The 130,449-nt window shown below is 58.3% G+C and overlaps 14 protein-coding genes and 1 long non-coding RNA gene across 29 annotated transcripts in view; 10 read left to right on the top strand and 5 right to left on the bottom strand.

The window, feature by feature from the left end:
• LOC125089211 (uncharacterized) overlaps positions 1-8,819 on the bottom strand; it is a 10,479-nt gene extending 1,660 nt beyond the window's left edge. The window contains exons 1-2 of the long non-coding RNA XR_007123879.1: positions 8,716-8,819; positions 1,219-1,355 (exon numbers count right to left, since the gene is read on the bottom strand). This is a non-coding gene — a long non-coding RNA (uncharacterized LOC125089211). The remainder of the gene's footprint in view (positions 1-1,218; positions 1,356-8,715) is intronic.
• On the top strand, positions 2,589-7,825 carry C17H19orf85 (chromosome 17 C19orf85 homolog). Its single transcript, XM_047711251.1, has 2 exons — positions 2,589-2,761; positions 7,157-7,825. The coding sequence occupies exons 1-2, from the start codon at positions 2,589-2,591 to the stop codon at positions 7,611-7,613; spliced, it is 630 nt and encodes a 209-aa protein (XP_047567207.1). The 3' UTR covers positions 7,614-7,825.
• Positions 8,820-8,966: 147 nt separating the features above from the next.
• ISOC2 (isochorismatase domain containing 2) lies at positions 8,967-15,577 on the top strand. The gene is made up of 6 exons (XM_047711373.1): positions 8,967-9,077; positions 12,620-12,757; positions 13,030-13,239; positions 13,417-13,487; positions 13,628-13,745; positions 15,174-15,577. Exons 2-6 carry the CDS (start codon positions 12,623-12,625, stop codon positions 15,252-15,254), a joined length of 615 nt encoding a protein of 204 aa, XP_047567329.1. The 5' UTR covers positions 8,967-9,077; positions 12,620-12,622; the 3' UTR covers positions 15,255-15,577.
• Positions 15,578-15,817: 240 nt separating this feature from the next.
• Positions 15,818-30,035, top strand: SHISA7 (shisa family member 7). Of its 2 annotated transcripts, XM_047711371.1 has the most exons (6): positions 15,818-15,921; positions 22,879-23,570; positions 25,033-25,187; positions 26,838-26,903; positions 27,366-27,515; positions 29,366-30,035. In XM_047711371.1, the coding sequence occupies exons 2-6, from the start codon at positions 22,891-22,893 to the stop codon at positions 30,007-30,009; spliced, it is 1,695 nt and encodes a 564-aa protein (XP_047567327.1). In that variant the 5' UTR covers positions 15,818-15,921; positions 22,879-22,890; the 3' UTR covers positions 30,010-30,035. The 2 variants fall into 2 exon arrangements, with proteins under 2 accessions (XP_047567327.1, XP_047567328.1); XM_047711372.1 differs by lacking the exon at positions 26,838-26,903.
• An 11,381-nt stretch (positions 30,036-41,416) lies between these two features.
• On the top strand, positions 41,417-45,752 carry UBE2S (ubiquitin conjugating enzyme E2 S). Its single transcript, XM_047711374.1, has 4 exons — positions 41,417-41,639; positions 42,253-42,400; positions 43,677-43,867; positions 45,281-45,752. The coding sequence occupies exons 1-4, from the start codon at positions 41,637-41,639 to the stop codon at positions 45,608-45,610; spliced, it is 672 nt and encodes a 223-aa protein (XP_047567330.1). The 5' UTR covers positions 41,417-41,636; the 3' UTR covers positions 45,611-45,752.
• A 9,256-nt stretch (positions 45,753-55,008) lies between these two features.
• RPL28 (ribosomal protein L28) lies at positions 55,009-57,108 on the bottom strand. The gene is made up of 5 exons (XM_047711040.1): positions 57,061-57,108; positions 56,717-56,811; positions 56,506-56,629; positions 55,244-55,362; positions 55,009-55,141 (listed from the first exon to the last, which is right to left on the bottom strand). The coding sequence occupies exons 2-5, from the start codon at positions 56,795-56,797 to the stop codon at positions 55,052-55,054; spliced, it is 414 nt and encodes a 137-aa protein (XP_047566996.1). The 5' UTR covers positions 56,798-56,811; positions 57,061-57,108; the 3' UTR covers positions 55,009-55,051.
• A 49-nt stretch (positions 57,109-57,157) lies between these two features.
• TMEM238 (transmembrane protein 238) lies at positions 57,158-62,188 on the top strand. 2 transcript variants are annotated; one of them, XR_007123866.1, is made up of 3 exons: positions 57,158-59,370; positions 61,842-61,922; positions 62,064-62,188. XR_007123866.1 is itself a non-coding variant. In XM_047711039.1 (2 exons), the coding sequence occupies exon 1, from the start codon at positions 58,830-58,832 to the stop codon at positions 59,361-59,363; it is 534 nt and encodes a 177-aa protein (XP_047566995.1). In that variant the 5' UTR covers positions 57,160-58,829; the 3' UTR covers positions 59,364-59,370; positions 62,064-62,188. The 2 variants fall into 2 exon arrangements, 1 of the variants encoding a protein (XP_047566995.1); XM_047711039.1 differs by lacking the exon at positions 61,842-61,922 and having other exon boundaries at positions 57,160-59,370.
• A 405-nt stretch (positions 62,189-62,593) lies between these two features.
• TMEM190 (transmembrane protein 190) lies at positions 62,594-64,300 on the bottom strand. The gene is made up of 5 exons (XM_047711037.1): positions 64,210-64,300; positions 64,082-64,117; positions 63,622-63,747; positions 63,466-63,550; positions 62,594-63,377 (listed from the first exon to the last, which is right to left on the bottom strand). The coding sequence occupies exons 1-5, from the start codon at positions 64,262-64,264 to the stop codon at positions 63,137-63,139; spliced, it is 543 nt and encodes a 180-aa protein (XP_047566993.1). The 5' UTR covers positions 64,265-64,300; the 3' UTR covers positions 62,594-63,136.
• A 4,278-nt stretch (positions 64,301-68,578) lies between these two features.
• Positions 68,579-72,578, top strand: IL11 (interleukin 11). The gene is made up of 5 exons (XM_047711036.1): positions 68,579-68,715; positions 69,895-70,067; positions 70,264-70,350; positions 70,478-70,639; positions 71,375-72,578. Exons 1-5 carry the CDS (start codon positions 68,709-68,711, stop codon positions 71,543-71,545), a joined length of 600 nt encoding a protein of 199 aa, XP_047566992.1. The 5' UTR covers positions 68,579-68,708; the 3' UTR covers positions 71,546-72,578.
• Positions 72,579-73,801: 1,223 nt separating this feature from the next.
• On the top strand, positions 73,802-81,427 carry GARIN5B (golgi associated RAB2 interactor family member 5B). Its single transcript, XM_047711032.1, has 11 exons — positions 73,802-74,162; positions 74,356-74,510; positions 74,703-74,961; positions 75,326-75,350; positions 75,511-75,575; positions 75,665-75,765; positions 75,855-75,907; positions 75,989-76,065; positions 76,339-78,929; positions 80,961-81,048; positions 81,138-81,427. Exons 1-10 carry the CDS (start codon positions 74,013-74,015, stop codon positions 80,986-80,988), a joined length of 3,504 nt encoding a protein of 1,167 aa, XP_047566988.1. The 5' UTR covers positions 73,802-74,012; the 3' UTR covers positions 80,989-81,048; positions 81,138-81,427.
• Positions 81,428-81,516: 89 nt separating this feature from the next.
• Positions 81,517-82,946, top strand: LOC125089137 (cytochrome c oxidase subunit 6B2). 2 transcript variants are annotated; one of them, XM_047711044.1, is made up of 4 exons: positions 81,517-81,613; positions 81,727-81,856; positions 82,557-82,657; positions 82,767-82,946. In XM_047711044.1, the coding sequence occupies exons 2-4, from the start codon at positions 81,745-81,747 to the stop codon at positions 82,818-82,820; spliced, it is 267 nt and encodes an 88-aa protein (XP_047567000.1). In that variant the 5' UTR covers positions 81,517-81,613; positions 81,727-81,744; the 3' UTR covers positions 82,821-82,946. The 2 variants fall into 2 exon arrangements, with proteins under 2 accessions (XP_047567000.1, XP_047566999.1); XM_047711043.1 differs by having other exon boundaries at positions 81,566-81,856.
• A 4,509-nt stretch (positions 82,947-87,455) lies between these two features.
• On the bottom strand, positions 87,456-94,411 carry KMT5C (lysine methyltransferase 5C). Of its 3 annotated transcripts, none has more exons than XM_047711035.1 (9): positions 94,291-94,411; positions 92,467-92,704; positions 92,144-92,309; positions 91,635-91,744; positions 90,682-90,845; positions 90,539-90,558; positions 89,121-89,257; positions 88,846-89,024; positions 87,456-88,624 (listed from the first exon to the last, which is right to left on the bottom strand). In XM_047711035.1, exons 2-9 carry the CDS (start codon positions 92,574-92,576, stop codon positions 88,134-88,136), a joined length of 1,377 nt encoding a protein of 458 aa, XP_047566991.1. In that variant the 5' UTR covers positions 92,577-92,704; positions 94,291-94,411; the 3' UTR covers positions 87,456-88,133. The 3 variants fall into 3 exon arrangements, with proteins under 3 accessions (XP_047566991.1, XP_047566989.1, XP_047566990.1); XM_047711033.1 differs by having other exon boundaries at positions 87,456-88,627; positions 94,291-94,409; XM_047711034.1 differs by lacking the exon at positions 94,291-94,411 and adding an exon at positions 93,435-93,567 and having other exon boundaries at positions 87,456-88,627.
• LOC125089136 (formin-like protein 14) lies at positions 93,540-96,265 on the top strand. 2 transcript variants are annotated; one of them, XM_047711041.1, is made up of 2 exons: positions 93,540-93,652; positions 94,323-96,265. In XM_047711041.1, exons 1-2 carry the CDS (start codon positions 93,647-93,649, stop codon positions 94,698-94,700), a joined length of 384 nt encoding a protein of 127 aa, XP_047566997.1. In that variant the 5' UTR covers positions 93,540-93,646; the 3' UTR covers positions 94,701-96,265. The 2 variants fall into 2 exon arrangements, with proteins under 2 accessions (XP_047566997.1, XP_047566998.1); XM_047711042.1 differs by having other exon boundaries at positions 93,567-93,648; positions 94,323-94,597.
• A 10,766-nt stretch (positions 96,266-107,031) lies between these two features.
• On the top strand, positions 107,032-113,908 carry TMEM150B (transmembrane protein 150B). Of its 8 annotated transcripts, none has more exons than XM_047711596.1 (8): positions 107,032-107,131; positions 107,522-107,564; positions 107,818-107,956; positions 108,196-108,255; positions 108,346-108,413; positions 108,627-108,796; positions 110,165-110,348; positions 111,823-112,433. In XM_047711596.1, the coding sequence occupies exons 3-8, from the start codon at positions 107,889-107,891 to the stop codon at positions 112,014-112,016; spliced, it is 744 nt and encodes a 247-aa protein (XP_047567552.1). In that variant the 5' UTR covers positions 107,032-107,131; positions 107,522-107,564; positions 107,818-107,888; the 3' UTR covers positions 112,017-112,433. The 8 variants fall into 8 exon arrangements, 5 of the variants coding, with proteins under 5 accessions (XP_047567552.1, XP_047567551.1, XP_047567548.1 ...); XM_047711595.1 differs by having other exon boundaries at positions 107,035-107,131; positions 107,881-107,956; XR_007123941.1 differs by lacking the exons at positions 107,032-107,131; positions 107,522-107,564 and adding an exon at positions 113,520-113,908 and having other exon boundaries at positions 107,655-107,956; positions 111,823-112,264.
• On the bottom strand, positions 112,572-130,151 carry BRSK1 (BR serine/threonine kinase 1). Of its 2 annotated transcripts, XM_047711590.1 has the most exons (19): positions 129,601-130,151; positions 127,951-128,045; positions 127,763-127,848; positions 125,821-125,961; positions 122,605-122,721; positions 122,491-122,524; positions 122,339-122,407; positions 119,544-119,690; positions 119,128-119,159; positions 118,805-118,975; positions 118,193-118,290; positions 117,592-117,751; positions 117,318-117,378; positions 116,550-116,919; positions 116,096-116,144; positions 115,876-115,999; positions 115,036-115,234; positions 113,557-113,646; positions 112,572-112,813 (listed from the first exon to the last, which is right to left on the bottom strand). In XM_047711590.1, the coding sequence occupies exons 1-19, from the start codon at positions 129,734-129,736 to the stop codon at positions 112,656-112,658; spliced, it is 2,337 nt and encodes a 778-aa protein (XP_047567546.1). In that variant the 5' UTR covers positions 129,737-130,151; the 3' UTR covers positions 112,572-112,655. The 2 variants fall into 2 exon arrangements, with proteins under 2 accessions (XP_047567546.1, XP_047567547.1); XM_047711591.1 differs by lacking the exons at positions 127,951-128,045; positions 129,601-130,151 and having other exon boundaries at positions 127,759-127,848.
• Positions 130,152-130,449: the final 298 nt, after the last annotated feature.

Genomic DNA, 130,449 nt, shown 5'->3' with positions numbered 1-130,449 from the left:
GGGGGATTCGGGAGTGGGGTCTCTGCATTCCAGGTGCAGCGAGGCCGGGAAAGGAGGTTTGGGGCAGGGCCCTGAGGTCTAGGCAGAACGTCAGCTTCAAACCCTGCGTAGCTCCTCCTCATTCTTGCCTTCATAAGCCAACTCCTACCTGGCCTACAGAACCCTGGGGCTTCTGTCCACTTCTCTGATTTCACCTCTTCCTCTTGCTCCCTTTGCCTGCGAAGCTCCTGGCTGCCCTCTCTTCCACTCAGGCTGCAGGACAGTTGTCACCTTCTCAGACCTTCTCCCTCCCTCCCTCCCTCCCTCTCCACCCCTTCCCCATCCAAGCTCCATCACCCCAGACTGGTCTTTTCTTGTTCGTCGTGTGGTGTCTCCCTCCCAGGCTCCTCCGGGGACAGACTGTGCTTGTCCTGCTCACTGCAGGTTTTCAATCCATGTTAATTAAACAACTAAACGACCCCCTCCCCGGCTTACCCAGGACAAGGCAGGAGGAGAGGGGCCCGAAGGTGGGGGTGCGGCCGCTCCCGCCCGGCCTCGCAGCACTGCCCTGGGTGTGGGCGCCCCCTGGTGGAGCATCCCTGGGCCACAGCCGGAAGGGCGGGCGGCCCTAGCTGCGGTCCGACTCCACCTGCAGAGGGACAGAGCCGGCTAGCAGATGCTGTCCTTGGGTCCTGGTGGCGTGAGCCAGGCCAGGAAAGGTCACGCCCCAGCCATGCAGCGGCTGTCCTTGAACCTGACCCCGGACCTCCAGAGGGTCTCCTACCCCGTGGCCCCTTAGCCAAGGGACACTGTGCGGTCCCCTCTGGGCCTGAAAGTCACAGGACAGGAAAACTTCCAGGCTGTCCCACAACATCACATGCACGCCCAGGATGCGCACACACACGTGAACACACACACGCGCGCGCGGCTTGCCCAGGCCAAGGGACGGGGCCACAGACTGAGAGACCATGTAGAGACAGAGACGGTCAGAGAAGCTGAGAAGCACAGCCAAGCTGGGCGCTGCGGTCAGAGACAGTGAGGAGGAGAGGACAGGAGACACCCAAGGAGGGGGCTGGAGACCCTCAGAGGCACCCAAGGCAGACGCTCGGTGCCTGCTGCTGTCCCAGCCCCAGCCGGGACCGGCCTCTGTTACCGTCGCCCCCCAACTGACCCTGCCCACAAGGGTGTCCTGTCAGGGCCTCTGCTGCCTCAAGTTCAAATCCCAGCTTGGCCACTTACTTGCAGCGTGAGCTTGGAGACATCCGGGCGGCTCTGGAGCGGGAAAAGGTGCGGGGGACGGCTTCTGGCCTGGGGCCTCCAGAAGGAACGCAGCACTTCAGCTCAGAAGACCCATCTTGGACCTGTGACCCCCAGAACTGCAGAAGAATAAATGTAGGCGGTTTTAAGGCACCAGGTTTGTGGTAAATCGTACCCCGAGGACACTCCCACCCACTTCCCCCAGCGCAAACCTGCAACAACCCCCCAGAGCAAACACGGAGACACTGCTCTCCTGCCGCAGCCCAGACCAGGTACCCCACTCTGGCCAACGCCCTCCCAGAAACAAGAGGACCCCACTCCCGACGCCCCAGGAGCCAGCCTTTCCGCCCGCCATGTCCCAGCCTATTCTCTGCTTCCCCCAAATACCAAGGGCCCCCTAGTCCCTCAGTAAAATGCCTTCAGGGAAACCACACCCGTGTTTTCTCTTCCCCTCCCATGGCAGCAGCCAGGCTGTGCCAGGAACAATCCCTCCTGTCACCCACCTAAGCAACCAGGTCAGCCAGCATGTGTGCCCTGCCCCCTCCCTTGCTCACTCCTGCTCCAGCCAAAATGCAGGGTTTGGGGCTCAACCCCCACACAGAAGCCAACCCTTCCTGCTGGCTGGAGGCCTGGGGCACAGGCGAGCCCCCTCTCAGAGCCAGTTTCTCCAGGATGCCTGGCCAGAGCCCAGGAAGGCACGGGGTGGGGGTGTGGGGTTCTACAGCTGCAGGTGGGGGGGCAGATGTCCGTGGTCTGGTGCAGCTGGAGGCTCCCAACACCCTCCCAGGGAGCTGTGCCCCCTCCCTCCCAGCCTGCACCCAAGCCTCCTGCCGCCCCCTCCCCTCAATTCCCATTAAGGGTCCTCAACGCTAATCGATGTGGTTGACTCAGCCCCTGGCCTCGTCTCCTAATGAGGCCTTTGTGCCTGTAACTGGCTATCTCCAGGCGCTTTTCTCTGCCCCCCACCATGCTGCCCTGTCCCATATCCCAGGTCCAACTATGTGCTAATTGGGTCTCTGGGGAGGGACGCGCATAAAGCCCCCCCCTTTCTTTCCCGTATCAGCCCCCACCCACGAGTTCCTCGAAGCTCAGCATCCAAGCCTCCAGGAGGTAGGGATGGGGCTTAGGAAGGAGGACGGGTCCTAATTCCGGGGCGTGCCTCCTCCAACCAGAGCCCTGCCTCCCCTCCAGAGTTGGCCTGCCCCTCCCAAAGGCCCCCTCTCCTCCCGTGTGCTGTCTGCCTCCCTCCCCAGCCCTGCACTCCCAGCCCTGGCTGCTCCTCTCTCCTCTGAGTTGGGAGCTGCTTTCTGAGCAGCAGGAATATTGTGGAGAAGCGACTCTGTCCCCCAGCCATGCACCCCGGGGTGCCTGCAGCCCCTGCAGTCTCTGAGCCCAGCCCCCGGGAACTGTGTGCCTTCGTGAGTGGGGCCACTACCCACATGCTGCGCACTCTGCACCCCCGGCGGACCCGGCCCCCCAAAAGGAGGCCCAACCACAGGAGGTTTCTTCACAACCAGATCTGCAGGTGAGGAGGGCTGGAAGAGGGGGAGGTGGGCAGAGGGGGGTGGGGAGGGGCCAGACCACTCAGAGTGGGGGAGATGGGGCCCATATAGAACAGAGAGAAGGGGACCCTGGGAGGCAATCAACACTCAAGATGCATTTATTGAGCACTAACTGTGTCCCGGGCCCGTGAGATCCATCGTGCAAGGCAGACAGAAGCCCCTGCCTTCACAGAGCTTGGGCTCCACCAGGAAGGCGGCTGGTCAGGGACGGTGGATAAAGTGAGAGATACATGGATGGACCTCGAGAACATGATGCTGAGTGAAAGAAGCCCGACACGGAAGGCCACGTATCACCTGATGCCATTCATGTGAAACGTCCATAACAGGCAGGGCCAGAAAGCCCTGGAGTGGTGCTGGGGGAGGGGCTCAGGGCTGCTTTCTAGGGTGACAAAAAGTTCTGGAACAAATTAGAGGTGGTAGTCGCACATTGTGAAGGTACGAAATGCCACTGAATTGCACACTTTAAAGTGGCCCGTTTTAAGTTCTGTGAATTTTACCTCCATTTTTAAAAATTATATGGCATGCTATGAAGTGGCAAAGGCTATGGATGGCATGCTGGGGGAGGACTGGCCTTTTAGGTAAAGTGGGTAAGGCTCTATGAAGAAGGTGGCAACTGAGCCAAGACCTGAGTGAAGCCAGGGAATAAGACTGTGGATGCCTGAGGGAAGCGCATTCCAGGCAAGAGACAGCCCTGTGTAAAGGCCCTGAGGCAGGAACACCGCTAGAATGTCTGAGAACAAGTATGGCTGGAGCAGAGTGCAAGGGGGAGGGAAACAGAAAGAAGGAGATCCCCATTTAGGATTATACCATTCAGCCTCTGGGCCTTTGCACATCTGTACCCTTTGTGAAGCAATGTCCTTCCCTGTCTCTGGGAATGTAGAAGGGGACCTGAACTCCTTCAGGTCTGTGCTCACGCTTGTCCCTCTCACACTCCACCCAGCCCCATCCCACCTTGCCCTGTGCTCTCCCCTCCTGCTGTAACAGTAACCTGCTTAAGAGCACCTGCTGTGGGCCCAGTCTATGACACTAAGGGTTTGACATACAATATGTCACTTAACACTCCTAGTAAATCTGCTCAGTAGGTTGACTTTGTCCCTACATTACAAACAGGAGGCTCAGAGAGATTCGACAACTTATCCAAACTACATAGTTGAAGAATGGATTCAACCCGGGCTCTATACCACTTTGCTGTCCTGCCTGGATCCAGCCTCTCTGGAACTTGGGATGATGATGATGATGATCACATGACAATGACGATCATCACATGACAATGACAATGATGTGATGATGGTGGTGATTACGATGATGGTGGTGGTGATGGTGATGGTGATGATGGCGATGATGACGGTGGTGGTGATGGTGGTAGTGATGGTGATAATGGTGATGGTGATGATGGTGATGATGGTGATAATGATGACGGTGATGACGATGGTGAAGGTGGTGATGATGGTGGTGGTAATGGTGATGGTGGTGATGGTGATGGTGTGATGATGGTGATAATGATGGTGATGATGCTGGTGATGATGGTGAAGGTGGTGACGATGGTGGTGGTAATGGTGATGGTGGTGGTGATGGTGATGACGGCGGTGATGATGGTGGTGGTGATGGTGGTGATGGTGACGGTGATGATGGTGACGGTGGTGATGGTGATGGTGATGATGGTGATGATGGTGGTGTTTGTTCTAAGCACTTTAGTATAAACTTACCACACTCACTCACAATGAACATTAATCCCCCATAATAACCCTAGGAGGTAGATGCTATTATAATCCTCATTTTTCAGATGAGGAAACTGAGGCACAGAGAGGTAAAGTGACTTGCCCAAGGACCTGCTTTTCTCAAAGCAGGTTTTTCTCCCCACCAGCCTAGAACGTTGCTCGGAGAGGTATTGGAATCCAGTCTGAGTAAATAGGAGCCTGGTCCCACCTAACTCCTGCCTCCGCACTACAAGCGCCTTTCTCCAGGATGCCCAGTCCTGGCCACGCCCAGAATGGTCCCGGCCACCACCCTACACACCCATTATTGAAGGGGAAAACACGCATCTCTTCAAAGAGGGTCCAGCGCTACTTCCTAGAGCCTTCTCACTGCTCTTCAGCCCCTCATCAACCACTCCAGGACCCTCCCCATCTCCAACCCCATCTGGGTTCCCTGCCCACCTCCAGTCCGGACCTTGGGCTGATGCCAGCCTCTCACCTCCCAGGCTCCCCATCTACTCTTCCCCATCAGCCTCCCTGCTCCCCCAGGACCAACTTCTCCCCTGTAGCATCCCAGACATGCCCAGCCCCATGCATGGCTCTGCCACACGCTCCCTGGAGACCCAGGCCACCCACGAGTTGCCTCATGGGCAGCCCGGGGAAGCTCTGCAGCATATCCCCCTGAGCACCCAGCCTCGACCTGAGAAAATCCAGGTCAGAGGCAAACTATCCTCTGCACCTTCCCACCCACGTCCTCCTCCTCCCTCCAGATCCCCTCAGGCCCTGCTCCCTCAAGGGCCCCCTCTCACCCGTGCATGTGGATTTTTGACTTTTTATTGTGAAGAACTTCCAACCTACAGAAAAGTCAAGACAGCGGTCTGACACAACAGTTCTCAAAAAGTGGTCCCCAGACCCGCAGCATCAGCCCCTCAGCACGGCGTGGGCGTGTGCCAGAGACACAGATCCGTGGACACCACCCCAGGACTGCAGAACCCAAACCTCGGGGGCCCAAGGGCCTGTGTTGCCAAAGCCCTCCAGATGTTCCGTTGTGCACTCAAGTTTGAGAACCGCTGGTCTAAAGATCACTCACGTACCATCAATCAGACTTCACTGCCCATAACATCTTAGCCTATTCCCTTCCTCTATCTTCTTAAAATAGCTCAAGCGAATCACAAATGTCATGACTCTTCAGCCCTAAATGTCATTTATACTGAGTCTGTTCAAGTCAACTCCTCCTCTCTCTCTTCCCACCCCCATCCTGTGCCATTTAACCTGACCTCCCATTTCTGAACATTTTCCCTGGGGACTCAGAGCAAAGCTATTCTCCCTGGCATCAAAGAGAGTTCTGGAGTGGCAGCTCACACTAATTTATTTATGAGCCTTTTTTCTTGGGGTAAAATAGACGTACAGTTCATTGAGTACATAGAGTTCATAGAGTGTACAGTTCATTGGTGTTTTGTATATTCATAATGTTTTGCAAGCAATTACCTCTATTGGGTTCCAGAACATTTTCATCCCCCTCAAGGAGATCTCATACCCATTGCTAGTCGTTCCCATGCCCCCTCCCCCAGCACCGACAGCCACCAGTCCACTTCCTGTCTCCAGGGACTGGTCTATTCTGGACATTTCACGTCAACAGAAGCATACAATGTCAGCTACCCGTTTAAGCAAAACCTCTGCTGGAAGTTTAGCAACTACAAGAAATGCACACAGTACCAGCGTAGAGCTTGACGAATTTCCCCAAAGGGAACCCACTAGTGTAAACAACATTCAGATCCAGGAACAGGGCCCTTCTTGCTGCCAGAGGTGCTCATGGGGTCTCCTTCCCGTAAGCTGCCCTCCTGATTTCGCATGTTCTAAGGCACTGAGGGTTCAACCTCCAGCCTATGAATTTCAGGGAGACGTAACTGAGCCCATCACCGTTTGTGAGATCTGTCCACACAGTTCTTGAGGGGTAGGAACGCTAAGGGGAGACCAGTGCAGTGGCTATTGTGGTCATCCAGATGGGAAATGATGGAGACTTCACCAAGGATTGGTAGAGATGTGGAGGTGGGCAGATTCAAGAGCTCTGTACGGAGCGGAATCCACAGGGCGTCACTGTTACACATGCCACCCAGCCCACGGCATGCCTTGTGTGGAAGACACTTTTTTTTTTTTTTAAAAGATTTTATTTATCCATTTGACAGAGAGAAATCACAAGTAGGCAGAGAGGCAGGCAGAGAGAGAGGAGGAAGCAGGCTCCCTGCCGAGCAGAAAGCCCGATGCGGGGCTTGAACCCAGGACCTGGGATCATGACCTGAGCCGAAAGCAGTGGCTTAACCCACTGAGCCACCCAGGCGCCCCTGGAAGACACTTTTTAAGGCACCCTTTCCTTCAGATGTTTTTTACTTTTATATGTTGGGATGTGGCCATAATAAGTCTAAATGTCAAAAATGTGCATTGTCCTGAACCAGAGGTGCCGCCTTGTGCAGTACACAACCCCCACAGCTGTTCAGAGCTCCCCTGTGAACGGGGTTAGAAAAACTGATTCGTCAGACTCAAGAAAGTGAAACCAGGTAGCTCAGAGTAGAAAAATGGAGAGGAGGAGAAGGGAAAAACTGGTCCTGGGATGGCAGACGGGGGCGGGGGGATGCTTCATGGCTAGTAATGCTTGTCTCCCTGCAGGCAGTTTGCCAAGATTGAAGCTGCCACCCAGGAGCTGGCCCTGTCTATCCTGTCCCAGGAGGCACCTCCACAGAGACCTCCGCCCCGAAGACCACCCCCGCCGCCTCCGTCCCCCTTCCTGGGGGTGGCCTGTGCTGTGGCTCCCACCGAGGCACCCTATGCCAGCCCCAGCCTGAGCCTCGCGGCCCTGGACGCCTCCACCCTAGACCTCTTTGATGATATTGCACTCACCTCAGAGTGTCCCTCAGGGCCATCTGAGTTGTCCTGCTGCACTTGGGGCCAGCCAGACCTGAGGCAGGCTTCACATTTCTATAATCCCCCACCCCCTCCCTCAAATGCCCTGGAGGGTGTGGACGGGCCCTGGGCTTCTGAGGTGGATTGGGTGGGCAGGTGGGAGGTGCCCTGTGCCTGCCATTCTCAGGGAATCCCTGAGGGCTGGGGGACCTGCTCCCCATAATGTTCAACCACGACCCAACCCAGGCCCACCGCCCCCAGACAAATCAGAGGCCACCCTTACGATAGCTCAACAGCTGCCCCCAGGAGCCCCCTGCCCTGTCCACTCCCCTCCCGGCAACTCCTGGGAGCATGAGCCACCCCCGGACTCCTCCCACCTCAGACCACATCTTCTGCTCACCCAGGTCCCCCAAATCTGCCTCTGCCAAGGTGTCCCCTTACACTCTCCCTCCCCCACCTTCTCCCTTCTTTCTTCCCAGCCCCATCTCTGCAGTGTCTGCTGCTCCAGCCTCCTCACCTTGGCTCATTTCTGCCTAATGTCTGGTCTTGTCTCATTTATTCCCAAATATGTACCGAGCACCCACCATGTGTCAGGCCCCATCTAGGTGCCGAGGATTCAGCAGTGAGTAAACAGACAAGATGTCAGCATCTAAGGGGGTGGGGCACGGGTACGGGTAGGGGGGAACTGACAATGAGGACATTTGTACATTTTTTTAACGCAAGATAAATTTCCGATTTCAGATTGGAATTAGTGCTGTGAAGAAAATAAAAGAGAAACTTGACTGAGTGGCTGTTTGACATCAGGTGGTCAAGGAAAGCCTTGAATGACAAGGAGGGGTTTAAGCAAAGTTCTGGGGCTCCAGGAAACAGCATGTGCAAAGGCCCTGAGGTGGGCTGGAGCAGTGTGAGCAGGGCAAGTGGTAAGAGATGTGGTCAGAGAGGTTCACAAAGGCAAACAAGAAATGGGAATAGTTTGGATTTTATTCCAAGGCTGATGGGGGAATTCTCTCCCCAACTCTTCCTCAGCCCCATTTCCAAGTACAGAGTCTAAATATTACAGACACCACGCAAAACAAACAAACTGCCAAACACCACCCTAGGAGGCAGGTACCGTAGGGAAGGAGAAACTGAGGCTGAGCAGGGTAGGGAGGGCTTAAGTCACTTTCCTGGAAAGTGGTCGGGTCTCTTGATAAGTTCCTGTCTCTAGCCACCCACAAGCGCCAGCGTTCGAACCCCAGGCCTGCCTCTGCCCTGGGTACGCTCCTCCCTCCCTGTTCCTGGGCCTCCCAGGACTTGTATGGACAATGGGGGTGGCCGCTTCCCACCTGTCCAGCTGGAGTTCGCTCTAGGAACCCAATGGCGCTGTTCCGCCCCGGGCCCGCCACTCACGGCCTTTGCGGCTCCCCATTGGTGGAGGCGCTGCCTTCCCGCCCCCTCCCGCAGGCGGGCCAGTCACGCTCTCAACGTTGCCAGCGTGCCCGGCACCGCCCCTCCACGGAGAGCGAAACAGCCTCGCCCGTGGATTGGCCGGCCGCAGGGGCGGGACCGAGCTTGGCGAGCGCCGATTGGGCGGTTCGGCCTGGAAGGGCGGGCGCGGGGGCGGGCCACGTGTGGCGACCTAAGAAACGGTAACCCAGCCTTGGAACTGGTCGAGAGGGCTGAGCGGCGTTAGTCCGGGCTCGGAGAGGTGAGTGTCCCCCGGGCCTCTCCAGCGGAAGACTGGGCCACCCTGGGGCCCGGCATCTTCCGGGTAAGGCCTCTGGCCCCGAGCGGTGCAGGGGGACCGATCTTCCCGCCTTGCAGGTGGGGAAACTGAGGCTTTACCAGGCCAGTCCTCCCCAAGGGGAGGACGCCTGCCCAGGCCCTGCAGAACTGGCTGGTCAGGGACTCGAGCCCTCCACGGGTCGTGCCCGCCCTGTCTGCATCCCTGGCCGAGGTTTGCATCATCGCCGTGGGGTGGGTGGCTTTGACCCCTGTTTGCAGGCTTAGACAGAGTGTGAAACTTGCGAAGGGTCACACAGCCAGAAGTCCCTACTGCAGGGCTGCCCACCCCCCAGGCCACGTGGGGATCTAAGCGGCACCCCTCCCCTGCTGCTGCCCCTCCTCCTCCAGCCTTGGACTCCCTCCACCCAGAGCTCAGTTCTGTACCTTCTCACCACCCCCCCTGGGCACCCCCAGATCCGTCTCCAGCCCAGACCTCCCCATATGCCCACGCACACACATAAATTCCCCGCTCTCAATTTTCCATCTTCTTCCCCAAACCAGTTCCCCTCTCCAGGTCCCCAGTTAGTCCCTGGGACCTGCCACCCATGAACCAGAAACCCGAAGATCTTCCTCCTTCCCCCTTACCCCACAGCCATTTGCACCTAACCCTGAATCCCTCTGTTCTCTCCTTGACCTAGAGCCCAGGCCTCACCCTTGCCCACCTGGACTGCAGCCCTGGTTTTTCCTTCCTGGCCTCTCGCTCCGGTCCAGCCCCACAGAGGACAGTGAGGCCTCCCCCGTTTTATCTGATATTTTGAAAACTTTTTACGGAGGTATACTGCATATGCAGGAAAACCACACAAATGACAAATACACAGCAAACACTCTGGTGTAAACAGCACTTGAACCCAGCCAGAAGTAGAACATCCCCCACATCCCAGAAGCCCCCCCCCCCCCGAACTCTCTTCTTCACTGCCACCCAAGGACAACCATTCATTCATAATTTTACCACCACAGACTGGTTTTGCTGGGTTCTCACCTTACGTGAAGATTATATTGTATTTTAGTTGTTACAGACCAGACAACCAATCATTGTCCAAAATCCAAAAGGAACAGAACGGTGCAAATAAAATCTTCACACCTGGTGGACACCTGCTCCCCGGCCTGAAGTACGTGGTCGGTGTAGAGAGGAGGGCTCCACTGGCTTTTCTCCCCGGATTGGGGCACAGATGTCCCGTGCTGCTTCATTGCACTGCTAACCTCTCTTGGACACTTTCCCACACTGTTACTTAAAGAGCTTCCTTGGCGCCCTTCCTGGCTGCGGAGGATTCTGTAGTGTCTACCGGCCGTGACTTAGGCGGGCAGGACCTCAGCCGCAGATGTTCACATTGATTTCTCTTCCTTCGCTCCGGGGAAGAGTCCCATCATTTGTAACCTAGGTCTGGTGGTGAATAACCTGGTGTCATCTCCCATGTGTGTCTGCGAGGCCAACACTCAGGAGCAAGTTTTCTGGGTCGCAGGGTTCATATAACTCCGGTTTTGAGAAATGTGGCCCCACGTGCTTCCCTCAGGGTTGTCGCAATCTAAACCCCTCCCAGCGTGCTGGGGAAATCCTTCTTGCTCCAGAGAACCCTGATCTGACCTTGACCCTCCTGCCTCCTGAAGACTCAAGGGAGTGGAAGTGAGACTAAGCACCGCAGTGGGAGGGAACCACGGGGAAAAGTCCTGGCGGGGCAACACGACCTGGCCGAGGCTGGAGGGGTTCTCAGTGCCTTGCGGGAGCGGAGTCACCTTTTTTAGTCCTGAGGACAGAAGCAGCCACGCGGGAGGGTGCGGGCTGAGACAGGGGAGCGGCAGAATGCACTTTGTGTTTTCCGACTGTTTTCTCTCCCTCTCTCTGGCCGCTTCCTTGGTGAGAATTCTGCACTCCGCCAAGATAGATCAGGTTCCCTAGAAATCCCAGCACTGATCACGGTTGTAATTAGGTGATTAGCTCATTCAGTGTGATACTGTTTTTGTGGGAGACGCCGTGCCGTTTTGTTCTTAGAGAAAATTCACATAGCATAAAACTCCCTGTTGTAAGCATCCATGGGTTTTTACGTTTTAGATAGTTGCCCATAGAAAACATTCTTCTGCGGTAGATGTGTTTGAGAGAACCCCCTACACGCCTGTGTGTGCTCACCACCCCGCCTTCACACCTCCCCTATGTTAACCCTTTGTCCTTCCACTGGGCCAGCAGGGTCTCCTGTGTCCCAGATAAATTAAGGAGAGCAAACGAGTGAGAACGCAGAGGGGATGAGAGCTGTGCGTGGAAGCCTGGCCAGAGCCCTCTAGTTGTGCAGCAACTTGGGAACCCAAGAACTCAAGCTCTCAAGACCCAGGGACTCCTGGGGACATGGCTGGGACATGCTGAGAGTTGGGGAGGCAGGGCCTCAGGTGCTAGAGAGAAGCCACTCTGACTGGGAGACTTGCTGTCCTCTAGTCCTGCAGGACCTCAGGCAAATTGGGGACCCCTCTGGGTCTCTGTGGACCACCCCCCCAAGAAGGGCTGCTGGGCAGATGGCTCCACCAGCCCCGCCCCTTCCTTCTCTCTCCCCTCTAAAGTTCATGTAATGAAATTTACCATTTCCGCCATTTTTAAGCGCAGCATGAAGTGGCCATTACAAACTCTGATTACATTGCATAACTGGCCAGCACCTAGTTCCAGAATGTGTTCATCACCCCAGATGGAAACTGAACGCCTCAGGGGGTCAGTCCTGGTCACTCCCGCCCCCAGCAGCCACCAGTCTGCTTCCTGCCTCGGGCTTGATGCCTGCGGACAGTTCATATACACGAGGCTCGCACAGTGTGGGGCCTTCAGCGACTGGCCCCTCTCCCAGAGCGCAGCGATTCCGAGGTTCATGCGTGATGTCCCACAGAGCAGCACTCCGTTCCTTTCTATGGGGGGATAACATTCCTCTGTGAGGGACCCCAGCCTTCCTGTCTAGGACCTGTAGGGGTTGTGCAGCCTGGGCATTGCACATAGGGGTAAACTGAGTTTCAGAGGCCGAGTGGGAGGAGTCCAACCTGAAGGAACTCGGCACCAGGCTCTTTTGTCCTCAGGAATCAAATCAGCTCGCTGTTAGCTGCTGGGGGCCCTTGGATGGGTCCCTTCAGGCCTCAGTTTCTCCCCCGAGTGCTGGGCGAGGATCGCAGTTGCAGCCTGCAATGTGACAGGAGAGAGGGTGACCTTGAGGAAGGAGAAGGCTTCCCAGGGCCCTGGGACAATGAGGCTGGGAGCACCGGGACGATCAAGGTCAGAGAAGGTTTTTTGGAATGTGATCTCACGGCTGAGTAGGACACACTAAGAAAGAAACGGATTCCAGGGACCGGGAACTGCAGATACAGTGGCCTGCAGGTGGGAGGACGATGGTTTCCAAAGCCCCGTGTGGGACCCTCAAGGGTCTATGTACATGGATGCTGGGTGTGCAGAGAAGCCCCTGGCCCATCTGACCCTGCCCCCTCAGCACCTCTGCCCATCCCCAGGACATGGCGGCTGTGGGGCCCAACCTGGGCCGAGTCCTCCCCGGATCATCCATCCTATTCCTGTGTGACATGCAGGAGAAGTTCCGCCATATTGCATACTTCCCCCAGATTGTCTCTGTGGCTGCCCGCATGCTCAAGGTACAGCCCCTCCTCCCTCAGACCAGGAGTCCAGGCCCCCAGGGCCTCCTCCCTCAGGCTAGGACTCCGGGCCCCCTGCCTCTCCTCCTTCAGATCGAGGAGTCCAGGCCCCCAGCCCCTCCTTCCTCAGACCCAAGAGTCCAGGCCCACAGCCTCCTCCTCCCTTAGACCCAGGAGTCCAGACCCCCAACCCCCTCCTCCCTCAGACCCCAGAGTCTGACCCCACAGACCCCTCCCTCGGGCTCAGTACTTTGTCTCTTTTTCTGGCACAGGTGGCCAGGCTCCTGGAGGTGCCTGCTGTACTGACAGAGCAGTATCCAGTAGGCCTGGGCCCCACGGTGCCTGAGCTGGGGGCTGGAGGCCTGCGGCCAGTGGCCAAAACTTGCTTCAGCATGGTCCCTGCAGTGCAGCAGGAGCTGGACACCCGGCCCCAGCTGCGTTCTGTGCTCCTCTGTGGCATTGAGACACACGCCTGCATCCTGGTGAGACCCCTCCTCCCACTAACTGCATCTTCCCTGCCCAGAACCCTCCGTCCTGGCAGGACCCCATCCCTGCAGGACCTGGGACCTTCATCCTTACTCAGGACCCCTGTCTGCCTGCTGCTCCCATCCTGCCCTGACCCGACCCTCCCTCATCCCTGTTCTTGCCTGTGCCCCCAGAACACAGCCTTGGACCTCCTGGATCGCGGGCTGCAGGTCCACGTGGTGGTGGACGCCTGCTCCTCTCGCAAGTGAGCGGATCCTGCTGGGGGGGCGCACATGGGGTACAGATGGGGTGCCCAGGAAGAACCGGGGAGTGGGGTCCCTCCTTAGCGTGCCAGGGATCCGGGTGGCCCAGCCGAGGCACCAACAGCCCTCCTGCCTCTCCCAGCCAGGTGGACAGGCTGGTGGCACTGGCCCGGATGCGGCAGAGTGGGGCCTTCCTCTCCACCAGTGAAGGGCTGATTCTGCAGCTCGTGGGAGACGCTGCCCACCCCCGGTTTAAGGAGGTACTGGCCCCGCACCCCGACCTCCCTCGCCTCCCTTTCCAGCACCCACCACCTATCAGTTGATAGAATACATCTGGGAACACAGCAGGCGGCCGCCTCCAGGCGAGCAAAGTTCTACATTCCTTGAGGGAAGCTGTTCGGGGGGCCAGAAGGACAGGAGAGCAAGAAAGCAAGCGAGATGACTGGGAGGGCTAGGGTGCAAAAGAGGGGGGCTGTACGGGGTGGAGTGGGAGGCCTCCCGGGAAGGGGGAGCAGACAGGCACGAAGAGTCTGGCAGAGGCGCCGCCGTTGGGAGCCCTGCGACCCTCTTCTCCGTCCATTCCTCCAGTCCCCGCAGCCACCACCGCTAGCCCTGAGGGTGGCAGGAGGCGCCTACCCCCCAAGATCTGCCCTTTCCCTCCTCCTAGTTCAGTTCTATTGAGCATTTGTCAAGCACCTACTATGGGCCGGCCTCTGTGGCAGGTCCTGGGGTGACAGCCAAAGCCCGTCTGTCATCAGTTACACATTGTGGCCAGAAGCTAGAAGGGCATGTTCAGATTGTGTGAGGAATAAAATGGGTGCTGGCCGCAGGGAGGTCCTTCCCTGTGGTGGCCTTGAAGCAGAGACCTGAAGTCAGAGGAGCAGGCAGTCATCCAAAGTATGTTCCTGGCAGAAGGAACAGCTAGGGCAGAGGCCTGGAGGTGCGGCTGAACTTGGCCTTATTCAGAGAACCGAGCAGGACATGGTGAGCATGGGAGGAGGGGAGGCAGAGAAGAGCCGGAGCCCCCTCTTCTCACAGATTTGAGGGTTTTGCCCAAGGGAGCCGGCCATGGTCAGATCTGCAGTTTGGTTCTGGGTGGCCCATGGATGTTGGGGGGTGGCAGGAAGGAGGGAGACCAAAGTGGGGGCAGTGGGGGTCCATTTGGGCTGATTTTTCTGGAGGCAAGCACCGTGGGGCCTGCTGGTGGGTGCGGTGTGGGGCTTTGGGGGAAGGCAGCCCTAGAAAGGGGGCTGAGTGTCTGTGCCCCTGTGGTCAACAGATTGGGGGAAGACCATTGTCAGTTTGAGAGGTCAGGTGGGAACCCAGGTCTAAGAGGCAGTTGGATCAATGAGTTCGGAGTTGAGGGGCAAGGCATGGGCTGGATTTGGAGGTTGAGAGGGATGGGAGAGGTGAGATTACTTAAGCAGGAGCTGGTATAGACAGGAAGCTCCAGGACAGGGCCTTGGTGCAATCCCGCAAAGCAGACCAAGATGGCGGGTGATCAGGCGCTCACCCAGGCAGCCATGGTGGAGGGGCGCCCAAGGAGAAGTTTCGAGAAGAGGGAGTGGTTGGCTTGGCCAGTTGCTGCCAAGGGGGGCAAGGCATATGAAATGGAGATGTGCCGCTCCACATCGGTCACAGAGATGGGAACTCTTGACGCCTCCTGAACCCTCCTCTTCCCCCTACAGATCCAGAAGATCATCAAGGAGCCTCCCCAGGACAGCGGGCTGCTGGGCGTCTTCCAAGGCCCCAACCCCCTCTTCCGCTGAACTCCTCACCCCAAGACCACCCCCCTGTCAACGGGACCTCAGTGGAATCGCTTCGCCCCCATCCTTGGCTCCCAAGAGTGGTGCAGTCCACCGGGAGTACCACCTCCTCTGGAGGGGAGGTGGAGCGCTACCTTGCCATTGGACCAAAGCGCCCGGAAATGCAAATAAGACTCCTGGAAGCTGGGTGGCGGTTGGCTGAGCTGAGCTGGGGGTGGGGCTAGACCCCGGGCCACTTCACGGGGTGGGGAGGGGCAGGGGAGGGAGTGTCACAGGCTGTGGAGCCCGGACTTGCAGAATAAACACTGATGTGGCTGTGGACCGAACCATTCGTGGACTTGGGGGGTGTCCCGGGGGCGAGTGGGGGCCGCGGGTGGGGGGAAGAGGGGTCCCAGCAGGTGGGGAGGGGGAGGTGCCTCTTCGCTCCCAGCCGGCGCCAGGCGAAGGCAGGCTGGCCGCGGCCGCGTCTGCACGGGAGCCAGCGCGCATCTGCACCGACGGGAGCCGCCGGCCGGGTCGCACGCCCCACACGCCGCCGGCCGCCCCCCACCCGCGCGCGCACACGCCCAGCTGCTTGGCTCGCAGACACGCGCTCGCTCTGCCTCCCCGGCCGGCCCCCCACGCCGTCGCCACCCCCGACGCCCCAAGGGTCCCGAATCCGGAAAGTGAGGTGAGCGCGACCGCACCCCGGTGCGGAGGGGGAAACTGAGGCACTGGGGACAAGGGGACGGGAGGAAGAAGAGACCGGCATGCGGATGGATGGATAGATGGATGGATGGATGGCGGGGAAGGACAGACGGCTTCACCTGAGTGCTTCCTGCTCCCCTAAGACGCAGAAGCCTGGGATCCACATGGGGGCTCTCAGAATTCTGCAGCCCGCACGGAGACCTGGGGGCCCGGGCTCTACGGAGCCCCCAGGCAAGGCCCCCCAGGCAAGGCCCCTCAGCCCCTTGAGGTTTGCAGTCCTTGCTCCCCGCCCCCCCAACCTTGGAGACCTGAGAAGGCAACCTCTGAATCCCCCATAGACCCAGGCGTCAGAGCTCCCAACTAGCCCGCCCCCCACTGGGGAATCTGAGTCCCCCCACCCACCCCCGCCAATCCTGGGATCCCAGACCCCTCCCAGAAGTCCAGGTCCCCGGAACCCGGCGTCAGAGCGCCCAGCACCCCCTCTCCCCAGGAACCTAGGAGTCCCATCCTCCCCCCTCCTCCAGGAGCCCCCGGGACAAGCATCGGCGCCCCCGGCCCCCGCCTTCCGGATCCAGGTGTCCCCCCTCCTCACCCCCCAGCCTGATGCTTCGCGTCTCGGAGGCCGCGCTCGCGTCACCATGGCAACGGGAGTCTATTTTGCGCTGGGAACACACAGCTCCCGCTGCAGCGCCCCCCCACCCCGCCCCTCCAACCCCGGCCTGAGTGAGAGTAGGGGGACCAGGGAGGAAGACTGGGGTCCGGGGTGGGGGGGCACAGAGATACTCAGAGGGGCAGAGATCTGTAGATAGCAAACCTGGGAAAGAGACATACAGAGACAGAGACAGAGAGGCAAAGAGATAGGGCTGTGGGGGTTGGGCGTGGGGGGAGACACAGAGACAGGATGTAGAGAGACAGAGACAGACGGGGCAAAGGGAAGAAGGGACACAGAAAACTGAGACTCAGAGAACAGGACAGCACATGGGGGGTGGGGAGGTGGACAGAGACTCAGGGACGCAGAGAAGCGATGAGATATGTAGAGACACAGGCTCGGAAGACCGTGACCCAGGGCAGATCCCGTCAGAGATGCGAGGGGCCTGCGGGCGGGTGGGAGGCAGGGGGTCCGGGAGGAGGGGTGGGCAGGGAGATGCAGAGACACCCCGAGTCAGAGAGGCACAGAACACAGGAAGACCTGGGGATGGAGCGGGGGCACAGGGACCAAGGCTGGGCAGGCCGCTGGATGCACCTGGTGGAGGGTCCTCATCCCTGAGTCCCTGCTGCTGGGTGCCCAGTACTGGGATCCCTGCTGCCCATCTGGACCCCTCCCCTTCTCCCTCTGTTCTGCTGCAGTGGCCGGTGAACCCACATCCTCTCCTCCTCTTGCCTGCTTTCCACATCCCTACCTCAAACCGTCCCCTCAACCCCAGATATGCCTCAGATCTCCTCCCTTTTGCACGCCACCCAGACCCTGCATGTGTCCAGACCCTCTCTATGTGTCAATGCCCACCACGTACCCTCAGCCCCCCTCTGCTGCCACCTGTAAACCCCTCCAGCCCCCGGTTTCCCAAAGCCAGGTCTTCTCTTTCTGGGTCTTACTCTTCTGTGGGTTTCTGTCCTCCCCCATTCTCTCTCTCCACTCTCTTTCTTGTTCTCTCTTGGCTTCTCAATCTCTGTATCCCACTTCCCAAGTGTCTTTGCCCCTCCTGTGAGTGTCCTGTGAGTGTGTCTGTGCCCCTCTTATGAGTATCTGTCTCCCCCCCCTGCCTGCTTGCCCTCTGGGTCTCTGTCCCCATCTCTGTCCCCCTCTCCCTGGGTCTCTCTCCTCCTTTCTCTGCCTCTCCCCCCACCAACCTCCCGAGACTCTCTCCCTGTCCCTGTCCCTCCCCCCGATCCTCTCCATCTCTCATTCTCTGCAGCCACACATTTCAGGAAGGAGGCTACTCACCTGGCCCCACCCAGCCCCGGCCCCCATCCCCAGCTGGCGGGATGTGGAGTGTGGGGCACAGGACTATGCAGGCACTGTGAGGTCTCCAGGAGCCCAGGAACCGAGCAGGGCCTGCTCTGGAAATCCTTCTCGAGTCCGCTTCCCTGACCTCTGTCCACCTCTCAGGTCCTAGGCTAGTGCTGGGGTCCATAGCCCTGGCCCTTGGCTGCTGGGGATGCCCGCTGCAGGAAGGAAGGACATGGGGGTGAAGGGCCCCCTTCCTCTCCAGCTGTGGGGGAGGAGAGTGCCTGTGGGGGGTGCGGGAAGGCTGTGTCTGTGTGTGGGGGGTGTCACATGCATGCTTCCGGACCCCACCGCTGGGTGAGGGTGTGCTGGCCCCTGTGTGCACCCACAAGGCTGCCTGACCGTGGGCTGGCATGTGTCTGGTTGTGTGTCCGCATAGAGGTGACTTGGGCAGGTCCCTCGTTGTATTCCAGAATTGTGTGTGGTCCCCATGTGTCGCAGTGTCTGAGATTGTCTGGGTCTTGTGTACTGTGAGTGGAAATGCCCAGAAGTGCACAGCCACGTGTGTCCATGTGGAGCTGTGTGCATGTGTTGGGAGGAGGCTACAGGTGCGCCCACCAGGATGACATTGGGTGTCCTTGTGTGTTGTGTCTGCACACCATGCGGGTGTCCTCTGTTATTGTGTGTATACAATGCTGTGTGTGTCTATGTGTTGTTTTGTGTGAGGCAAGGTAAGAATGGGTCCCCCTGTATCCTTGTGTCCAGACAGGTCACTGTGTCCCCGGGTGTGTGTCCTCCTCCGTCCAGGAGGTGTAAGGCAGGGACAGGAGGCCCCGACTCCCCCCACTGTAGATGTGCTGTGTGTACTGTGTCTGGGTGCATCACTGGGTCTGAGGGGATGGATGCCACGGCCCCCACTCCCCAGAGTTGTCAGTGGTATGGAGTTGTGTCTTCCTGGGCATGTGCGTGCACGTGCAGTTGGAGGGGACAATGGGACTCTGTTAGCAGGGGGAAGAACTATGTCCATGGAGCTCAGCTGGAGGCTTGGCACAGAATGGGGACTGAGTGGGCAAACTGCTAGCCCATACAGCGCCTTTATGCCAATGACACAAAGGTACCCCCTGGCCCAACGTAGCTCCCCTGCGTCTGTGGTTTGGCAGGCAGATGGCAACCTTGTGTGAGTTCTAAAGGGTGCCCCTTCCCCCAGATGGATGCAGTCCCACCAGTACGCCTTAAGGAGGAGAGCCTGGCTGGATTCCAGCCTCTCAACCAGATCTTGCGCAGTGCCCAACCTGCCCAACCGTATGTGTGGCAGCCCTCAGTGAATGAAGAAACCCACATCACTGCATGCATGTGGATTCACTGATGAAAGGTGTGTGTCTGTATGCATGTCAACCCACGTTTCTCTGCATGGGATAAAGGTTCTACAGATGGCAGTGCCCTGAGACCTGAGTTTAGAGCCCAGCCCCAATGCTTGGGTGCTGTAGGCCTTGGGCAAATGATGGGACCTCTTGGAACCTCAGTGTTTTCATCTGAAGTGTGTGTGTATGAGAGAGAGAGAGAAGTACAAAGAGGGAGAGAGAGCAGTCCCACCTCTCACACTTCCTTTCAACATTCAGCCGTGCGGTAAATGTTTACCGAACACCTCCTGGGTCCGGCACCAGTGCTGGGTGCTGTGGGCACTACGGGGAACCAGCAGACAAAACAGTCCACCGTTGCGGGGCTGATGATCTAGTGGGAGAGACAGACAATAAGTCCCGACACATATAACGTGGGAAGTAGAGATGCGAGCTATGACAAGACAGAAAGCAGGCATGGGGACCAGAGTGGCTGGAAGTCCTGCTTTATTTATTTTTTTAATTTTCAGCTTGCATTTCTTTTTTTTTTTTTTTTAAGATTTTATTTATTTATTTATTTGATAGAGACACAGCGAGAGAGGGAACACAAGCGGGGGGAGTGGGAGAGGGAGAAGCAGGCTTCCCACTGAGTGGAGAGCACAATGCGGGGCTCGATGCGGGGCTCGATGCGGGGCTCGATGCGGGGCTCGATGCGGGGCTCGATCCCAGGACCCTGGGATCACGACCTGAGCCGAAGGCAGACGCTTAACGACTGAGCCACCCAGGCGCCCCTGCTTTAGAGAGGACAGGGAAGGCTCAGTGAGATGACCTGTGAGGGACACCTGAAGGAAGGAGGGGGCATAGAATGGTATGTGCAGCAAAGGGAGGGCCCAGGCGAAAGGAGCCGCAGGTGCAGTCAGGAAGAAGGGACTCCCTTGGGCTTGGGAAAGGCATGAAGGGACAGGAAAGGAAGAAGGCTTCCCATGTTACCGCAGGCGTGGCGGGAAGGCAGTGGGCGGTTTCAGCAGAGGAGGGCTTGATGTCATCTGACCTATGTTGGTGTTTTTTTGTTTGTTTCCTAAAATTGTGGTAAAATACACCTAACTTAAAATGTACCATTTCAGCTATTTTTAAACTGTTTTAAGGGTTCAGTTCAATGATACCTAGGACATTCATCACCACTATCTCATGTAGAATATCTTCATCCCCCCAAAGCAGTCCCTCCCCACTCTTCCCGACCCCCAGCCCCAGGCAGCCACTAATCCGCTGTCTGGCTTTATGGCTTTTCCTACTGTGGACATTGAGATACATGGGATCACACCTTATGTGACCTCTTGCGTCCGGCTTCCTTCCCCTGATGTTTAGAGGCTCACCCACGAGGCAGCGTACCAGGGCTCCTTTAAGGCTGAGTAACGTCTCCTTCTCTGGACAGACCACATTGGCTTATCTGTTCCTCCGTTGAAGGCCATCTGGGTGGCCTTTGGGGATATTACGAACCGTGTTGCTATGAACGTTCGTGTGGAAGTTTTTGTGTGAATGCACGTTTCCAGTTCTTAGGAGTGGAATTGCCGGGTCATGTGATAACTGTTTGACTTTTGAGGAACCACCAGACGGCTGTCCGCAGTGTGGGCTAAGCCGCTTCTAAGATGCCTATGAAACACCTGGAGTGACGGGTTCTATTTTTTTTTTTTTAAGATTTTAATTATTTGACAGGGAGAGATCACAAGTAGGCAGAGAGGCAGGCAGAGAGAGGGGGGGATGCAGGCTCTCCACTGAGCAGGGAGCCCCATGTGGGGCTCGATCCCAGGACCCTGGGATCATGACCTGAGCGGAAGGCAGAGGCTTAACCCACTGAGCCACCCAGGCGCCCCAGGAGTGACGGGTTCTAGCCCAGAGTGCAGGGGAGGGGCCGAGCCCGAGCTAAAGGGAGAGTTGAGGCCCCAGGCGCGTGGGGAGCCTCAGCTCCCAGGACCCTCTCTCCACTCCAGCCCCTGCGACTTGTGGGGGTAATGGTGTGGTCCCCAGACACAGAGGCACTCAATGGAAAGGAGCACATGGCAGTACTACCCTGTGACGCTTACTGGATTAGTCCTACCCACCCTCCCATCCCCTTGCGCCGCTTTCCTTTAGCCGTGACTTCTTCAGGATTTCTTAATATACTTCACGGCAGTGTCCCCCGCGCCTCACACGGGCTTCTGTCTGCGCACTGGTCCTCTCCCGCCGCTGGACCCTGAGCCCCGTGGAGGCGGGGACCCCGTGGGTCAGCCACCGCGGTCTCCTCGGGGCTCAGTCCCCTGGAGGCTCAGTCCGCGCGGCGGGCGGCCTCTGTGCTTGGGCTGGTGGGGGCAGACCCGCCCCCTCTGCCCCGCCCCCTCTGCCCCGCCCCCCGCCCCCCCGCCATCCGCGGCGGCAAACACCGGTGCGCCCGCGTGCACAGTCCGCCTCCTGGCGACAGGCCCGGCTGCTCCGGACTCCTTCCACAGGCTAACCCTGCTCATCCTCGTAACCGCCCTCTGAGAACCATCCTTACCCCCATTTTACACATGGGGAAACTGAGGCACGGGAATTTTAGGTAAGAGCCTTGCAGTGTCAGGCAGCTGGCGCACGGTGGCGTTCTGCCACCCTGCCTCTCCCGCTGTGGCCGAGACGCTTCGGGCCTGCAACTGGGAGAACGTCTCTGTGTGCCTGTGTCTCTGCGTGAGCCTCTGTGTGCGTGTCTCTGTGTGAGAGAGACACAGAGACAGGGCAAATGAGGGAGGAAGGAAGAGGCAGAGAGACAGACGCTTGAGACCCCTGGATTACCCGACCTAAATGGAAGAGAAATCAGCCTTTGGGGCCGCTGAGGACCGCCCGGGTCTAAGCCAGCCACTCTCAGTCGGGCTCAGTTATGGCCCCAGGGAGACATTTGGCAATGCCCAGAGGCATCTTACGCTGTCCGCATGTGGAGAATGCGAATTCTCCTGGCACCTAGTGGCCGCACCACCTGGGTCCACGGGCCTGGTCTATAAACTCAGATTCTCAACTCCGATCTCTCTCTTTCTCTCCCCTCACCCACCCCTCCCTCTCTCCTCCCCATCTCCCCTGCTCCTCCCATCTGGTCCACCGCACTTCTGTCTGCAATTCCCTCCCCCACCCGCACCGACCCACCCCACCGCCCTCACCGCTCCTCCTCCCCCAATCTCCCACGGCCGCCCCCTCCGCTCCCTCCGCCCCCTCCGCCCTTGCCCTCCCTCCTTCACTCCCCTGCATGCTTGCTTCTCCCCTCATCACACCTTGCTTCTGGTGTCCGTCCGTCTTTATTTCCGCTCACCCCTCTGCTATCTCCGACGACCTCCCCAATCTCTGCTCCTGCCCTCATGGCTCACTGTGATCCTTTCCCCGTCTGCGCGTTACCATTTCCGTCCTTCCCGGCCGCGTCTGGGCATATCTCCGTCCCCACCACGGATGCCCTCCACCGCCCTGTGGGGCTGCTCACCATGGGCTCATGCATCGCCCGCTCCGTCCATCCATCCTCTCGCTCTCCTAATGCTTGTCTTCCTCCATCCTTCCACCTCCCCTCGGCCCGCCTGCCTCACTCTGTCCGGCCACCCATTCCCCACATCTTGCACTTCCGGCCGTCTCTCTCGCGCCCCCGCTCCCGCCTTGCTTCTCCCCCTAGCCTGGCGGCCCCATGCCGTCCCTCCTGCTCCTCGGGACCCTCCTGCTCCTGGCCTCGACCGCCCGCGAGGCCGGGGCGCGCCCGTCCAACGCCACAAGCGCCGAGCCGCCGGGCCCACTGCCCGCCCTGCTGGCGCACCTGCGGCGCCTGACCGGGGCGCTGACCGGCGGCGGGGGCACTGCGGGCCCGGGCGCCAACGGCACCAGGACCAGCCCCGCGAGCGGGACAGGCGCGGCGGCGCGGGCGCCCCCTCCCGCCGAGCTCTGCCATGGATATTACGACGTCATGGGCCAGTACGACGCCACTTTCAACTGCAGCACGGGCTCCTACCGCTTCTGCTGCGGCACCTGCCACTACCGCTTCTGCTGCGAGCACCGCCACATGCGCCTGGCGCAGGCCTCCTGCTCCAACTACGACACGCCGCGCTGGGCCACCACGCCGCCGCCGCTGGCCGGGGGCGTCGGGGGTGCTGGGGGTGCGGGAGGGGGGCCCGGTCCCGGCCAGGCCGGGTGGCTGGAAGGGGGCCGGGCGGGGGGCGCAGCGGGGCGCGGGGGCGAGGGCCCCGGGGGCAGCACGGCCTACGTGGTGTGCGGGGTTATCAGCTTCGCCCTGGCGGTGGGCGTCGGCGCCAAAGTGGCCTTCAGCAAGGCGTCCCGTGCTCCCAGGGCGCATCGGGAGATCAACGTGCCCAGGTATGTGAGCGCTGAGGCCCTAGCCTCATGGGGTCTGGGGGCGGGGCCTGGGCGGTGAGAGGTGGAGCCACCTGGAGAGGGCGTGGCTACAGGGGTGCAGGCCTGTTCAGAGACCAAGGAGGCCACCGGGAGCCTGGGGGTCGCCACCGAAGCCTTGGGAGATGGGCGGGCACTAAGAATAGATGCGACAGAACGCGCCTGGCTGCGGAGTGACAGGTGAGGCTCAGGCCTTCATTCATCCAACAGATTATTTTTTGAGGACTTTCTGTGGGTCAGGAGCTGGGGATACCGCAGTGATCAAGACAAGGTCCCCAAGACAAGGTCTGCTGGGTGAACCGGACTTCCAACCCCGGGTCTGCTGCCTGCGAGCTGCGCGACCCTGGGCCTGTCCCTCCGTTTGCTTGTACAATGGGCCTAAGAACTGTTCCCCATCCATTCAGACTGTAGCGAGGATTAACTGAATTGATTCATGTCGAGTCCTGGCACATGGCGAGCCCTCAGTAACTGCTGGCTGCCATTATCATTAAACGTTAGTGGCGGACATATGCAATATAATTTTAGGTGTTGATAACCGTTGTGAAGAAAAGAAAGCAGCATAACAGGTAGAGAGTGGGCCCGAGGGTGTTGCTTTATGCGAAGTGGTCAGCAGAGGCGTGAAGGGAAGGAGCAACTCCTCCAGGGATCTGTGGGAAGGGCACTCCTGGCGGACAGAACAGCGCGTGCCAGGGCCCTGGTGGGAGTACTTGCAGGACAGGGAAGGGGCCCATGAAGCCACAGAGCAGAGGGCACGGAGCAGGTTTATTCTGAGAGTGATGGGGGAGCTTCTCGGGGGCCCTGAGTTCCGCGGTGTGAAACCGTCTGGTCATTGCAAGAGTCCCCGGGCTGCGTGTGTGCGGCCGGACTGCAGGGGACAAGGGTGGGCGCGGGAGACCGGTCAGGACATTAGCAATGAGCCGGGTGAGAGCAGGTACCGGGAGCAGCACCGGCGGTGAGAAGTGGTCCGCTGGGGATTTATTGTAGAGGTCGAATCTGCAGGATTGCTGCGGGGCATGAAAGAAAGAACACAGGAGTCCGGAATGATTGTAATGTTTTCGGTCGTATAACTGGACGACTGGGGCGTACTTTACCGCCATGGGACGACTGTAAAGGAACAGGAGTGAGGTCCCAGGCTCAGGGGAGCAGGCGGCCGGGGGGGGGGGGCACGGTGTGGGAAGCACCACAGAGGGGTTGGGTCCAAATGAATTGAGGCAGGGCTGCTTCAAGCAAGAAACGCGGTCGGACGAGCATTTGGGGCGGGCGGCGCTCAGACTGACATTAGCGATGCGTGCGGCTACCGGCGAGGAGCCGGGCCGGACTGACTCCCGCAGAGGGCAGAGCGGGGAGAGATGGGAAGCCTGCGCGCTCCTCTGCCTGCCCCACCCCCGTCCCCAGGCCGCTGCTAACCGTCGCTCTGCCCCTCTAGGGCTCTGGTGGACATTTTGAGGCATCAGGCGGGGCCCGGAACCCGCCCGGACCGGGCACGAAGCAGCTCCTTGACCCCAGGGGTCGGAGGCCCCGACGGCATTCCCCCAAGGACGCCCAAGAACCTCTACAACACCGTAAAGCCCTCCAATCTCGGTGAGTGGAACCTGGGAGTCGGGGCTGCCGCAGCTGCCTCTGGCCGCGCCCACCAGTCCGGTAGCCCCGCCCTCCACGGCACCTCCCGCGGCCCAGGCCCCGCCTCCAGCACTGTAGCCCCACCCTCCCCGATAGCCCCGCCTCCCGCGCCCCAGGCCCGCCCCCAGTCCCATCCATCTCAGAACCGTCATGGGTGGGTGTCATGGACGCCGCAGAGATTTAAATTTCGACATTCGCAGCCCCTGCACTTGAGAAAGTCCGTGTCTGAGCTCCCAACAGCCAAAGTCACAAAGTTCCTAACAATTGAATTAGAATGTGTCCCGAACCAGACAGCCTGGGTTTGAATCCTAACTCTGCCACTGCTGACCTGGGGCAAACCATTTCACCTGTCTGGGCCTCAGTGTCCTCACCCATAAAACCAGGAGCGCGACAGCACTCACCTCACAGGGTTATTGTGAAGGTCAAAGGAACTAATGACCGAAGGCTGAGAGCAATGCCTCCCACAGAAAAAGTGCCATATAGATATGAGCAGTTGTTAGTGTTACTCTTATATTTTATGATGAGCTCATCAGTGGAGAAGTCCAGGGAGCTGTAGTGGGTTAGAGGAGGAGGAAGACTTCCCACAGGCAATGCTGTTTGAGTAGTGGCCTGGAGGGTGAGGGGATTACTTGGGTCAACGGAGCTCTGGGCCGCTGCAGCAGTTTGCTGGGTCAGGGAGAGGGTGTCGGGAAGGACCTGAGCGCCAGACTGGGCTGAAGAGCTCTGCCTTTGTCCTGATGGCAGTGGGAAGCCACCGTGGAGCTTAGAGCAGTGAGTGGGAGAATGATTTTTCTGGAATCCATGTGAAAGGGAAGAGATGAGAGGAAGAGGCTGGATGGTACTCCAGGCTGTACAGGACAAGGCCTGAACTGGGGTCAGAAATGGAGGGGAAGAGGTGGGTTTGAATAGTAGTAAAAAGGAGAAGACATTTGAGGTGGATCTTGAGGTATGAGTAGGAGTTCTTCAGGCAAAGAAGGAGAGGAAGGAATTCAAGGCAGAGAAAATATCATAACAGCATGTGCAAAGGCCCAGTAACAGGACTGAGCTAGGCTCTTTCAGGCAAGGCATCAGCTGAGGCCAATCTAAGCCAAGTAATTCCTGGCTTCAATTTTTTTTTTTAAAGATTTTATTTATTTATTTCACAGAGAGAGAGAGATCACAAGCAGGGGGAGAGGCAGAGGAGGAGGGAGAAGCAGGCTCTTGCAGAGCAGGGAAAGCCTGATATGGGACTCGATCCCAGGACTCTGGAATCATGACCTGAGCTGAAGGCAGCGGCTTAACCCACTGAGCCACCCAGGTGCCCCTCCTGGCTTCAGTTTTGTCCTGTGGGTGAGAGACAGACATGGAAAGAGTTTGCAACAGCAGATGTGGGTGTTGGGAGTACAACCCTGGGGGGCTGATCTTGAAGATGGCGTTGGCTAGATGGCCAGAAGGCTGATTTAATGATACAGGAGGGAAAGGCAGGTCAGAGCAGAGATTCAGGACGTGGGAGGGAATCAGAGCCAGGGACCGAGTGGACATGAGTGGAAATCCTTCCACAAGACCAGGACAGCAGTGCCAGTGGGGGGCAGGTGACAGCAGTGACACCACTTCCCTTCTTGGTCCCCACAGATAATCTGCACCACAATTACCTGCACCTCAACGTCAACAGCCCCAAGCACCATGCTGCCACGATGGGTACGGACAGGGGCTGGGCTGTGGGGAGGACAAGGCTCCTTTCCTCTCCTGCCTTAAATTGAGCCTGAGCTGGGGGCCCACAGCAGAGCAGGTGTGAGACCCTGTGAGCCTTGACCTCCCAGTCTAGCCAGGTAACCAAGCTAGCCTTGGTTTCCCAGTTGGGACACCAGAAGTGGTCATGTCTCTCCCACCTGGGTTGGTGGGATGATGCACGGAGTGGACTGCCCCTCCCGCCTGGGGCCAGGCCCATAGCACGTGCTGAGCAGGTGCTGGTTGCCTCTCTTCCTGTGCCCTGACCTGCTTCCCCAGCTATGAGCCTGTCTCCTGCGGGGGAGAATGAGTACAGGGCTGGACTGCTGGGGCTCTGAGCGGCTGGAATCCCCTAAGGGGCTGGGGGCTGGAACTGCGGGGGTCTGAGGGAGGAGGGGCTGGACTGACCCTGGCCACGCCCCTCTGCCCCAGACTGGCGCGCCGCTCCACCACCCAGCCCCTCCTTGCACTACTCCACACTCTCCTGCTCACGGTCCTTCCACAACCTCTCGCATCTGCCCCCGTCCTACGAGGCCGCTGTGAAATCCGAACTCAACCGCTACTCCTCCCTCAAGAGACTGGGTGAGTGCCAGGAAGGGGAAGGGCACAGGCAATGGGGCAGGGTGAAGAGCCAGGACCTGGGTTCAGAGCGGCCCAACTGACGCTGAAGGTGTTTTTTAAAAATGCAGATTCATGCCCTCCTAAGAGCTACTGTATTCATCAGGACCTGTACTTACAATTAACAGAAACACAACTTAAGCCAAAAAAAAAAATAATAATAAGGATGACTACATTAGCTGGATAATGGAAAGTCTCTATGAGATTCAGGTATGGCTAGATCCAGGAATTCAAAAGCTGTCTCCAGGATTCTATTTCTCTCAGCTATACTAAATGATGGGCTGGCTTCATTTTCAGACAGATTCTTCCTTAGCGGTGGCAAAGACTGACGTGAGGAATTTCAGGGTGCCATTCTGCCAGCAGAAAAGCATTCTTCCCAATGATTCCAGCAAAAATCCCAGGTCTGGAGTGTACTGGCCCAACCTGGGTCACATGCTTGTGACTCCGGATATTTTTGTTCAGTGGGAGTAGCCTTCAAACATTTTAAACTGAGAGCCCCGTTAAGAAATACTTTTTATGCTATGACCCACAAGACACATATATCTATGCATATTTTTTAGTTACAGGAAAAATTTGAAATTTGTTATTATGAACATTTTCAAACATACCCAGCATTAGAGGAAATTGTAAAATGAATCCCCATGTTCCCATCACTCAGCTTAAAATGAGCAACATTTTGTTAATCTATACTCCCTTTACCCCAGTTTTTCGTGGATTATTTCATTTTTTTTTACTTTTTTTTTTAAAGATTTGTTTATTTAGAGAGAAAGAGAAAGAAAGAGAGGGAGAGTGGAGAGGAGCAGAGGGAGAGGGAGAGAGAATCTTAAGCTGAATCCAAGCTCAGCGTGGAGTCCACACGGGCAGGGGTCAGTCCCACAGCCCTAGATCAGGATCTGAGTGGAAACCAACAGTTGGACGCTCAACCCGCTGTGCCACTCTGGCACCCCTTTGCTGGAATATTTTAAAACAAACCGTAGGTACCGTCACTGCATCCATTAATATGTCAGTAACACAAATATACCTGAAATAAAAAATTTATGAACGGGTACTCACCCTTTTCCCCCTATTATGTAGATGCTTTTTTTTTTTTTTTTTTTAAGATTTTATCTATTTCTTTGACAGAGAGAGTGAGTGAGATCACAAGCAGAGGGAGCAGCAGAGGGAGAGGGAGAACAGGGAGTCCCATGCAGGGCTCGATCCCAGGACGCTGGGATCATGACCTGAGCCGAAGGCAGACGCTTAACCGAATGAGCCCCCCAGACGCCCCTGGATACCTTCTTTTTTATATAATTTTTAAAAATATTTTTCCCCACCACTCTCCTTAATTTTTTAATTGATTTTTTTTTAAGTGATATCTGTGCCCCATATAGGGCTCAAACTCAGGACCAGGAGATGAAGACTGGGAGGCTTTACCAACCGAGCCAGCCAGGCTCCCCTGTGTGGATGCATTCTGATAATTTTTAAATTCTATTTCATTTTCAAAATACCAGTCACCATCCACAAAACTGACTTCATAACCCACGAAGAGGTGACATCTCCAAGTTTTGTGCGGGGTGAGAAACGAAGTCCCTCCATCTACCGGCCCACCATCCTGTGCAGGGCCTAGGAATCTGCATTCTGGTCACACAGGCAGCCTGATTGTTCTGACTGATTACAATGTGGGACTCACCCACCTGTGCCCAGGCTAATAATGACCAGGGCGCTCCGGTGATGCCCAGGGCCCTCGTGGGGGTGGGACATACCAAAGCCAGGGGACGGGGGAGCTTCTGGGCTGGCTGAAGACTCACCCCTCTGGCTTCTCCCCCCTCCCCCAGCTGAGAAGGATCTGGACGAGGCCTACCTGAAGCGCCGGCCCCTGACAGAGATGCCCCGGGGGACGCTGCCCCTGCACGCGCTGCGGCGGCCCGGCACGGGGGGCGGCTACCGCATGGACGCCTGGGGCGGCCCGGAGGAGCTGGGCCTGGCGCCCGCGCCCAACCCGCGCCGGGTCATGTCCCAGGAGCACCTGCTGGGCGACGGAGGCCGCTCGCGCTACGAATTCACCCTGCCGCGCGCGCGCCTGGTGTCGCAGGAGCACCTGCTCCTGTCGTCGCCCGAGGCCCTGCGCCAGAGCCGGGAGCACCTGCTGTCGCCGCCGCGAAGCCCCGCGCTGCCCCCGGAGCCCGGCGCCCGCGCGGGCCTGGCCGCGTCCCACTCCAACCTGCTACTGGGTCCCGGGGGGCCGCCCACGCCGCTGCACGGGCTGCCCCCGCCGCCCGGCCTGCACGCACACCACCACCACGGCCTGCACGGCTCCCCGCAGCCCGCCTGGATGTCGGACGCCGGCGGGGGAGGGGGCACGCTGGCGCGCAGGCCGCCCTTCCAGCGCCAGGGCACGCTGGAGCAGCTGCAGTTCATCCCGGGCCACCACCTGCCGCAGCACCTGCGCACCGCCAGCAAGAACGAGGTGACGGTCTGAGGCCAGGCCCGGGGGCTGGCGGGCTGCGGCCTCGCAGGTCCCCACCCCAGCCGGGATCCCCCAACACACTCGAGGGGCCTGGGACCCGGGAGCAGCCTGTGCGCGGGACGGGGTGGGGGTGGGGGGCTGCTTCCGAGGACGCTGCTTTGGATGAACTCGTCACTGGAGATGAAACCTCCTTCTGGGATGTCATGGTAGATCCCTCCTCCTATGTCACTGTTTGAGGCAAGGCCTCTTTCCCATGACGTTATCACAGAGGAAGAGCCCTGCCGGTGAAGTCATCACTAGTGAAAATGTCTGTGTTCTGTGATGTCATCACAGGGACAACACCTTCTTCCCATGAATCCATCACAGAGGAACAGGCCCACCCCTGAGGTCATCGCTAGAGGCCATGTCTCTGTTCCATGAAGTCATCACAGACTTTCTCCCTGTGATGTCACAGCAGAGACAATGCCTTGTCCTATGACATCATCCCTAGAAACAAAGATTCCTTCCTGTGAATGTCACTGCAGAGACACATCTCACCCTGATGATGTCATCTCTGGCACCGAAAGGCCTCTTTTGACATCATCAACACCAGAAAAATATTTCCTTTCAGAGAAGATGTCTCTGTCTATGATGTTGTCACTACAGACAAAGCCATCTTCCTAGGACACATCACAGGGGAGAGGCCTTGCCAACTGTGTCCTCCCTACAAGTAAGACCTTTCCAGGACACTGTCACAGGGACTCTGCCTCCTTCCTGTGACACCATCTTCAGAGAAGGTGCCTTGCCCTATGACATGATCAGAAGGACTGTGCCTCTTCCTGTAATGTCATCACCGGGGAGGACAGCCCGCTTTTGGGACACCTCCAGGATGAGGGCCCTTCTGCGATCTCACCTCTGGACTCTGCCTGTTCTGGGGTCATGCTCTAAGATGCCTCCATGCCAGGTCATGAGAAGGCAGGGCAGGCCCTGGATCCATGGCAACCCTGGGGTCACCCAAGAAGGTGCCCTGACCTGAGGAGTTGTCTAAGGGATTGTCTCACTGGGGAGGCAACCCCAACTGCAGAAGTCTCCACCGAGATGATGATCTGACTGTAGGTTGTTGGCAGCCGGCCCCCACTGAGGCTCCGTCCCAACGCTGTGATGTCATCACCAGAGACACTGCCTGCTCTGGAGGGCCGTCACTTGTGATAGTGTTACCAGAGTTTCTGCCTTGTCCTGCCATGACTTAACGTGGTCACTCCTTTCCCTGACACCAGGGACACCCCCTGCAGGGTCTCCAGCAGACCCTCCCTCTAAAGGGTGGTTGGGCCTCAGAACCCACCCTGCTCAATGATGGCTCCTCCCGTGTGACTCCTGGAGAACAGGACTCCCAGACTGGCTTCTGCTCCCAAGGAGGCCACTCTAGCCTACCAGTGTCCCAGAGTCCTGGGACACATAGTGGCCCAAAGGCTGGTGTCACTTCTTTCTGCCATGACTAGAGATATCATTGCGTCTGTCAACAAACTCCTGGCTTCCTGTTGGGGGTGAGGTGGGATGGGGTTGGTTGGGGTGTACCCACTCTTATTTTGCTGATGATATCAGTACCATAAGACTTCCACCACTCATGATGGCATTGTACCTGGGGTCAAATGCTAACCATGCCTGATGATGACATCACTTCCCAGGATTCCCTATGACCTATGGTGTCTTCATCTCCCAGGATCTACAACCATTGTACCATCATCTCCTAAGATCTACCATGACATATTAGGTCATTACCTTCCAGAATCCTCTATGGCTGATGGTAACATCCTCTACCAGAATCCACGAGTACTGATGATGCCACCATTTCCCACAGTCCCCCATAATTGTGGTGTCATCATCTCCCAGGATCCACTTCAACCATGATGTCATCACCTCCCAGAATCAAGTGGATCCTGGGATCCACCTCCCAGGATCCACCTCAACAATGGTGTCATCACCTCCCAGGATCCACTTCAACCATGATGTCATCACCTCCCAGAATCAAGTGGATCCTGGGATCCACCTCCCAGGATCCACCTCAACCATGGTGTCATCACCTCCCAGGATCCACCTCAACCATGGTGTCATCACCTCCCAGGATCCACTTCGCCCATGATGTCATCACCTCCCAGAATCCACTTCAACCATGATGCCATCATTTCCCAGGATCCACTTCAACCATGGTGTCATCACCTGCCAGGATCCACTTCGTCCATGATGTCATTACCTCCCAGGAACCATGAGAACCAATGGGGTCATCCATCTCCCAGGATCCACTTCAACCATGGTGTCATCATCTACCAGGATCCACCATAACCATAGCATCATCATCTCCTAGGATCCATGACATCAAAATATGTCATTTAGTGGGATCCACTTCAACCATGCATCACCATCTTCCAGGATCCATCATTTTGAGGGTCAAGTACTAAAATGGCTGTATTTCAATTGTTTTCTGGGGTCCCATAGCACATATAACTGTTCCTTTAAGGGGAACTAGCACAATACACACCATTTTTCCATTCCTTCAAAAATGGAATGGGTGGGGTCCCCTCTGATGACATCAGCCTTAGCCAGCCCCTTCCTAATGATGTCACTGCCTCCCTCCTGACTTGAGCTGATGCCTGCATCAACCCCACCACAGACCTGGTCTTAGGCAGACCCCATCACCCCCTGGTGAGGGCATCCAGGCCCCTCTTGATAACTCACCGCCCTTCACCCAACCATCTGATCGGTGACAGGGTCAACACAGAAAACTTGTCATCACGGGGGGAGTGGGGGATGGGCCTCATAGTCCTCAGGTGACATCCCTGCCCCTGTTACCTGGACCCCCACACAAAACAGCACTCCACTGGCGTGGGCCAAACTCTCCTCAGAGACCCCATGGGCTGGGTGGACAGCTGCTGACCTCCCTGGGGCCTTCACTCATGTCTTCTGCTGGCCTGGTCTTGGAGCAGGCACATCTGGAGGGCCATGGCCACTGCCAAGGCCATGGGGTGGGGAGGTGCTCTGCATCATCTCAAGATGGTGGGGAAGCAGCATTCTCTCCTTAATTCCCCCTCACACACCAGGGAGCCTCCAGGGGTTTTGGGGATTCCTCAACACCCAATGCACAATTTGCCCCAATTCTTTGTATATAGCCATGTTGCGGGGGGCGGCCATTCCCCCACTCTTAAAGGGCTACATACCCCCTCCCCAGCCCCCAAGGCAAGGTGAGGGGGCTTCTTCTCCCTCCTCTGGGCCGTCCCCCTCCCTTTTCTGTCTCCCCCCCAAATATTGGCACCTCAGCTCGTTCCTTCTCATCAGAAACCTGGGGCAGATAACTGGCCCTCAGCTCTCAGCACCCAAGGGAACTGGGGAGCAACCCCAAATCTACCTGGGCCCCTGTGTCCATGCTTCTAGCTGCTCCTGTGGGTTCCCTCAGTCCCATCCAGGGCTTCCCTGTGCCCAACGCCCCTCAGGCAGACTGTGACATCCCCCAGAAAGGAGCCAGCTTGAGCGCGTGTCCCCTTTCACACCCCCAGCCCTCTGCTCCCCACCCCCACTGAGCACTCAGCTTCCCCCCCCCCCGCTGCCCCCGGAATATAGGGGCTTGGGGTCTTTCAGCTTTTGTACACCGTCCCCCCCGCCAGACTTGCTGTCTCCTGGCCTGGAGTCCAGGCATCTTGTTCCCTTCCCTCCACTCACTGCCACAGGCTGCCTGACCTTGGGGTCTTGACCTCTGATCTCAAATAAGCCATAGTGGGGAGAGGTCTCCAGCAGGTGAGGAAGCGGGCTTGTCCTACCTGATCCCCCTCCATGCCTCCAGCGCTGGGACCATGCCAGCTGTGTCTTCCGGCCCCAGACAAGCGTGGATGAGCACACTCACACACACACACCCTTTCTGGGGAGGGGCAGGGAAGGGGTGCCAAGAGAAGATAAGCAGTTCTGGACCAGAAGACTCTCCACAGCTTCCTTATCCCTCCCTCTCTCTGCTCAACAACAGAATCTTCCCCGGAGTCCCTTGGTGAGGACAGCGGGCCGAGTGGCAACTTGGTATTTTTTTGGAATAAACAGATGTTTCCTGAGCCAGGGTCTCCAGGTTTACTGTGGGGAAGAGATGGGTCTCCACCTCCGCGTTTGTCACTGGGGAGTCCCCTGTGTGGCCAAGGAGGGGGCAGACATCTAGGATGTGGTCAGGGCTGCCCCAGAGTCTGCCTCCAAGCCCGGAGTCAGGGATGGAGCACAGTGCCTTTATGCCCTGGGCACCTTCCTAACAAAGCCTTTTCCCTCGGGGCATTCCAGCACTGGTTTGTGCCTCCTTCTGGGTGAGTTCCCTGGCCGAGGCTCACTGACGTGGGACGCTCTGGTCATTTGCTGGGGTTTCTGTAACAAGCGACGGCAACGGGCCACCTGCTGGTTCCCTGAGAGGTTGGCGGGAGGGCTGGTACCGGGGCTTGCCCCCAGCTTCTGGGGCTCGGTTGGCACTGGCTGGGACCCCTCCACATGCACAGCACCTTCCCTCTGTGTACAAATTCTCCATTTGGTGAGGACACTAGTCCACACCCTCAGTGACTTCTACACTCAATCATCTGCAAAGACCCTATTCCCAAGTAAGGTCACGTTCACAGGTCCCGGAGGCAAGCATTTCCACAGCTCTTTGAGGGGACATGATTCAAACCAGAAAATGGGTGTAGCATGGCACCGTTCATTCAAACACCAGCTCTTATGAGAACCAGGGAGCATTTTCCCCAGTGCACTAAGATATTAACATAGTGATGATAAGAGCTGCCCGCCCCAATCTTAGTGTCTTGACTGTGAACCACAGTGAGGAGAAGAGGTGCCTCCAAGGCTTGGCTGTATGAACTTTAGGACACCCCTCCCCTGGGGGCATCCAAGTGTTCGCTGAAAATTGTAGGCTCTGTTGCATAGAAGGCCTCATTTTCACATCCCTCTGGGCATGGGTTGTGGGCTGTAAATTTCAGTATTGACTTTATCACTAAGAAAACCCCTTCCTGGGATGCTTGGCTGGCTCTTTCGGTGGAGAATGTGATTCCTAATTTCACGGTTGTGAGTTCAAGTCCCACACTGGGTGTAGAGATTACTTAAAAATAAACTCTTTAAAAGAAAATAAAGGAAACCTCTTCCTCTCTGGTGCATTTAAGTGTTTTCCCAAATTTTAGATTTTACTCTATCAATCAGTGTTCTCCAGAAAAACAGAACCAATAGGATGTGTGTGTGGGTAGATTCATTTTAAAGAACATCTCGTGATTGTGGGAGGGCTGGCAAATCCAAAGTCTGTAAGGCAGGTTGAGAGGCTGAAAATTCAGGCAGGCTTTCTCTGTTACAGCCTTGAGACAAAATTCCTTCTTTTCTGAGCTACATCAGGTTTTAGTCTTAAGGCCTTCAACTGATTGGATGAGGCCCACCCATCTGATCTAGAATAATCTACCTTACCTGAAGTCAATGGATAAAAATAATCACATCTGCAAGGGGCTCCTGGGTAGATCAGTCAGTTAAGCATCAGCCTCTTAAAAGAAAAAAAAAGATTTTATTTATTTGAGAGAGCACAAGCAGGGGGAAGGAGCAAAGGGAGAGGGAAAAGCAGACTTCCCACTGAGCAGGGAGCCCGACACAGGGCTCTGTCCCAGGATCCCGGGATCAAGACCTGAGCAGAAGGCAGATGCTTAACCAACTGAGCCACCCAGGCGACCCAAACATCAGACTCTTGATTTCAGCTCAAGTCATGGTGTCATGGGTCTTGAGATCAGGACCAGCATCAGGCTCTGTACTCAGTAGGGAGTCGGCTTGAGATTCTCTGCCCCTGTCCCCAACTCTCTCTTGCTCGCTTGCTCTCTCAGATCTTCTGAAAAAAACAAACAAACAAACAAACAAACAAACAAAAAAAAACCACACCTATGAAATACCTCCTGGCAAGATCTGGACTGGTGTTCACATGAAATCTAACCACCACCACACCCCCACGTGTGGAGGTGTTTGCTTGCAGGAGGAAGAAGGGGGATCTGTGTCTGAGAAAGCCTCATCCTAAGTGCTAAGCATTTGGCACTGGCCAGATTTCCCCCACTCAGGCGCACCTGCCTGGCTACAGGGAGCGGGGTGGGGGGGCTGCGAACATCACTGTTGTGCTCACTTGGAAAGCGCCCCCCCCCCCCCTCGTGGGGAATTCAGGCAACACTGGCATGGTCTCAGCAATCACCTCTCCCACCGGTGTCTTCATCGGGGCAGATGGGGCTGGGCAGGGAGGACGGGCAACTGTGCCGTGCATCTGACCAGCGGTTTGCTGAGCACTCAGAAACTCTCCTCCTAGGGACACAGGAGGGCCATACGGCCCTGCGCCTCAAGATCAGATGATCCCTTGTGATTCGCGAGACATGGGAGCAGAAGTACCTTCCCAGGGAGAAGCTTGAGAGCCAGCAGCAGACGGATGCCTGTGTCCTTCCGTTTCCCTCACCACGGGCCCAGGCGAGGCTTGGGGCGGACGCGGGCATCTCGGCCTTTATGGCCTGACACGTGCTCCGTCTTTGGCAGCACAGCCTCGGTCAGCACGGCCCCACGAGGCTCCTCGACCTGACCGGCCAGGTTTGCAGCGTCTCAGTTCCACACCAGACGTGATGTGTGTGTGGATCACCCCCCCCCCCCCACTTCTTTTACCTTCGTGTTTCAAAATAATTTCAAACTTGCAGAACGGAGACAAGAATACATCCACGAGGGCGCCTGGGTGGCTCAGTGGGTTGAGCCTCTGCCTTTGGCTCAGGTCATGATCTCAGGGTCCTGATATCGAGGCCCGCATCGGGCTCTCTGCTCAGCGGGGAGCCTGCTTTCTCCTCTCTCTCTCTATGCCTGCCTCTCTGCATACTTGTGATCTCTCTCTGTTTCAAATAAATAAATAAAATCTTTAAAAAAAAAAAAAAGAATACATCCACGAACCCCATATATCCTTCGCCCGTTCACCAATGGTTAACTTTACCACACACCACTTCAGGATTTTCTTTCCCTACAAATACACCCTCCCCCCTTCTTCCCCCTCTGGAGGTATCTGGGAGTAAGCAAGCTGCCTACGTCCTACCGCTTCACCCCAAAAAGGACGTTTCTGAAGAATAAGAACATTCTCTCACGCATCCACGGGATGATTAAAACCAAGCACTTCATGCTGATAAAGACCACATTCAAGTTTCACCGACGGTCCCCATATTTTCCTTTGGATCTGGTTCTTTTCAGTCCCTGTTATGTGGGGATGCAGCACTGCACCTGCTTACGTCTCCTGAACAGTCCCTCTGTCTTTTTCATGACAGTGACGCTAGCCGAACACCATGGTAAACAGAAGTACCCCGGCCGAGGGTCCGGTGACACCGTGGGGCCTTGCACTCCACTTGGTGCCTCCACAGCGCCTGTCCTGCCCAGATCAGGTCCTGCTGTGCTGTTCGTCAACGGATAATGTTCGACTCTGACGGTTCCTCTGGCATTTGCTGGCATTTGCGTGTGACTCCCCCCGGGAAAGAGGATGCAGTCCCTTCATCAGACTGTGAGGCACACCAGGGATTCCAACAGCAAATTCACCAGCATTTCCAACTGTGGCAGAGTTTTCCACATCCTAGGGACATGTGGACGTGGCTACAGGACAGACATACGGCAGTCCCTGCTCACACACGCTCGGGCTTTTCCCATTTTTCTCTGCTATAAACAACACCCTGAAGGTCGTCTATCACACACCACTTGGTGCATTCACGTCTTTCTCCCTGTGGTGTGTTCCCAGGAGATGAATGGCGGAGTTGGAAGGTTTCAAAGATCTGTGGCTTGGGGCTGCCTGGGTGGCTCAGTCACGGAAGCGCCCACACTTGGCTGCAGCTCAGATCATGGTCTCAGGGTCTGGAGATCAAGCCCCACGTCGGGCGCCACGCTCAGCAGGGATCTGCTTGGGATTCTCTTCCCCTCTCCTTCTGCCCCTACCTGCTCTCAAACGAAGTAAATAAATGAAACCTGAACAATGAACTAAATGAAGATTTGCTACTTCAGTGCCAGGCCCCGTCCTGGAACACCTGTCTGCTCCCACCGATCTGCTGAACCTGGGAGGGCGTCAGAGGGATTGATTTTCCAAGCATCAGAGGAAGCCCCTAGCGCCCGAAAGCATGTTTGTTCCAGGGTGAAGTCGGCCCTGCTGTCTAGGGGTCTGTGGAGTGGGCCCAGAGCCCACAGTGTGTCCTGGCCAGTGTGCCCATCACTGGGGGTACTGGTCCCTCGCAGGGCGTGTTCACCTGTGCAGGACAGCCACCCCCACCCAGGTGAGCGCCGCCTTCTGCTCCTGGAACACAAAGGAACTGGGTTCTCCTTCATCAGCCACCGTAGGCCTGTGGACACCGAGCTGAGACCGCAAGGCCACCAAGGGCAGAGGCCAAACAGCCTCAGACAGGGAGATGGAGGCGCCTACAAACGAAAACGGGGGCAGAGATGAAGCTGGGCAGTGAGGGCATGGACCGTGAAGCCTACTGACACCCAGGCTCATGCCTGCATCGGGACTTTGTGCCCCTGCCTGGAATGGTTTCCTCCAGATTCCCACAAAACGTGCTCCCTTGCTTCCTTTTGATCTTTGCTCAAATGCCTTCTTCTCCGTGGAGGTCCCCCCTGCCCAGCCTACCTAAAATTCCCTCCCCCGGCGTTCCGGACACTCCTTGCCCTGCTCTAACTTGTCCGGTGATGAGTATCACTGCATCCTCCCAAGTTGTCTTACAAACGAGGCTCCCATCTCGGCGCTGAATCAAGTCTGCATGCATCTGGGGCAAATCGGGACAGCTGACCACGCGGCTCTTGTACTTGTGGCTTCGCTCTCTCTGCCCTGCTGGAGTGAGCGCCCCAGGAAGGCACCGCTTGGTCTCCTGTCTTGGTCACTGCTCCATCCCAAGACCCTGAAACAGCACCAGGCAGAGGTGCTGGCTTCCAGAGTTCAGCCCACATCGTCCAGTGCCCCGAGCCCTGCCTGTTCCACTTCTTCCACAGCTCTTGCTCCCTTCCATGCACCCCAAGTCTTACTTATCTGTGGACTGTTTTATGTCTGCCTGTCCCCGCTGCAGGACAAAGAGTTACCCTAAGCAGCCAGGATGGTGCACTGCACACAGCAGGCACCCCGTAAATACCTACTGAACAAATGAACACCTCTGGTCCGTCAGGCACTCTGCCAGGGGCCGGGGAGATTCCCTGCTGTCCTGGGGCTGGTCTGCTCAGAGGGGACCCGGATAAACACACAAGCGATCAAGAAATGACAAATTCTGACGGACCCAGATCAAAAAGGGGCACATGAACAAGCGTGGGAGTGGACCGGAGGGACGACAAGTGAGCTGAGGCCATGAGGAGGGAGAAGACAAGGGACCCACACCCACATGTCCTCCTGTGAGACCACTCAGCTGGCGCTGGGGACCCACAGAAAGGCAGCCCAGGGGCCCAGGGCCGGGAGTTTAGTCAAGCGTAGTGGGGCAGAAGACCCTAGTGAAGTTTTCAGCACGCACGGTACCTGTCGGGAGTGAAACTCCAGGCGTCGGTAAACAGCCACCTACCCAAGGGCCACTCGGGCACCACCCGCCTCTGTAAACAAGCGGGACTGGAACACAGCCCCGCCCCGGGCCTTGGTCTGTGCACTGGCGAGGCCCCCAGGGCTGCAGCAGGACCCAGTCCTGGGTTAGGTCGCTGACCCCCATTTTAAGGTGACTGTTCAGGACACAGGCAGCCCTTCCTGCTCCCCCACACCAGGTCTTGGTGACCGGCACCGACGCCCATCCCCTCTCCCAACCCCCAGGGGCATACACCTGCGGCCCCGACGGCGTCTCCGCCGCTCGGCTGCAGACCCTCCCCGTCGCCTCTCTGCTCCTGCCCGGACTGAAGGAAAGAACACCCTGCTTCCCGCCGCCTGGGCTTGGGACCTCCCTGCCTCTCCCCGGGGCGTCCTCCACCGCCAAGCTCACTGACCCAGCCCTGCCAGCTGCCTGGCCGGGACGAGGTACCTGCTGTCCCTCTCTGCACGCTCTCCCCGCAGCTCCAGGTCCCCACCGCCCCTTTCCGCCCCCGGCGGAGGCACCCTTCTTCCGTCGACCGCAGTCCTGCCGTCTGGCCTGGCTGACCCTGGTTAGCAGCACGGGCCGCAGGCCTCCTCGCCTTCTGCTCTGCTCAGCCCGCAAGCGCCCGCGTGCGCAGCCCCAGCGCCGCAGTCCGGAGCCCGGTCCCCCCGCGGTCCGCACGCGCAGCTGCTGCAAGCACCGGGCGCGACGGCCACCAGGCACCCCGAGGGCAGAGTCGGGCCGCGGGCGTGCGCCGCCATCCTCAGCGCCGTCAATGGCACGCGCTCTCGCGGAAGGGCCTGGCCTGCCCCCTCGGCCTTGTCCCTGCCGGGGTGTGGGGGCTGGGGCGGGGGCTGCGTGAGGCAGCCGAGCTCCCTTCCCTTCCTTCAGTGTCTGCGCACGCCCCTGGGCAGAGTCCCCTGCACCCGCGAACTGCAGGCCTGCGGTGGAGGCCGGGGGCCCGTCGCGCGCAGGGCCGTGCCTCGACCTCCCTCCCGCGCATCGCCAGGGACCCCAGCGTCCACCTTCCACGTAGGGAGACAGAAGCCCGACGGCGTGACCGACGCCGGGACAGGCTGCCAGGCCACAGGCGGCCAAGCCCTCAGGGCGTGCGGCCCGCTCCTTCGTCCCCCGCGACGCACGACACGGGACACGGGGCACTGCCCGCACAAAATGGCGCCTCACAGAAAAATGCAGCCGACTCCCAGCGCCCACCCCCACCGCGGCCTGGGGAGCGGGCACGGGGGCCGCGCACACGGCGTTTGCATATACAAAACCGACGAATTTCGTTGGCTGCGAGGGGCTAGGCCCGCACTAGGCAAGCCCCCATTGGTTCCATTCCATTCGTCCCCGCCTCCTGACACCGCCTTCTCTGCCAAGGGCTGTCGCCTATGAGCCTCGTGACGCCAATCTACGATGGCGCCTCCCTATTGGCCAGTCGTCCTTCCATCATCCGTTTAAACCCCCCGAGTCCCGCCCATCCTGGCCTTGCCCCGGCTCCGCCGCCGACCGTTAGTCGCGTGCGCGAGTTCCTGGGCGTCGGGGCACGCGCGCGTACGCCGGGCAGAGGCGGCGTCTCGTTCAAACGAGCCAATTAGCGGTCGCGTTACCCCTCGCGTCTTGTCCCCCTTTTCCCTCCCTTCTCAGCGCCTCCATTCTCCAGGGACCCCATTACGACCCTCGCCTGTCCCCATTGGCCAACCCGCCGCGCGCCCCCCTCCCCAACTTCTCCGGCTTCTTCCCGCAGCTTACGGGAAGAGAGCGAGCGCCTCGAACGCCGAGGACCGTGCGCGGTGACGTCACGGGTCAAGGCGCGGCGCTCCGGAGCCGCGGGGGGGGGGGCGTGGCTTACGGTGGATATAAAAGGGCGGCAGTGCGCGCGCGGCCGGCTCAGTGCGGCCGGGCACTCGGGGCGGCAGGAGTTCTAGGCGCGCTGCGCGGCGGCTGTCGCTGTCGGAGGCAGCGGGGAGTGGAGCGGGGCCGCCGGGGCCTCTCCAGGGCCGCAGCGGCAGCAGTTGGGCCCCCCGCCCCAGCCGGCGGCCGGGAGAGCGCAGGAAGGGGGCCGGGGGGACCCGCCCCCGGCCGGCCACAGTCATGGTGAGCGCGGAGGCCAGGCCTGGGAGGGGCGGCCGAGGGGCCCCACTGGAGGAGGAGGCGGGGTCTCAGGAGCCTCCCGCGGACCGCCCGGCGGAGTGGGGGGCCCGCCTGGGGTCCCGGGCCTGGAACGGGCTCACGGGCCTTCCTGGAGGCGGGGCAGAAGCGGAGCCTGGGTGGCCCGCAGGTTCCCCGGAGGGGAAGGCCCGACTGAGTCCCGGGGAGGGCTCAGGGACTTTGTGGCTCGCCCGTGGGTGTTCCGGGAGCAAGGACGCTCCGCCTCCGTCTCCAGCCCCGAGCTGGGGTTTCGAAGAGGGTTTCACCAAGGTTAGGTAGGGATGGGGGGACCAGGGTAGGCCTCGGGCGTACCCGGAACTATGGGGGACCATGCTGGACTATGAGCGAGCTTTGGATGCTTCTGGCGAAGGTGGACCCATCCACAAGCCCCTCGAAAACCGCCCCCATGTCTAGTGGGAGGTCAGCTTGGGATGGCCATCTGAAGCATACCGGGTGGGGGATCTGGGACGGCAGGTCAACACCAGGGTGCCCACTGCGTCCTTAGATCCTGCAAGAGGCCCCGACTCCGCCAGCTACTCACACTCTTCTCTGTGTCCAGAACTCCAATGTGGAGAACCTGCCCCCCCACATCATTCGCCTGGTCTATAAGGAGGTGACAACGCTGACTGCTGACCCGCCTGATGGCATCAAGGTCTTTCCCAATGAGGAAGACCTCACTGACCTGCAGGTCACCATCGAGGGCCCCGGTGAGTGTGGGATTGAGAGGAGGAGGAGTGTGCTTGTAGCGTTCTCTCCTTCAGCACGAGACAAACAGCATGCGGTTTCACCTATCCGTGGAATCAGAGATGCAAACGAACACCCAAAAGCAGAACTGGAACAAGACGGGAAGCCCCCATTATGAGTTGGGCTCTGCCAGGTGCTGGGGACTGCACAGAGACACCTCTTGGGGCTCACGGTTTATAGGGCAGGACTCCATAAATAACAAATCATTGGGGATATTTTTCCAGCAGGTAGTGAGAAAACCCTGATCCCCGAGAGGGCATTTAAGGGGTGCCTTAGCGGGTTCATCAGATGGGGGTTCTCTGGAGGGTGAGCCCGAGGACCATAGACCGACTCCTTGCTGCTGTGCCCGGGGTTCCCAGGACAGGGAACGAGTCAGACCCAGTGTCGCGGGAGGGAACAGTAGTAATCGAGTGATCACATGTGTAGTGATGTAGTGAGCTGTTTCTGCAAAGTAAACTGAGAAGGTCCCATGAGCGTGTGGCGGAGCAGCTGGTTGGGAGTGGGACGGTGGTGAGGGTGTCAGTGCTGCCCCATAGGCCGAGTCCTGAGGCAGGCGCCCTGGATACTTGGTAGAAGCAGGAAGAAGAGACTGAGGAAGCTTTTAGGGCTTGTAGGATTCTGGAAGGAGTTTGGAAAGGAAGCCGTTGGTGGGTTTCAGGCAGGTGTGAAGGCTGCAGTGTTCAGCTGATGGGGAGGGGTGGCCCAGAGACCATGGACACTGGTGTTGGGTGAGAGGTGAAGTGGCTTGGCCGGACTAGAAGGTGGGGTCAAATTCAGGAGGGGACCAGGAGGTCACCTGCCCAAGCTACCACAGAGGGATCTGGTGACCCGGGCATGAGGAACAACTGTGGGTCCAGAACCACTCCCCCTTTTTCTGTGACATGAGCAAGTTGGGGGATGAGAACCATTCACTGAGTGGGCAGATGGGAAGACTGGAGGTGACAGAACAGTCCCCTCATCTGTCTGCAGGCTTTCCTACCAAGTAGATGGTTTTCCAGAAAGACAAGTGCTCGCGGGAAGTGTCTGCCCTTCTTGGGAAGGGTGTGTGACCGAGACACTTGAGAGACAGGCATCCGGGGTGGCCGTTGGGTCGGCTGGAACCTGGCCCCATCCGGCCGTCAGGGATGCCCCGGTGTGGTGGGGGAGGCGGCGGAACACTGGCCTCCCAGCCAGCCCTGGAGACTAGGCGGTGCCAGAGAGTCCGAGCTTCCCGATCAAGCCCCCTCTCCCTCACTCCAGAGGGGACCCCTTACGCCGGAGGCCTGTTCCGTATGAAACTGCTGCTGGGGAAGGACTTTCCTGCCTCCCCACCCAAGGGCTACTTCCTGACGAAGATTTTCCACCCCAACGTGGGCGCCAACGGTGAGATCTGTGTCAACGTGCTCAAGAGGGACTGGACGGCTGAGCTGGGCATCCGGCACGTGCTGCTGGTGAGTTCTGGGGTGGCGCAGGCGCCTCCCTCCCGGACATCCCACTGATGTCTGAGCCATGGTGCACGGTGTCTGTTTGAAAATCAACCCTGAGGGAGTTGGGAGCTTCTGTGTAAAACTCCAGGTCCAGCTGGAAAATTCTGGAAGGGTCGGCAGTGTTTGAGCCAGGACGCTAAGTGCGGCTGTCCAGGCTGCGTAGTGCATGGGGCGTGTCTGCTGTAGGGCCATCTGTGGGCCTGTGTCCTAGACGCTCTCCTGGTGGGACAAGTCAGCATGCGGTTAGGGGCTGGTTTCCCTCCGGAGCCGAGTTCGCGGCATCATCAAATCCGCGTTCTCAGGTGTGCGGCCCGTTAGTTGTCGTCACCACTGTGGTTCTTGAGTATTTTCATGAGCCGCCCGCTGTCCGCCAGCAGTGATGTGCCCCGCGGGGGCGTTTTGTCTTGTCATTGTGGTATCTAGTGGGGCAGAGCAGGGGTCCGCCTGATGGCCCCCACAGCACCCTGTCGGCTGAGCCAGCAGGACACACCTGTGACCCCCACAGGCCGCTAAAGCAGTTCGGTCCCCGCCGGCTCCACCAGAAGAGCAGGGTCTCTTGATCTTGGGGGCCTGAGTTCAAACCCCGTGTTGGGCATAGAACTTACTTTTAAAAAAAAAAAAAAAAAAAAAAGGATTTTTTTAATGGAATTGCTGACAAGCCCTGGGGCAGATGGTAGGGGGATGAGGAAACACGGAGTTTCCTGCAGGGCAGGAGGGGAGGATTGAGTTCCAAGGTAAACATCCTCCTCCTCTCCCGGGAGTGTCCGCCACGGCTGCCAGGGACCCTGGAGATGAGCTCACAGAGTGACTGTGTCCCCAGGCATCCTGAGGAGCTGCAGTGTGGGGTCTGGGCCCAGCTGTGCGGGAGCGGCAGGGTCAGGGGTGCCAGGCCAGGTGCGCTGTGTGTCTCAGCAGCCAGGGAGCCGCTCTTACGGGCCTCGTTTGCGGGTCAGAAAGGTCCTGTCGCCTGATGGGGGCCGGGCATGTGTTGGGCTGAACGTGGAGGTGGGACAGATGCCACGGTGCGGGGCCACCGCTGGTCCAGCCAGACCCAACTCAGGCCCGCAGGGCTGCCCGCCGCACCTGCACAGAGTCCGTGCACTTTCGGCTTCAGCTCGCCCCTCGTTAAAGGGGCTCAAGAAGGCGTGTTGGGACTGGCTCCCACCCTGGACCTCCCTCTGGGTGCTCCTTGAGTACCTGTTCCCCCGTGGGCCTGTGCAGGTGACACTGGGCAAAGGTGAGGACACCGTTGTGACCAGGGCCAGAGTCTGCTTGAGGGGTGGTATTGAAAGCAGGGAACAGCCAGTGGCTGAACTCTGGAGGCTTGGGGGCTCGTGGGTGGCCTGCCTAGCCCTGACCTTGGCCCTCTCCCCACAGACCATCAAGTGCCTGCTGATCCACCCAAACCCTGAGTCCGCGCTCAACGAGGAGGCAGGCCGCCTGCTCTTGGAGAACTACGAGGAGTACGCCGCCCGCGCCCGCCTGCTCACTGAGATCCACGGGGGCGCCGGGGGGCCCAGCAGCGGGAGCACCGAGGCTGGCAGGGCCCTGGCCAGTGGGGGTGCCGCCCCCTCCACTGACCCCATGGCCCCTGGGGGCCCAGGAGGGGCCGACGGTCCCATGGCCAAGAAGCACGCTGGTGAGCGGGATAGGAAGCTGGCGGCCAAGAAGAAGACGGACAAGAAACGGGCCCTGCGGCGACTGTAGTGGGTTTTTCTCCCAGCTCTACCCCCTCCCCAGACCCCAACCCCCAACGCTGTCTCTAAGTTATTTAAATTATGGCTGGGGTGGGGGAGGGTGTGGGGCACTGGGACCTGGATTTGTTTTTCTAAATAAAGTTGGAAAAGCAGCTGCTCTGCCTCACAGACACTCCAGGACCGCTGCCTCTGCCACACTGGTCCCCCGGTCCTCGAAGTGCATGTGCAGGGCTGCCGTGGGGCGTGCCGAGGGAGGAGGGAGCCCCATGTCCCCGCTGAGAGCCGGGGAGCTGGGCCTGCACTCCATCACACTTGCCCTTGTTCTTTCCTAAAATAGGTGTGTGGCTTGGCAGGGTTCCTGCCTGGGACAGCCAGGTGACAGGTGTGGGCCCAGCTCAGGGTGACAGAGCACGTTCCATGTGTACCTGTGCATCCTGCATCCCCCTCCGCCGCTCTGCGGCCTGGGAGGGCTGTGCTGGCTGCTCCTGGCTTCGCAAGTGACGGCCCCTTCCAGTCCACGTCCCTGCTCTTCAAGCTGATGGGTTTCAGGCCCTCTGGCTGTGGGGGTCCGAGGCTGTCCTCCACTCTTGGAAGCTTCCTGGGTTATTCCCGTTGGGCCCCTCTCCCCACCCCTCTCAGCCTCAGGTGCCCACTTAAGGGCCGGGTCCTTCAAAGGCTCAGCAGATTGGGTGAGGCCTCCTGGGTACTCCTGTTTAACCCCAAGTGACCTAATTACAGGAACCATTCTGTCAGGGGACAGGTTCTGTTCCCCACCCCAGCCCCGCACACACTCTCCAGGGGAGGGTCAGAAGACAGGTGGCAAGTTAGCTTCGTGGACACAGCAGGCTGCCGTTGCCATCCGATCCCGCTTGACTGCGGGCTGGTGGCTCCTGTTCGTCGCAGACATCTGGCGGGGCCAGAGGCGAAGGCCGCAAAGCCAGAGCAGCAGAGTGGGGAGGAACAGAGCGGGTCTTGGCAGAAATCAGTGAAGGCAGAGAGGCTTTAAATTGGCTCGTTGTTAATTAACAAAAATTTCGTGGTCCTCTCAGGATCACTAAGAGGAGGGAAAACATGTCTGCGTGAAGACTCGTAGGTGAGCTTTCGCGGTTGCTTAGTAATAGACGAAAAGCGGAAACCACCCAAATGCTCCAGAGGTGAGGAGTTAAACAGTTCCTAGAAGGGAACACCACTCAGCAGAATGTTAACACCAAAAATACTGCTCAATGAAGCCGTCTACACTGTCTGCAGAAACGTGCCAGATACCCGATGCCCCATAGATGAAGCCTCACACCAGGCGCTAGGGGCTGGAAGCAGGGCCTCGGCCGCAGGGGATCAGGGAAGACCTGGGGAGCGTTTTGGGGTGAGAAGCATACTCCAGATCTAGCATACTCTTGGTCATTCATGGCTGCATGAATTTGTCAAAGCTCCAACTAGAAGTAGGCGTGTTTTTGTGTAAACTATATCCATGATGCCTATTTAGATACTTTAAAGTCTGCTTGTTTCTCTAGAGAAGGGAAGAGAAGTCAGTGGGACAGAAGATACTTGCAAGACACGGAACCAAAACAGACTAATCACAGTATATAAAGAGTCCTTACAAATCAATAAGAAAACACAAGAGTTGGCAAAAGCCCTTTCAACACGTCACAGAAGAGGAAATCCACGGGACTGCCAAGCACGAGAAGACACTCCTCACGAGCTGTTGAGAGAACAGTGTAAGCCGGAGCCCTTCCCAGGTATCCTTGCACATACAGCGCAGGCTCTCACCGTTTGTCCTAATCACAGGCAGTGTACACGTGGTCATACATTCAAGAAACGATGCCCAGAACAAGAAAATGGAACTACCGTTGCTTCTAGCAGCAGGAAGAAACGACAGATGTCACGATCACTCAAACCAGCAAGTCATGCAAGATTCCCCCAATTCAGATGCCTTTGAGCATGATTCCAAAGCAGGCAAAAATAAGTAAAATAAGTCATACAGCTGAACAGGTAAGTAGGTGGTAGAACTGTACAAGCAAAATTGTTTCCATAAAGCTGGGGATTCTGGTGACCTTAAGCCCATGAGGAACCCAGGAGGGCCTCTGAGGACTTGGTAGGCCTGTCTCTTGGGTGGTAATATAAAATAATATAATTATTTTCTGTATATATACTGTACTTTTCCATATATATACATATATTTATTTATTGGATAAAGAAGATGTGGTATATATATACAATGGAATACTATGCAGCCATCAACCCCCCCCAAAATCTTGCCATTTGCAACGATGTGGATGGAACTGGAGGATAACATGCTAAGTGAAATAAGTCAATTGGAGAAAGACAATTATATTATCTCTCTGATACGAGGAATTTGAGAAACAAGACAGGATCATAGAGGAAGGGAGGGAAAAATGAAACAAGACGAAACCAGAGAGGGAGACAAACCATAAGAGACTCAATCTCAGGAAACAAACTGAGGGTTGCTGGAGCGGAGGTGGGTGGGAGCGATGGGGTGGCCGGGTGATGGACACTGGGGAGGGTATGTGCTATGGTGAGTGCTGTGAATTGTGTACAAGACATGAATCATAGACTTGTACCCCAAAACAAGTAATACATTATGTGTTAATTTTTTAAAGATTATTTATTTGTGGGGCGCCCGGGTGGCTCAGTGGGTTAAGGCCTCTGCCTTCGGCTCGGGTCATGATCCCAGAGTTGTCGGATCGAGCCCCGCATCGGGCTCTCTGCTCGGCGGGGAGCCTGCTTCCTCTTCTCTCTCTGTCTGCCTCTCTGCCTACTTGTGATTTCTGTCTGTCAAATAAAAAAAAAAAAAAAAGATTATTTATTTGTTTATTTGAGAGAGCAAGAGAGCACAGGCAGGGGAAAGGAGCAGAGGGAGGGGGAGAAGCAGACTTCCTGCTGAGCACAGAGCCAGGACTCCAGGATCATGACCTGAGCCGAAGGCAGATGCTTAACCAACTGAGTCACCCAGGCGCCCCTTTTTAACGGTTTTTATTTTTAAGTGACCTCTACACCCAGCACAAGGTTTGAACTCAACCACGCTCCACCAAGCCAGCCAGCCTTGGGCTCAGGTCATGGCCTCAGGGTTCCACATCGGGCTCCTTGCTCAGTTGGGGTTTCTGCTTCTCCCTCTCCCTCCTCTCCTGCTTGTGTTTCCTCTCTCACTGTCTCTCTCTGTCAAATAAATAATAAACAAAATCTTAAAAAAGATTTTATTTGTCAGATAGAGAGAGACGGCACAAGTTGGGGGAGGCATCCCAAAATTTTTGTTTAAAATAGGATACCAGGGCGCCTGGGTGGCTCAGTGGGTTAAGCCTCTGCCTTCAGCTCAGGTCATGATCCCGGGGTCCTGGGATCGAGCCCCGAATCAGCCTCTCTGCTTAGGAGCCTGCTTCCCCCTCTCTCGCACTTCTCCCTCCCCCTCTGCCTGCTTCTCTGCCTACTTGTGATTTCTCTCTTTCTGTCAAATAAATAAAATCTTTTAAAAAAATAAAATAGGATATATGTTGGGCCCCTGGGGGCCTCAGTTGACTAAGTGGCTGCCTTCTGCTCAGGTCATGATCCCAGGGTCCTGGGATCAAGCCCCACATCGGGCTCCCTGCTAGGCGGAGAGCCTGTTTCCCCCTCTCCCTCTGCCTGCCACTTTGCCTACTTGTGCTCTCTATCTCTCTGTCAAATAAGTCTTTAAAAAAAAATAAAAAATAAAAGAAATAGGATATGCGTTGGGAAGCTTGGATGACTCAGTCCGTTAAGTATCTACCTTCTGCTCGGGTCATGATTCCAGGGTCCTGCGATCAAGCCCCACATCAGGCTCGTTGCTCAGCGAGGAGCCTGCTTCTCCCTCTCCTGCTCCCCCTGCTGGTGCGTGCTCTCTCACTCCCTCTCTCTCTCTGCAAATAAATAAAACATAAAATAGGATATGTGTTACTTGCTTGCATGTGAATTTAATGCTTCTGGAAGAGTACACTGGAACCAGGAATACTAATTGCCTCAAGGAAGGAGAGCTTAGGATACCTCGTGAATGTAACTCTTTCAAAAAGTAAATTCTTAATATTTTTTTTAGGTAAAAGTTTTTACAAAGGGAGGCACCTCGGTGGCTCAGTCTGTTAAGCATCTGCCTTTGGCGCCGGTCACAATCTCAGGGTCCTGGGATCAAGCCCTGCGTTAGGCTCCCTGCACAGCAGGAACCCTGCTCTCCCTCTCCTTCTGCCCCTCCCCCTGCTTGCGCTCTCTCTTGCTCTATCTCAAACAAATAAAATCTTTTTAAAAAAAAGGGCGCCTGGGTGGCTCAGTGGGTTAAAGCCTCTGCTTTCAGCTCAGGTCATGATCCCAGGGTCCTGGGATGGAGCCCCGCATCGGGCTCTCTGCTCAGCGGGGAGCCTGCTTCTCCCCCTCTCTCTCTGCCTCTCTGCCTACTTGTGATCTTTGTCTATTGAATAAATAAACAAAATCTTAAAAAAAAAAGTTAAAAAAAAAGTTTCGGGGTGCCGGGTGGCTCAGTGGGTTAAGCCTCTGCCTTCGGCTCAGGTCATGATCTCAGGGTCTCAGGCTCGATCTCAGGATTGAGCCCTGCATCAGGCTCTCTGCTCAACAGGGATCTCTCTGTAAAATAAATAAATAAAATCTTTAAAAAAAAAAAAGTTTCTACAAAGAAACAGCTCCCTCTCGTTCCCATGTCCCCGACACCCTGTTCCCTTCACCACGGACAACCACTGTTACCAGATCCTTGTATATTTTTCCAGAGAAGTTCTACACGAGCGCGAGCAAATTTAAATATGTATTCTATTAAGCCCACTCCCTTTTATTTTTGCACGGCACGCAGTGTCTTGTACGCAGCTTGCTGCTCCTTGCTTTTTCTTTTTTCAAGATTTTATCTATTGTGGGGGTGGTGTGCAGAGGATGAGAGAATCCCAAGCAGAAGTCCGCACCAAGCGCTAATCCGGACGGGGGGGCTCAGTCTCACCACCCCGAGATCAGGACCTGAGCCGAAATCGCGTCAGATGCTAAACCGACAGAACCAACGGAGCCCCCCGGGCACCCCCGCTCCTTGCTTGGTTGGCTGCCCCGGAAGTCTTGGAAGTCTGAGCACAGCAGCACCTCCCTGCTCTTCGCCGCCGAGCGCCCCATCATACACACGTGCCCCGATTTCTAGGGCACGTCCTGTTGGCATTGACCAACAACGCCGCAATGAATAACCTTTAGACGCGGGCCATGTGGCCTACAAGGGAACAGATCTTTAAAGCAAATCTCAGCAGTGACGTTACTGTGCCAAAGGGTACATTCGTCTGTTATTTGTACAGATGTTGCCGAACTGGTCCCCGTGTGGTCTGTGCAGTCCGTGCTGTCAGCAATGCTCCTATCCTCCTATGCCCGCACCAGCACTCAGAGCTTTACCTGACATGGGGATTTTCCGACTCTGACAATCATAAACCGTCTCGGAATTTTATTTGAGAGGCAGGGAGAGAGAGAGGGAGCAAGTGAGAGTGCAAGAGCAGGGGGAGGGAGAAGCAGGCTCTCTGCTGAGCAAGGAGCCCATACCGGGCTCCACCCCAGGACCCTGGGATCATGACCGGAGCCAAAGGTGACGCTTAACCCACTGAGCCACTCGGGTGCCCCATTTTAGATATTTTTTAATAGGCCTTTTTTTTTTTTTTTTTAAGAAGAGTTCTGGATTTCTGGGACACTTATGAAGACAATACAATGTTCCCCATTGCCGCCTCTCTCCCATAAATACTGCACTAACGTAGCTGCAGAACAAACCCGCTGGTTCTGCTGGGGGAGAGCCCAGGGCCAGGGATGAACAGAGAGGAGGGGTGGACTCAGCGGGCTGCTCGAACCCCGTATTTATGAAAAGTTTCCAAAAAAGATAAACAGGTTGCAGAACTGGGAGCTGGGATCGTGAGGCCCTTCTCCTCCTGGATACTCTCCATTTGGACATCTCCAAACCTCATACGCATGCCATTCTCCAAATGGAAGACTTACACACACACACACACAGGCCGGAGCCCGCACACGCAAGCTCAGAGCCCCGGGCTGTTGGGGTGTGTGGATTTAGCACAGGTGTTCAAAGCGCTCTGGAAAACCCCCAAGCATCATTTTGCTTGTGGGCAAAGAGTTACAGATCTGGAAAGACGTCTCAGGTGGTTTGAGTCCATCCGGTCAAAATAACTTCTAATGGTAAACATTCATTCCTGTGAAGATTCATGAGAACACCACACGGCCATCTTGCGGGGCTCAGGAAGCAGGGGCGGTGGCTGTGCGCAGTCACCGATGAGGGAACAAGGGCACAGAGAAGTTGAGCCGTTTGCCCTGGCTTGCACAGCCAGTGAGCGCAAACGCAAGCCAGCTGCGACACGCAGAGAGCCCCAGCGGATCTCCTGAGCTGGAGCAGGTGGAAGGAGAATCCAGGCCAGCCCCCACCGTGAACACAGCACGTCTCAGCCCCAAATCCCCAGCTTCCTGAGTGACGCTGTGGGAGCTGCCATGGGTGTGCCCTACACTCAATTCTGCAAATATTCCCAGGGCTAGCTCTGGAGGCAAACAGCAAACAAAACCAGTGTCTGCTTCAAGGAGCCCTTGAAATGATCCTATCTCACACCTGTGGAAACTGAGGCATCAAGGCACTAGGTGACCCACCCAAATGCCCAGAGCTGGGGGCTGGTAAGGCTGCCCTGACAAGGCAGCCCCACTGCCTTGGCCGCTCTGAGACACTAGCCCCGATGGGGGAGGTGGGCGGCAGGCTGGGGGGGGGGTGGTCTCTCTGTACCAGTCCCCTCATTGTCTCCTGACTCCTCTGTGTCAGCTGGGGAGTCAGTGTTGGTCTTGGGGTTCCCTTGCTGTGAGTCATCTTTCTCTTGCTGCTTCCAGATTTTCCCCTTGTCTTTCAGCATTATTACTGTGATGTGTCTGGGTATTTGAGGGTTTTTTTTTCTTTTTTTGAGTGTGCAGCTGGAGGGGCCGGGGTGGGGGGACGAGAGAATCCGAAGCAGGCTTCATACGGAGCAGAGCCCCACACAGGGCTCTATTTCATGCCACCCAGATGCCCCGAGGCATTGGAAACTACCTGTTTTCCAATTTCCACATGAACACAGTCACTTGTGAGAAAAAGCTTTGAATAGATAGCCCCATGCCAGTCACACCTCAACATGTTCTCTCGGAGAACTTGGGAGAGATGGAAAGCTGAAGCCTGGGGAGAGGACACCACGCGTTTGAGTCCGCAAGCACTGGGGACTCGGTGGAGAACTGCTCCCTCCACCCACCCTTCTCCTGGTTCTAGCAGGCCAGCGGCATCCAGATGCCTGGTGTTGTCTCCCCAGCCCAGCCCCCTCGATGACGCCCGCAGCCCAAGCCCACGTCGCAGACACTGAGGCCAGGAGAGGCCACATGAGGGAGGATTCAAATACTTCTATCGAAGATGCCAGCAGCTAGGCCTCCACGTGGACTGAGGACTCCGGGGCGGACAGCCAGCACCAGGACAGGGATGAGCAGAGGGCTCACAGCTATGAGCCTCACACACTTCAATGACCAGTACCTACCGAGCACCGTCCAAACGCTGGGGTCCTGGACCCCGCCGTGGCTCACCAGCACGGGGCACGTGCATTAGACGGCCATCAGTGCTATGGACAAAAATAACCCCAAGGTGGAGGAAAAGCTACAACTTCTAATGGACAGGTCAGGAAAGAACTCAGGTTTAGGTGACATGTAGCAGGTGGGAAGCACCTTCCAGGGGGAGGAACAGCAAGTACAGATGCTCTGAGGCACACCGCCTGGTAGGGTGGAGGTCAGCTTAGGCAGCCGTGGCCAAGGGCCCGCTTCTCATTTGCAGAGAGGAGAACCGCGGGAGGGTTCTCAGCAGGCTTAGAGCCACTTGACTTAGTTCCAAAGGGCTGCCTCTCCATCTGGGTCAAGAACAGACCCAAGTGGGGCAAGAGTGGAGGCTACTCCGAGTCCAAGCAAGACCGGTTTCTATCAGAAAAAGGTCCGGTTCCCATCTGAGGACTGAGGAAAGCTGGGAGGAAGGGCCTCCTCCATCCCGATCTCCGTGTGCAGGCAAGCAAGGGCAGCCCCTGGAGGCAGGGGTCTTGTCCCAAAACAGGGCCTGTGGAGGCAGATGCCCTTGGCCACAGAAATCGGGTGTGGGGACACAGAGCAGGCCGCTGTCTCAGGACATGGTCTCCAGAACAGTAGGGACCAGGGAGGCGTCTTTTCAAAGCCGGATCCGTCACCCGCTGAATGCTGGCTGGCACGTGGCAGGTATGCAGGAAAACGGGCCAAGGCAGGGACAGTGGAGAATCTTTGCCCACAGGAGCCTTAGTGACTTCATCTGTCAAGTGGGGCATGTGGGACATCTGGGATGAGATGGTTGAAGTACACAGGCGTGCATATGCGCGCGTGTGACTGCGTGCAACTGAGTACCTTCTACAAGACAGCACTCGGTCTACCAGGCACTTGCCATGTGCAGCCCCTGCTCAGCTCTTTGCTTCCCTTAACCCAGACTTCTGCCAAGAGCACAGAGAAGTCCTGGTCCATGCCCAGAGCCACCCAAGTAGTGTCCTTGGTGGAGAGGTATGACCCATGAGCCATTACCAGTTTTAACACCAGAAGGGAGGCAGGTAAGGGGTGAGTGAGCAGCAAACCCAGAGAACCTATTCTAGCCCCCAAGGATGGCAGACAAGGGTTGTCTGGGGTTGATGGGGTGTTGGGGGGGAGGGGAACCACAGAGAAGTGGCCAAAGCAGCACTGCTCTGGGGTCCTGGAAGCACTGGGGAGGGCTGGGACCTGACGGTACACAGGAGACAGAGCCCGGAGGGACGGGGCACTCACACTGTCCATCCAGCAGGACACAAACAGGTGGTGCCCAGGTTCCTACCCAGGAACAGGCCGTTTTAACAGCCTGGACCTGTGAGGACTCTAGACCTGCGCCTGTGCCCAAGACCAGCGGCTTCCAGTTCACACCGGGAGCATGGTACACTCCTGCCCCACAGCTGTCCCCCCTCTCCTGCAGGACCTGGTTCTCAATCCCCGAAGGGGGCAACCCCGACCTGCTTCCTGCTTCCGCAGTCTCCAGGCCACACCCCTCCCCCAGCCAGGTCCACAGCCCAACCCCAGAGGACGAAGCGCAGACCCTTGGCCAGGATGCCCAGCCCTCAGGTATGGGCTCTCAGTGGTCTTTCTTGAAGCGGTCACGTGTCTACCAAGAGCCTGGGATCGTGAGGACCGTAACAGAGGCGGCTGCTGACACGCACACGTGTGCACGGGTCACCCCTAATGCAAGGACCCAGACCGCGCCCCATCCCCAGGGGCGGGAATGCTGGGACAGAGCGGCCCTGACCGGGAGCTGCACGTGGGGGCACACGGTGACACGCAGGCACACACGCGGGGCAAGGCCAGGGCGGCAGAGGGAGGCCCAGGTGAGGCGGCCAACTGCTTTATTGCTCTGGGGTGGGGCAGGGGCTCAGGAGCTCTTGGTGGGGCGGGCCCGCTTCCTCTTCACCATCACGGGCTTCTGGCTGCGCAGGATGGCACTGGCTCTGCGAATGGCCGCCTGGGGACAGGGAGGAGGCTCAGCGCACCGCCCCGTTCCGGAGCGCGGGCTGCCGTCAGCAGAGACCCTCCTCGCGAGCCGCCCTCGGCCGGCCCCACTCACCATGCGCAGATCCGGGCGGTACTTGTTCTTGCGGATCATGTGCCGGACACTGCTGAGGGTGGCCCTGGCGTTCTTGTTGATGGTGGTCCGCACGTAGGAGGTGGCAGGTTTCCGCTGGCCTGCGGCGGGGGCGGGGCAGGGGTCCAGGGCTGAGTGTGCCAGTGCGCTCTCGCCCCGCGCGGTGAGCCTGGGCAGGCCCCTCTGCGCAGCCGGCGCCACCCACCGCACGGTGCTCGGCCGAGCACCGTGCGGTGGGTCCTGTCCTGTGTCCCTGCCGTGAGACTCCCGGCCAAGGTCCGAGGCACGGCCGGCCCCACCCCAGCGCGGCCGTGGGCCCCACCTGCTGCCCTCTTCCGCCCACCCTCCAGGGCCCAAGCTAGCCCGCCTGGAGCAGGGGCCGACGGAGCCGGAGGCCTGGCCCGGCCGGAGAGCCAGGAGGAGTGCGCTAAGGCCAGGGCGAGGGAGAGCCCTGCGGCAAGCAGCCCCCAGCCGCGCACACGGCCCGGCCCGCCAACCCGGACGAGGACACGAGGACGAAAGCCGCCTCCTCGTGCGCAAAGCTGCGGGCCTCACTCAGGACGTAAAGTGCGCCCCACCTGGGGATCCGGCGTCCCGGACCCCGCACGGCAGACGAGGGAGAGCGCACCCGAAGCAAGGACCTTCCCCGGACGCGACTCCCAGCCCCCGCCTGCACTGAGCCGACCCCAGGCCAGGGCCGCGGTCAGTCTGTCCCACCAGCCCAGGGGAGGCAACACCCACCCGAGAGGCGCCGAGCTTTCAGGGCCCCGAGCCGCACTACGGCTCCCGGAGCAGGAGAACCCGGAGAGCTCGCTGGCGAGGAAGGTAACCCCCACGGGGCGCGGAGTCCACCGGAGCCACCAGGTCACCCACCCGCCACGCGGCGCAGGAGGCGGGGCTCCGCACCCGACCGGGGACCGGGACAACCCGCAGCAGAAGTCAAAGGCCCTGGGGCCGCGCTCGCCCACTCAGCCGCAGCTGCGTCCGGAGCCCCCGGGTCCGCGCGGCCTCTCAGACCCCGAGAGCCCGTCCAGTGGGGCCGGGCGGCCGGGGCGCTCCTGGACGCACACAGCGGGCCGGGGTCCACCTGCCCCCGGCCGGCGCGGCCCCCACGGCCGGACGCGGACGGCTGCCTGCCCCTGAGCCGGCGCAAGGGCTCCCCGGGCTGACGCTCCACCCCGGCCCCTCCGCCGCCCCGTGCGGCCCGAGGCCGGGCGGGACGGAGCGGGGCCGCGGCTGCTCACCGGCTCTGCGCTTCAGGACCACCACCACGCCCTTGCCGTCGGCTGCCGGCTCCACGCCCACGGTCTTGCGGTGAATCAGCCCGTTGTAGCGGAACGAGTTGCGGGCTTTCAGGTTGTTGGGCTCCTGCGGAGGAGGGCGCGGCGGGGCCGTGAGGCGGGGAAGCGGCCCCGCGACCGCGGCGGGCGGGGCGGGCGCGCGGGCCCCACTCACAGTGCTGTAGGTCTGCTTGTTCCTCTTGATCAGGAAGCTGGAGCAGTTCCGCACGACCATCCACTGCAGGTGGGCCGACATGGCGGCGGCGGCGGCTGCGGGAGGAGCGGCGGGCGGCGGTCAGGGCGCGCGGCGGGCCGGGGGCGGGCCTCGCGGCCGCACCCGCGCGGCAGGGGCAGGGGCGTGACCGGACGCCGCGCCGGCGGGGGTCCCCGCAGCGCGCGGCGGGGTCGAGGGGCGGCCAGGGACACAAGGGGCGCGGCGACAGACGCCAGACAAAGCCAGAGGCCCCGGGCCTCGGGCCAACGAGACGACCACGCGGTCGACAGAGAGCCGCGGCTCACCTCCTCTCGCTAGCGCAGCCGGAGACGGAAAGAGACAAGCAGGAGGCGGGACGACGACTTTAATATCCACACGCATTTCCGCTTCCTGTGTGGGCACGCGCAAGGACTCGCCTGTCCTCGCCTCCTCCCGTCCGCCTGCGAGCCGGATCGGTAACGTTCGGCTGCTTCCGCCAGCCGGTCGCCAACCACTCGGAGGCCTTCGGAACTGTTCGGCTAGTGACCCCAGGGCGTGTCCTCGGAGGCGGAGCACCCCCTTTCGAGGGCCCTTCGTGTGTTTTCGGAAGTGCAGCGCTGGATTTCCGAGTAGGTCCAGTTCGAGAGACCCTAAGTCCCTTTCTGAAGGGGTTTCTCTCCAGGGTTGCTCACCAGCGCTTGGCACAGTATAGGTGCTCCATAACTATTTGTTTTACGTCTGAACGTGCGGATGCGTGAGTCACTTAAGGCCAGCTCCAGGGTCTCCGGATGCTTCCGGTCTTCTTCGCGAGCTCTCGGCTCTTCCCGACGAGTGCACAGAGGCCCGCTCGGGCATTTTCGCAACCCTTCGGAGACGCCCTCCCGGGTCTGTTCGGAAACACTCGTTTTCCTTCGGGCCACGTTCGGAAATCTGCGGCTGATGCGGGTAGATTGGGGTCGCCCTCCGCAGGCGATCTCAAACGCTTTAGTCTGGAGAGAAGCTGGACGTAATCTTCTAGCGGACTGACCACCCCTCCGCCCCAGGAGGGCGTCGGTTCCCCCGAGGACGAATCGTTTGGAGGGGGAGGGATTTGCCTTAAAAGCTCTTGGTTCCTTGGGGGGCCGCATCTGTTGGCCTCTGCCCCGTCCCCTCTACCCCCAGCCCGCCCGCAGCCGCACCCCTTAAACTCTCTTGTTTTCTGTTGCCACGGCCCTCTTCAGGGGCAGGAGACCCGCGTGATGAACCCCGGGTCCTCGGCCTCAACAGCAAGGGGCTGGGCGCTCGGGGGGGGGGGGGGGGGGTGGCGCTCCGGAAACCCCGGCTCACCAAACGGAACGGCCATGGCCTCTGTCGCCCCCGCGAGTGCAGCTGGACCTGGGACTGTGTCCGGGAACTCCATGAGGTCCCCCTCCGTGTTCGGGGGCTTCGCCCCTAGGGAATCCCGGCCGTCCAGAGGCATTGGGAGAAGCCTGGGGGCCCGCCCCGCTGCCCGCACCATCGCCCCCAGGCCCGAAGTGGGTGCGCTCAGGGCCGGGAGTTCCATCACCTCCCAGGGGCGCACGGGCCACCCCAGGGGACCGGCAATAAGGGAGAGAAATCTCAGCTCCCGAGAGCCCCGTGTTTCCTCCATTAGGGCGCCCTGCCCGCTAACTCCGGCGTCCCGGGGCTCCGGGTCCAGGCGTCTTGTCTGGTCCTTGTTTTTTGACCCCACCTGTCCCCACCGCGGGGCCTGGGGCGCAGAGGGCCCCGCAGGCAGGCGCTGAAGAGAAGCAACGTCCGGGCTCCCGGAGCACCCCACGCTGCCTCCATTAGGGCACCCTGAGTTTTGAATGTGTTCCTTCGCGCTCCTTGGGGTGCGTAAGGCCCCTCCCACCCTTATCCGGGAGCCCGGCTGCCCCCTTCAAGGTCTCTGAGGACCAGGACGTGCCCAGAAACCAGGGCCGGGGCACCCCCCGAGTCGGGCCCGTGTGCACCCCAGCCAGCTCAGGTGACCAGGAGGGCGCCGGGCACACCTGGCGCCGTCCCCTGACCCCGCCCCGGGCCGGGCCGCACCCCGGAAAGCTCTCTGGGGGAGCCAGCGCGGCGCAGCAGGGCCATGGCAGCGGCGCCAGCGGTGGGCGTCCCGCAGGGGCCCCCGCCGGGGGCACCGTCCCCGCCGGCCGGCGCGCCGGGGCCTGCGTCCGGCCTGGGCCGCTGCCGGATGGCGCTGTTGCTGGCGGTGGCGCTGGACGTGGCGGGCATGGCGGCGCTGCTGACCGGCGTGTTCGCGCAGCTGCAGGTGCGCGGCCGCGACTTCGGCGACCTGCTCATCTACTCGGGCGCGCTGCTCGTCTTCCTGAGCCTGCTCGGCTGGATCCTCTGGTACACCGGCAACATCGAGATCTCGCGCCAGGAGCTCGAGCGCGACTACGGCCTGCGGCCCTCGGCGCTCGCCCGCCTGGCGCGCAAGCTCTCCCGCCGCTGGTCTGCGCCGGCCTCCTCCTCCGGCCCGCGCGCCGCGCCCGGCTCTCTGGGAACGCGCCGTGCCGCCCGCGCGCCCCCGCCGACCGCCGCCGGCTCCCGCCGCGTGCGCCTGCAGCTCGCTACGCTCGAGGCCGGGCCGGGGGCGGCGGGCGCGGGCACCGAGTGAGCCCGAGGTGAGGGGTGGGGCAGCGAGTGGGGCGGCAGGAAGAGCTGGAGAGAGCTGGAGAGGTCGGGGGGGGGGGAGAGCTGGAGACTCGGGGTTCGGGGGAGATAAAGAGACAGGAGAGGAGCTGGAGAAACGGGAGGAGAGAGGCAGTGGGTAGAGCTGGAGAGACGGGGGAGAGCTGGAGACACGGGGTTGGGGGGAGATAGGGGAAGAGCTGGAGAAAGGGAGAGCGATGGAGAGACAGAGGGAGAGATGGACGGACAGCTGGGAGAGATGGAGAGACAAGCCAGAGATGGACAGACGGGGGGGGGGAGGGGGGAGATGGACAGTGGGGAGAGATGGAGTGGGAGAGAGCTGGAGAGACAGCAAGAGAGGGGGAGAGCTGGAGAGACGGAGGGAGAGGGGGAAGGAGATGGGGTGGAAATAGAGGAGAAATGGAGAGATAGGGAGAGAGACCGACAACAGGGAGGGGAAAACAAAGGACCAGATCAAGAGGAGAGTAGCAGGGCCCAGAGGCTGGAGCTTTGGACCGCAGGCATGAGTGCAGATTTGGAAGAGACAAAGAGACCTTGCCCCCCAGTTGAGGCCTAGAGAGTCACTACTCACTCGCCCCCCACTTAGAGACCCTGCTCCACACTCCAGCCCCCAGGGGCACCAGGTCCCTTTTAATCCTCTCACTGTAACTGAGTTTCAGGGGCCACCACCAGTACCGTCCCCATCCCGGGGGAGGACACCGAGGCCCAGAAAGGTACCATCTCTTGTCCGAGGGCACACAGGTAGGATTCTTCTAAGAGTGAGGGAAAGAGCAGAACACCAGGAGTGTGAGACCCCGGAAAGGAGCTACTGCGCATCCCTTTCCTTTTCTCTCTCCTCTGTTTTCTCTCCTCTTTCCTAAACACACACTCTCCGGCTTGTACTCCTTTGCTCAAATTTCTGCTGTGGCTCCCTGTTGCCCTCTGATTAAAACCCCTGCCACTCCCTGGGCCCCACAGGTTTCAGCCCCACATCTCCTTCCTTCTTTGGGTTATGACGCCATCCCTCAGTCCACGGACAGCCAGGCTATCTGAAGTCAGTTGGCCTCTGTTTGTCGTCTCCCCCTACAGCAGGAGTGCCCTTGCCATCTGTACTCCACATGGAAAACGTCCCATGTGCCATTAAGCTCCAACTCAACTCTCTGCCTTTCTCTGGGTCTTCACAGTGTCTGCGTTACCCCGTTATTGCTTGTTATGTGTCTTGTGGGGTCTGTGTGCTGGTTTTGTCTCTCCCGCCGGACAGGGAGCATCCCGCTGGTAAGGCCTGGGTCTCCGGTGCCTTCATTCTTAGCATCGCCCCGCAAGCAGTAAGCTCAGGAACTCAGAGAAGGGTGATTGGGTTGGTGGGTGGATGCGTGGACGGACGGATGGGTTGTTTGACTAGTGGAAGGATTGGCTGTCTTTCAGATGGCTGGACGGACTGGTGAATGGATGGGCGGATAGAGGGATGGATGTTCAGTTGGTGGATGGATGGATATGGTTAGATTGAGGAATGGGTACAATTCATCAGAACCGGTGAGTGGGTGGTTCGGGCACGTAGATGGGACGGTAGATGGTTGGGTTGACCCATGGATGAACCGAGAGGAGGAACAACGTCAACAACGGACGAGTGACTGACCCAGTTTCTCAAACGGGAGTTCCCCAAAAAACTTAAATCCTGATGTGCTAAGACCTCTGTATGTGAAGAATTGAGCTGTTCTCCTATGGATCCTGAATGTGCTTCTTTGTGAAAACAGAGAATAGTCCCTCCCATCCTCTGCTGAGCTCTGCAGCTCAGAGGAGGAGATGGGTTTAAGACGAGATGCATTCTCCCACAAAAATCAGGCCAAGAGTTGTAGAACCACCTGCCAGCAGTGAGAGTCCTTTACCTTGCCCAGAAGTCTAACTGGGATCTGCTGGAACTACCTGCCAGAAACGTGGGCCAAGCCAACTGGTGTGTGGGCCCCTCTTCGAAGGAAGACAGGCCTGTTAGTTCGAACACGGGACTCCTCAGTGGGCGGAGTCAAGGGCTTCCAGCACTCGAGGGCCAGAGAACTTGAATTTTTTTTTTTTAAGAATTTATTTATTTGAAAGAAAGTAGAGAGCCTGAGGTGGGGGAGGGTCAGCGGGAGAAGCAGGCTCCCCGCTGACCGGGGAGCCCAATGCGGGACTCCAGGATCAGGACCTGAGCCCAGGGCAGTTGCTTAGCCAACTGAGCCACCCAGGCACCCCGGTGTTGAATTTTAACACAGGGACCTGGAGATTCTGGCCCGGGTCCCTCCCTCCTCCCTCTGAGACCAAAATGAATGGAGTCGACAGAGCCACCAGCAGCAGCCACTGCCAGGTTGTGTTTTCTTTCTCTGTGTCTGTCTGTCTGGGTCTCCTGTTTCTCTCTGTCTCTCTGTCTCTCATCCCCTCTACATGTCTTCGTCTGTCCTCGCCGACTTTCCTGTCTCTCATTCTCCAGCTTGTGCCGCTGGCCCCCAGGGAGGCAAGTATGCCGGCCCAGGTTGGCGGTGGAGAGATGAAGGAGCGACCAAGCAGGAGTGTGAGTCAATGTACCAGGGGCCAGAGCAGCAAGAAAGGGCTCCCTTCCCTTGCCCCTCAGGCCGCTGGTGGTGAGCCCTGGGAACACGTGGTCCCTGGGAGAGGTCCAGCACAGCCACTAACCCTGTTCTTCCTCCTGCAGACAGCCCCACGGCCCCACCTGTGAGGACGGGACTGCGTGTGCAGCTGCACCCACCACCATCTGGGCCACCAGGATGCCTGCTTGTCTGCCCCTATCCTCTCTCGGATAAATGGCTCTGCCTCCTAGCGCCGTGTGTCTGTCTGGGAGAGGGACAGTACTGGGGCCTGGCCACACCCACAGAGGGGCTATCCACGCCCTTAGGGACCTTGGAGCCCAGCTGCACACAAGCCTCTCGTGGAGGGGGGTGGGAGAGTGGCGCCAGGACCTTGAACCCAGACCTCCCCCCGCCGGCCCACACCCCTCTGTTGGTATGGCAGTCCTCTGAGAAGCAGACAGAGGGACAAATTAGACTCGCCAGGTATTTATTGGGAGGAAGTACCTTAAAAAAGAGAGAGAGAGAGAGATTTATTTATTTTAGAGGGGGGAGGGGCTGTGGGAGAGGGAGAGAAAGAAACTCCAGCAGACCCCCGCCAAGCAAGGAGCCCGGCAGGGGGCTCGAGCCCATGACCCTGAGATCGTGGCCAGAGCCAAAATCAAGAGTCCGCACCTTCTGAGCCACCCAGGTGCCCGGGAAGGAAGTGCTTGTAGAGGGGACCTGGTACGGGGTATGCCCTGACCGAGGGCTGGGCAGGACAAGTCTTGTACCGTATTCGCTTTCTGGAGAATTTTCACCCGGCCACTGGAGAATCTGAGAGTAATGTTGTCCACCGGGGGTGGCCTGTGTCCCGCAGGGAGCCCTGCCACGCTTGGGCATCGGTGGGAGGTGTGCTGGCAGACAAGGCAGGATCCCAAGGGTCAGCAGCCAAGGCTATCTGTCAATGGTGCTCCTGCAGGAGGACGGCGGGCCACCCCCCACCGACCCACCGTTCCCTGGTTCCAGACTCCACTCCGCCCGGAAACCCCATGATCACAGCCCAGTCCCTTTGTGCACACACACACACACACACACACACACACACACACGCATGCTTCCTGCCCCGGAGCTCCTGTGCCTCCTGCTCCCATGGATCTTAGAAAAGAGACCACGCGTCTATATGCTATATCTGTATTGAGAGGCCCCCCCAGGGGTGCCCCTAATCTTCGTCCTCCGCCCCTTCTGTTTCTTCACCCCCTTCTGTCGTTCCTTCCCCTTCGGTGGCCCCTGACACTTCCATGTTCCCCTCCGGAGTAATAGAGGTTGGTATGCTGCCTGCGGACGTCTTCTTTTCGCTCGAAGGCCCCCTGTCCTTGGATAACAGAGACACGGTCCTCGACAGGTCACATTTGCCCTTTAAGAACCCTGGAAGGTGCAGCATATCTCGACGTTTGGCCCACCTGATGGGGAGGGGGTCACACTCAGACTTGACCATCTGCCCGCTCCTCCAGGGTTTGGGAGCCCACCCTCAGCCCCAACCCCACTTGCCAGAACAAGCAGATGCTGGAGATCAGGAAGAGGAGGCCTCCACATGTCCAGCCCAGCGCCCACATGTGCTTTCTCCGCATGGTTTCTGCACAAAGGAGGCAGGTTTGAGGCCCAGGAGTCTCAGTGGCCCCGGGGACCCAGCTTCCTGGCACTCACCATCTGGCCGCTGGTGGTAGCAGACCCCATCACGATAGCAGCACCGGAGACGCAGACACAGATTGGGGTTCTCGATTGCCGCCTGGCCCCCACAGCTCTCCCGGTCCCATACATCTCCCTCACAGCCTTGGGACCAACCACAAGGGCACCTACGTCACAGATTCTGACCCAAAGGCCCCAGAACCCCAGGACCTCAAAGTCAAGCTCCTGGCCTCCTGCCGAGGGCTTACTCTGTGGAGGACCCAGGAGTCCAGGCTGGCAGCCCCCTCCTCCCTCAGACCCAGGAGCCCAGACCCCCAGCCCCCTCCTCCCTCAGACCCAGGAGTCTGGGTCCCCAGCCCTCTTGGCTCAGACCCAGGATCAGGCCCCCAGCCCATTCTCCCTTTAGACCCATGGAGTCTAGTCTCCCAGGAGTCTGGGCTTCCTGTCCTTGGGGGACCGGGTTTCAGCCACTGCTCACTCCATGGATAGAAGAATCCTTGGATCCCATTCCCGTCTGCGGAGAAAAAGAGTCAGTGTTAGAGGGGCTGTAAGGAGGCTGAAGAGGCTCCGTGCTCGGCTCTCTGACCCTCCCTTCAGCCTCCTCACCTGAGCCCTGCATCAGCAGGAAGAGGCTCAAAGCGGGGATCCCAGAGCCCACCATGTTGCCTCCCCAGACCCTTGGGGCCTCTGTGGGGACAGACCTTGAAGGCCATCACCCCAGCAACCAGTGGGGCCCCGCCCACCTGCCCACCCCGCTTTCCAGGTTCCAAGTTCTGTTGCTAGGGAGCCCCCTTAGCGGTGGGGAAGGAGGAAGGGGGGTCACACTGGCCTGGTCATGCCTGGTTGGTAGGAAGTGGCTTCCTTAGCAACCAGGTTGAAGGGCCCACAGGGATGGGGGCCAGCCAACCTGGGCAGAAAGTAGGTGGGGGTCTAAGGCACCTCCTGCCTGCCAACCAGGGGACCCCAAGTCACGGGGCCTGGGAGACCTTCCTGCCAGGGAATCCCTCTGCTTGGTAACCTGATGCCTGCAGGGCAGCCCCAGGTGGCCCAAAGTCTCCAGAGATGTCGTTGCCAGGGGTCTTCCCCCTAGCAACCAGGGGCAGGTGCCCTGAGGCTCACTGAGCCCCATTGTTAGGGAGGGCCCCCTCAACAACCAGGTGGCCCAGGAGGACAAGGGGGAAATGGGGGTTGGGCCAGAGGTCAGAACACTTGCTCGGGAGTCCTCTTGTTCCCAGGGCTCTCCAGGCCTCCCAGTGGAGAATGGATGGGGAACGTGTAAGGGCCATGAGGATGTGTGGGCCCTGAGTGTGGCTCGTGGGGAGGAAGACCCTTCTCCTCAGGCCTCGGTCTCTCCAGCCACAAATGGGGAAAGGGGTCCATGTGGAGGTCCTCAAGTTTCCCATTTGGCTCCCCTCAATGGTGGAGGAGCCCAGTGGAGGTCTGGGCTGGGACCATGATCCCTAGTTCTCTCAGGTGACCCTCCACTCAGCTTTGCAATACAGTGAGGAGGGAGCCTCCTGGGGCAGTGTGGCTTTGGGGCCTGGATTCCGGGGTCTGAGGGAGGAGGGGCTGGGGGTCTGGACCCAAGTCCGAGGGAGGAGGTGGCTGAGGGCCCAGATTCCTGGGGCTGAGGAAAGAGAGGCTGGAGGTCTGGACTCCAGGGTCTGAGGGAGGAGGGGGCTGGACTCCTGGGTCTGAGGGAGGAGGAGGCTGGGGGCCTGGACTCCTAGGTTGAAGGAGGAGGTGGCTGGACTCCTGGGTCTGAGGGAGGAGGGGCTGGGGGCCTGACTCTTGGGTCTGAGGCAGAAGGCCAGGGACCAGGTCTGAGGGCAGCTCTCCAGGAGTCCAGACCCCATTTCTCAGGAAGCCCCGTGAGTCTGACTCCTGGTCTGTGCATCTCTTGTAAACATCCTGGTGGGAGCTGAGTGGCCCTGGGCTGCCTCCGTCAGAGATGACACAGGTTAGAGGGGGCTCAGCAGGGGGCCGGGGGTGGGGGGTCATAGGGGTTGTGGGGCTGAGGCCAGCAGCTGATGACCATTTCCTGTGTCAACATCATCTGGACCCACTTCGCAATTCCCGGGATTCCTCAGGGATCAAGGAGGGGGTGGGGGGCGGGGCTGCCGGGCCCTGGACCGCGGCTTGGGACTGGGGGGGCCCCCGCCGTCACGGCCCTCACCGCTAATGACAGGTTTGGGTTGCTTCTGCGGCCTGCCTGCCCCGTCACCCCCCAGAGGCCAGACAGGACCCCCCAGGGATAGACAGACGGACACACACAGCCTCGGACCTGCTGACCTCACACCAGCCAGCCCTACCTCACCCAGAGCCAGCACAGGAGAAAGGACCCCCAGCTCCCCACTCATATTCCAGTGGCATCTTCCCTCACATGCGGGACCCTCCGCGCAGAGCCTTTGGCACTATGTGTCCCCGGTCCTTGTCTCTGAGCCTCTGAGCGGGTTTCCTTAAGGCTGCTTGTATCTGTATATTCTATTGTTTCACAACTTGGTCTTTTGCTCACCCTGGGTGTCTGCGTTACAGCCTCTGTGTGTATGTGTCGGTGTCGTCACTTTTTTGTGATTCCCCAATCCTGCCTGTCAGTGGGGGCACCCTGTGCCCTCTTGCTCTCCTTGCAAAAGGAGGAGCCCAGGCGCCCCCCCTCCCCACCCTGGGGAAGACCCAGGATGCTGAGGAATCCCCCTGACCACCTGCGTTACCCACCCCATCTCCCTCAGCCTCCTGCAGCCAGGAAAGCTGGAATTAGGGGAAAGATGACCCCACAGCCTCAGGGTGCAGGCCAAGGCACGATGAGGTGGGGGGGACTGGCACCAGCCAGGTACACTGACCCAGCCTCAGACTCCTGACCTTTCCCATAGAGCATTTTCCAAATGGCAGAATGGAAACACCTTTTTCTCCACCTGGGAACCAGGGTTTAAGGCCTGGACACCTGCCATCTGGTTCGGAGGGAGGAGGGGGCTGGGGGCCCAGGATCCTGGGTTGAAGAAGAGGGTCTGGGGTAGCACTCCTGGTTCCTAGTAGGTGGAAGGGGCTGCCAGTGCAGGATCCCTATTGTTGCTTTCAGACTGGCCCCAGGCCCAGTCCCTATCCCCTCAGGCCAGTCCATCCCCCAGGCTGGTGGCCTGAGTCACCTTGGCTGGCCCCGCCGGTCTGGGGGGGGGCTACGTCAGTTCTCCCCTCACTGACGCAGCCTCGGGCCCCCCACACTGACTCAGCCGGAAACAGGCCCCCTGAGGGGCGGAGACCCAGTGGTCAGAGGCCTGGGTCCCTGTGGGAGCAGGGGCTGGGGAGGGCCCCTGGGGGGCCCTGGAAGGGGTGGCCATGACAGACCCGCAGAGAGAGTTCTTACCTGAGGCAATGAGGTCATGTCCCACCATGGGGGGGCTGTGACCTCACCTCCCTGGGGACGTGAGCCCTCGTCCCCCACCCCACGTGGTGGGGGATGGGAGGGTGAGGACTCTAGCTGCCATTCATCCCCAGAGCCCCCCTACCAGCTCAGCACAGTTCCGAGAGCCAGGAGGGGGCCTGCAGGGGGACCTTGTCGTTTTGCCTTCTCACTCCCACCCTGTCCTTCGCTGGGAAGGGGGGATGCTCCTGGGGATGGGGCCCAAGACCCAGTCCCTCACTCGCTCTGCCTCTGTCCCCGGCACTCATCAGGGCGCCTATGCTCCTAGGGCTGTCCTGTCCATCCTCCCCCCTCCGCTGCTCCAGTGCCTCCGCTCATTTGCCATCTCTGCCCTGTCCCCATCTCCACTCCCTGGCTGAGCCACTCTCTCCATGTGTCTGTCACCCTCATTACCTTGCCGGCTCACTTGCCATCCCCGGCCCTCCTAGAGGCTGCATCTTTCTCTGGGCCTCTGGGCATGTGTTGATAAAAATCGAGGAAGAGAACTGCGATGCTTCGTGTTTATTGACAGCTGATTGTGTGTCCTACACCTCTACACGAGTGAACTCATCCTTACCAGGCATGGGGGGGCAGCAGGGGGATGGGTGCTCGGTTATCCCCATTTCACAGATAAGGAAACTGAGGCCCAAGATCACACCTCGTCTGGGTGTCTCATGCTTGCTCGCTCGCTCTCTCTCTCTCCCTCAGCTCTACTTCTCTCCCCACCTTCACGTCCCTGCCTGTCTCCTGCTCCTCTCTGTCCCAGCGCCCAGCACCTCCTCTGAGGGCCTCTGGCTCCCTGCCTGTCTCTTGGGGCCTCTGCAACTGTGTCCCCAGTGTGTTTCTCCTGCTGTCTGCCTCCCCTCTCTCTAAACCCACAACTTGCTGTCCCTTTTCCTCCTGGGGTCTCTGTGTGGATCTCTCTGCTCCTGCAGTGGACCTACTTGATGTCCCGCATCTCTCCGTGGGTCACTGTCTATCTCTGCCTTTCAGACTCCACCTCTGCCTCAGTGTTCCCATATTCTCCGTGTCCTCCCTTGGGTCTCACACTCTCCATCCCTCTCGCTCTCTCTGTCCCTTTGAATGGCTCTGCCTTGCACATCCATCTCCCCAGAGCTGCGTCTTGTGGCTCTGTCCTCGGCTTTCCCGGTCCCTCTCTCCCCAGCCTCCCTACCTCTCTGATGGTCCTGGTCCAGCCAACCCAGACCCCCAGCAACCCCCCCGTCCCCCTGCAGCCCAGCCCCAGCTCTTGAGCCACTGTGTCTGCCCCTGTGGCGGCCCGGAGGAGGAGGTGGAGGGAGGGGACGCCAATGACCTCACCAGCCCCTCTCCGACCACCCCCCCCTTTCTCTCTTCAACTTTTCCAACTTTTCCTTCCTTGCCCTCCTCTGAGCAAGGCAGCCTGAGCCCTGCGAGGCAGCCGGCTCCCTCTGAATGGAAAAGGCAGGCAGGGAGGGTGAGTCAGGATGTGTCAGGCCGCCCTCCCCTGCCGCCTGCCCCCCGCCCAACCGCCCTGGCCCCCTATATAACCCCCCAGGCGTACACACTCCCTCACTGCCACGGCCCTCGCTGCTCACACGCACATGCCTCCCCTCCCCAGGCCGAGGCCCAGCTGACCCCCAGGGCTCCCCCCGGCAGCGGACAGGGAAGGGTTAAAGGCCCCCAGCTCCCTGCTCCCTGCCCTGGGGAATCCCTGCCCTGTGGGGACATGAACAGTAAGTTGGTTCAAGTTCATGGGGTGCGGGGGACAGGAAGGGAGGAGGGAGGGCCAGTGGCAAGGAGGGTGGGGAGCAGACAGGCGCAGCTGAATGGGGTAGAAAGAGACAGAGGAGAGTGAGGGAGCCATGGGGGGTGGGCAGAGATGGGAGAGGAAAGGAGATTCCGAGAAAGCAGGCGGCCTCCGGAGACGAGGGGGGCAGAGAGACGAGAGGACGAAGCTGAGACGCGGGGAGATGCACAGGGCAGCGCCAGAGAGATGGAGACCCCAGACAGACAGAGACCGATGCCGGGAGGGGATCCCCGAGGGCCCGGGGACCCCAGGGAGTCAGCGGGGACAGAGAGACGCAGACGCCCAGGAATCCCGACAGAGAGGTTCCGGGAGGGAAACTGAGGCAGAGAGCCTCCAGGAGGTGAGCGCCAAGTCCAGAACACCGACCCCAGCCACGGGGAGGAGAGAGAGAGAGAGAGACAGTGGTGCAGACAGGAACGGGAGAGCCAGACAGATGCGGACCGACGGACAGACGGCGGCCGGGGAGGGCCGGGGGGCGGGCTGGGGGTGTGATGCGGGAGCGGGGCGGCCCGGGGGGCGCTGATTGGCTGGCGGACGCGGGGGTGGGCGGGGCAGCTGGGGGATGGGCTGCCCAGGAGCCAGGGCCCGAGCCCCCGAGCCGCGCGCCGCCGCCAGGTCCCTCTGCGCCTCCCGCGGCCCCGCTGCGCCCGCGCCTCTGCCTCTCTCCGCCCAGGTGTGCTCCGGGGGCATCGCCGGCTCCGCGGCCCGGCCTTCCGCGGTCCACCAGGGGGTGGGGATGTCCCCCTGGGGAGGGGTCTGGGCCTCCGGGTTTCTGTCCTGGTCTCCTGCCTCTGCTCTCAGTCCGGCTCGGGCTCCGAGGCCCGGGGAGGGGGCAGGTTCTGGCCTGTGCCTCCCCCCTTCATGCCCCGCCCCGGGGCCCAGATTCCGGCGTCCGGGGGCGGACGGGAGACGCCCGGCCAGTCTACCCGCCCCGGGCCGCGTCTGCTCCGACGGGCGGGGCAGCCAGAGCCGGAGAGGGAGAGGGAAGCCCGCCCCAGCCCTGCGACCTGCCCTGGGCGCTCCACCCTGGGACTCAGGACCCCCAGTCCCTCCTCCCTCAGACCCACCAGTCCGGTCTGAGCTCTCTGCTTCTTCCCGCCCCCAGGTGTTTGCTGCCTGGTCCTGGTCGCCCTGAGCCTGTGGCCAGATAGAGCTGCTGCCCCGGGGCCGCCGCCTGGCCCCCCACGGGCCTCCCCAGACCCTCGGGCTGAGCTGGACAGCGCCGTCCTCCTGACCCGTTCCCTCCTGGCGGACACTAGGCAGCTTGCCGCCCAGCTGGTAGGAGAGACTGGAAGGGACGGGCTGGGACCAGGACCAGGAGTGGGGAGGGCTTCTGGGCTACCACGGTGGCAGAAACGGGGGGGTGGGGTGGGGGCTGGGGGGGATGGGGGAGAGGAGTTTGGAGCCTATCTGAAGGATGGAGGGACCCTTGGAGCTGGGCAGGGTCCCCCTCAAGGCTTCTTTGCCCCCACAGAGGGACAAATTTCCAGCCGACGGAGACCACAACCTGGACTCTCTTCCCACCTTGGCCATGAGTGCAGGGGCGCTGGGAGCCCTGCAGGTAAGGGAAGGGGAAAGGCGGGTGAGGGGGGATAGGTGAGATCTGAGTGTGGAGGGGGGCGGGGGACTGGGGGCCAGAGCAGGCTGGTGGCATGTGTTCCTGATGCTCCCCATGCCCTGTGTCCTAGCTCCCAGGTGTGCTGACACGGCTGCGGGCGGACCTGTTCTCCTACCTGCGCCATGTGCAGTGGCTGCGCCGAGCTGGGGGCCCTTCCTTGCGGACCCTGGAGCCCGAGCTCGGTGCCCTGCAGGCCCGGCTGGACCGCCTGCTGCGCCGGCTGCAGCTCCTGGTAGGACCCCCCAGCCCCCAGGCCTGACACCTAGGCTTGAAACCCAACCCTAGACTCTGGGCCTGCTCTGAGACCTGCTCTGAGACCTTCAAATCCTGTGGCCCCAAGACCCCCCAGACCCTGACCCAAAGGCAGCCTGGAGACCCTGGGTCTACCATCTCTAGACTTCAAGAGCCTAGACCCTGAGGCCTCTAACCTTGAGCTCTGTGTCCCTAAGACCTCAGACACTGGTCATGAGCCCTTAAGACTTGACTACTAAAATCCTAGACCCAGGACCCTGAGCTCAGAAAACTTCAAATACCAGTTCCTGGGCCTGACCCCAAATTCCAGGTCCCACTTCTGAGGGCCTAGCCCTCACCCATGAGTCTCTCAGCTTGGATTGGAGAGATCCCACATCTAAGACCCCAGCCCCAAGATTTTGGACCCGACTCCAGACTTGAGCCCCCAGCCCTTGCCTAGCATCAGGATCCCAGTCCTGACTCTATAACCTGTCCCCCAAGCCCCTGGACTTGGCTCTGACACCCCCACCTTTCGGCCCCAGTTTTCATTTTCTGCACCCAACATGCTGAGAACTACCCGCCCAGAAAGCCCATGCCACAGGCCAGAGAAGCTCCGGAAGCGGGCAGCCTGGGCTTCCCAACCCCCCCTCCCAGTTAGTAGAGGCTCCAAACACCCCTTCCCAAAACCCCCACTGCACCCTGGGCCTATTGCTAACCCTCTGTCCTCTCCCAACAGATGTCCCGCCTGGCCTTACCCCAGGCGCCCCCGGACCCACCAGCTCCCCCACTAGCGCCCCCGGCCTCCGCCTGGGGAGGCATCAGGGCAGCCCATGCTATTCTTGGGGGGCTGCACCTGACCCTTGACTGGGCTGTGCGGGGCTTGCTACTGCTGAAGACTCGGCTGTGACCCGCCACCGGGAACCACCAGCGTCCTTCGATGCCACATCTTATTTATTTATTTATTTGGGGACTGGGGGCATGGCAGCAGGAAAACACCCCCTCCTTCTCTCCCCTTAATTCAAGATGGTCCTTCCAGGAGACCTGGGCAGAGTGGGGGGGTTTCTGTGCCTTATTTATACTTATTTATTTAAGGGGGGTTGGGTGGGAGGCAGGTAGTCTTGGGGACCAAAGGGGCTGGGAACTGGAGTCCTAGATTCTTGAATCTCTGAAGTCTGGCTGCAGGGTTTCCCTATCCCCTAGCCCTCTGGGCCTGGGCAGGAGCATATATTATTTATTAAACAATTACTTTTTGGGTTGGGGTGGGGAGGGAAAGGGAAAGGAGGCTTGGGTTTTTGTACTAAAATGTGAGAAACCTTTGTAAGACAGAGAAGGGGGAATTAAATTTGTCATACACATCCACTTAGAGGTGATTTCTCTGAGGGCTGAGGGTTGGGGGCTGGACGCTGGGGTCTGTGGAGTAGAGGGAGGCATGGACCCTCAGTGGGCAGGACAGTAGAGGGGAGATCGTTGGTCCCCAGGGACCCTGAGCACTGAGGGGTAGGGTCTGAGACTGCACTTTGTAGGCACTCAATGAATCTTTAATGGAAGGCTCCAGAAGGCCGTCCTGTGCCCTACAGTACTTGTATGTGACAAAGCTTGTTTGATGTCGTTCGTTACTGCGATGTTCACAACAGCAAACCAGAAACCACCTAGATGTCCAACCGTGAGGGATGGTTTAATAAATTACACCCGTCTGCCTGATGGGGTGCCGTCAGCATTCCGAGGGGGTGCTCCGGGGGCTGCTTTAAGACCAGAGAAAGCAGGCTACTAACCACGGTGTGATTTGCATTTTGTGTTTAGATGGGTGGATGGATGGATGGATGGATGGATGGATATACAGACGTTTTTAAAAGTCCTAGAACCTGGCTCACTCAGTAGAGCGTGTGACTCTAGATCTTGGGGTTGTGAGTTCCAGCCATATACTGGGCATACACTTTACTTTAAAAATAATAATAAGGGGGCGCCTGGGTGGCTCAGTGGGTTAAAGCCTCTGCCTTCGGCTCAGGTCATGATCCCAGGGTCCTGGGATCGAGCCCCACATCGGGCTCTCTGCTCAGCAGGGAGCCTGCTTCCTCCTCTCTCTCTTCCTGCCTCTCTGCCTACTTGTGATCTCTGTCTGTCAAATAAATAAATAAAATCTTTAAAAATAATAATAATAGGGGTGCCGGGGTGGCTTACCCGATTAAGCATCTGCCTTTAGCCCGGGTCATGATCCCAAAGTCCAGGATTGAGGTCCTGAATCGGGCTCCCTGCTCAGTGGGGAGTCTGCCTCTCCCTCTGCCTCGCACCCCACTCCCGTGCTCACTCTCTCTCTCAAATAAAATCTTTAAAATAAAAAATCCTAGAAGAAAATACACCCAAATTTTGACCAGGGTCCCCTCAGGGTGGAAGGTGGACTGGAGTTCTGAGTGACTTGTTTTTATTTGTGCCTGTCTGTATTATCCAGAATTTCCACAATGACCATGTATTTTGCATGACATATTTAAATAAAATAAATAAACACTTTTTAGAGTGAAAGAATACCAGTTGACACCTTCCCCCCCAAATAAGCCCTCAGAAGGAGTCAGGAATCACGGCTCACTGAGTGCCTGCTCTGGGCCGTGCCTGAAGTGTGGGGCTTTACTTACACGACCCCCTGATTGAGACATCATGACCACTTGACCGGTGAGGGAAGGTGAGGCTGGAGGGGGTGTTTGGATGTTGTTCAAGGTCACATAGCTAGGGAGAGACAACTGTGATTCTGCCAGAAGTCTGGCTCCTTCCAAAGCGCACGTCCCTCCCTTTCTTTATAACCCAGACACAAATCGGTTACAAATGGGGAAACCGAGGCCCAGTGTGGGTATGAGTCTTAGTCAAGGTCCTAGAGAAAGGTCAGTGGTGAGTTGGGGCTGTACTCGGGCCTCCCTTCTTAAGAGTCAGAAACTCTTTAGTTAATTATCCATTCACAATATCCAAGAGAGCAGTTCCCCCACCCCCCGGCTCCGGGGCCCCCCACAAGGGTCCTGTGTTTTCACTAGTTTGGGTCTGGACTGGGGGCTTCTGAGCCACAGGCCCTAAGCCACATCCTGGAGACAGGAACCCATCCGTGCCCCCCGGAGAGTTCCCAGCAAGAGTCCTACACGTAGGTGTCTGATGAGGTCACAAAGCCCCTCCACCAGAAGGCTCCTCCCCTAAGCCAGGGCTGACCACCCCCCCTCTGCGGGGCCATGGCCAAGCCCTGGGGAAGCTCCACCTTCTGGAACCGCTGAGCTCCCGCACCTGTGAAGCCCAAAGGGCCAGAACGGGTGAGCTGGGGGACCCTGGGCTGGCCATGTGCCCAGGTGCCTGGCTCCCTGACCATGTATCTGTGGTGACCCACCTTTTCTCCCGCCGCCATGAACCGGTTTCGCAACATCAAGCGCATGCAGCCACTCCAGGGACCCTCAAAATGGGTCCCCACTCTGGGCGAGCTGCAGAAGACCCTCCAGAAGGGCGAGTACCTGCCCCTCCGTCCGCTGCCAATGTTCGAGAGTAACTTTGTTCAGGTCCCCAGCTTCCTGCACCCTGGGGGCGGAGAGGGGCAGGAGGGGACTGGAAACCCCCTGGGCTGGGGGATTTGAACCCAGGCAGGCATGAGGCAGGGGTGGGGGCGGGCTCCGGTGGCCAGGGGCTTGGGCCGGGGGTGCCAGAGGACCACGGAGAAAGGAGTGGTTCCAGCCCCTCTCCCTGGCCCCCCAGGTAAACAATCGAGGGGCCCCCGTGTACGTGCACCACAGAACCAACCGTCTGACCATGGGTGTGGCTGCCTCCCTGCCAGGCCTGGTACTGCCAGACATCTTGCTGATCGCTGAGCGCGGAGAGGGCAAGGAGTGCTCCAACCTCGCCCTCACCAGGTGCCTCCATCCCCCCTCAGCAGCCCTAGGCAGTGCTCCCGCCTGACCCTCATCGGGTGCCTCCATCCCCCCTCAGCAGCCCCAGGCAGTGCTCCCGCCTGACCCTCATCGGGTGCCTCCATCCCCCCATGTGCTCCTGCTCTGTCCCATCTCCTGCTCTGCCATCGGCATCTCCCGCTCCTCCGCCCCCAGGATGCTCCCGCTGGACCTGGCCCACCTCTACGTGCACGACCTGTCTGCCTGGCGCCTGAAGCTACGCCTGGTCACAGGCCGCTACTACTACCTGGAGCTGGACGCCCCTGATAATGAGCTTGGCTTCCTGTTTGACCGCTGGATCCGTCTCATCAACCTGCTCCACGAGCCGGCCACAACCTGGGCCCCCAGGACCCTGAGCACACCAACCATGGGCCTGGCCCATGTGGTACCTCCTGCTTCCACCTGGCGCCTCCAGGTGGGCACTGCCCCCCACCCTGGGGCAGCTGTGCTTCTAGATCTCAGAACCAAGTCCAACAGCCTGTAACCCAGAACCCCAAGAAATGAGGCCGGGTGCCTGGATGACAGAGGAGGGCCTGGGAGCTGCACTCCCGGATCTGAGGGAGGAGGGGCTGTGTGTCGACTCCTGGGTCTGAGGGAGGAGGGGCTGGGAGATGGACTCCTGGTTTAGGGAGGAGGAGGCTGGGGGCCTAGATTCCAGGATCCCTGAGTCCTGGGAGAGGAATGGGCTGGGGTCCTGGAGTCTTGGGCTGAGTAAGTAAGGGAGATGTGGAAACCAGGAGGAGGCCACCCCTCCTCACTGTCCCCCTTCTTGTCCACAGGCCCAGCCCCAGTCCAAACATTCAGGTGAGCAGGCTCAGTGTCCATCAGGCTCTCCCCTGCTTCTCAGCATCTTCTGCACCAGGCGTGGTCTGACCTTCCCCTTCTTCCCTGGCCAAGCCCCCCGTGCGTCTCCCTGTGTCCTCCCTGTCCGGGACCCTGACTCAAAGCATCCCCTCCTCTGCAGTCATGATTGCCAAGCCCACATTTCCTTACAAGCTGATGGCATCTCAGAGACAGAAGAAAACCAAGGTGAGCATGCTGGGCAGGCTTGGCCGTGGAGGGATGGGGCAGGGGTACTGGGCTCCCTCACTGCCCCCCATCCCTCCTCCCACTGTCAGACCCTCAAGCGCAGATTCAAGTCTCAGGCCGTGGGCGATTCTGTGCCTCTCATCTGGTCACGTGCGGAGCATGCTCAAGCCAAGAAGAAACCTACAGAAAAGTAGGCTGGGGGTCTGGCTCCTGGGGGGAGGCAGGGGAAGGCTGAGGACCCGGTGCAGATGCCGTCAGTCACACCATGTGGTCCTACAGGTCCCAACCAAAACTCTACCTGGACACATCTCAGACAAAAATCCAGGTTTCTGGTGAGCACACCCCCCACATGTGTGGATTCCCAAAGTTCTGGCCCTTCGGCTGAAAACTCAGATTACTTTCTTTCCATCCAGAGAAGCCCAGCATCACCATCCGTACCATCTTCAGCATCATTTCCAACACCATCAACCACACACAGTCCTCTTCCAAGGCAGCTATATACTGGGGGCCCAACTCTTGGTTGGGGCTGGGGTCTGGACTCCTGGGTCTGAGTGGGGAGGAGGGGCTGGGAGTTTGGACTCCTGGGTCTGAGTGGGGAGGAGGGACTGGGGGCCTGGATACCTGGGTCTGAGGGAGGAGGAGCTGTGGTCTGGAATCCTGGGTCTGAGAGAGGAGGAGGGGCTGAGGCTCTGGTCTCCTGGGTCCTGGGTCTCAAGCTTTCTCTGGTCCTGATCATCCTTCCCGTTTCTCGGCCCGTCTCCAGGGTCACTCATCTGACTCGGAGGTGGGCACAGTCCTTGGAGGCTTAGTGGAGACCCCTGTCCGGTGCATCTCGGAGGACAGCCAGGAGCATTCCCTGGTGGGCTCCTATGACTGCTTGGACGCCTACCTGTGGCAGCAGGATGTTGAAGACCTGATGGACCCGGATACCAGCACCTTATCTTCTTCCTCCTTCAGCCCTGCACCTGGCCCTCCAGCCTTCTACTTCCCTCATGCTTTGCCCTCTGGCCAGAAGCACAAGGGAAAGGCCGGGCAGAGGCCGCGGCCATCGCGCTCCCAGAAGTCCCCATCTACCCGGGCCACCTCTTCGAGGGTTCCATTCATCCTCGACCAGTCCAAGAAGGTCTCGGCAGTGCGCGCCCCATCCCAGAAGACCTCGGCTGCCCCTGGCTCATCCCGGAGGGTCCCCACTGTGCCTGGTGCCCCTCAGAAGGTCCCCACTGCGCCTGGTGCCCCTCAGAAGGTCCCAGCAGCACAGGGACCATCTCGGAAGGCGACACCTGTAGCGACCACCTCCCCAAAGGCCCCACCAGCTCACGGTGCATCCCGGAAGCCCCCAGCTGCCTCGGCTGTTTCTCGGAAGGCCCAAGCCATACCTGCCCCATCTCGGAAGCCCCCACCCATGTTGGCTACTCCTCAGAAGCCTCCAGCCGTACCTTCCCTGTCTCAGAAGTCCCCACCCACCCTGGCTCTTCCCCCAAAGGCTGTGTCCCCCACTCTCCAAAGGAAGAAACCTTTGTTCATCCCTACCCCATCCCAGAAGGCTGTGACCTCACCTAGTCGGTACAAGATGACCCTGGAGAGGGCTGATTTTGGCCTGGGGCCCGAGATAGGTCCTAGAAGGGATGCGGCTGAGAGAAGGAAGCAGGAAGGGGCACCCCAGCCCATGTTGTTCGTGGGCACCCAGGAGATGGACGTACTGGAGACAAGGACCCAGAAGACATCCATGGAGCTGCCTTTCACCACCACGAAGAAGCAGTCAGAGGAAGTCGTGATCAGCAAAGCCCGGGAGATCACCCTGGATGGTCTGAAGGGCTGGGGCTTGCTGGAGGACAAGGTCCACAGAAAGAAGGAGAAGATATCCCTGGACATGCCTGGCTTCAAATCCAAGGAGAGGGCAGAGCAGCAGAGGTGGTTCAAGGCCCAGGAGCTGGCCATCGAGGGAGGTCCAGAGGAGCAGAGCAGGCCCTTCTCGGTAGAAGGCCTCACGCTCGCCAAGATGATGATCATGGCCAACTGCAAGGAGCCCCCCCGGAGACAAGCTGCAGTCGGCCTGCCCTCCTGGCTCTCGGCTCCCCAGGCATCTATGTCAGCAGAGGGCATAGGGCCCCTCAGTCCCTGTTCTGCACCCTTGCCAGAGAGGAAACCAGTGGCAGCTAGGAAGCAGTCCCCATTGGGTCCCTGGGTGCCCTCGTCAGAGAGGAAAGCAGCGGTGGTTAGGGAGCAGTTGGGCTCTTGGGCGCCCTCTCCAGAGAGGAAACCAGTGGCAGTTAGGGAGCAGTCCCCAGTGGGCTCCTGGGCACCATCGATGGAGGGGACCCTGGCAGGGTTTAGGGAGCAGTCCCCATTGAGCTCCTGGGCACCCTCGACGGAGGAGCCTTCAGTGGGGGGTAGGGAGCAGTCCCTGGTGGGCTCCTGGGTGCCTTCGATGGAAGGGACCCTGGCGGGGTTTAGGGAGCAGTCCCCATTGAGCTCCTGGGCACCCTCGACGGAGGGGCCTTCAGTGGGGGGTAGGGAGCAGTCCCCGGTGGGCTCCTGGGTGCCCTCGCCCGAGAGGAAACCAGTGGCAGTTAGGGAGCAGTCCCCGGTGGGCTCCTGGGCGCCCTCAACAGAGGGGACCTCCGTGGGGGGTAGGGAGCAGTCCCCGGTGGGCTCCTGGGCGCCCTCGATGGAGGGGACCTCAGTGGGGGGTAGGGAGCAGTCCCCGGTGGGCTCATGGGTGCCCTCGCCCGAGAGGAAACCAGTGGCAGTTAGGGAGCAGTCCCCGGTGGGCTCCTGGGCGCCCTCAACAGAGGGAACCCCGGCGGGGGGTACCCAGCAGTCCCCGGTGGGCTCCTGGGTGCCCTCGATGGAGGGGACCTCCGTGGGGGATAGGGAGCAGTCCCCAGTGGGCACCTGGGTGAAGGGGAAAATACATCGGTGGGCAGAGAGGAGCAGGCATCAGTGGGCAGAGGAGAAAGCAAATGTGGAGGAGCTGTTCCAGGACACCACGGGGCCTTCTGAGGTGCCCTACCTCCCCAAGCAGGAGATGGGCAGTGTCTCCAGCAGCCAGAAGATGGACAATGTCTCCCTGTCTCCCACCTCTCTGTCTGTGTCAGAGGGGGAGGATACAACCCGGTCACCAACCTCACTGACCCCTGTGTCAGAAGTGGGAGCTGGGGTGTCCCCACCGCTCAGCAGCATATCTCAAGAGCCTCGCGAGCCCAAGGAGATGTCAGACCTCAGCCCTGTGACCACCACGGGGCTGTCCTCAACGGGTGTCTCACCCTCGCCCTTGGAAGTTGAGAGCGGGATGGACCTGGCTGCCAGCGGGGATAAGGAAGAGGAACAGGATGTCTTCAGCCCTTCAGCCAGGTACTTGGGGGTGATGACTGATATATTCCGTCAACCCCATTCTCTGCCAGGTGGAGGATCACGCCCTCTTTTCTCACTTTTATTCATGGACTTGGTATTTAGTGAGTGTTGACTTTGTGCTAGGCATTGTTATAAGCACTGGGAATCCAGCACTGAGCAATTTGGGAAGTATATGCCCTTGCCACCTTGTGTGTAGAGCCCAGAGATGCTGTTTAACCTCCCGCAATGCACAGGCTCTTCCTCCAACCTCACCCCCAGCGAAGAATGATCCACACAAACTATCAGTAGTGATGAAGTTAGGAATCCTGAGAATGAAAACTAAGGCAATTATATTGTATGATATAAGCTGATAGCTCCAAGGGGAGACAGTACAGGAGGGCAGACTAGGCGTGAAGGTAGGCAGCCTCCAGAATGGGACTGTGGATCCGGGAGGGCCTCAGGGAGTTGATGTCACTTGTTAAAGACTTGGAGGAGAAGAGGGAGGGTTCCGTGCACACATCTGGGGAAGTTATGAGTGTGCAATATGTTGACCAAGAGTGAGTTCCAGGGGGCCCCAGAGAGAAGAATGCCATCAGAAGAGTCAGGGAACTGGTGGCGATCAAAGGAGACCTTGCCGGGCATTTTAAGAACTTAGGCTTTGATGCTGATGAGTGAGCTGGGGGCAGGTGGATTGAGCTAAATAGTTGGGATTCATGTGTGTTAGGAAGGGCTCTCTCTGGCCCAAGCATAGAGAAGGTAAGCGGGCAAGGATGGAAGCTCGGAGAGTCGGCAAGAGGCAGTCGCAGTGATCCAGGCATGAGATGTGGATCTGGACACAGGAGGTGTTGGAGGTGTTGAGAGGAGACAGGGTTCTAGAGATGCTCTGATGGCTGAGCCAACAGATTGTGTCCATGTGGTATGAAGGGAAAGTGTAAGGGTTGGGGTCTGGGACCCCGTTGGTAGCAGAGAAGCTGTGAAGGAAATGGGCGGCAGGTAGAGCATCAGGAGTTCCATTTCGGACATCTGAATTCCAAGATGTCTGGTGAAGATGTGGGTTAGGTAGCTGGATGCGTGAGTCACGGGTGACTTGGGAAATCAACAGCTCGGGGCTGGCTACTGCAAGCTAGGAGACTAGGGGAGGTCTCTGGCCAGTGAGTGTAAACAAAGAAAGTGTTGGGAAGAGGGGAGACCACAGTAGTGGTGTGCAGAATGGTGAGACACAGGTATCCTGGCCACCATGGGAAAAGAGCAGTTGTGTCTAATGCCCCATCTAGGTGGGGGGAGGTGGGACTGAGGATTTATCAGCAAGGATTCGATTATTTGCTACATGGTCGTAACGAGCTGAATGGGGCAGGCCTGAGGAGGCACAGAGAGCAGGAGGTCACCTGCCAGCATCCTTGAAAATGTGATGCTGGCTGAAAGGAGCCAGATGCAAGGGTCCCCTTCGCGGATGATGCCCTTTGACAATTGTGGGGCAGACAAATCCCAGCTGACTGGTGGTTGCCAGGAGCTGGGATGGGGAGGGATGGCGCATGGGGAACAGGGTCTCCCTGTGGGCTGATGAAACGTTCTGGAGCTCAGAGGTTGTGGTCCCACCACGTGGCAAATGCAACAAACGCCGCTGAACTGTACATTTTAAAATGATTGCAGTGGTAAATTTTATGTGATGGGTATTTCCCCACTGTATCCCTACGTACCTACCTCTGTGCGTTGGCAAAGAGGGCATTCCGAGGGGAGGAGTAGACCAGCTTTCTGCAAGTGGCTTGCTGCAAGGGGAGGAGGGATGTGGAGAGGCAGCTGGGGTAGGAAGCCCCGCAAGAGCGATTCTTGAGAGGAGAGCTACCAGAGTGCAGTTGGATGTGAGGTGAAGGGTGCACAGCTGGGCTTGGTAGCGACTAGGCAGGAGGGAGAGGAACCTGCGAGGTCCGTCGGGGGCAGGAAGACGCAGTGGGTACCCCGTTCCATCTCAGGCTCCGTTTGGGACGGGTTTACTGAGCACTCAGTAAACTGTGGCCCCCAAAGCCTCCTTTGGCTTTCTCTCTCTCTCTCCAGCATGCTCAGTACCGAGAGCCCTCAATAGCGGGATTCCGAGGACTCGATCTCAGTTGCCAAAGTGTCCAAAGGAGCCCAGCCTGGCCAGGTAGCCCGAGACCCCGCAGACCCGCCCACGTCCTGGCACTGGAGTCCGGGAGCTCAGACCCCACCCTGGCTCTTTCCTCTTCCCCACAGGCCCCCAGGGTGCTGTGCACCTTTACCGTAAGAAGCAGGGTGCTGAAAAGGCCGGGCGGGAGTATGCTCTCTCTCCGGCAGAGACCAGAGCTATCTATACCTTTATATATTGGGGGGGGGGGGCGGGGAGCGGGACGGGGGAGAGCCCGCGGGGTGGCCCAGCTTCGCAGAGATTAAAAGCCTGAGTCAGACTCAGCAAAAGTCGTGCCTGGGTGCCTGTGTGTGCGCGGGGGACCCTCAAGAGCTTGGTGGGGCTGGGGGCAGGAGGCTGAAGGGAGGTCGGCGCAGACCCCGCCCCACGTCCTAGAACATCCCCTGCAGCGCAGCGGCTCCCATTGGCTGGGGTCCAGGGGTCCCAGCCAATCCTGCTGGGGGTCGGGTTTCTCGTGAGCTGGACCCAGGAGACTCAGAAGCGACAGGTACCCCTGGACCGCCCCACACCACAGCTGACCCAGTGACACGCTGACATCACTCTGGTGAGGGCAGGGCGGGTGGGCTCAGGGGCTGGCCTTCGGGTGGGGGCCAGCAGCGGGGTGTGGGTCGGAACGAGGGGCGCTCCCGAGCGCCACGGAGCCCCCTTCCCACGCAGGAGCTGCCGCCTCCGTGGATGTTGGATGTCGATTCCCAGAAGCCCCCCAAGGGGAAATGGTCGACACCGCCCTTCGACCCGCGCTTCCCTAACCAGAACCAGACCCGAAACTGCTACCAGAACTTCCTGGGTGAGACCTTGCGGGCCAGGTTAGGGGCAGGGGGTAAGAGAGGGGAGGCAGGAAGGGGCGCGCCCCACCTGAAGATGGGGAGAGGGTCGGGGACCCGACTTGGCGTTGGAGACCGTTGGGATGGAAGGGGAGGGGACTACCGTCCGCAGGGGCGGGGCCTGGTGTGGAGCGGCGAGGACCGAGTCCTGGAGGGGCGGGGCCTGGTCTGGAGAGGGTGGACCGACCATGGTGGGGCGGGGCCTGGTATGGAGGGGCGAGGACCAAGCCCTGGAGGGGCGGGGCTTGGTCTGGAGCGTGTGGGCAAACCATGGTGGGCCGGGGTCTGGTCGTGGAGGGGCGCGGCCTGGAGGGGACGGGACCAAGTCCAGGAGCCGGGCAAGGAAGGGCTGGGGAGGGGGGTCTTCCCGGGAGGGGGAGGAGCTTGGTCTGGCGAGGTAGGGGCGAGGCAGGGAGGGAGGGAGAGAAAGAGAGATACAGAGAGAGAGAGGTAGAGAGACAGAGAGAGATACAAAGATACAGAGATACAGCGCGAGCCCCTGGCCAGGGCCGGGGCCTGGAGTGGAGGGGCGGGATTGAGTCGTGGAGGGCGAGGCCACGGAGGGGGTGGGGCCATTGTTGGGGGCGGGGAGAGGGGCGGGGCCAGGCCGGGAGAGCCGGGGCGGGGCCGCAGAGCCACCCCCCGCCCGGCCCCACCCTGCAGACTACCACCGCTGTGTCAAGAGAATGAGCCGCCGCGGGAAGAGCACGCAGCCCTGCGAGTATTACTTCCGCGTGTTCCGCTCGCTGTGCCCCATGAGCTGGGTGAGCAGGCCGGGGGGGGGCGCCGGCGGCCGGCCGGGGGTGCCGGGTTCCGTGGAGCTGAGCCGGCGCCCTCGGCCTCCTCCCCCAACCCCCGCCCGCCCCTTCCCAGGTGCGGCGCTGGACCGAGCAGATCCAGGACGGGACCTTCGCCGGCAAAATCTGACGGCCTGAGAGCCGCTCCTCCGAACGATCAGCGCACTGACCCCGCGTCCTGGCGTCTCCCGGAGCCCCGGCCCCGGCTGTACACTCCCCAGTCTCTAAACCACCAATAAAGCTCTGTTGCTGCTGATATTTCTTCTTAATGTGTGGTGTGGGGGCTGGAGAAGTCCTTCCTGCGTCAGGGCCCTGCAGCTAGCACTACTGGTGCTGATGGGAGAGGGGGCAGGGGTGGAAGGAGGATCGTGGGGTCTCCAGAGTGGGATGCAGCCCAGCCCCTCCCGCGCCCGCTCCAGTACCTCCAGCAGCCAGCAGCCCCCGGCCTGGGCTTCTGTGGATGACCTCGCTTGCCCCCCAGGGTGCTCCTGACTGTCCACCCCGACACGTGGCCCGCCCTCCATCTCCTCCCTCAAGATCCTCCTCCCCTCTTACCTCCCCAGACTCCTTTGGGACTTACATTCCCAAGTTCTGGGGGTTTGACTGTGTGCCCCCCAGCGCTGACCCCAACGGTCCCTCTCCGTCTCTAGACTCTTTCCCAGCTATTCACCACTCTCCGTCACTCCCCCGCCCCCGTCTGACTCCCATTTCCCCCCAAGTACACCCTGTCCTCATGCTCGAGCCCCTCCCAGCAGTCTTCTGCAGGCCCGGCCTTGTCCTTTCAGCACTGCTCTCAGGCCAGAGCAGTCTCCTCCGACGTTCTCCAGAGACAGCTGTCACGTCAGCTTCTCCAGAATGCTTCTGCAGGATGCTCCAGGCTCCTGTCTGGATAATACTTTGCTCCTGCCCCATCCAGGCACTGGATCTGCCTTCAGCCAGCCTCGGAGGTGGCAGCACTGATTCCAAACGCCCCTTGAAATGTCACCTGTCTAACCACCCACCCCCTTCTGTCCCCCCCCCCCCCCCCCCCCCCCGCCAAGGCTGAGGAGTCACCCTTCACAAGCACAGAGCCCTGGGATTCTAGCCTGGCCTGAGTCCTGGGCAGAGGGAGGACTGAATCCCACTGTTCCTCCCTGAAGCTGTATGCTTCCTTGAACAGCCTGGACCCACACTCTGCCTGAAGTAGTCTCAAGAGGCCTGTTCAATCCTGGGGTTCAAAGGTGGCTATTACTAATCATAACACCTGAACAAGCCTCTTGACCTGTGTGCACCTCAGTTTCCCCAGCTGTAAACCCAGATGGTGCACAGTCCTGTTACCAGGAGAGGTGGGTTAATGGGAGGGGCTGAGTGGACTCAGCAGAGGACTGGCTCAATCCTGCTCCTCACTCCTCCCATCCCCCTTGATGACTTCTCCCACCCTCGCATACCCTCTACACTGCCCTCATCACCCCGTCCAACGCACACCCCCGGCATCTCATCTGCTGGGATGTCCGCACCCAGATACCTTGCCCCAGAACTCCCTTGCTCCAACCACAGCCTGAGAAGCAGGAGGGCACAGGAGGGTGCAGGGTGTGCTGAGAGCTACAGGAAGGGCTGTCCTGCTCTAGTGGCTGTGCTGCTGGATCAAGGGACACAGGCAAGGCAGCTCTGAGTCACCGAATGGGGCTGATGGGTGTCTGACACTCAGTTTACCCAGGTAGCCTCTGACCACAGGGCCTGACACCCATGCAGCCCCAGCCAGCCCCTTGACCTCCCCCAGGGTACCAGTGCCTAGAGTGCTTTGCTGGCTGCCCAGAAGCCACTCCTAGCCTTCCTCCTCCTTTCCATCTTTGGCCCAGGATCCTCCCCACCATCATTCCTCGACCACTTCTGGAACATTTTTAAAATTTTATTTATTTTGGAGAGAGAGAGAGAGAGAAGGCACACACGTGCTTGTGTGAGCGGCGGGGGGGGGGGTGGTGTGGCAAGGGAGAGAGATCAGACTCCCTGCTAGTGCAGAGCCCCACATGGGGCTCGATCTCACCGCCCTAAGATCATGACCTGAGCCAAAATCAAGAGTTAGATCCTTAACTGACTGAGCCACCCACGTGCTCCTCTTCTGGAAGATTCTTTAAAAACAAAAAAAAGATTTTATTTATTTATTTGAGAGAGAAAGCATGAGAGAGGGGGGAGGGTCAGAGGGAGAAGCAGATTCCAGGATTGTGACCTGAGCCCCAGGCAGACACTTGACTGACCCACCCAGAAGCCCCATTCTGGAACATTCTTTACCCTCTGCCTCCACGGTCCTGTGGATGCCAGAGCCCAAGGCAGGATCTACACCAACTTCACTGCAAACTCCCAGGCCCCAAACTCTGAACACCTGTTCCGCTGCTCCTCTCCCAGCTCCTCGGAAGCACCTGATGTCAGCCTCACGGACCTGCAGCAGCCTCCACGGCTGGAGGAAACTGAGGCCTCTCACTAGTTCTCCCCTCCCAACTGCACTCCTGCTCTCGCCACCTCCTTCCCCTCTTACCCCTCGCCCTCAGTCCATCTCTCCTCCTCCCATCTCTGCAGACCTCAGCCAGCTCCTTCCTCCATCTCTGCAGACAGACTCAGGTGCCTCTGGAGGCTCAGAATCACCAAGGGGCTCAGCGGCCTTCATCCTTTGCTCCCCGAACCTCGAACCTCAAGGCACCCGCTCTCCCTCTCCCTCCCCCCACCATGGAAGCCCTGTGGTGCAGCTCCAGTCTCCTCTCTCTGGTGTCTGCCTTTGTCAGAGCCTGAGGAGCTTGGAGAACTGGTTCAAGTCCCAGCTACGGGCCCTGCGGCCCCAGACAGACTCCCTAAACCCTCTGCACCACGGTCTTTCACCCCAATGCGGTGATAACACGTGTAGGTCACAGGGCTGCTGGGAGGATGCCGCTGTTAGGGGTTACACAGCCCGGTGTTCTCGGGGTGCGTATGCAGGAGGCTCGGTCTGTGTGGGCGATTGGAGGAACTCAGAATTAGTGCGGTGCTTCAGTGCTGGTGCCCCATGCCACACCAGACGGTGGCAGCTACGGGAAGCCCGGATCCCTCCTCGGCCAAGCAGCTCCAGGCCGGCCGGCCCACAACAGGGGCCTGGAGCTGCTGCAGCCATCTGGTCAACACTCGGCGTTGGCAGGGTAGGAGAGCACCCCCGAGGAGACACGTGGGCCCAGGATTGGGGCGCCGGCCTGGGGGGCACCTGGCTCTGCTGCCCTCCCAGCCACCAGAGAGAAAGACCGTGAGCTGGGGAGAGGCGAGAGCAGAGCACAGCCCGCGTCCTGGGAACTGCAGTTACTCCGTTTCTCACAGCTCCTTCTTTCCTTCACCGCCGGGTCTTCCCTTTGTCCTCCCTCAGGCTACCTGGATCAGATGGGGCTCCTGGCCCCAAGGCCTGTGGCCCTTACTCCCCCCTCCCCTGGGGCCTGAGCCACCAGGGGGAGCTCCTGATGCCAAGCCCTCCAGGTCCTGACATTTTCCTGGCCTCAACGTTTTCCAGTGGTGCCGGGCTGGGGGCCCTTATGGGGGCGGAAACTGCCAGTAAGGTGGATGCCGCAGGCCATCTATGAAAGGGGCCACAGTTCCTGGCCTGGAGGTCTTCCCTGACTCTCAGCAGGGGTGGCCTTGGCCCCAGGGGGCCATTGGGAAAGGTCAGGAAACACCTTTGTCACAACTGGTGCTCCTCAGCCTACAACAGACATTAGCTGGCTCAAGATGGAGGCCATGCGAAGGGTGAGACCCCGACGCTCCGCCTCTGATCTCTGCTTTTGGGGTTCGAGACACTCTTGAGAATCAGAGGAAGGCTTCAAACCCTCTTCCCTGAGAAGAACCCACAGGCACACCTGCACTTGCTACATTTAAAGCAGAATTTCCAGAGGTTCTTGCTACCCTGTGGCTGTCTGGGAGGCGGCTCCCGGCTCTGAGCCCTGTCCAGAAGCCTCGGTGAGGGCACCTGCTCGCCAGTCTGGGCAGAGGCCCCTTTCTTTACAGACGCCATCCCTCTGCGTTCTCTTCTCCCTCGTCGTCGTTAACAGGAGGGAGGAAATGACCAGGGGCACTAGGAGCCACAGGGAGGAGAGACGGGCTCTCTCACTGTCTCCTGAAAGGAAGGGGGGGCCCCTCTGCAGATGGAAGGAGCTGGAAAAAGGTTACAGCTCCGCCGGGTCCTGCCCCTCCCGCCGCTCAGCCCCCAGCCCCATCTGATGCTCCCGCGGGAGAAAGCCTCAGGCCCGCACCCGCACCCGAGGTCACTGGTCTAGGGAGCTGTCCTCATTTCTTGCATTTCTTGAGCACCGCCTGGGGTGGAGGGGAGAGTGAGGGGGGCGGCAGAGTCCCCACTGACCTGGGTCCCAAGCAGCTTGAGCAGGCCCACTGCCCTGATCCCCCAGAGCTGGGCCGACAGCACACGGACGAGGGTGCGGGCACAGCGGACTTCAGAGGGGTGGCCAGGCCCCTGTGCCGGGGGTGGGGGGCCCGTAGCGAGTCCCTCTGCTTGCCGGACCGTCACCTTGTCTGAACGATGGCATGTGTCCTCTCTCACGTGGGGCCCTCTTCAGAAGAGCGCTTCGGGCCGAGATGACTCTCGCCTCTGTCCCCCGCCATCCCCAGCAACAGCCTGTGGACCCTTCACCCTTCCGAACTCAGAGGCCTCCGGAGCCCTGGCCACCTCCCCCCCGCCCGGTCTCCCCAGCAGGGCTGAGGGTCTCAGCAGGCTGACAACATCCCCTCAAAATGTCAATCAAAATGAAAAGCTACAAAGGGCACTGCTTATAACAAGGTTTTAATAAAATAAAAAGTTCAAGTGCTTCCAATCCCCCAACATACCCCATTCTGGTGTGGGGGAGGGGAGGGACCCCCCCCACACCCCAGTAGCACCAGGGATAGCACCATGAGAAAGATGAGGTCACATCCAGCCTCCCTGAGACCCCCCCCAGCTGGTGAGGACGTGTCCCAGACAGCCCCTTGCCACAGACAGTCGCGGAGCCAGGAGCAAGCCCACTCCTCTCCCCTCTGTCATGCTGTCTCTAGGCAGTGCCACCCTGGGTCAGCTCCGTTGCCTCCTGAGGCCTGGGCTTCTGGGGAGATACCATGGGGTGGCCCCTACCCCTTATGGCTTTGCTCCCTGGGCAGGAAGGAGGTGGGTGGGGAAGGGAGCAGCTCCCACAGTCCTGAGGCTGGAGTTGGGGTAGGAGGGCAGCAGCGGCCACGGTACCCTGCTGGGGTGGGGGTGGCTCAGGGGACAGCAGTCACAAAGGGTCAGGGGTCACACCCCCGGGTGTCCCCAAACCAGCCCAGCCCAGGGCAGAACTGTGCTGGGGTCTAGGACCAGCCAATGGCTCCTTCTAGAGGTCAGTGAGTCCCCAAGAACTTGGGGCTCGGGGGGAGGGGGGCGAGGAGGGACTCCTTCCTCTCCTGGCCTGGGGCCTCCCTGTCCAGCCTGTCACGGCCCGTCACTGTTGACGTCCAGGTCAATGGAGCCATGGCTGACCACCAGCCTCAGGCGCTTGGGTGGGGAGAAGGGGGCAAAGGCGAGGGCCTGCTTGGGGATGGGGGCAGGGCCTGGGGTCCCAGCCGGGGCAGGGGTGGCAGGTGGGGCCGGAGCCACCCGGCTCAGGTCCACACGCACCACGTAAGGCAGCCCGTAGCGCCGGGCCCAGTGCCAGTCCTGCTGAGGGGCCCAGTGGGCACGGGGTGCTGGGCCCAGGGCCACCAGGGCCTCTGCACGCAGGCAGCAGCGGGGGCCACAGCCGCCCCACTGGTGCAGGGAGATGCGGGCAGCGCGGAGAACAGGGGGCGCTGGGGCCCGCCGCCGCTGAGGGCGTCGGCGCCTCCGGGGCCGCACTCGGAGTGGGGGCTGCGGCAGCCACTGGAGCCAGAGGGGTGAGGCTTCCGGACGAGCACCGCAGGGCAGAGGGCAGCAGGGCTGGCAGGCTGCTGTGGAGGCCCGGGGAGGGGGGGTGCGGGGGAGAGAGTGGAGCATGAGCTGGGCTCTGGCAAGTCCCCCTCCCCCGGCCACCAAGGACAAGGGCAGGAGGTGGTAGGACAAGGGGGGCATGCGGGGGACGGAGGTCAGGAGCTGGCAGCACAGATAGGTGGGCAGGGGGGCCGGAGGTGGCAGGACAGACAAGGGCGGGACTGGGGGGGGCGCTCACCACAGAACGGGTCCCGGCGCAGCGCGGAGAGGTGAGCACAGGCCCTGGGGCCCAGCAGGCGACCACCGCCGTCCAGGCCCTGCTGCAGCCTCCGCTTGGTCTCCCGGAGCTCATACTTGTCCAGGGGCCGTGGGGGCAGGAGCTCCCTGGGCCGCAGGCGGAAGGCTCCTTCGCCTTTCCTGGGGGTGGCGGGAGGGAGAAGGAAGGAAGCAGGCCCTGAGGAAGCACATCCGGGTCGCTGCCTTCCTCCCCAGGACCCCTCCTGGGCACCTCACCTCTCACACGTGTAGCATTCACAGTGCTCGTTCTTCTCACCAAAGAAGCCCTCCCCGTAGAAGCAGGTGACCTCGTCCCCTGGCTCGATGTCCCGGAGCACTTTTACGCAGGCCGCGTTCCCATCTGCGGGCACGAACTGGGGGCCCGGGCTGCTCAGCGCGGGTCCTGGCGGCTGCCGGCCTCCACCCCTCCTAGCCAAGCACACTCCCAGGGCTGGGACTGGGGCAGGGACGGGGAGTGGCAGGGGCTGGGAGCCCAGAGTCCTCTGGTGGGGGCACCCCTCCAGGACCTGCCCTCTGCACACACTCCCTGACCTCCCGCCCATTTGCTGGCCCCCACCCTCCCTGCGGGATGATGATCCAACTGGCCCCTGGCAGTGCACACTGCCTGCTCCTTCCTGCACTCCTCCTCCGCCCCCAGACCCCCCTAGACCCACAACTCGCTCCCCGCCAGCCTGCACCCCAGCGGCCAGGTCCAACCTCTGCCAGTCTCGGCCGTCTCCCTTCCCAGTGCCCGTCTGCTTTGCAGCCACAGTCTGAAAGAGCCGCCCGCCCGGCCCCCTCCTGCCTCCTGTCCCTGCCCCAGCCTCCTGCCCCTGACCCCACTCCCACCTCCTGCCCCTGCCTCCTGCCTCTGTCCCCTGCTCCTGGCCCCTGCTTCCCGTCTGGGAGGAGTGGGACTCCCCTCCGTCCCTGCAGTCTAGCCTCACACATGCTTGGGGGTGGCTCTCACCACCCACCCACCCACCCTCCTGATCCCCGGCCAACTGGCCGGAGCCTCCGTGCACAGCAGGGTCTTCTGTCCTTGTCCTCTCTATTCCCCCGGACTCCAGCTGGAGTCAACCTCTCACTCAGTTACACACCAGGTCACACGCCAGCCTCTAGTCCCTCTCCTGCCTGCCAAGTCTGTGGCTCACAGACCACCAGGCCATCTCAAAACCCAGCCCCATCATTCACCCAGCCGGAGCATCCACGGTGATGACTTGAGCTCCTCTGTGGCACACAAGGCTGAAGTCACTGTGCCGGGCCTACCTCCTGGCCCTCCACTGAGGTGTATCCGTCTGGGATGCCCTGACACGCCTCAGTTTTCCTCCAACACCGAGGAAAATCCTAGTCCTCCTTTAGTGCCGGGCTCTGGTGGGACTTCTGGGCAGCCTCCCTGCTCCGCAGGGGGCCAGGCAGGGGGTCTCCAGGTGCAGGGGCACTTCCTGTGTCCCCATCACCACACTCCTCCCTCCAAGGGGCGCAGCCATGACTCTGGCCACAGCCCCCTCCCCCCTCTGCTAGCTGCAGGCACAAACAGGGTTGTGGCCCGGGTGGGGGGCTCCGGCCACTTTCTGGCTAGTCACATGTCGCTCCCCGGGGCCCCCTCATTTCCCCCATGCCCACTCCTCCATTGGGGGGTCCCCAAGTCTCACCTTGCAGTTGGGTTTGCAGTCTAGAGCATCGAGGGGAGGCGGGGGAGAGAAGAAACTCAGGTAAGCGGAGGGCTGGGCAGAGCTGGGGGTCGTTCCCCCGTCCCTCTCCCCCTCCCCCCACCCCGCCCCGCCCCCACCCCCACCATGGTTTATGAAGGCTGCCGGGCCCAGCCACAGCTGTGCACTCCGTTTCCGGGTGGAGTACATGATGCTGAAGTCGTTCTCCCCAGCCCTCAGCAGCCCCTCGTCTGCCTCCCGCAGCTCTGCGATGCAGCCCACCAGCAGTTCCAGCTTCTCGTTCTTCTTCCTGCCAAGAGGCCAGGCCGTGGGGCGGTGAGCAGGGCCTCCGACCAGCCCAGTGTCTCAGCGGATGGGGGCCTCCAGGGACCGGGGCACTGGGCCTCCTGCAGGCTGCTGCTGCCACCGTGGTCCTCCTCACGGCTTTTGCCAATCCACTCACCTCCCTGGGGTGCTTAATGGATCCAGCATCCTCTGACACAGGATGGCACCCAGACAGGCACCCCTCCTGCTATCTGCTCGCCCTGGGCTTGTCCTCCAGCCCCAACTGCCCTTGGGCCTCACATAAGTGGTTCTTCTGCCTGGACTCCCCGTGAGCGCTAGTAACGCCCCACAAACTGTCACCCAGGGCCACCCCCACCCCCCGCCATGCTTCAGCAGACTCGCTGGTGGGCCTCTGCTTAGGCCAGGTTCCCAAGAACACTCAAAATTCCCTCATGGCTCCTGAAGACCTGAGCAGCCGTGGTCAGGACCTGTGGGGGTACCCGGTGACCACCTGCGTCCTAGCTACACCGTACATGGCTGGCAGGGTCCGTCTTGCTCACTGTCCTGTCCCTTACCCAGCAGTGGCCTCTCCTGCCCTGGCCTCCTGCCCCCCTGGACACAAATGATACTTCCCCAGCAGTCCCTGGAACCCTGGGGTCCCACGGGGTACTCATCTCCCACTGGGGCTGCGGTAGACAAAGAGGGTCTGTGGGACTGGGCCTGGCCTCAGCCGCAGAGGCTTCTCCCCTCATCTGCAGAGGTCTCCTCTCCCAGCAGCCTCCAGGGCCCTGGTGTGTGAGCTCCGGCCTCTTACCAAGCTCTGGTAGACACGATCTTGGCTCCATTTGTCTCCATGGAGTAGCGTGTACAGGGCAGGATGGTAAAGCCGCTTTCAGGCAGGAAGGCTCGGAGGTAGCGATAGATCTGGGGGAGGTGACGGGGTGGGCAGGGTAAGGAGCTGGGGCAGGGTCGTCCTCGGCCCTCTCTCTCCTGGGTCCTAGGCCTGCTCTGCCACTGACTTGCTGCGTGGTCTTGGGGACCTCACTTCCCCTCTTGGGGGTCTCAGTTTCCTCATCTGTCAAATGAAGAGGTTGTGCTCCACCTCCGAGGGCCCCCAACTCTCCTCTCCTAGGATTCTCTGAGCCTCGTCTCAGATGGACCCAATGGCTAGGAAGTTAGGGAGTCTGGCGGGGGGGCTTCGCGGAGGGGCCTGGAGCCTGGGGCTCCAGAAGCTCTGCCTGGCAGGGTGGAGGACCCAGGACAGGCCGAGGTGACAGGGAGGACACGTGGGCTGAGGGTGGGGGAAGGGAAGGGCGCCCTCACGTGGGTCTTGAGGGCAGCCTCCTGCCGAGGGCCCCGGCTCTGGAAGTAGTGGGCCATCCAGCCTCCCAGCGTCAGGGCCCGGTACGCAGCCTCCAGGTCCCGCTGCCTCAGGAAGGCCTCCAGCGCTGAGCGCAGGTGGTGCTGTCGCCGCAGCGGGGGCACGGGGCTGGGGGAGAGGGCACGCCTGGGTCCCAGGGCCTTGGCCTATTCCCTCCGGGCCTTCCCGGGCCCTGCCCCCACCCCCACTCCGGGCTGCCGGGGTGTGGAGGAAGGGAAGGGGTCCTGGCTGGGCCCCGGGTCCTCCCTGTCCCAGGCCGCCTCACCTGACGTTCATCTTATGGGTACGGAAGCCGAGGTAGGGGTCCAGGACAAGGCTGGTGGCAAGGTCGTCGTTCTCACACAGCTCTCTGGCTGTCACTCTGTCGGGTCCCATGGTGCCCCACGGACCATGCTGCCTCTGGCCCAGAGTGGAGGGGGCAATGGAGGGGCAGGGGCAGCGCCCCGGGACTCCCACTTCTGAGCTGCACGGAATTTGGCAAGCCTTTTGGTCTCCAGTCTCACCTACAAATCAGGGCGTAAAGCAAGACTGACTTTGCAGGGCCCTCAGCGAGGTCGGGATGCAACAAGTACTCCGACAGCGGGGAAGCCCCGAAAGGACGCCCGTCACCGTCATGAGTATCTTCACACTCTGGGGCACAGACACCAGTCCCCTGGGCACACACAACCCACACACTCACACGCAGATTCCCTCATGCCCCCTCGCACCACACACACACACACACACACACACACACACACACACACACGCACGCGCAGTCCCTACTGGCCCAGGGAAGGCTGATTAATTGGCAGTCAGGGATAACCCTAAAGGCTTAGCCGGGCAGGAGGTGGGAGTTGGGGGAACCCATCTCCACTTCCAGCCCTCACTGAGGAAAAGTCCAAGGCTGCCCACCCTCTAGGACAGACTGTTCCTCACCCGCCCCCACGCTTGTTGGCCTCAGTCTCCACCTCCCTCCCGCTCCCCCGTCCTCCCCGCAATCAACGGCCCCTGGGAATCATCAGGAGGCTCTGGGTGAAGCCCCAGGCAGCCTGGAGGGGGGGTGAGGGGAGGGAGAGCGGAGGAGGGATCCCAGCACCTGCTCCCTCTCCAAGGATTCTGGGGGGGGGGGGTGCTCAGAGGACAAAGCGGGGAAGGGGGGAGAGGAAAGGAATGATATGGAGAGGCAGAACAGGTCTATCAAAAGGGGAGAAAGAAGGGAATTAGCAAACGGAAACAAAACAGACCCCTAACCCTGACGGCGGCGGAGGGCCGGCTGGGCATCCAGACCATCCAGACCGCGGTGCTTCAGGGAGAGTCCATGGGGGACCGCAGGGGAGGGGGAGTCGAAGAGGGATCAGCAGCTAGAGCTGGGGGAAAGGGGTTCTAGAAAAGACAGGAAGGCTGGGGATGAAGGAGGGGGCGCTGAGAGAGGGCGCCGGACCGAGCGGAAGCTGCAGAGAGGCATGTGGGTAAAGACGAAATACAGACTGCACAGAGGGGCGCTGGGGCCGGGAGAGGGCCGGGGTGCCTGCTGGACCCGGAGCACGCCGGGGAGGCCTGGGCGTCAGGGACGACCTCGCGAAGGCCAGAGTGGAGCCCTGGAGTTGAGGGCAGGTCCCGAGGAGGTGGAGGGGGGCCTAGGGGTCCACAGCCGGGCTTGGACAGGCGGAGAAGGGGCAAGTCCTGACCGTCAGGGAGGAGCGAGCCTGGGGTCCAGGCAGGGACCTGGGCAGGCACTGAGGGTCCAGGAGCGGGGGCTGAGGTCCGCGGCAGCAGTGGGGAAGCAGACGGGGGCCTGGCGGGCAGTGAGAGTGCAGGGGAAGGGCCTGAGGTCCAAGGAGGGGAGTGGAGAGCTGCAGGGTGACCCGAGGGGTCCGCTCAGGCCCGGGAGTGCGGAGAGGGGCCTGGGTGAGGAAGCACAGGGAAGCGGCTGCGCGCCCGCAGCAGCCTGAGGCCCGCCGAAGGGCCGGGAGACGTGGGCGCCTGGACACGAGGAGGGGCCGGGCGGGGCGGGGGACGGTCGGGGCTGGGGGCGACCGGGAGCCAAGGCGGCGCGGGCTGGGGGCCGAGAGGGGGCTCAGAGGTCGGGCCCCGCGCCGCCCCTCACCCGCTTCTCCTCCTCCGCCTCCTCCTCCTCAGGCACCCGCGCCGCCGCCGCCACCACCTCCCACTGCCTGCTCCAGCTCTCGTCAGACACGGCCGCCGCGCCTCCCGTCTGCGCCGCCGGGCCCGCCCCACCACCGCAGCCGGAGCTCCCATTGGTCGAAGCGGCCGCCGCTCCTCAGTGGCTGGGCGCTCTCGCCGCTCCCATTGGCCGAGTCTCGCTCGTCCCCTCCCCGCCGGCCCTCCCGTCCCGGCCCCTACGAAACCCCGCTCCGCCCGCGCCGCTGCCAAGCGCCGCCGACGGCGGCTAATGGCTCCAGTCGCTGTCCTTCCACCGCTGCCATGGAGACTTGCCCCGCCCACTGCCCTGAGTCGACGGCCTCATTGGCCGAGAGCGTCGTGGCTCCAGGCTAAACTCGGGTTTGGGTCAGGTTATTCGGGTCCAAGCGGGGAGGGGGCGGGCCCTGCCGTCTCCATTTCCCGCGTGTGATTGGCCGGCCCTGGAACGGCTCGTCCTTCCATAGGCTAAGGCCTCCGCCCGTCACCGCAGGAGTAGCGACCGGCCCATTCTCTTTCCCCGGTGAAACCTTCGCAGACCGCGGGCAGAGAGCCGGGGCGGGCGCGGGGCTTGGGAGCGCGACGGCGCCTGGCCGACCCCGCTCGGCGGGCCGTTGCCGCGGCGACCAGAGTTTATTGACAGCCCTGCCCGGCTCCCGAGGGCGCGTCGCTCCCGCTCTCTGCTCCACCGCCTTCGCCGCCGCGAGTGCCCCGGGCGATTTCGCGAGCGCCCCGAGAGCTCTGCGGGCGAGCGGGTGGGGGAGGAACCTGGGAAGCGCGGCCTTTGGAGAGGGCTCCGCGGGGCGGCGCCTCCCGCCGTCCGGATCCCCAATCTGCTCCCACCCTGGAGGCGCACATGATCAGCAATTCACCGCCGCTGCGCCCGGAATAACGAGCTGCGCGCTCGGGGCCGGCGCTCTTTGTTTCGCGCGCCGCGTGTGTCTGGTGCGCCCGGAACAGGGCCCGGCACGGGGAGGGCGGCCCCACTGGGAACCGACCGAATGAGCGCGAGGCGGGCGCGGACGGTGTCCGCGTCACTCTGTGGCGTCGGGTAGGCGGCTCGCCCTCTCTGGCCCTCGGGCTCGCGCTCGCCGGACTGGGACCACCCGGGCCCTCGCTGAGGGTTTCTCCTTAACACCCTCCTGGGTGTCTTCTATCCGCGCTTCCAGCTTCCCTCCCCGCATCTCTGCTTATGTTGTTCCTTGCCCAGCCGGGACGACCCCCTACCCCAGCTCTGACACCGCTCCCCCCAACAGAGGTACCCCCCCCAACCCCCCAGTAGGGATGGTCACAGCTCCAGAGGGCAGCAGCGGCCAGCAAGCAGAGAGGACTCTGAAAGCTTAGCTCTCTGGCAAAGTCCTAGTAGCGTGTCCTCATCTTAGAGGCGCAGCCCTTCCATCCGCGGGTCTCCGCCCTGGATCAGCACCAGCAAATGTGAGCAGAAGGATAAGCTCCTAACGGTGTTGGTAGCGGTAAAAAAAACTGGAAACGGCTTAAATGTCCATCACATGAAGAATGGGTAAATGGATCGTGACACGTTCATACAGGGGAGCACCATACAGCAGTGGAAGGGAGTGAGCCGCGCTCCCTATATCCACCCGGACAACCCCAAAGCGTGTTGCTAGCTGCGGATATCTGCGTAGCGGAGCGCGAAGTCTTAAAACCCACAACACAAGGGTGGTGTGTGGATGCGTGTTTTAAATGCGTGTAAACATGCATCGGGCGACAAAAGGAGGAGCGGACCCGACCCATGACCCCTGCAGGTGGAGGGGAAGGAATGAAATCAGGAAGCCACACGTGACATTGGTATTTGTACCTTTTTTTTTGGTAAGTCCAGAGGTGGAAACCATGAGTTCACTATAAACACTATCTGTTGTTTTTCTCTCCGTCAAAAGATTTCATAATATGAATAAAAATTTGACCTGCTGGGCACCTGGATGTCTCCTTTTATGATCCCAGAGTTCCATCTGGGGCTCCCTGCTCAGTGGAGAGTCTGCTTCTCTGCCCCTCCCCTGGCTTGTTCTCTCTCTCTCTCTCTCTCTCTCTCAAATAAATAAGTAAAATAAGTAAATAAATAAAATAAGTAAAATAAGTAAAAAAAGTAAAATAAAAAAAATAAAAAAATAATTGACCTGCCAATTCCAGGGTTTTATTCGAAGGAAATAACTGACAAACATTAAGATATTTATATAAAAGGGCGCCTGAGTGGCTCAGTGGGTTAAGCCTCTGCCTTCGGCTCAGGTCATGATCTCAGGGTCCCAGGATTGAGCCCCACATCGGCTCTCTTCTCAGCCGGGATCCTGCTTCCCCCTCTCTCTGTCTGCCTCTCTGCCTACTTGTGATCTCTTTCTTTCTGTCAAATAAATAAATAAAATCTTTAAAAAAAACCAGAAAAATAGAAAAACCCTTAATGTCCAACAATAGAAGATTGGTCGGATCACAACAGCAAATCCAGCAGACGGAATAACAACAATGCTTAGCAGTTCCTGAGCTCTCAGCATGGGCCAGCGACTTTGCAAATAGCCATGAGAGGGAAGGGCTGTTATGACGCCCATTGTGTAGATGAGCAAAGTGAGGCTTACAGAGGGGCTTGAACAGGCCAACAGACACCAAAGGTTACTCTCAGACTCAGGGCTACAGTGCCCACCTAGCATCCTGTGGGTTCTCAACCTCGGATGGCACAGGAAGAGGCACCCCAGAGAAGGAGTGAAGCTTGGACACAAGCCGTAACGCAGATGGACTGTGAGGTCGTGCCAGGTAAAAGGAGCCAGATGCCAAAATTCGCGTATGGAATGATTCCATTTCTTTTTTCTTTTTATTTTTTTTTATTATTTTTAAAAGATTTTATGTATTTATTTGGCAGAGAGAGAGAGAGACTGAGACACAAGCGGGGGTATCAGCAGGCAGAGGGAGAGGGAGAAGCAGGCTCCCTGCTGAGCAGAGAGCCCAACATGGGGCTCGATCCCAGAACTCTGGGATCATGACCTGAGCCGAAGGCAGACCTTTAACCTACTGAGCCACGCCGGCGCCCCTCTTTCTTCTTTTTAAACAGATGTATTTATTTTAGAGAGAGTGTGTGCAGGGAGGGGGTGCAGAGCACAGGGAGAGAACCTCCAGCCGACTCCCCACTGAACATGAAGCCCTGCTCAGAGCTTGATCTCATGACCCTGAGATCATGACCTGAGCGGAAATCAAGAGTTGGACGCTTAACCAACTGAGCCCCCCAGTCATCCGGGAATGATTCCATTTCTATGAAATTTCCAGAATAAGTAAATCCGTAGACACAGAAAGCAGATTCATGATTGCCAGGGCTGGACGGGTTTTGGGGGGAGGATTAGAGGAGACTGGGTAGGGGCTGATAATAGGTATGGTGTTTCCTTTTTGGATGAAAAGATTCCAGAACTAGAGAATGGTGATGTCACAGAACATCATGCATGTACATAAAGTCATTGAACTGTACACTTCAAAATGGCTAAAAGGGTAAATTTGATGTTAAGTGTATTTTACTACCGAAAGAGAGAAAGAAATAATCACCTGAGAAATACAGTGAAAATATAGATTCTAAGTCTCAGGCGCCAGAAAGCCCTGTTGGGTATTTCATAATTAATTATTTTAGGACAGTGCTGCCCAAGTGTGGTCTGTGCCCCAACAACCTCAAGCAGGATCACATGGGTGCTTGGTGGGAATGCAGAATGTTGGGCCATATCCCAGAATTCCTAAATCAGAATCACCCAGACCAGTGGTTGGAATGTTCTGGAATGCTTTAGAGGCATGCCTTAGAGTACACCTTTGCAGGTGCCTTTTTCCGACCACATGTTCACTCGCTGGAGGGACAGCTTACTAACTCCTAAAACTTGTTATAAGACTGTAATTTAGGATGACCATATTTCAAGGGGGAAAGGGATATCTATTTATATGCATATATAAATTACATGATTGGGGACCAGGATGTGGAGAAAGGGGAAACTTTGTGTCTGATGATGGGAATGTAAGTTTGTGCAGCTGCTATGGAAAACAATATGGTAGCTCCTTAAGAAATTAGAAATAGAAAAAAAAATTAGAAATAGAAATGCCATGTCATCCAACAATCCCATTTCTGGATATATAGCCACAGAGAATGATCACTCCTGCAAAGAGATATCTGCATTTTCGTGTTTATTGCAGCATTATTCACAACGCCCAAGACGTGGAAACCACCTGAGTATCTGGCAATGGATTGATGACCAAAAAAAAAAAAAAAAAAAAAAGTTGGGTACGTATGTGTGATGGACTATTCTTTTGCTGTGAGGAAGGAGGGAATCCTGCCATTTCAACTCTATGGAAGAAACTGGAGGGCACGCTGCTGAATGTGATAAGAGACACAGAAAAACAAATACTGTAGGATCTGAAATGCATGTGGAATCTAAAAAGAGTTGAGTCCTTTGAAGCAGAGAGCGGGAAGGTGGTTACCAGGGGTTGGGGAGGGAAGGGGAGAGATTGGACAAAGGGTACAAACTTGGAGTTGTGAGATGAATGAATGACTAGAGTTAACAATACTGTATTGTATACTCGAAGTTTGCTTAGAGGGTAGATCATAAGACACACACAGAGAGGGTAACTGGGAGGTGAGGGATGTGCTAATTAGTTGATTGTGGTGATCATGTCACAGTGTGTACGTATATCAAGCCATTATACTGTATACTTTATTTCTTTTTCTGAGATTTATTTATTTGTCAGAGAGAGAAGCTGGCTCCCCTCTGAGCAGGGAGCCCGATGTGGGACTTGATCCCAGGACCCCCTGGGATCATAACCTGAGCCAAAGGCAGCCACTTAACTGACTGAGCCACTCAGGCGCCCCTACTGTATACTTTAAATATATACAATTTTTGTTTGTGATTCTACAATTTTTGTTTGTGAAGCATACCCCAATAAAGCTGGGAAAAAAATAAGTGCTTATGGGGGAAGTTGTCTCTCTGTTTCCATGTATGACTTGTGTAATGACCAAATGTATATAATAATAGGATAAAATGTAAGTATTATATTCTGTATACTAGTTTATAAACACTGGTAGCCACACCTATACCTATGCATACACATATGTACAGACATAACTCTGTGTCATCGCCGTCATGCTCAGACTTCTGCAACGAATTCACACCTTGGTGGTCAGCCTCCGAGATGATCCCCAGGGACCGTCTCCCCTAGGAGAATTCACAACCCTGTGCACGTCCTTACCCTCCGGATAGGGCTGAGCCGGTTCCATGCGAAGGATAATGCAAACATGATGGCATGTCCAAGGCCAGTGCACCGAGGACATGATGGGTTCCATCCTTGCTATCTCTGGGACCACTCCTCTGGGGGAACTCAGCACCATTCTGAGAGGTCAAGGCCACCTTATGGAGAAGGCCATGTGGCAAGGAACCAAAGGTTTGTGGTAACAGCCATGGAGGAACTGAAGCTTCCTGCCAAGAGTTTGAGTGTCATGTGAGTGAGCCACCTGGAAACGATCCTCCTGTCTCCAGACTGTGCCCCCATTGACATCTTGATTATAATCTGAAGAGCAGCCCCAAGCCAGAGCCAGGCATCTAAGCTGCTCCTGAATTTTGGACCTCCAGAAATGGTGTGAGACGACAAATTCTTATTGTTTATGCCACTATAGTTAATTGATAGGCAAGTGGATTAAAATCCAACATCCTGGGCACCTGAGTGGCTCAGTTAGTAAAGCCTCTGCCTTCAGCTCAGGTCATGATCCCAGGGTCCTGGGATCGAGTCCCACATCGGGCTCTCTGCTCAGCAGGGAGCCTGCTTCCCCCTCTCCCTCTGCCCCTCCCCCTGCTCATGCTCATTCTCTCGTGTGCTCTCTCTCTCTGTCTCTCTTTCAAATACATAAATAAAATCTTTATTAAAAAAAATTAAACAAGGGGGCCAGGGTCTGGGGATCCAGTCCTGCATGGGGCTCCCAGCTCAGAGAGGAGCCTGCTTCTCCCTCTCCCTCTGCTTCACCCCACACTCATGCTCTCTCTTTCTGTCTCTCAAATAAATAACTTAAATCTTAAAATCTTTAAAATCTTAAAAAAGGACAGAAAGAACGAAAAAAGAGAGAAAGAAAAGCTTGTACGTGAATGTTTATCGCAGCATTATTCATAATTAGCCAAACATCTTGGGAACGAACCCAAACATCTGCGACTGACAAATGAACAAACAAAACATAGAAAGGGAATTGTGACACTGGCTACCGCACTGATGAGCCTTGAAAACATTTTGGAAGTGAGATAAACCAGACACACACATAAATATATTGTGTGATTCCACTAACATAAGGTTCCTGGAAGAGCCAAATTTATAGAGACAGAAAGTGGAATGGTGGCTGCCAGGGCTGAGGGAGGGGAAGTGGGAAGTATTTGTTAATGGGTAAAAAGTTTCTGTTTGAGATGAAGAGAAACTTCTGGAGAGGGACAGTGGTGATGGTTGCACAATACAGTGGGTGTACTTCACGCCGGTGAATTGAACACTGAAAATTGGTTAAAAGGGCAACATTTACATTATGTGTATTTTACCACGATAAAAAAAAAAAAACCTAGAGAAAATTCATGTTCATGATGAAACACCGAAAGCTTTTTATTTGAAATCAGAAACAAGACAGGGAGTCCCCTTACCACTGCATTCAACAGTGTTCTGAAGGATGGGGCGCCTGGGTGGCTCAGTGGGTTAAGCCGCTGCCTTCGGCTCAGGTCATGATCCCAGATCCTGGGATCGAGTCCCACATCGGGCTCCTTGCTCAGCAGGGAGCCTGCTTCTCCCTCTGCCTCTGCCTGCCACTCTATCTGCTTGTACTCACTCTCGCTCTTGCTCTCTCTCCCTGACAAAAAAAAAAAAAAAAAAAAAAAAAGAAGGCATAGCCTCCTGGGTAGTGAGGCAAGAAGAAGAAGAAAAAAAAAAGGTGTAAGAATTGAAAAGAAAGGGGCGCCTGGGTGGCTCAGTGAGTTAAGCCTCTGCCTTCAGCTCAGGTCATTGTCTCAGGGTCCTGGGATCGAGCCCCGCATCTGACTCTCTGCTAGCAGGCAGCCTGCCTTCCCCCCGCTCTCTCTGCCTGCCTCTCTGCCTACTTGTGATCTGTCAAATAAATAAACAAAATCTTAAAAAAAAAAAAAGAATTGAAAAGAAAGGTGGGGCGCCGGGTGGCCCAGTCAGTTAAGCAACCGACAGGAACTCAGGTCATGATCCTGGGGCGGGGGTGGGGGATTGAGCCCAGCATCAGGCTCCTTGCTCAGTGGGGAATCTGCTCCTCCCTCTCCCTCTACCACTACCCCCTGCTCCCGTGCTTGCTCATGGCTCTCTCTCTCTCTCTAATAAATAAATAAAAATCTTTAAAAAAAAAAAGAATTGAAAAGAAAGAAACAAAACTGCCATTAATTGCAGATATGATTAGGTACCTAGAAGATCCAAAAAAGTTTCCGATAAAATATCAGAATTAAGGATGGAATTTAACAAGGAGCTGGATACAAAATCAATATACAAACAGCAACTGTATGTCTTTTTACCTGTGCGTTGAAAAGTCCCCCAAACCACCCATGTTTGGAAATTCACTGGGACTTACAGAGCCCAGTACAGAGTTGAATTTGTGGCTAAGCTTTATTGTAGCAAATAGAGGATCATGAGGGGAAATGTCACAGAGACTAGAGATTCATATGCGGGTTTCCTTGTGGTCTCTCCCTTCATGAGGACCAACAGAGCTCCCTCCTTCCCCAAACAAAACTTCAGCAAAGGGGCGTCTGGGTGGCTCAGTTGGTGGGCATCTGCCTTTGGCTCAGGTCATGATCCCAGGGTTCTGGGATAGAGCCTGGTATTGTACTCCTTGCTCAGTGGGGAGCCTGCTTCTCCCTCTCCCTCTGCCTGAGGCTCTCCTGCTTATTCTCTCTCTCTGTGAAATAAGTAAATAAAATCTTTTTTTAAAATGCAGCAAAATGTGTGATGTTTTTGCCCAAGGGAGCCCATTAGAGACTCAGCACCCAAGGTTTTTATTGCTGACTAATCATTCAAACACTGTCTGCGTAGAAGGCACCAAAATTCCAGACTCCCAGAAGGAAAGCAGGCATTCAGCATTACCACAGGGTTAGCACAAACAATCCAGGCCCTCAGAATAGTTCAACAGCCAATTCCGCAGACACCAGGCCAAGGCAAACCTTGCAAGCATGATAGCTGATTCAGATATGCTGTATTAACCATTTTTTGTACAACAAACTAAGTTCTAAAATTAAAATTGAACCAGTATGGATTACAATAGTTGTTACAAATATCCAGTAAGGGGAAATAAATTGAATGAAAGGTATCCAAAACTACTTCAAGAAAAATCTGTAAAACATTATTGAGAGATCTTAAAGAAGATCTAAAACAGGGAGATACATACCATGTTCATGGACTGGGAATAAGAAGGGAGATGGTGTGTTGGGAGATTTAAGGAGAATGAAAATATGGGAAAGAACCAAATTTTGGAATCAGACAGATCTGTGCTCTGGCCCCAGCTCCTCCAGTCAGTAGCTGAGTGATACTGGGCCTGTGCAGTAGCCAGGGTGGAACTCTCTGGAAGAAAGAACTTAATTAGCCCTGAAGAGCACCTTTGGTGGACAGCCCCAAGGTGCAGCACCGGTAACTACTATTTTGTTTGGATCAAGGTCATGTTCTTTTCTGGCAGCCCCCAACCATGACTAAGCATCACAGGTGGGGATCGGGGCGGGGGGGGGGGTGTACTAGGGCCTGGTCGTTCCCACCTAATGTGGCTCCTCCAAAGGTACTTTTTCTTTCTTTCTTTCTTTCTTTCTTCCTTTCTTTCAAGATGTTATTTATTTGAGAGAGAGGGAGAGTGCACACAAGCAGGGGAAGTGAAAGGAGAGGGCTCCCCTGCTGAGCAGGGAGCCAGATGGGGGCTCCATCCCAGGACTCCAGATTCATGACCGGAGCTGAAGGCTTAAGTGACTGAGCCACCCAGGCACCCTAAGATTTTATTCATTTTTAGAGAGAGAGAGAGAGAGAGAGAGCACACGCCCGAGTGAGCACATGTGCAAGGAGTGGGGGAGGAGCAGAGGGAGAGGAAGATAGAGAGAAGCAGAGTCCCTGCGGAGCTCCACCTCCTGATCCTGAGATCGTGACTGGTGCTGAAATCAAGAGTCAGACCCTTAACCTACTGAGCCACCCACGCGCCCCTTTTTCTTTTATTTATTTATTTATTTTTAAAGATTTTATTTATTTGTCAGAGAGAGAGGGAGAGAGAGCGAGCACAGGCAGACAGAATGGCAGGCAGAGGCAGAGGGAGAAGCAGGCTCCCTGCTGAGCAAGGAGCTCGATGCGGGACTCGATCCCAGGACGCTGGGATCATGACCTGAGCCGAAGGCAGCTGCTTAACCAACTGAGCCACCCAGGCGCCCCCCCTTTTTCTTTTATAACTGAAGTAAAATTCACACACCACAAAATTCACCACTTTAACCATTTTAAGGGGTATAATCCAGAGGCATTTAGTACCGTTGTTGTGCAACCGCCCATCCTCTATCTGCTTCCAAGACATTTTCACCACCCCAAAAAGAGGGGATTAAGCAGTCACTCCATCCACCCCTCCCTCCAGCCCCTGGTAACCACCAGTCTACTTTCTGTTTCTATGGATCTGTGACAAGAAATCCTTGCGATTCCCCTGCCCTGTTGACTGGCTGAGATTTCTTGGAAGGCTCTTCTTACCCACACCTCCCTTCCCCCTCTTTTTCCAAAGGTGGCCCACCCACTTCCTGGCCCAGCCCTGTTCCCTCTCCCCTTTATCTCTCCTGGCATCGCCACCCCCCCCCCCCAGTAAATCCCTTGTATTGCAAACACCATTGCAACATCTCCAGCACCAGATAACACAGCAAGATGCCCTGAGTGCCAAGCATCTACTCCATGAAGTGGCAGAACTTCTCAGAAGTACGGTGACTCGGGGGACCCCAAAATGTTCGTACCCCCGCGGGCTCCCTCCTGAACCTTCACAGGCATGTGACGGGGTCACCCTTAGGATCCTTGCTTTGACAGGTGACAGGGACCCCAAAATGTTCGTACCCCCGCGGGCTCCCTCCTGAACCTTCACAGGCATGTGACGGGGTCACCCTTAGGATCCTTGCTTTGACAGGTGACAAAACAGAGATCTGCTGCATGGGCAGCTTCCCCTCTCTGGGAAAAAACGTCCTCACAACGAACCAGACATGGTTTCCTACACACAGAAGTTAAGTATCATGTCACACGGAGGAAGGCCATTTGCAGCCTTCTCCCCTCGGAGGAGCCCACCGGCAACCACATGTTTCCAGAAGGATCTGGAAGAGTCCAGAGGGGCGCCCCCCCCCCCCCGCAAGCCTGCAGTGGTAAGGGTCTATTTTCAAATTGAAAGTAGCCCAGAGTACACAGGGATCATGACCTGAGCTGAAGGCACACACTTAACCTGCTGAGCCACCCAGGCGCCCCCCGAAAGGAACGGTCTTTAAAGGTCCCTAGGGAGCAGAAAAGAAAATTCTTAGTGAAGAATGCATTGTTTCCAGGCGAGGCTGCCCTCCGCAGGGGAGTGGAAGGGTCTCTGCGTGCATTTCCTAGTGCTAACCAGGGCACTCCAGGTGGGCTAGGTGAATGTTAACTATCTTTGGGGGGAGGTGGCAGTGTGGAGGGGGCAGGGAGGCTGAAGCCGCTCTTAGGTTAGATTTAAGTCCTGTTTTGCTGACTGGGACCCTTCACGTAAGTGACTCCATCTTCGCTCGTAATTTCCTTGTTACCAGCAGGAAGTCCATCTCCAGAGCCGTGCTTCGAGCTCTATCTTACAGATTGAAGCAAATGAAGTCCGCAATCCAGGGACCCTGTGGGAGATAGCATAGTGGTCCCCAAAATGTCTACGCCTTCCTCTCCAGGACATGTGACTAGGGCACCTTATGCAGCAAAAACGAATTTGCACATATATTCAATTAAGGATTTTTTTTTTAAGAATTTTTTTTCTTGTCGACACAGAAAGCACAAGCAGGGGAGCAGCACAGGGAGAGGGAGAAGCAGGCTCCCTGCTGAGCAACGAGTCCGATGCTGGACTCAATCCCAGGACCCTGGGATCATGACCGGAGCTGAAGCCAGACGCTTAACCCATTGAGCCACCCGGGTGCCCCTAAATTTGTGTTGCCTTAGGCCATGAAATTTGGGGTACTTTCTTAGAGCAGCCTCTGAAAGCTCACGCAGGCGTCCAGCTCCTAGGTGGCAGAGATGGGATTTGAACTCAAGTCTTGGGATTTGAAAACTCTGGATCTTCTGATATCTTCTGGAAGGGTGAATCTTCCATTATTCCAGATCCACCCCCTCCAGGGTTGCTGGGCAGTGCCTGGCGCTGTAGATATTTTAATGCTTATTATTATTGTACCTCCTTCCTGTCTACACACGGTGTCAGTTCCTTTCGGTCTTTTCTGCTCAAGAACCTTCCATGGCTCCGAAGTACCCTCAGGATAATGACCAAGCCCTTTACAGCAATGCAGACTCTGGGGCCTAGCTCAGGTCTTCTGGTAACCCAGCAGACAAAGGCACCCGACCCCCACAGGCCAGGTTTTGGTGGCCCCCTGAACTCTTCTGAGAAAGCGTTCCTGCAGCCTGCACACTCTCACTCTCCCTCCTCCTAAGTATGGCTTGTGAGACTTTCCGGGCCTTCCCTCACCACCAGTATGCACCGGACACCGTGGCTAGTTAGCCACCATGCCTCGTGCCACCTTCACTATAACACCTGTATTCTAATTTTCGGGTCCAAGACTGGCCGCCTTCCAGCCTGGGAAGCCACTGTGGGCAGGGGTGAGACCCTGGCTCCGCTGCTGGCTGGCTGTGCCACGTCTGTGTGTCTGCACCTGCACGGTCTCATCTGCACTCTCCAGGAAGCCGACGGCCTCAAGTCCTCGCTGCTGTGGCCGTGGAAACGCAGGATCACAGGGAGAAAAGGTGGGTTCAGACGTCTCAGTCCCCAAAGACATAGGGTTAGTGGAATTCTCTCCGGCCCGGGGAGGGGCTGAAGTGCTGGTGAGACGTGGATGAGACTCAGCGTGGGTGAAATGTCCAGAATTAACAAATCCACGGAGACAGAAAGCAGTCTGGAGGTGGCCAGGCGCTGGGGACAGGAGCAAATGGGAGTGCCTACACTTGGTGGGTACAGGGTTTCTTCGGGGGTGAGGAGAAAGTTCTGGAGATAAATAACGTGATAGTTGCATGACCCTGGCACTGTACCAAATGCCACTGTTCACTTTTGTTTTCTGAATTTTACCACAAATTGAAAAAAAAAGAGGTGGGCTGCTGAGGGAGAAGGGAGCTGGAACTTCTAGGTCTGAGGGAGGAGGGACTGGGGGCCTGGACTCCTGGGTCTGAGGGAGGAGGGGGCTGGGGTCTGGACTCCTGGGTCTGAGGGAGGAGGGGCTGGGGGCCTGGGCTCCCGGGTCCAGGGGAAGCTGGAGGAGGCTGGGGCCCAAATGTCTGATTACCAAGAGGGGAGGAAGCCAGCAAGACGAGGGTTGCTATGTGACTTACAGAAAAATATGATCAGGTCAGAGGAAGCAATTGCTTTTGGCGGAAGCTTCATTGGATGGCAATTTCGACACCAAGGCCTCCCTTCCCACCCTGAGCCTGCCCACTGGGGAATTCCAGGAGCTGGCCCAGAGGAAGGGAGAGGGGACGGCAAGTGAGAGGAGGAGGCAGGGTCACCACAGCCCCATCCTCAACAGCCTAAGGACACAAACTGCACCCAGGAAGGAGTCTGACCTGTGGGCCTGGATTCTGGGGCCCCAGAGAAGGTAAGAGCTAGGAGGCTGGACCCCAGGGGCTAGAACCAAATGCAGGAATTGTAGAAGGGACTGGGGGCCTGGACTTCTGGGTCCCCAAGGGAGGAAGGGTGGAGAGAGCTAGAGGCTCAGATTCTGGGTCCTGGGGAGGACATGGGCTGGGCACTTGGACATTGAACTTTTAAAGCTGAAGGAAGGAAGTTGGGGGCCCCTTGAAGCTAAGTAAGGTGCTCCCTGCTAGGTTCTGAGAGGGGAAGTGGTGGTGCAGGGTTAGGTCCCGAACACAGTGGCGGGTTGGACGGTCAGGCGGTCAGACTGCTCCGCAGCTTGGACTTTGGCTCTGCCACGACACCGCCCAAGCCCTACCCCACGTCCCCTCTCCTTTTCCAACCTCTCCCACAGCCCCGGGCCCAGGACCGGGAGAGCGAGAAGAAAGTTCCGACAGGTGAGCATTCTGGGGAAGCCCAGAGGCTGGCTGGGAGAGGCTCTGAAGCTGGGTTGAGGGAGGCCAGTCTGATAAAACTGGGAGGTCAGGATGGGAAGACAGCTGTTACAGGATGGAGAGCGCCGCAGGCAGAGAGCTGGTCTCAGCAGACCAGAGCCTCATCCACTGTTTCTGCCCTGGGAGACAACGGGGGCCTCAGAGCTGGAGGGGCTCAGAGCTGGGAGGCCACCTTCAGATGCACCTGGACCCACAGGGCAGATTCCTCACCTGAGAGAGAGAGAGAGAGAGGTTTGTGGTCTCTCTCCTTCCCCTGCAGAGCCCGGCATGTGGGGTTACCTGTCTGTGCTGCCCGCTTTCCTGGCCTTTTCTGCTATCACTGGAGTCTGGAGTGTGTGAGTGTTAGAAGCAGGAGAACCCCGGGTCTGATGGAGGAGGGACTGGGGTTTTGGACTCCTGGGTCTGATGGAGGAGGGGCTGGGGGTCTGGACTCCTGGGTCTGAGGGAGGAGGAGCTGGGAGCCTGGACTTCTGGGTCTGAAGTGGGGGGAGTTAGAAGTCCTTGTTTCTGTGGGTAACAAAAGGAAAAACCACTTTGTCGTTAAAAACCACTTTGGTGTCTCCCTGTACTTCAGTTTTGCCCTTGCCGTGACCAACAGGTCTGTGAACCTCACGGAAGGTTTCCCCTATATCAGGTAGTTATGGTGTTGGCGGGGCGGGGGTTCCGAGGGAGAAGAGGTGGCCTGGCTCCGAGGAGCCACAGGATGATCCTTCCTTTCCCCCAGCCTCTGCGGGTCTTACCCCCCTCAGAGCTGCATCTTCAGCCAGCTGCTCAACATGGGAGCTGCTATGGGTAAATATCCTCAGCCCTTCCTGTTCTGGGGAGAACCCCACCCCCACCTTCACCCCTACCTTCAACCCTACCCCCACCCCTACTCCCACCCCACCCCAGCCAAGGGGGCACCGCCCCGGCCCCGGCGCCAGGGATCCAAGCCCCCACCTCTCCTCCAGCTGTGGGAGTTAGGCCCCCACCCCTAGGCCCAGTCTCTCCGCACCCCCTCCCCAGGAGTGCGGGCAGGCTTGCCCGCCCACTTCCCTCTCCTCCCAGCCGCCTGGATCTGCATTATCCGTTACCACCAGCTCCGGGACTGGGGAGTCAGAAAATGGTTTAACCGGTTGATCCTGTGGACGGGGCTCCTGTGTGCCCTGGGCACCTCCGTGGTGGGCAACTTCCAGGTGAGAAGGCATCGGCTCGTGGGGCGCAGCCAGGCAGGCCGACGAGCCCGAGTCCGGGACTACAGCTCCCAGCACCCCCCGGGGCCGCTGGCTTCTCATTGTGGGGGCTCGCCCGCGCACGGCCTTCTGGGACTTGTATTTCTCTTGCGGTCCTTGGGCCAGGGAGGGAGGTCAGCTCCTCCGCGGTCTGGACCGAGGCCCCCGTGGGAGGCCTTGGTGTAATTATTCACGGAACCCCAGAAGACTGGGGGCAATTTACTGCCGTCCCTTACCCCTTTGCCCTTTTAATAATGAAATTACTCAGAGCCGCTCGTTCTCGCCACTTAGATGGAGCGTTCACTCGGGGTGCTAGGCTTTACCCTGTGTAGGTTTTCATACGTCTCCGTAACAGCCCTAGACCTACCCTTTCGGTCAAATCCGACAGAGGGTTTTTTTATTTTTTGTTTTTGTTTTTGTATTAACCAGCTGGTTCGTGGTGGTCAGAAATGAACCCAGATTCAGACTCTAGAACTTGCACTGTTCACCTTGAGGTTCAGTAGATATTTGTAGAACAAAAGAAGGGACAATGATTGGAGAGAGTCTGTTGATAATTGTATATTGATATTTAATTTTTCCATGGCGCCTCTGACTCCTAACTGCTCCTGATGAAAATACCACGGGCTAAGAGACTGCCTTCCGCTTGCTAAGAAAAATTCCCCATAACTCATCACTCCCCATCACCTATCATTTATTCCTGGGCTCCTCAACTTTAACTTCTTAAAAAATTTTTTTTTAAAGATTTTTATCTTTTTGAGAGCGAGATCATGGGCAAGGGGGAGGGGTAGAAGGAGAAGCAGACTCCCTGCTGAGCGGGGAGCCTGATGCAGCACTTCATCCCTGGACCTTCATCATGGATCAGACCATGATCTCCGCCGAAGGCAGACGGTCAACCAACCAGCTGAGTCACCCAGGCGCCCCTCTTCTTAAAATTATTATATTGCTCCCGTAAGGAGCCTTCTAAAGACATTTCCCACTGGTCATCGTTTCCCCTCATTAAACTTTTAATATTTAGAAAATATTAAATGACATACACTATGTATCTGCAAGCCACAAACCATTGCAATCTTTAAGAACTTCCAAAACCAATTTTTCAGCCCCTGGGTGGCAATGTCAGCCCTCCACCACCCCAGCTGAGAACGAGAGATTTTATTTCACTAATATTTCCTGAGCGCCTACAATGTGCCAGGCCCCATATTCTGGAGCGAGGCCGCACCAGTCTGCTGGGTGGGTCAAGGACCCCCCCCCCATCACAGCCCTCATGTCCCTGCCCGTCACCCCCCACCTGTGTGTATCTACCTTCCTTTCAATGCTTGTCCCTTTTCTTCCCAGCAAAAGAACCAGCTGCACATGCACCTGGTCGGGGCCTTCTTCGCCTTATTCATGGGCAACTCCTACTTTTGGCTGCAGCTTATTCTTGTCTGGTGCACGAGGAGACTGCCCCAGCCCGGGGCCCCCTGGGTCGGGCCACTCCGTCTGGGCCTCTGCAGCCTCTGCACCATCCTCTTGGTGACCAGTATCCTTCCTGGGGCCGGTGGCAGGGGTTGGGGGGGTCCTCCACTGGGGTGGTTCGGCTCTGTGCAGTCCGTTCTCGGCCTCAGTCTTCTGGGGATGATAGCATCCCGGGAAGTGTCAGCCTTGGGGACGGGCACCCTGGGCTGAAGCCCACCTCCCCTGCGCGCTAGCCGGGTGTTGGTGGGGGAGGGCTCCACGGGCTGAACTCAGTGTCTCAGCTCCTGCAGCTCTCCAGTGTGGATGATAACAAGGCTGCCCCCAGAGCTGGAAGGAACGAAGGGAGTAATGCACGTGAGGTGCTTAGCTCGGTGACCAGTGCAGTGAGCCACCAAGAAATACTGGGAGGACGGCAAGCCAGCGGCGGCAGTCTGTTCGGGGTACCTGCCCCGCCCTGGGCGGGCATCATGTTGAAGACCGGAAACTGAGGTTCCGAGAGGGGGAGTCTTTTGGCCAAGACGTGTCGCGGAGTCCAGCGGTGGCGCTGGTGGTGGATGGGATGGAGGCAGCTTGCGCAGGCCCCGCTCCTTGTTTGGTTCTGTCCTGTTAGCAGCTCCCGCTGGCCTTAGTGGGAGTGTTCACAGCCCAGAAACTGGCCAAGGCAGCGAATCAGGGCTGGTCGTTAACCATTCACCAGCATGCCTGGCACTGGCTGAAGATCCTACCCAACCCAGTTCTGAGTCACGGGAGCCCAGATGCTCTTTGCCAACCTAGCGTGCCTCTGGGTGACTCAAATCACTGTGCTTCAGTTTCCGTATCTGTCAAAAGGAGTGGTTTTGATCGTAATAATGGTTGTTACTGGCAAAGTGCCCTGAGAGAGGAGAGGCTACAAATGTAGTGTTAGGGACCCATCTCCTCCTTGGGGATAACAGAGGGGAGGCCAGAAGGCTGCTGGTGCTCAGAAGAGCCTACCGGGAGACCGGTTTCTTCCTGGGGGCAGTAGGGAGCCATGGGAAGCTTATGATTGGGGGAGGACCAAAGCCAATTCTGGGGGTAACCCCCTTGTGTGGGTGCTCTCACCTCTCCTTTGCTCTAGGATTCATGGGATCAGGGGTGATGTCACCTTATGGACTGCCTAAAAATCCTTGGATGAATGAAATAGTGTCTGAACTGATCTAGGAGGGAGTGGGCGCTGGCTTGGCCGAGAAGCAGGAAGGCTGTTGCCGGGAGGGATCTCAGAAAGCCGAGGGCCTCTCTGCTAGTTTGAGCTTGGAGTGAGTGTGGGCTCGCAGGTGAAAAGGATTTCAGGGGGCACCTGGAGGGCAAGTCTGAGCAGGACGAACGTGTGGGAAACAGTCTTAGCCAGGGAGGAGGGCATCTGCGCTAACGTGCCTGGGAGCCGCAGAGGTGGGTGGCCTGCCAGACGCCATTCCGGCCAGGGCGGGGCAGCTGCGTCGTGAGAGGGCGCCCGGCCCTGGTGATCTGGCTGGGCTCCCGGATCCTTCCTGCTGCGTGTGGCCCTTGACCTTGCTGCAAAGTGATGATCCTCCACTTCTGGCCGCTGCGCTCGGCCTCCGCCGCCTGCGAGTGGGCCATCGCCATGCTGCTGTTTGCCCTCTTTGGCCTGTTTGCGGTGGACTTTTCCTGCCTGGACGGCTGCACCCTGCACATCCAGCAGGGCCACCTCAGCTCCCCGCCAGCCTCCCCCACCTCCCTGCAGATCCACCTGTGAACAGTAGGCCGGGTGATGAGGTCTGGGCCCCCTCCCTCCGTGCTGCCATCAGGGCCACCCAGGAAGTGAGAGGTCAAGGCCAGCCAGCCATCCCTGCTCAAGGCTATTTATTATTATTATTATTAATTTTTTTTTTTTTTTTTTTTTTTTTTTTTTTTTTTTTTTGCCGCCGGCGGAATCAGAGACACGGACGCAGGCAGGGTCACGCGAAACCAGAATTCCTTCCGGAGAGCAAATCCGTACAGAAGGTTGTGAGGGAAGGGGGAGAACCGGGGAAGGGGGGGCCTGGGAAGGAGGAGTTGGGGACACAAGGACAGATGGCCTTCTCTGTCCGGATCTGCTAAGCCACCCCAACCAGCCCCCGTCCCTCCCCCACCCCACCCCGCAGAGAGATTGATCAATAAATAAAATAATAAATTAATCAATAAATAAAATAGAAACAGCTCCCCCGCCCTCAGTCCCCCCTAGAACCACCCCCCATTGGGCACGGCCCCCTGAGCCCCATCCCTGCAGGGCAAGGCCGGGTTTGTTGTGTCTCTCCCCTCCCTACATACTCCATGGGCCCTATTTACAGATTCACAGTTGGGGGGCAGGGAAGGGGGGTGGAGGGGGCTCCCCTCCTTCCCCGGCCCCCTGGGGTCAGGGCAGAGGGGTCCCGTTAGTGGCCAGGAGCTTCTTGTCCTTAGCAGGGCCTCGGCGGGGAGAGCTTGTCAGCTCTGGGTCTGGGCGGCCGGCTTGGGGCTGTAGGCTTCTCGGTGGGGTGCCAGCAGGCCGAGTCTGGGCCCCGTTCTTCTCATCTGTGGAGGAGGAAGCAGTGCGGCGTCAGGAACTTCGAGGCTGCTGAACCCCAAGGAACATGTTCCAGCAACATCGTGGTGAGGCCAAGGGCCTCCGTCCCGGGGCTGGAAGCCTGGGGGGACGGCTGCCAGGAGGACACCCATTTGCAACCAGACCCAGCAAGGTCACAGACAGCACGTCATACATCCTGGACCCCTCCAACCCTCGTGGCTTTGGAAACCGGGCCAAGTTAGTCCCAGTGAGACCCAGAGGCCTGACTCCAGGGGCACTGTCACAGGCTCTGGCTATGACATTATTCGCTAAGGGACAGCTTGTCACAGCAGCAGATCTCATTTGAGTCCCCAGATCACAGCCAAAGGTCTCCTTCTGCTACCCTGGTTGTTAGGGGAATGCTCCTTAGCGAAAGGGCACAGGGGAGCCTTACAGGGTGTTGTTTGGGGGATCTGAATAAACCCGGAGGGCTGCTTGCCCTTCTCTAGAACACTGTTCCAGAACCTTCGTTAGCAGGAAGTTCCACAACCCCACACAAAGACTAGGCACCCTCTGGGGGTCCCTGGAGGTGCCCTCCCTGGCCACAAGGGCTTCTCAGGTCGGGATGGCTCCATGCACGGAGCTCAGGCCCCAGCCTCTCTGAGAATCTGTGATCCTTGCCATGGACCAAAGCCCTGGGGCCCTTGCTCAGCAGGTCGCCCCTCCGGCCCACAGGATAAAGGAGGGCCCCACGGCTTCGGACGCGGCCCACCTGCCAGGGCCTGCACGGAGGGCTGGTCGTGAGTGCTCAGCAGCTGCGCCTGGATGGTCTCCACCACTCGCTTGAACCGACGGCTGGGACCTGGAGGGGAAGGAGATGGGCTGACTTGGGGACAGAGACAGAAAAGGCCCTCCCACCCCGTGGAAACCAGAAAGGACTCGCTTCCTCTTGGGCTCAATTTCCGGCCCTGTGTTGGGACTAGGTATAGACCCGCGATTTGCAAATGGGATGAGAAAGATTGGAGTTAAAATAATGATGGGTGTGGCTTTCTATTTATCGTGTTAGTTTCTAGCTGAGGCCACGAAGAGCCAGAAATATAAGAAAAATAAACAGGAAGTTAAAAGAAATCTTAAAATTGAGGAAGTCCTGCCTATTAGCCTTTAAAGGAAAGGGGGAAAAATGCAACTTATTTCATTTTAGGGGTAACATTGTGGCAGGCTGGTCACTGTGACATTTAAGACTGCTAACAAGGGTAGCAGGCAGAAGTGTCTCTTGTTATTCGGACTCGCTATCATGGCTCAGGAACCAAGCTGGACTGGCAGCAAGACATTTCTGTGACTCCGGTCTCTGGTGCCGACTCCTGATTGGTCATGGCTGCCTGTAATTTCTGAGGCTGCCGCTGAGCCCAGCAGGAAGAAGTGCCGTGATCACCCGGTGCTGTCTGCTCTGGGTGCGGGAATGACACGCGATGGCAGAGAGCCCCGTCTGCCCTTCGGCTGTACAGTCAGCTCTGCACTTCAAGGTCAGCAGGGCTATGTTGAGCCCAGCTTCGTCAGTTTGCAGTGGGACTGTGTCAAGTCAATTTGCCTCAATAGGACCCTGTTTTCTCTTCTGTAAAGTGGGTGAGCACTAATACCTCAAAGGCCTCTGGGAAGCGTCAATGTAACAATGCACGTAAAGCACGTGAAACATCATAAATGTCCATGAAGGGGCACCTGGGTGGCTCAGTCCACTAAGTGTCTGCCTTTGGCTCAGGTCATGATCCCAGGGTCCTGAGATCAAGCCCCGCATTGGGCTTTTGCTCAGTGGGGAGTCTGCTTCTCCCTTTGCTCCTCCCCCTGACTTGTGACCTGTTTTTCTTCCAAATAAATAAATAAAATCTTTTTTTTTTTTTAAGATTTTATTTATTTATTTGTCAGAAAGAGAGAGAGAGAAAGCACACAAGCAGGCAGAGAGGCAGGCAGAGGCGGAGAGAGAGGCAGCCGAAGCCAGCAGCTTAACCCACTGAGCCACCCAGGCGTCCCAATAAATAAAATTAAAAAAAAAAAAAAAATCCATGAAATGTCAATGAGAGAAGGGGGAAGGAGAGAATGCAGGGGTCTGAATGAGGAGGGGGCTCATAGGGTCAGCGCTAGCTGAGCACCATCTCCTCCTCCCTCCTGCTGCCCTCTGGGGCCACTCTCCCAGCTCAGCTGTCTTGAGCATTCCACACACCAGGGTGGAGGCAGTCTCTCGCCAAGGGAAGCTTACCGGAGATGAGCGTAAAGGTGACCGAGTAGATGCCACCACCGCCACTGCCATCCCGTCGTGGGGAAGGCTCTGGGCCCTCTGAGGAGCTGATGTCCACCTGGAATCGGACGGGCTTCTGGAAGACGGATGGGCCACCACTGGCCTTGTACTCGGCCCTGAAGCTGGTCTGTGACAGCACACTATGACTCAGGCTGGGGATCTGAGACAGGCAGGGGACAAAAGGAGGGGGTGATTCCAGTGACCTGATTCCAGGGACTGGATAGCCAACCCCACAAAGACCTCTGCCCAAGGAACTACAAGTTCCATCAGCCACTAGGGGGAAGGAATAGCAGGAAAGCCATTGGGAGCCCCCATTGCCTGCTGGGACTTGTAGTTTTCTTGTCCCACTATAAACGGCATCAGAGGAATGGCTGATAACAGGACCTGTCACATCTAGGGGTCAGCCTCAGGCTCCAGAATTACATGACGCAAACTTCTCTGCCTCCGTGAGCATTGCCACATATGTGTAAGAACCTGTAAGTCCCATTAGCTCCTAGAGCAAAAACCCAGAGGTCCTGGGGGAAAAAGCGATTCTGTCTGCTAATCTCAGACCTGGTGGTCAGGGAATGGCAACTCACTAACACGCTAGGGAGGTGTCCTTTGCACCATCTCCAGGCCCCAGGGTCCAGTAAACCTCTCCACCTCCCTGCCCCTACAGTGACCCAACCCAACTCTGAACAGAAAACTACAGATCCCATGAGCCTCAGGAGGAAGTCAGGCCGGAGCAGAGGCAGACTCCAGGGGATGCTGGGATTTGTAGTCCTGTGCTGGCCAGGACACAGGGAGACCCAGGCCCCTCACCGACAGGAAGGCATGGACGATGTCCGCTTTGATGCTGCTGAGAGGTTTGTCCTTCAGCACAAGGAATATTTGTTCTTCTTTGTCCAAGGAGATGAAGTTCCCAAACCAGGAGCGTTTTGCCAACCTGAGTGAAAGGGGAGGGTTGGAGGTGGGTCAGGAGGGGGCTCAAGGAATAAATCCCTCCCTCCAACCTCTGGCTTCCCTTCCCTGTCAGACTCACTCTGGAGAGGACTCTGGTGTCAAGCTGGACATCTCCTCGGCAGTGGGGACTGGCGTGCGGTGAGAGAGGAGAGAGTATGGTTAACACTTGCCCATCACCCTGGGTCCAGCACGCGGGCCAGGAGTCCCCTCCAACTAGAGATGCCAGATCCCAGTGCCCATTCACCTCCCAGTAGCTAAAGCCCACATGGCAGGCTACCTGGTGGTCCTGCTGGGGATGCCGGTCCACCCCAGGTAGACCACGCCCTCCGAGGGCGGAACTTGCTCGCCACGAGCCAATGGGAAGATGAGCCAAGGCACTGAATGGCGGTGTCCTTCAGAGAGGCTCCTCCTTCCTCCAGCGCTGGAAGCCACACCCCCTGTCCCCAACACCTGAATTTCTACTCCCAGCCCCATCTTCTCACACCACACGGGAATCTAGGCCCCCAGCCCTTGCACCTTGGGGGACCCCGTACCCTGCATCTTGCGCCGGTGAAAGCGAGGGGAACCCAGGAAACTGTTGCGGATGGAGTTGAGACGACTCCTCCAGGCGGCTCCCCCGACGCCACCGCCGGGGCTTGGGGGTGGCGTTGTTCCTGGCGTCCCAGTGGGGCTGGCCCGGGGCGTGTGCAGGGGTGAATGCAAGGGGGTGCCCCCAGAGGAGCGCGGGGAGCCTGGGGGGCCAGGCAGGGGTGTGGAGCGGGCACTGGGGGGCGGAGGCTGCTCCCCGGCACCCCCACCCCTGGGGCCGCGAGAAGGCAGCGTCTGCGTTTTGGAAGTCGGGGAGGCCCCGCCCCGAGCCTCATCTCCGGCTCCGGGCTCCGGTGAGAAGGAAAAGACAGGACTCTGTGGAAGAGGGGGGCTGGGTGAGATGGCGACTACAACTCCCAGGAGCCTTTAGGAACCCCATAGGCCCATACTCACAGAGATGGGTCCCGATGCATGCTGGAACTTGTAGTCCAATTATTACCCACCCGGGCGCCCCCCACCCCGCACCCTTTTTAGGGGACAGGGATTTTTTCTACCGTGCTCACTGCTGTGCTCAATTAGCTTTTGGTAAGCGCATAAAGGAACCCTTGAAACACTAAAAACCCGATCCTATTGGAGGTGGAAATGCGCAATGCACTAAAACGGGATTGGGGGTCCTTCAGGGACAAAGAGGCAATGCCTCAAAACTTCTTGGGAATTGTAGTTTCCGGTCCAGTGTTCACCCCTTTACCCCTTCTTAATGAATCGGGGCTTACCCGTGGGCTGCTGAGAGGGCTGGAGGACAGACCGGTGGAGGCTCCACTGACACTACGGGATCTGTTTCCAGGAGAGATTTTTTTGTTTTGTTTTGTTTTTAGATCAGGTGTGTGGGTTTCTCAAGGCTCAGATGTCCTTTTCCTTCCACACACCTTTGCGATGAGCACTTGAGGCCCTGAGAGGGGCCCCTGAGGTGGAGCTGGGGCTAGAACCCTGAACCCCCTCCCCACCCACCCAGAGCTGTGGACCCGCGGGAGGGCCAGGGGCTCTCACCTCTGACTGTGCTGGGCCATCTCCAGAGCCCGGCGGGTGGGCACTGGGGAGCCACCGCCCCCAGCATCCGTGATGCTCAGAACTTCCATGGACTTCCGCTCTGGCCGCCGCTTCCCGTGTCGGCTCAGCATGGGGGAATCCACACGTTTCCGAGGGGGGTCTGAGGGCGGAGAGTTTCAAGCCAGTCAGAAGCCATCTTCACCCAGCTGTGCATGGCACTCGCACAGGTGGGAAACGGAGGTCCAGAGCGGAGACTTTTGACAAGGTCAAAAAGCGGGTCAGGGAGCCTATACCCGGAAGCTAGGGGGGTCTGGGGGGCTCAGTTGGTTGAGGGTCTGCCTTCGGCTCAGGTCATGATCTCAGGGTCCTGGGATGGAGTCCCGCATTGGGCTCCCTGCTCAGCGGGGAGCCTGCTTCTCCCTCTGCCCCTCACTCTGCTGGTGCTCAATCTCTCTCTCTCTCTCTCAAATAAATAATAATAATATCTCTCTCTCAAATAAAATCTTGAACAAAACAAAAGCAAAAACCCAGACACTAAGGCCTGCAGCCCCTTCCCCCGCTCCAGAGTCTGGGGTCTGGACCCCCAGCCCTGCCTTCTCACCGACATCATTCCGGGGAGGCAGGTCCTGATCCTCACAGCTGGGATACCGCTCCTTCCGATCCAGAAGCAGATAATATATCATTTTTTCTTGGTTCTCCCTGATGGGGAAGGGAGGGAGGGGGTGGGAGAGGCCTGGGGTCAGGAGTCGGGCTCCAGAGGTCTCAACCCCTCCCTGTAGCTGTGGCTCTCAGGGGCCTGGTAGGCCGGTATCTGTGCCCATGCTTCCCTCTTCCTAGGCATGGACACGGTGAGACTTTCTGTCGCTGCACACAGGACCCTTACTTGACTCAGCCGCGACAGTTCCGAATAATCGAGCACTTGCTATTTGCAAGCACTCCGTGGGGCACCACGTGGGTCTCACCACCTACCGATACTTTGCAGCATCTTGCCTCCCCACGCCGCCCCGCGTCCTACCGCCCCCTCCTGGTTGCTCTGGGAACAGCTCCACGTGGAACTCTAAGCCACGCCCCCTCTAGCGGCCGGGCGCCACGCCCCACGGAGTCTGCACGTGCGCGAGGCGCGGGCGCGCCCTCCGCTGGCTGGTCGGGGCGCTGCGGCCGGCTGGCCGGATGTCAGCCAGCTGGTGTGCGTCCCTGGAACAGGGGGCCTTACTCCTCGCTGCGCAGCTCGCGGTGCAGCCGCTCCCGGTCCCTGAAGCAGCCAAGCGAAGCCATGCTCTCCAGGACGTCGGGGTCCAGCTCTCCGTTCGATGGCAGGCTCCGCATGGCCACCCGGCGGCCTGGGGCTGGCTCCAGGCAAGGGTCTGGCTCGTGTTTCCCGCCCCTGGGGAGGGGGAGAAACGTTACAGGGTACCGGGCGTCCGGGATTCGAGCCCTCTCTACCCGAGGCACGGGTGTCCGGGCCCCAACCCTTGATATTTGGGCCCCCTCCCTTTCTGCCCCAGGGAGCCAGGTGCTCAGTTGTCCCATACTCACAGGTACCAGGGGTGTTTCTGAATTTGCTCCAGCTGTGCGGAGGGAGAGAGGCAGAAATGAGGTCGTGTGAACACAGTGGGCCGCAAGGAAAGTTGATGGGGTGGCTCTGGGGGTCCGTAACAGTGCACCCTCCTCTCCACCAGGGGCAGGATGACAGCTTAGGTCTTCCCTTAGTGGCGACTGGGCACCACGATCCGTGACCACAGGCCTGGGACATTGCCTGTGTGCACAGTGGCACCCCTTCCCCTGTGGGGGACCTGCCCAGCTTGGAGGGTGCGTTTTGCAGACCCTGGGCTGCTGCTCATCCAGTGACCTCTCCCCATCACCCCTGGGACTGACAGGAAATTCCTGGAAGTCCATTCTCATGGTCCCTCTAGGGGTTCTGTCCTCATGACCCACGGCTCCCCCCAACTCACACTGAGCCTTTTCTCAGGCTCCACTTCGATCATCCCTCTCAGGAGGCTCTGGCAGTCTGGAGGGATGAAGTGGGGCATGTGGAAGACGCCCCGTTTCACCTTCTCCAGCAGCTGGCGGAGATTGTCATCATCAAAGGGCAGAGCCCCCTGCAGAGAAATAACACGACCCTCACACAGAGCTTAGGGTGTCTCAGCGAGAGCCTAAGCGCTTGACACATTGCCGCGTTGTGGTTCTTACCACAAGCACTGGCAGACGGGGGACTAGGACCATCCCACTTTACAGATGGGGAAACTGAGGCATGGAGTGGTCCAGCAACTGGCCCACAGCCTTGAGCTGGTAAGTGGCGAGCAGGGGTTTGGCAACAGACAAGTCAGGCCCCAGGCCTTAAGAGGCTGCGGTTGCAGCTTGGAGGGTGTATCCGAGAAACAGGTTTCTCCCCAGACTGGTTTCAGGAGGGGTGATCCTCACGCACTGGTCCAACCAAAGGGGAGCGTCCACTTTGGGTCAGGGATCTCGTACTGGACAACACCAGCCCTCGCCCTCCTACAGCTCACGCCCCAGACTGCGAGACCCCAGTGACTGAAGGAACTTCAGCAGCCTCGTCATGAAGCAGGCACCCCTGCTGTCCCCCAGGTTCTGATCGGGCCACAAGGGATGGAGCAGGGGACAACACCAGGTCCCTGGCCCCATGGAGCTTTGTCTCCAGCGGTGCCCGGCACACACAGATTAACAAACAGCGGTTGATGAATGAGTACTGGGGAGGGCAAACAATAAAGGGACACATAGGATGAGACAGGTGGGAGTCCGGGAGATGAGACGAGTGGAGTGAGCAGGTAGCTGGAGTGGGGCGGGGGAGTCCGGGGGAAGAGGCCTCGGAGGAGATGATGCTGGGCAAAAACTTGCAGGGGTGACAGCATGACTCTGAGGGCTTTTCCAGGTGTTGTCCCTGGTGTCAGAGGCCTCTGGACCGAGGAGGCGGGGCGTGGGGGGGCAGGGGGAGGGGCACCCCACAATGCTGGGCTGGGGCCCGGAAGCCTGGATGAGACTCTGCTTGTCTGTCTCATTCAGTGTGGTCATGTGTTTGTTGTTGGCCTTGCCCCTGAACCTTCACTTCCCAGCCCCCAGAACAGTGAGAAGTGTGTTGTTCACGCCGCCTGGTGTGTCTCTTATAGGAGCCCAAGCTAAGGCAGACGCCCTCTCATGAGCAGTTGATCCATTCCCATGGCGCGTGGCCAACAGCGTTCTAACTCACGTCGGAGAGAAGCTCAACGAGCACAGGTATTTTCTCGGCGACACCAAACACCCTGCCTGCCCTCGGGAACACACGGCGGTACTCTGGGCACGAGCATTTAAAATCACCAACAAACAGCGCAAAAAAGCAAAAACTGTGGCATTCCATAGACTGCAGAAAACACACTTGTTTACAAGATGGACTGAAACTGGGCGTGGGGCAGGGAAGCAGAGGGTCGCCTTGTGCCACTTCAGCTGGGACACGTGTGATGGGGACTCAGCTTTTTCTGTGCTCTGCGCACATCTGGGAACGACCTCGGAAACACCAAGAGTGGTAGGCTGTAGGTGAACCCCAGGGAGTGTGCAGCTTCTCAAATACGGAATGCATCGATTATGAGGGTCAGCCGTAATAATAACAGTAACTACTAGTAACGGGGCGCCGCTCAGAAGGCTGACGGGGGACATTCTAGGGAAATGCTTGCAACTCCTGGTACCCTAACTACTGGCCCTGGGCAGGCGAGGAAACGGGCCTGGAGAGGGAGAGCGACCGGCTTGCTCACGGTGGTGGAGCCGGGGTTTGAACTCAGCTGGACGGGCTCCAGAATCACCAGCTGCAGAAGGGCAGAGGCCTGCACTGTTTGAGCCTGCCTCTCGGGCGCCCCCCATCTTCTCTGGGGGAGCTGTGAGCCCCGGGCGCGCCCGTTGAGCCTCCGTCCCATCAGTGTCATCCAGGTTCCTGGATGAGAGACCACACATGGATCCCAGCCCTGCCGCCGTACAGCAGTGTGCCTCCGAGCCAGTCACTTCTCGTCTCTGGGGTTTTCGAGAGAAGTGCGCGAGGTGATGTGCTTGGAACAGTGCCTGGCCCAGAGTAAACCTTCCATTTACTCGTGCCACACGTGTTAACGGGGCCGACTACGTGCCAGCTCGGGTCACGGCGAGCCGGCAGGATAAAACCCACAGAGACAAAAGCCCTGACTTCTGGGAGCTGATGGTGTAGAAGGGGACACCGCACAAGGAGCTCACAACTCAGCACATGATGGCAACTCTGAGAGTTGCCAGGAAGGACAGAACCTCCCCTAAAGGGTCTGACCTCATGGTGGGGGCAGGGAGAATGGGAGCGAAGAGAAGTCAAGTTGTGAACTGGATGAGCAACGGGACAGGTCGGGACGGAAGAGTGTTCTAGGCAGAGAAGAGCAGGTGCGAAGGCCCTGGGGCAGAGCCAGGCTCACAGGCCTGCTCTGATTATATTAGTTATTACCATATTGCAACAAACTCCCTAGAACAGCCACTGTCCCAAGCCGTCCAAGGGCTCCTAGCTGCCCCGTCCCTTTCAGGGACACAGTGCTGTGACTCAATGGTTAGCTCTGGGCACACAGCAAGGGTGGGGCAAGGGTACTCCAGGGTCTTGGTATGCTGGTTCCTGCCTCCCACCTTCCTGATACCAGTTAAATATTTGGAAGACAATGCCTGAGGGGAAAGACGGAACTTACTTAATGTTTTGTGCTCCCACCAGGCAGGGCTGTTCTAGAAAGTGGGGCAGGAGAGGAGAGGGGCACCTTACCACAAGCAAGGCAAAGAGGATGACTCCACAGCTCCACATGTCCGCCCGACGGCCGTCATACTTCTCCCCCTGGAAAGGAGCAAGCCCGGCCATGACAGGGTCTCTCCACCATGCTCTCCCCACGCCTCCCTCCTCTCCACCCGCTCACTCACCTTAATCACCTCCGGACACGCATAGTGGGGGGACCTGCGGGAGAGAGGCGGTGTGAGCCTCTGGCCGGCTTCTCGCCCCCTCCCTGGGACAACAGAGGCCAGGCCCCCACTCACCCACAGCTGGTCTCCAGGAGGCTGTCCCCCACCTGCAGGGACGCCATGCCAAAGTCTGCGATGCGGATGTTGTTCTTCTCATCCAAAAGCAGGTTCTCGGGCTTCAGGTCTCTGTGGCTGAGACGGGCAGGTGGGGCTCAGGCCTCTGCCCTCCTCCTGGAGGCCGAGGCCCCATTTGCTATCTCTCAGAGGCGGGCACTTCTGGAAACCATTATGGGCAACTCCCAACGTGCTCCAAGCGGTGAGAACAACATGAGAAAGCCCCATGTACCCATCCCCCAGCCCCACCTCTTTCGACTCTGGGCAAATCTTCTCTCTTCTCTACCTAGACACACGCTCTCCTTCCTCCGCTGGATTATTTCGTAGGGGACCCCGGACCGTGTATCATTTTATCCACAAATATTTGAATATCTACCACGTGAGATATTCTGGGCAAAGAGGGCTAATGTTGAGCTATTCAGTATTGAAATATTGAAATACTTCCATACTGAATAATAAAAAGAATATGGTCACCCCAAGCCAGTCACTGGTCCCTGGAGGGAAACCCCTCAAGTTTTAAGGGTTGATGTCTGGGGGTGCGGTGGGGCCTGAGGATTCCAGCTTCTGTCGGACAAGGTCAGTAACTGGGTCATACTTGTTAAATATGTTGGCTATTGCCCCCTAGAGGTCAGCGCTTGTAACGTCAGGGCTTTGACTGGGTCTTGCCAATAGGGCTGTGTGGACAGTTGAAATGGGCAGCCTTCCCAGGACCAAGCTTTATCTTCACCTCTGAGCCCCTCCACCCTGACACCTACCCCAGCTCCAGTCCCCACCCCAGGGAGGGAAGGAGCGCAAACAAATGCGGGTGAAAGATGAGCTGAAGGCCATTCCGTGAGGAAAGGACGATCTTTCTGTATGGACAGTCAGATGCCAAAAAACCGAACCTCAACCCTTGACTCACATCACAGACAAAAATTAATTTGAAATGTATCCCAGGTCAGAATACAAGAGCTAAAACTATATAACTTTCAGAAGAAAATGTAGGAGGAAGCCTTAGGGACAAAGATTTATATAAATAGAGCAGAGAAGACAAACGGTAAGAAAAAAAAATGACAAACTTGAATTTACCGGAATGTAAAACTTGCTTTTCACCAAACATTGCTATAAAAACAAAAGTGGAGTGCCTGGCTGGCTCAATTGGGAGAGCATACGACTCCTTTTTTTTTTTTTTTTTTTTTTTTTAGAGAGATTTTATTTATTTGAGAGAGAAGACAGAGAGAGGGAGCACAAGTTGGGGGAGAGGAGGGACAAGCAGATGTCCTGCTGGGTGCAAGCTCCATGTGGGGCTCAATTCCAGCACCCCAATTTCATGACCTGAGCCAAAGTCAGACACTTAACCAACTGATCCACCCAGGTACCCCGAATCTGTGACTCTTGATCTCAGGGTCATAAGTTCAAGCCCCATGTTGGGCGTAGAGATCACTTAACTAAATAAAAAACTTTGAAAAAATTAAAAAATAAAAGGGGGTGCCTGGTGGCTCAGGAAGTTGGGCAACTGCCTTTGGCTCAGGTCATGATCCTGGAGTCCCAGATAGAGTCCCATATTGGTCTCTCTGCTTGCCAGGGAGTCTGCTTCTCCCGCTGACCTCTCTCCTCTCATGCTCTCTCTTCCTCAAAGAAAAAAATAAAATCTTAAAAAAAAAAGAATTAAAAAAATTAAAACTCAGAAGTATGTCACAAACTGGAAGAAAATACTTGAAAAATATACAGTTAATAAAAGATTTGCTCTTAGGGGCACCTGGGTGGCTCAGTGGGTTAAGCCTCTGCCTTCGGCTCAGGTCATGATCCTGGGATCGAGTCCCATATCTGGCTCTCTGCTCAGCGGGGAGCCTGCTTCCTCTTCTCTCTCTGCCTGCCTCTCTGCCTACTTGTGATCTCTCTTTCTCCGTCAAATAAATAAATAAAATCTTAAAAACAAAACAAAACAAAAGCAAAAAAACCCCCAAGCAATAATTAAAAAAAAAGATTTGCTCTTAGAATAAAGAATTCTGAGGAGGGATGCCTGAGAGGCTCAGCTGGTTAAGCATCTACCTTCAGCTCAGGTCATGATCCTGGGGTCCAGGGATGGAGTCTTGCATTGCTCAGCAGGGAGCTTGCTTCTCCCCCTGCCTGCTGCTCCCCATGCTTATACTCTCTCTCTGACAAATAAATAAAGTCTTGGGAAAAAAAAAAAAAAGAACTCTTAGGAGTTATTCCTAGAGCTATATCTTGTTCCTAGAATAAAGAACTCTTAGAACTCAATATCAGAAAGACAACTCAATAAGAAATGGGCAAAGAACCTGAAGAGACATTTTTCCAAGGAAGATAAAACAAATGGCCAATAAGCACATGAAAAGATGTTCTACAACATTAGTCATCAGAGAAATGCAAATCAAAACCACAACGAGATACCACTTCATATCTACTAGGATGGCTATAATCAAAAAAGTCAAATGATAACAAGTGTTGGCAAGGACATATAGAGATTGGAACCCTCACGGACTGCTGGCGGGGATGGTGAAGGGTACCGCCACTTTGGAAAACGGTCTGCCACTTCCTCAAAAGGCTAAGCAGAGTCCCCATATGACCTGACAATTCCAGCCCCAGGGATGCGCCCGAGAATTGAAAACACAGGTACACATCAAAACTTGTACTTGATTGTTCCCAGGTCTGTATTGTTTACAAGAACCAAAAAAGAGAAACAATAAAGTGTCCACCCACTGGGGAACGGATAAAGGAGGTACGGCACAGCCACACGTTGGAGTACTATTCAGCCACGGAAAGGAAGTACTGATACACATTACGACAAGGAGGAACCCTGAAAACGTTTTCCTGAGTGAAAGAAGCCAGACACAGGCAGCCACATACAGTATGATTCCGTTTACATGAGATGTCCAGGATAGGCAAGCCCATGGAGACGGAGGTGGTCAGAGGCTGGAGGGGTGACTGCTTCGTGTACAAGGTGATGATTTTGGGGGTGAGGAGAATGTTCTAAAATTACATAGCAGCGATGCGCAACACTGGTTATACTAAAAACTCCTGAACTGTATACTTTAAAAGGGTGAATTTTAGGATATGTGAGTTTTATCTCAATTTTAAAAAAGGGATAAAGATTTATTTTGGGGCTGCACCACACTGGCTTCCAGTCAGCCTTGTGGGCAGTGCTCATCTCGGCCTCCCCTCAAGCTGCCCCCTCACCAGATGGAGTAGCTGTGGCAGAAGTCCAGCGCCGACACTATCTGGCGGAAGAACTTCCGGGCCTCCTTGGGTGTCAGTCTCCCCTTCTTTACCAGGTAGTCAAACAGCTCACCTCCAGAGACGTGCTCCAGAACCAGGTACCTGGGGGACGTGGAGGGGGCAGAGGGCTGGAAGGGGCATGTGGAGGACCAAAGAGCCTGGACTCTCTTTCAAAATCCCCCGGAACCCCAGCACAAGACCCCCATCCCACTGGCCTTTGGAAGCAGAGTATCCCAATTCCCATGAGTCCCTGGGAGTAGAAGACTCCAGTTCCCATGAGCCCCTGGGAAGAGGAGACTCCAGTTCCCATGAGTCCGTGGGAGAAGACTCCAGTTCCCATGAGTCCCTGGGAAGAGGAGACTCCAATTCCCATGAGTCTCTGAGAAAAGAGACTCCCAAGTCCATCAGCCTCTGGGAACCCAAAACTCAACCCCAGCGCCCCCCACCTCCCATAAGCTCTGCGCAGCAGACTCCCATGACGACTTTAGGAGTACCAATTCTTGGACTCCTAGTTATTCCTGCAGGTAAGACAACTGTGTTAATGCCTAGAAGACAGAAACACCTCAGTTCTCAGAGGACCCTGGGAAATAAAGACATCTCCCCTCCCCCATTCCCATTAGCTTCTGGAAAGCCAAGCCTTTCATTCCTATGAGCCTCAGTTGTTAAAAACAACAACAACAACAACAACACAAATTCTCATTAATTCCTGGCAACAACAATTGCAGTGTGCTCCAATCTAAGTCAACGACAGCGAGGTTTTTTTAAAAAAGACTACAAGTCCCATCAGTGCTTGAGAGGATTAAAACTCCCAACTCCCACAAGCCTCTGGACATGGACTCCTAATTCCCATCAGCCACCTGGATCCTTAAGACTCCAAATCCCATCTGGCTGCGGGAGGCCAAAACTCCGATTCCCATCAGCCCCTGGGAACAAAAGCTCAATTTCTAGGAGCTTTTGGAAAGCTGACAGTCCTCTGTGAAGCCCAAACTCCCATGGGCCCCCACTATTCCTACCTAGGTGGAGGAGTGGGAGAGCGAGCTCCACCAGTTGGTGACAAAGCCCCACCCTGCCGCCACACCTGGGGAAGCCTGAGGACTACAATTCCCATGAGTACTTGGGGCCGGGCCACTTACTGCCGGGCGGAACCTCCCCAGCATCTGATGGGTACTGGAGTCAGTTCATCCTGGGGACTGCGTGGCGGGGACAGGGATCTGTCCCCTCACTCGCTGCCCAGCCCAGCTGTCCCTTGGGTCACCAGAGTACAGACAAAGGCCTATTGTCTGTACCCTGGGCAGCTGGACTCCACTCCCATCTTCCTGGGGGGTAATCAGCTTTGAGATATGGATCGGAACTCCTAAAAAGGCCATTGTTGGGGTGTCCATCTTATAGCACCCAGAATTATGTGGGAGGAGGGGGGCCTAGGAAGAAGCAGGATTCACAGAGCCTCAGGCTTTGATAAGTCCCCATGGCCTCCGCAAAGATGTGCAGGGCGGGGAGCTGCCCTTAGCAAGCCGGACCCTGTTGAGGACATCTGGATTATCTAGTAGAGAGTGTTCCCTGCAGGGCCGTAGGGCGGGGGCCCGGGGCTGGGGCAGAAGGGTCAGGATGGACTGCTGTCCCTCACCAAGACGGCTGAGGCTTGGCTGTCCTGTTGCTAGGGCACATTTGGCCCTTAGTGCCGGGCCAGTCAGTGTGGGAACAAGGAGGATTATGTGTGTGTTGTGGATGCATGTGTGGGAGGGTGTTCTGTGCAGGAGCGAAGGGGCTGACCGGCCCTTCGGGGGGTCCAGCCAGGAGAGCTTAGGTTTCTCCAGGCCTCTCTAGGCCTTGTTTCCAGAAAGGTCCCACCCTAGGAACTTGGGGTGGAGGGGTGCATGAGGGCTGGGTGTCTATAAATACCTACAAATATTTCTTGTTCTCGTAGACATCGTGTAGCTTGAGGACATGTGGGTGTTCAATGAGCTTCAGGATGGCTATCTCCCGCTCCACCTGGGGGGTCAGTGGGGGACACAGGAATGAAGGTCAGCATAGCCTCCCTCCCCCCACCCCACCCTGTCCCCAAACGGACGCCCTGCCCCAGTGCACACACACCTTCATCAGCACCGACTCAGACAGCTTCTCCCGGTTCACGATCTTGATGGCGACCTTCTGACCCGTGATGCAGTGCACCCCGAGTTTAACCAGCCCTGGGGAAGCAGGACTGAAAATGGGGGGGTGTGCTCCCAGAGCCCTCTCCTAGCTCCTAAGTCCCCCTGACTCCTCCTCCTTTCCTTGCTGGCTCTTTGACAGTGGCCTGAATCGCCCTGACCGAGCTCTGAGGGCTCTCTTCTTCCTGTTTTCCATAGACATAGACCTTCGGTGCTGTCCCTTCTTTTCTTTTGCCCTGGAGGTAATCTCTACACCCATGTGGGGCTCGAACTCACAGCCCCAAGACCAAGAGTCTCCACCAAGTGCTTCCCTAACTGAGCCGGCAAGATACGCCTGTTCTGTCCCTTCTGATTGTCCATTCCTCCGCAGTCGTCCCGGTTCTCACCCAGACTCTCTGTCCTTCTGTCCATGTCTCCACACAATCTTTCCTCACTGTGTCTCCATAATGTTGTCTCCCTGACTGCCGCCTTCAGGCTCGCTCTCTCTCTCAGCCCATCACTTCCTTGAATTCTCTGCCCTTCAATCTTCTGGAGGCTCCATGTCTCCCGAGGAATGTACTTTCACATCTGCCCCCTTCCCATACCATCCTCTTCCACCTCCTCCTAAACCCTGACCTTTTCATCCCCTTCTTTGATCTGCTTTTAATAGCAGCTGTGGCTGGGAGCATTCAAACCCCAAGAGTGCGCCCACTTCCCAAGAGTAAGCCCTGAAGCCACAGATCCTGGAGTGGGGGCAGGGGGGCAGCCCCTCCTCCCTCTGACCCAGGCGTCCAGGACCCATGGCCCCTTCCTCCCCCATAACCCAGGAATTCAGGTCAGTGACACCTTCACACCCTTACCACTAGGATCTTGAGGTCTGAGCCCTTCCCCTTCCCTAGCGCCCTGGCCCTCAGCTTCACAAGAGATGCTGGGCCCACCCCTCCCGGACACAGGTGTGCAGCTCCGGCTTCACGCCCACCCACCCTCCACCTGGCAGGAAAGAGGCCAGGGCTGGAGCCAGCGTTTAGCGACAGCAAAGGATGACCCCTGATTCCCCAACCACTCCTGGGAGATTTGACTCTCGGATCCACCTTTCCACCTGGCTGTTCGTGTTCCCCACAGGGAGCCAGCACGCTGGAGAAGGGGGAGACTGCGGCACACCCCACCACCCGAGCCTCACTGCCTGTCACCCGGACAGCCTGCCAGGGGAGCCTGAGGCCCTCCTCAGCCAAAAAGCAGTGCAGAGAGAAGCGGCCGCCCAGGGTGCACCCCCATCCCGAGGCGTACTGCAGCAAGGACCTCAGCTCCCAGGGCCGGCTGAGCCCCTGCTGCAGGCTGGCCTCCCTTCCCCACCGAGGCCCTGGAGCCCCTCCAACTTCTAACCACCCTCCCCAACCGTGAGGTGGGAGCCTCTGGGCCTCAGCACCTCCCCCCCAGAGTCTAAGCCCCCGGCCCCCTCCATCCTGGGGACCCAGCAGACTTGACTCCAAGTCCCTTCTCTGTGAGGGACCCCGGGGTCTGGGGGATCAGCCCCTGCCCTTTGAATACCCACGAGTCCGGCCCTCGCCCCCCAGCTCTCCTGCCCCCACCCCAGGTGTCCCCTCCCCTGACTCACCTGTCTGTCCTTTGCCCAGCGTCTTCTCCAGCCGATAGGGGCCCACATATTGGGCGTGCTGGGGTGGGTGTGGGTGTGGGTGCGGGAGATGGTAGGCGGGGGAGCCCCCGCCCCCCTCCTTGGCCCCGGACGACATAGTGCCCTTGGTCCCGGTCCGACAGGCCCCCCGGCCGCCCCCCCTGCGGCAGGTCGCCCCGTCCCTCCGGTGGGGGCCGGCGACAGCTCCGTCCCGGCCCCCCCGGCTGCCCCCCACCTCTCCGGGGGTCCCCAGGGGGCTGGGCTGGGCCCCCCCAGTCGGCGGGCCGCGGAGCTGGGGGAGGGGGGGCTGGCCCGGGGGGGTCAGGCCCCGGGAGTCAGCATGGCCCGGGGGGGCTGCGCGGCCCCCCCTCCCCAGCCCGTCCCTGGCCGGCCCCCCCCTTCCTGCGCCTCCCCCCGCCGGGGGGGGTCTGAGGTGCGGGCCGGCGGATGCTGCAGGCCGAGGTCCCCCCCGCCCCCCCACGCGCCCTCTCTCCTCCGCCTCCTCCTCCTCTCCGCCTCCCCCCGCCACCTCGTCCTTTCTCTCCGGCACGCTGACATCACCATCCGGGGACTCCGGGCCCTTCCCCAAAGTTAACCCTTTCGGAGGGGGGAGGGGGAGCGGGGGCAGGGGGCGGGCCTGGGCGCCGGAGGGATGGAGAGGAGGTGGGAGGGTGCAGGGAGGGATGGGAGGATGCAGGAGAGGATGGAGGAAAGGCGAGGGAGAGAGATGCGAAGCAAAGAGACCGGGCGAGAGGGAGCTACACAAAGGGAGAGGAAGTGTGACATAGAGATGGGGACAAGAGGCAGCTCGCTAGAGAGATGCAGACAACC

The sequence above is a fragment of the Lutra lutra genome, chromosome 17 (assembly GCF_902655055.1).
Source record: "Lutra lutra chromosome 17, mLutLut1.2, whole genome shotgun sequence".
NCBI lineage: Eukaryota > Metazoa > Chordata > Mammalia > Carnivora > Mustelidae > Lutra > Lutra lutra.
Note: the sequence above shows the minus strand (reverse complement) of the source record. Positions and strands in the feature narration are given on the sequence as shown.

What these genes read in the sequence shown, in the direction of transcription:
- GARIN5B (XM_047711032.1), top strand. Translation starts at nt 74,013, where the DNA reads ATGAACCGGTTTCGCAACATCAAGCGCATGCAGCCACTCCAGGGACCC. An exon ending in AAGAAGAAACCTACAGAAAA is followed by an intron (nt 75,766 to 75,854) that starts GTAGGCTGGGGG and finishes GTGGTCCTACAG; the next exon opens with GTCCCAACCAAAACTCTACC. An exon ending in GACAAAAATCCAGGTTTCTG is followed by an intron (nt 75,908 to 75,988) that starts GTGAGCACACCC and finishes CTTTCCATCCAG; the next exon opens with AGAAGCCCAGCATCACCATC.
- C17H19orf85 (XM_047711251.1), top strand. Translation starts at nt 2,589, where the DNA reads ATGCACCCCGGGGTGCCTGCAGCCCCTGCAGTCTCTGAGCCCAGCCCC. An exon ending in CTTCACAACCAGATCTGCAG is followed by an intron (nt 2,762 to 7,156) that starts GTGAGGAGGGCT and finishes GTCTCCCTGCAG; the next exon opens with GCAGTTTGCCAAGATTGAAG.
- IL11 (XM_047711036.1), top strand. An exon ending in GGGCGCTGGGAGCCCTGCAG is followed by an intron (nt 70,351 to 70,477) that starts GTAAGGGAAGGG and finishes CCTGTGTCCTAG; the next exon opens with CTCCCAGGTGTGCTGACACG. An exon ending in TGCGCCGGCTGCAGCTCCTG is followed by an intron (nt 70,640 to 71,374) that starts GTAGGACCCCCC and finishes CTCTCCCAACAG; the next exon opens with ATGTCCCGCCTGGCCTTACC.
- TMEM190 (XM_047711037.1), bottom strand. Translation starts at nt 64,264, where the DNA reads ATGGTGGGCTCTGGGATCCCCGCTTTGAGCCTCTTCCTGCTGATGCAG. An exon ending in AGGATTCTTCTATCCATGGA is followed by an intron (nt 63,748 to 64,081) that starts GTGAGCAGTGGC and finishes GTTGGTCCCAAG; the next exon opens with GCTGTGAGGGAGATGTATGG. An exon ending in TCCAGCATCTGCTTGTTCTG is followed by an intron (nt 63,378 to 63,465) that starts GCAAGTGGGGTT and finishes CCTCCCCATCAG; the next exon opens with GTGGGCCAAACGTCGAGATA.
- TMEM238 (XM_047711039.1), top strand. Translation starts at nt 58,830, where the DNA reads ATGGCAGCGGCGCCAGCGGTGGGCGTCCCGCAGGGGCCCCCGCCGGGG.
- RPL28 (XM_047711040.1), bottom strand. Translation starts at nt 56,797, where the DNA reads ATGTCGGCCCACCTGCAGTGGATGGTCGTGCGGAACTGCTCCAGCTTC. An exon ending in ACAAGCAGACCTACAGCACT is followed by an intron (nt 56,630 to 56,716) that starts GTGAGTGGGGCC and finishes CCTCCTCCGCAG; the next exon opens with GAGCCCAACAACCTGAAAGC. An exon ending in ACCGCCCGGATCTGCGCATG is followed by an intron (nt 55,142 to 55,243) that starts GTGAGTGGGGCC and finishes CCCTGTCCCCAG; the next exon opens with GCGGCCATTCGCAGAGCCAG.
- ISOC2 (XM_047711373.1), top strand. Translation starts at nt 12,623, where the DNA reads ATGGCGGCTGTGGGGCCCAACCTGGGCCGAGTCCTCCCCGGATCATCC. An exon ending in TGGCTGCCCGCATGCTCAAG is followed by an intron (nt 12,758 to 13,029) that starts GTACAGCCCCTC and finishes TTTCTGGCACAG; the next exon opens with GTGGCCAGGCTCCTGGAGGT. An exon ending in CCCACCCCCGGTTTAAGGAG is followed by an intron (nt 13,746 to 15,173) that starts GTACTGGCCCCG and finishes TTCCCCCTACAG; the next exon opens with ATCCAGAAGATCATCAAGGA.
- KMT5C (XM_047711033.1), bottom strand. Translation starts at nt 92,576, where the DNA reads ATGGGACCCGACAGAGTGACAGCCAGAGAGCTGTGTGAGAACGACGAC. An exon ending in AGGCTGCCCTCAAGACCCAC is followed by an intron (nt 91,745 to 92,143) that starts GTGAGGGCGCCC and finishes CACCTCCCCCAG; the next exon opens with ATCTATCGCTACCTCCGAGC. An exon ending in ACTGCAAACCCAACTGCAAG is followed by an intron (nt 89,258 to 90,538) that starts GTGAGACTTGGG and finishes CCGGGCCCCCAG; the next exon opens with TTCGTGCCCGCAGATGGGAA.
- SHISA7 (XM_047711371.1), top strand. Translation starts at nt 22,891, where the DNA reads ATGCCGTCCCTCCTGCTCCTCGGGACCCTCCTGCTCCTGGCCTCGACC. An exon ending in CGGGAGATCAACGTGCCCAG is followed by an intron (nt 23,571 to 25,032) that starts GTATGTGAGCGC and finishes CTGCCCCTCTAG; the next exon opens with GGCTCTGGTGGACATTTTGA. An exon ending in GCACCATGCTGCCACGATGG is followed by an intron (nt 26,904 to 27,365) that starts GTACGGACAGGG and finishes CCTCTGCCCCAG; the next exon opens with ACTGGCGCGCCGCTCCACCA.
- TMEM150B (XM_047711592.1), top strand. Translation starts at nt 107,655, where the DNA reads ATGGGAAGACAGCTGTTACAGGATGGAGAGCGCCGCAGGCAGAGAGCT. An exon ending in ATCACTGGAGTCTGGAGTGT is followed by an intron (nt 107,957 to 108,195) that starts GTGAGTGTTAGA and finishes CCTGTACTTCAG; the next exon opens with TTTTGCCCTTGCCGTGACCA. An exon ending in CACCATCCTCTTGGTGACCA is followed by an intron (nt 110,349 to 111,822) that starts GTATCCTTCCTG and finishes CTTGCTGCAAAG; the next exon opens with TGATGATCCTCCACTTCTGG.
- UBE2S (XM_047711374.1), top strand. An exon ending in GGTCACCATCGAGGGCCCCG is followed by an intron (nt 42,401 to 43,676) that starts GTGAGTGTGGGA and finishes CCCTCACTCCAG; the next exon opens with AGGGGACCCCTTACGCCGGA. An exon ending in GCATCCGGCACGTGCTGCTG is followed by an intron (nt 43,868 to 45,280) that starts GTGAGTTCTGGG and finishes CTCTCCCCACAG; the next exon opens with ACCATCAAGTGCCTGCTGAT.
- LOC125089137 (XM_047711044.1), top strand. Translation starts at nt 81,745, where the DNA reads ATGTTGGATGTCGATTCCCAGAAGCCCCCCAAGGGGAAATGGTCGACA. An exon ending in CTGCTACCAGAACTTCCTGG is followed by an intron (nt 81,857 to 82,556) that starts GTGAGACCTTGC and finishes CCCACCCTGCAG; the next exon opens with ACTACCACCGCTGTGTCAAG. An exon ending in CGCTGTGCCCCATGAGCTGG is followed by an intron (nt 82,658 to 82,766) that starts GTGAGCAGGCCG and finishes GCCCCTTCCCAG; the next exon opens with GTGCGGCGCTGGACCGAGCA.
- BRSK1 (XM_047711590.1), bottom strand. Translation starts at nt 129,736, where the DNA reads ATGTCGTCCGGGGCCAAGGAGGGGGGCGGGGGCTCCCCCGCCTACCAT. An exon ending in TCCTCTTTGCCTTGCTTGTG is followed by an intron (nt 119,691 to 122,338) that starts GTAAGGTGCCCC and finishes ATTTCTCTGCAG; the next exon opens with GGGGCTCTGCCCTTTGATGA. An exon ending in ACACCAGAGTCCTCTCCAGA is followed by an intron (nt 116,000 to 116,095) that starts GTGAGTCTGACA and finishes CCTTTCACTCAG; the next exon opens with GTTGGCAAAACGCTCCTGGT.